The sequence below is a fragment of the Anastrepha obliqua genome, chromosome 3 (assembly GCF_027943255.1).
Source record: "Anastrepha obliqua isolate idAnaObli1 chromosome 3, idAnaObli1_1.0, whole genome shotgun sequence".
NCBI classification, from domain to species: Eukaryota; Metazoa; Arthropoda; class Insecta; order Diptera; family Tephritidae; genus Anastrepha; species Anastrepha obliqua.
In genome coordinates, this window is record NC_072894.1 from 23,289,538 (window position 1) to 23,433,716 (window position 144,179).

Below are 144,179 nucleotides of genomic sequence, written 5' to 3' on the forward strand. Positions count from 1 at the left end.
CAGCTAAAGAACCAGGCAACAATTAAGTCGACGTTAATACTGGAATCAAAAGAAATGGTCGAAAGCGAGGTCGCTGTAGATATCTCGCGTAGGTATTTTACGAAAGTGAGGGAAGTCGTTGGCAACGAACTCGATGTGCTGGTATAACATGGCAGATGCATCCGCCAAACAAGTGTTGGCATCGAGTACTAAACTGTGGTAAAATAACACGAAGGAATAAAACTCAATAAAATAGGACAAATACTAAAATTGATTAGGAAGTTGAGGAAGCTCAGAAAAATAATCTGAGTCCGTGATGGGATCATAATAAATAAAACAAAAAATAAATAATAATAATTTATGAGAAAGCACTATCTAATGCAACGGTGTTTTGCTGGTTTTTCGAAGCCAACCGAGATCGCAATTCGTTAGAGTTCCGTAAACGTCGTCCAAAACTCTTGGTGTGGCAGAAAAAAGCGATGATGTGCGTGAACTGATATTGAAGAATTATTATGTGGCATACCTTGAGGTTGAGGAATGCTTCGACAATAGTTTTTCTTCATTCTTCTTCTTCTTCTTAATTGGCACGATAACCTCTACTACCACCAGCTGGTATCGCATCGAATACTTTCAGAGCCGGAGAGTTTGTATCCATTCGGACGACATGATGCAGCTAATGTAGCCGCTGAATCTTTATTCGCTGCGCTATGTCTATGTCGTCGTAAAGCTCATACAGCTCATCGTTCCATCGCCTGCGATATTCGCCGTTGCCAACGTGCAAAGGTCCAAAAATCTTGAGCAGAATCTTTCTCTCAAACACTCCAAGCGTCGCCGCATCGGATGTTGTCATCGTCCACGCTTCAGCGCCTTACGTTAGGACGGGTATGATGAGAGTCTTGTAGAGTGTTAGTTTTGTTCGTCGAGAGAGGACTTTACTACTCAATTGCCTACTTAGTCCAAAGTAGCACTTGTTGGCAAGAGAGATTCTACGTTGGATTTCAAGGCTGACATTGTTATCGGTGTTAAGGCTGGTTTTTCTTCATTACATTCAATAATTCATGAAGATTTGGCCTTAAAAAACATTTTTTCGCGTCAATCGCCCCTGGTAAGGTTCGTGGTTATTGTAAAGTAATGTTGACAAAATTCGAGCTAAATGCGAAAAGTTTGCTTCGTGCATGAAGTAAATTGTGGCTTGTTTTCAGGAATAATTTGATAAATCGCCCTCGTACCATTAGATCAACACAGGACAGTGAGAGGAGTTCGAAAAATAAGGGCAACTAATCGCAGAGTACGGGCGCCGCAGTAACCGAATATGTTTGTGCGTGACCATCATTCGGAAGTGCGTAGATTTGAGTCTCCGTGCATGAAACACCACATTCTTCTAGGCAACCGTCGGCTGGAAATAGCAAACCTCCGAGTGTATATCTGCTATGAAAAAGTTCCTCATAAAAAATCATCTGTCGATTGGAATCGGTTTAAAACTGTAGGTCCTTCTATTTTTTGGAAAAACGACACTACAAATGAGAGGAGGAGCTCAGCCAAACATCCAAAAGGGGTGTAAGCGCCAATTATATATTTTTATTCGTTCTCACACATCGACATTCCAGATGTGCCTTTTAAATGTTTAAACATTCGCAGTACTGATGTAGAATTCATCAAGAATCAAGACAAACATTTTTCCAGGTCTGAAGAATTCAAATCGCATATTTTGGAAAAACATTTTTTTTAATAGATAATTGCTGTTATTTTTAACGTATTAAACAATGAAACTGAATATAATTTTTTTTTATTTACGCAATTTCTCGAAGGCCGCTAAAAACAGATTCCCCCTATTTGTGGGACAACACTTTGACACACACCACTAAATCGAAGACAAAACTCGGCCAAATATTTAACAAAGTTTTAGTATAGGAATGTCTACTCCTTCTCAGCTTCCTTCCGCTCATAAATGTGAAAATTAAACCCTCGCATGCTATACATTAGCACCACCAAAGTAGACTGCGAAATGTGTAAATCGATGGAAACCATGACGAAATATTAAGTGTTGCGTTAAAATCATTAACTCAAAGGATTATTTGAAGTAAATATATCAAGACGGAAATGGCTGAAAGTTTTCGGAAAATTTACGAACTGGCTTGCAGGCTTTCTGGACTTTCTTACACCTACATGCATGTACTCGTATGTGTAGCCATATTTAGCTAGTTGCATTAACTTACGAATTCCTCTAACAACCAAACCCACATAAATTAATTCTACACAACCGCATAAATATTCTCGTGGTTATCCTGCTCGAGGGTAATACAACAAATTCAATTACCAACTCTTCAAGTTTCGTTCAGAAATTCACCACATTTTTGCGCTCTTACAATACTCAAAATGCTCCCTTAAATGGATGTGAAAAGCGTATAAAGAGCGTAAAAGCTTTTCGGTTATTTCACACTTTATTCAAAAGGAAGCGGATGCATGATGGATTGAACGTTGGCTGAAAATGCTTAATATCAAAAAATTTTACTATAGAGTCTTATAATAAAAACTAAAAATTTTGAAATTAGAAGAGAATTGCAAATTTATTTCGTTCATTCATAAATGCCATTTTATGTGCAAAGCTTTTTCATTGCCTTTGTTGGTGCCGTTGATGTGCCAATAAAACACTAACCGACATCAACTCACTCCTGGCAACACATGACAGCAGGACAATTGTCATTCGTGTTCGGTTCATTAAAAGCGACAGAAGTGCATAACTGAAAAAAAGTAATAATAATTGCTCTTAGCTCAAATAGCCGTAGACGTGAACTACGTGCGTGCGAAAAGTGGGAATTTAGAAAGAAATTTTGTTAAAATTGTGTAGTGATTAAAATATTTTTGACAACTTAATAGCCAAAGTAATAGGATTGGATTCTAATCTTAGGTATAGTAAAAAAAATTGTCGGAAAATCCTGATATGTGGCAATGATAACCGATAAATGTGATTGGTGTTAGAGATAAAAAATTATCAACTGGTTTTTAAGATATATTCGAAAATGGATTCACACAATGAAGATTGGCATCAGCCAGTATCAATATTTTTACCTGAAATGAGCAGCTACGAGGACGATGAAACATTTTTTACCAGCAGAGAGGTGAGTTGAATAGAAGTAGAAAAGATCTAGAATATATAGAATATTTTTGAGTGCAAATACTTTTTTTTCACTCCACCTGGTGTGAAATATCCTGTATTTTTATGATCTATGACACCACAGGCAGTTATTTTGTGCTAAATTAAGTCAACCAGAAGTTTGCATTTTATTAGCCGATTATCAGGATTTTTTTGTTCTCGTAGGATAGAAAAAGTTTTTTTCTAAGAGCAGTAGTCCGTCGGAAAGCAATGACAAACCTCCGCGTGCATTTATGCCATAAAAAAGCTCTTCACTTGCCGTTCGAGGTCGGCTTGAAACTGCGGGTCCCTTCATTTGTGGAACAACAGCAAGGCGCACAGCACAAATAGGAGGAGGAGCTCAGCCAAACACCGAACAGAAGTGTACGGGATAGCTGTTTATTCCTTACTTTTATTTTTATACTCGAAGGAGGTAATGTGAGATTATCAGATATTTCTTTAAAAGGTTGCAATAGTATTTTAATTATTTAAAACCAATAAAAGACTTGGCGACCACCGTAACCGAGTGCGTGGGGCGTGACTACCATTTGATAGTGCCCAGATTAAAAACTTCGGGTATAAAAAACAAATGAATGAAAAAATTGTTTCTAATAGTTGCTGTCCCTCCGCAGGTAATGGCAAATATTAGAATGTACGAGTATGTCTGCTCTGAAAAACATCCTTAAAAAAGCATCCGGCGTTTGGAAACGCCATGAAACTGTGGGTACCTGCCATTTGAGAAAAACATTAAAACGCACGCGAATAGCGAATACTGGACATTTCTTTGAAATTAAAGAAAATACCCAACAGCGTCAGCAAAAAAAACAAAATTTATCAAAAAGCAACGTGAATTTCTAACCACTTGAAAATTGAATTTCATTAACCAAATTGAATAGGTTATAAAACTGCATACCTGAAATTTTTCAAGAAATTCTGATTAAAAGTGTGAAACTTTAATGAAAATTTTTTGAATTTTTATTTAATTTGCACAAAGTTTAAAACCTGGATAATTTTTGTAGAAGAATGAACTGTATTTTTGTACAGAAATTATTAAAACTAAATAAGTAAATAAATTCTCAAAACTTGCCTATAAGTCTACAGGCATATAAGACTCAGATTCAATACGTCAATAGCTTGGCAGTACAGTTCTTGGTTCTGAAGGGCAATTCAATTTTGGCGATCTGTGCTAGAAAAAGATTTAATATGTTTTATACCGCTTCAAATGTGTCTGAATTTGGTATCCCCGCAAAACTAATACGGCTATGTAGGATGACGTTGCTCAACACCAGCAGCGCCGTCAGAATTGGGAAGGACCTCTCCGAGCCGTTTGATACCAAACGAGGTTTCAGACAGGGTGACTCGCTGTCGTGTGACTTCTTTAACCTGATGTTGGAGAGCATCGTACGAGCCGCAGAACTTAATCGCTCAGGCACAATTTTTTATAAGAGCGTACAATTGTTGGCGTATGCCGATGATATTGACATCATCGGCCTTAACAACCGCGCTGTTAGTTCTGCCTTCTCCAAACTGGATAAAGAGGCAAAGCGAATGGGTTTGGTGGTGAACGAGGACAAAACGAAGTACCTCCTGTCTTCAAACAAACAGTCGGCGCACTCGCGTATCGGCACCCACGTCACTGTAGACAGTTATAATTTCGAGGTTGTAAAAGACTTCGTCTATTTAGGAACCAGCATTAACACCGATAACAATGTCAGCCTTGAAATCCAACGTAGAATCTCTCTTGCCAACAAGTGCTACTTTGGACTAAGTAGGCAACTGAGCAGTAAAGTCCTCTCTCGTCGAACAAAACTAACACTCTACAAGACTCTCATCATGCCCGTCCTTACGTATGGCGCAGAAGCTTGGACGATGACAACATCCGATGAAGCGACGCTTGGAGTGTTTGAGAGAAAGATTCTGCGCAAGATTTTTGGACCTTTGCACGTTGGCAACGGCGAATATCGCAGACGATGGAACGATGAGCTGTATGAGCTTTACGACGACATAGACATAGCACAGCGAATAAAGATCCAGCGGCTACGTTGGCTGGGTCATGTCGTCCGAATGGATACAAACGCTCCGGCACTGAAAGTATTCGATGCGGTACCAGCTGGTGGTAGTAGAGGAAGAGGAAGGCCTCCTCTGCGTTGGAAAGATCAGGTGGAGAAGGACTTGGCTTCACTTGGTGTGTCCAATTGGCGCCGGTTAGCACGAGAAAGAAACGACTGGCGCGCTTTGTTAAACTCGGCCAAAATCGCGTAAGCGGTTATAGCGCCAATTAAGAAGAAGAAGAATCAAATTATTTTCAGTACTTTTTGTAGCAAGTGTCCTTTTGTCGCTTTTGTTAGCCTAGCTGCTCAAAAGTTAATTCAAATAATTTATAAATTTTTATTCATTATTCATTTTTCTTGTGTAGCGATCGATATGTTGAAATTTTTTCGAACCCAGTAAGAGGTCTAAAGATTTACGCAAAAGCAAAATAATTTGATTTAATTCCATCCGGGTAAAAAGGAGTTTGAAAACACAAGAAAACAAATCATGAACAAATATAATATAAGTGATTCAATAGTCCTTCTAGCGATTCTAAATCAAGCGACTTCATATCTAAAAACTTACAACGAGGAAGATAAATAAATATAAAAACATTTAAGTGTCTGCAAAATTACGTGACTGAAGAGTAAAACGAACAAACTTACGTTCGCTATTTCGATCCCATTAGCGTGAGACCAATACGAGGTGTGTTCAAAAATAAGGTGAATTTTCAAGTTTCGCGGTCTACATAAATTCGACTCTCGATGATTATTTTTTATGTTGGTACACTCATCTCGAAGATATGTTCACGGTTTTAGCAACTTACCATGCTTAGCTTGTTTGTAAGAGGCAAAAATAATAGAAGTGTTTTGCATGTTCGGCGATTTTCTGCTATCGAAAAAAATGCATCAAAGGAGTTGCATCAAATTTTGTGTAAACCATGGAACTAAGTGCTCAAAAATACTTGAAATTTTGACAGTGGCATACAGTGAGCGTACTCTGAGTCAAAAAAATGTTTACAAGTGGTACAGGCTTTTCACAGCAGGTCGAGAAGATGTGAATGACGACGCTCGCTCTGGGCGCTCCAGCACATCAACTACCGATGAAAATGTTGAGAAAGTGAAGAAAATTGTTATGGAGAATCGTCGATTCACAATTAGAGAAAATGCATATCGGTTGGTTCATGCCATGCAATTTTTTCGGAAATTTTGGGCATGATGCCCAAATTGCTGAATTTTGCAAAACTGCCGAATTTTGACTAAAAACAACGGCGCATAAGCATCGCTCAGGATTGGTTGAATGACGTCAACGGTGATTCAGATTTGCTGAAAAGGGTCATAACTGGTGACAAATCCTGGGTATACTCGTATGGTTATGATATCGAAACTAAAGCCCAATCGTCCTAATGGAAGAGTCCTGGAGAGCCAAGACCAAAAAAAGCACGCCAAATTCGATTAAATGTCAAGGTTTAGCTCACTGTTGTCTTCGATTACCATGGCGTAGTGCATCAGGAGTTCTTATCACAAGATCCTACGCTAAATAAGGGGTGTTATCTTGAAGGTATGTGCCATTTGCGTGAAGGAATACGAAAAACACGCCCAGAATTGTGGGAAAAAATGTATGGCTTTTGCATCATGATGAAGCATCTGCCCACTTATCTTTGTTTGTGAGAGATTATTTGACCAAAAACCACATTGTTATCATGCCTCAGCCATCAGATTTGGCCCACTGCTATTTTTTCCTGTTCCCAAGATTAAAGAGACCCGTGAAAGGACGGCGTTTTGCAATGATTGAGGAGATAAAACCGAATCGCTGAGGGAGCTCAAGGACATACAAAAAAGTGGCCGCTTCCAAATCAGAGCTGCCTCGTGGATTGGAAAAAACGCTGGCAAAAGTGTATTATATCTGAGGGGACTACTTTCAAGGAGATAAAATAGAAATTGATGAATAAATAGATATTTTGTGAGAAAAATGAAAACTCACCTCACTTCTTGAACACACCTCGTAAATATAATTCCAAACTTTCGAAGCATCTCAAGTTTTCAACGAATCAGGGCTTTGTAGAGTATTTTCCCATTAAAGGGGCTCTTAAATCTTTCGCATAGCTGCGCACAAAGGCTAAGTTGCTGCAAGCCTTTTCGGAATTCGGTCACAAATTCCGTGAACAAAAGTTAATCCAAAGGCAAACACAACGCGCAGATTGACTAAAGCGTGAACTGAGATGAACTGGTGGTTTAAGGAGTTACATGGGTTTCGTCGGGTAAAAAAAGGCCTGTTTTCAATATTTTTTTCTGTTTAAAAATCTTATTATCTTTAATTCAAACTTTTTCTGTCTTATAGATACATATTTAAAGAATAATTTTTGAAATCTAAAAAAAAAAAAATTAAAACTCCTCCATTGTGACGTCATTTCCGGTGACCCCTCGAAAAACAGGTGCGTCCGCGTTGTCAGCATGACTCCTGATAGGATCATCGAAAATGAAAAAACAAAAATAAGTGTTTTAGTTAAGTCCATAAGCTCGTGCTTGAACGAAGGAAATAAAAAAAAGTAAAAATTCGAATTTTGGCAGACATTTTTCCAAAAAACTGAAAATTTCGGTCAAATTGAAATACTTGAAATTTAGTTTTTTCTTTAAAGAGTTGTAATTGAAAAAAAAAACAAAATCTTTCATTCAGGCACGAGTAAACTGTATCTCGAGCACCTGGGTAAAATTTCATCAAGATCGGTTGAGTAGTTTTCGAGAACATTTGACAACCGACTTTGAAAACACGGTTCTGAGAAAAACGCGTTTAAAGTTTTGAGTAACAATAAAAGTGGCTTGGAACGCATACCTTCCAAAGGCTGTATCTCCGAAATTATTATTCGGATCGACTTGAAAATTTAGGATAATATTCTTGAGATGTTGTAGGAATTAATAAGCAAAAAAAAAAAAAGAATCGATTTTTTGAAGCCATGAAACCCATGTAACCCCTTAAAATATAGGAATGAGATAGGAAGTTTTAGAAAAAGATATATTAAAATATTTATTGATATAGGTATAATGAAATGTAGGCCACTCCATTTGTGGAACAACATCAAGACGCACACCACAAATAGGAGGAGGAGCTCGGCCAAAAACCCAAAAAGGGTGTACGCGCCAATTATATATATGGGGCATTCTTCGCCAACCGGACACCCCCATCTGCCCAGAACAGTTTTATAAACAAAATTTTTCCCTATGCCGAAATAAAAGCTTATGTCATGTACTTTAATTTGTCATGTGGCACTTTTTAAATACTAAAAAGCCATTCCTTCCAAATCTCAAACAAAAAGGAAGTGATTATTAAAAGATTTTCCAATTCTCCAGAAGAAAAAAAGTTTTACTGTGAATTCTCCTCAAACATGATGCTCGGGGGTTTCTGGGTTCGCTGCTGAATATAAATATTGAAGGAAATTGCTGAAATTGGAATTTTTTTTCATAATACAGGTTTTTTTTCACAGTAAAACTTTTTTTTCTTCTGGAGAATTGGAAAATCTTTTAATAATCACTTCCTTTTTGTTTGAGATTTGGAAGGAATGGCTTTTTAGTATTTAAAAAGTGCCACATGACAAATTAAAGTACATGACATAAGCTTTTATTTCGGCATAGGGAAAAATTTGTTTTATAAAAACTGTTCTGGGCAGATGGGGGTGTCCGGTTGGCGAAGAATGCCCCATATACATACACATAATGAAAAATTATTTTTCTACTCCATCAAGTTCTTTTTCTCGAGCTTTTATTAGAGATTTTTTTGAATGTTATTTATAATAATATACAAAAATATTATGCAATACACCTGAATATTTTATACTAAATATGTGTTAATATTTGAACTATGAAATTGAGGAAAATTAATTAAAAATCAGTAAAATGTTTTTTTTTTGTATGTGTTAAGTGAAATTATCTTGTGAGCTGGATGTCCAGAATTCAATCCATGTCCTGGGCGGTCGTCCTTACAATCGTATGACGTTTGGCTAGGCTTCATCACTAACTTTTCTATTCTGTCAGAGTGCATCCTTTCAATATGATTTCGTCATTGTTTTCTTAGTTATTTTGTGAACCTGGATTCATCATTACACACCAGAAACTAAACAAAAATCAAAACAATGGATTTTTCCCGGTTCAAAGAAGGCAAAGATAGACCCTTCGGTCGGAAAGCTCATGGCGACGGCTTTTTGGAATACAAACGGCGTCACCTTCATGGATTTTTTAGAAAAAGGAAGAACGATCACTGGACAATATTACAGTGAGTTATTGGACCGCTTTCACAAAACATTGAGGGAGACACGGCCGCATTTGGCAAAAAGAAGGTGCTGCTTCAGCACGATAACGCACCAGCGCATTCATCAGGAGGTGTCGCGGCCAGACTGCGTTGTGAATTGCTGCCGCACCCCCCGTATTCACCCGATCTGGCTCCCTGCGACTTATTTTTGTTGTCTAGCATGAAGAAATGGCTCGTGGGAAAAAAATTAGTTCAAACGAGGAAGTCATCGCCGAGACAGATGTGTATTTTGGAGAGTTCGAGAAATCCTATTTTTTGGAGGGGTTAAAATGTGGTCGGAGCGTTGGGAGAAGTGTATCTGTCGAAAATAGGATTATATCTATATATATAAAAATGAATTGCTGTTCGTTAGTCTCGCTAAAACTCGAGAACGGCTGAACCGATTTCTCTTATCTTGGTCTTGAATTATTCGTGGAGGTCTAGGGAAGGTTTAAAAGGTGAGAAAAATTCGAATAAAGATATAGGTCAAAACGTGGACCCGGGTAACCTTCGGACGTGTATGTACAATATAGGTATCAAATGGAAGCTGTTGGTGAATGCTTTAGTTCAGAGTATTTTTCATGCCGCTACGTGACTAGGGTCTCGAGGTAGAGACCAAAACGTGGACCCTAGAATGTGTTTGTACAATATGGATATCAAATTGAAGCTGTTGGTAAATGCTTTAATACAGAGTATTTTTCATGCCACTCCGTGACTGGGGTCTCGAGATATAGGTCAAAACGTGGACCCGGGTAACCTTTGGTTGTGTATGTACAATATGAGTATCAAATGAAAGCTGTTGATAAGTGCTTTAATACGGGGTAATTTTCATACCTATTGATGACTAGGGCCTCGAAATATATGCCAAAACGTGGACCCGCCGTGTCTTTAAACCGAATTAAACCAAACTTACACACATTGTTAAGGAGGTATTGAAGATGGTTTCCGTATAGTTTGGATACCTATTGGTAGATAGGGTCTCGAGATATAGGTCAAAACGTGGACCCGGATAACCTTCGGATGTGTATGTACAATATGGGTATCAAATGGAAGCTGTTGGTGAATGCTTTAGTTCAGAGTATTTTTCATGCCGCTCCGTGACTAGGGTCTCGAGGTAGAGACCAAAACGTGGACCCTAGAATGTGTTTGTACAATATGGATATCAAATGAAAGCTGTGGATAAGTGCTTTAATACGGGTTAATTTTCATACCTATTGATGACTAGGGTCTCGAAATATATGCCAAAATGTGGACCCGCCGTGGCAACGGGTACAGCGTTCTTTTGATCCAGCCATAATGTCGCTTACTTTTTTAACGCTTAGGGCGGAACTGAACTGTCAAATTGACAGTGTGAGTTACAATGTGTCAATATTTCTTTCTGAATGAAATTCGAATGAAATTATGTGTGAATGAAATTTTTTTGAAAAATATAAATGGATAATGGTTAAAAAAGCTCCAATGCTTAATAGAACATATAAATTGAAACGAGAAATTCATGGATGATCAGGAAAAACGACGATTGTTTCTTAGTTATTCATATGCGTTGATTTAAAATTTAAAAACCATCTTCTTTTTTCCTGATTTTCAATTTATATTTTATATACAATATATTTTATATTTACTCAAAAACAAAAAGGAAAACAAAAAATATTGTTTATGCCAAAGCGCTTGAATAAAGAATAAAGAAATAAATAATATGAAAACCATATATTTTCTGTTCTAAACCATATCTATAAAAAATAAATAAAAAAAAGTGGTGCCTCCATTTCTAACAAGGATACTTGTTGAACCCCCTCGTACGTATCTTATACCATCACCCAGAAAAAACTTGTTGGTGTTTTATGTTCGCAGAGGCATTGAATCCGGCGTCTACCGCCGATATCCGAGCCCTAAAGCATTCACCGCGATTATAACCCAACCTAGAAAGGAGTTGTAAAATTCAAGTTCTTATATAAAATTTCGTATTAAAGAAATTGTTTGTTTGGAAATTGTCACTTAAACGCTCAAAATAACCAAGCGCGTAATGGATTAAAACCTACGCTAATTGTCTGTTTTTACTGACTGAAAAATAACTGAAAACATTTCACTTCACCTTTCTCGTCTGCTGCATGAAAGCCTTTCTTTTCCACCTCCATGCCCGGTTAAAAGACGCACGGCCATGTATTTTGTTTACATGAACCGCCATTAACTCGGAATCTTGTAGAACACGACGTTGTACATACATAAACCTTTTGATACAAAATAACCAGCGGGGTTAAACGTGCATGGCGCAGAGTATGACTGGCTTGAACAAGCAGTCCTTTCTGGCGTCCTGCAAATGGAGCTTTTCATATTAAAAATAAAATAAAATGGATACTTATTATGGTGGAAAAAAATGTTTGATTGAATGATTAAGGAGTAAGCGCTGTGTGAATAAATGAAAGGGGAAATTGTTGGCAAGTAGTTGGCGGCAAAGTCAATTGAATATCTACAAGGACCTTTTCGCAGCAGTAAAAAAATAAAGGAGGCCCATATTAAATGTGTCTGAAAGAGATGGAGAAACAAAGGAAAGGTAAAATGTGGTTTTGCTTTTGTGCGGCGGTGTTTTTTTTAAACATTCGAATAAAGAATACTTTTTGTAAGTAAGTATGAAATATATATGGATGTTTGTACAGCTGAAAGTATGCGCGCATAACGCATATGGTTAAGGGGGATACCTGACTGATATTCACTTGTTTTCGCCGTAAAAGTGCCAACAGCAAATTTGGCAATGGACATGACTTCATTAGAAGCAGTACGTGTAACTTTACCAACTCCAACCACCCTCACTCACCTCACTCAATGGCACACAGGTAAATGTGCGAGTATGTGTTGGATAAAGTTTACTATGCGCCCATGGAGTGGGCGCTTGGGGTTGGCAGGTGGCTTCATTACTTCAACTGGCTGTTGAATGGCGCTGTCTGCTGGGTGCATGCCAGGCTGACGACTTGTTATCCCCATGCGTGCTCTTATGTGCGCATGTACTTGGACCCAATTAAAGTTAATAAACATGCTTGTACGCACTATGTTCTCTGGAGACTGTGCAGCTACATTCAAACTTTGAACTCAAATGATTGCTGAATTTTCTTTTTTACCTTTGAAAATATTTTTATTCCTTTAATTAATGACTTCAACTTTTTGCCATAAACTTTCGTTAAATGCAGTCACAACGCAAAGCTGTTGTGATTTTAATAAATTAGAGTTACAATTACCGCCGCTATTGTTCCATTCAAACCAGCAGTAGAGTAGGTACGGTCTAATATTATATTTTGGCTTGTACTCATTATCATTGCCAATTTTTCTTATATGGACTTTTTTTTATTACTATTTTGACATTTCAATTTCGAAATGAGTTAAAAGGTAGCAAAGGCATGGAAAAAAGCAGATCTACCGCACCATTCAACAGCGATAAATTATGCGTTTCTTCGAGGGGTTGCCAACCGTAAAAGTGTCACAGTAATTACACCACCGTATAAGGACCAACGAATCGGTTGGATAGACGGATGGATGGATGAATGAGTTTATCTCGCTATATGCCGTTTTTGTTTTTCCTTTTTGTTTTTGGTTTTCAATTTAAAGAGGCAATCGGCAAACGACTGCAGCCCATTCAACCCTCCGCTTTGTTGCTCAGCCGCTGCCGTAAATGCTGGAAAATTATATGAAAACCGCATAGCAGATGTTGCAATTGCAAAAGTAATGTGCAATTCAATACAACCAACTGAAGTGTCTCGCGCAATGAATGAATGAGTGTCCAAGTGAATGCAAGCAGAGACATACATACATTCGAACATAAGTACGCACACACATATTCGTACATATGAGTATGCAAACTACAGCGCCTGCATATGAGCTCCTATGTGCGCTCTGAGTGAGTGAGTGCGTAAATGAAGCTGCAAATGGCATCAACACCACAGTGATAGCGGCAGTGGCAGTGGCAGCGGCAGCGGCAGCAGCATTAACGCCGCGGCGATAATTCAATTTTGACACCTCACACAACTGGTGTGCAGAAAATGAGCTCCTCGACACGGGAACTGGGCAATGGCGTGAAAATGCCCGACCGTTTACGGCGTAATGTTGTGACGGTGCGCCAAATGAGTTTCATTAAAAATTTACATGTGACAAGAGGCATTTATATATGAATACTCGCATTTACTCTTATATGTGCATATGTATGTGTTTGCGTCTGCATGTCAGTCTAAAGAAGTGCTTATCTGTGCATAAATAAAATAAATGTGTAAAAAAAAAATTAACTTCAATTCATTAATATGTCGTTTAAATGTATTGCTGTGTATGAAAATGTCATGAATACTTATTTTCCTTTCTCATTTTCACTCGAAAATTGAAATGTGCAAGTGTCTACACATTCATGTTGGATGGGTGGTCTTTTGCTGAAATGTACGGTTAATTTGTTTATTGATTTATTTATCGTAATTTTTCGTTTCATTTCGTTTCTTTCATGTCTGAAACCTAGTTTTTAGTATGAGCTTAAAGAACAAAAGATAGTGAAATTAATAAATTAAATCAATTAAAAAAAAAACAGTTTAAAAATTCATAAAACTCCTGCTTTTATGCCAAAAAGTCAAGTGGAATAGAGCTCCCTCTCTCTTTTTTTTTGGTGGGGGAGGAAGGGTAAAAAATGACTTCGCACTTACAGCGACCGTCGTCTACTGCGTCGCGTGGTGTGGCCACTAAAACAAGCCTTGCTCCCCTTTTTTAGAAACCCCCTAACCGGGACTACTTTCTGCATTACTTCGGGAGGGAACGTCCATAAAATGGACCAATTCTATTCACCCACACTGTGTACCGTGCTTGTAGCTAGTTTCATGCTATAGGCTCGTCTTCTTATGTCTCTGTCTGTGAGGCTTCGCTTTGTTGTACTGCGTCGAGGTCTATCTTTATTCTCCGTAATATGATGTCAACGTATCTTTTAACCTCATTCCAGTTATTCTCGCGTTCTATCATCTTGCCGATTACATTGGTCGGCGCGATGTCGCCAATCTGCTCGCTTTAGGCATTTCTTTCCACGAGCCATTTGTCGCAATTAAAGAACGTGTGTTCGGCGTTATTGCTCGGTGCTTCGCAGTGTGTGCACCTAGGATCACTTACCTTACCCATGCGGTATAGGTATTTCCGTAAGTGTCCGTGGCACGAGAGAAACTAAGTCATGAAATAGCACACTGCCACGAAGTTCCTTTGAACCCATTTACCTATTGTAGGAATAAGCTTCGCCATTCATCTGCCACTGGATTCAGTGTCCCATCGGCTTTGCCACCGCTGCATGGTTTGGCCGCTGCTCCGTTCCGCGGCATTACTGGTGGCGCGTTTTTTCATAGAGTGCCACGCATCCACTCATTCTCGGGCCATAAGATCGATAGGTATCTTCCCGCTGATCACTGCGCCTGAGACAGTGCGGTATGCTGAAGCAATTCTGAGAGCCGCTGTTCCTTCCAGCTTCCAGTGTTTTGCGCTTGATTTTTAAGTTTAACGCATCTTCCCATATTTCGCTGCCGTACCGAAGTATTGCGTTTGTGATGGCCATGATCAAGCTTCTTTTACTCTGGGTTGGTTCACCGATGTTCGTCATTAGTCTGCTCAGCATTCCTGTGTCTGGGGTCCAGAACGTAAGCCTGCAATCTAATTGAATGACAAGGTATTTCACCGCTTTTTGAATCACTAGGGATGTGCGCCTTGGTTCAGTTTCCTCCTGGCATCCTCGATACCTAGGGCTGAGATGATCGCCGCTATATAGTCAACGCATCCCACGTGGTATGTGTCTTCTGGTATTTTTATCTAGGATTTATCAGGATCTAGTCGTAGCTCAGATTCCCGGGTAAGAAATTTAAGATAAAATGGGTAAGTGAAGATTATAGTTTTAGAAGGGCTTTGAAAGTGAAAGCTCCGTATCGGAAGCGAATAATCAATTTCTCCTTTCATTACATTAAAAACTAAAGTCAGTGAGAGTATAGACCTTCTACTATCCAGAGACTTTAAATTAGTTTAAATCAATAATTCAGAGAGAATATTTAGAGAACACTTTCTATACACGTTCAATTCTTTCAATTGTAAATTGGTGGCAAGGCCTCCAGATAAATGTTTGAAGTCTCCTGCCGTAAACGTCCTCGAATCGTGTTTGGTTACAATAACATCACTTTTCATAAAAACTGCTTTCACTACACGAAACGATAAGTTTGGCTTTGTCACAATCAATCGTCTTCTGATCTTGCTTTGGATAGGTATTTCTTTTGGGCCTCGTCCGAAGAAATCGTCAACGTTTTTAAGTTCGGTATACCGTTGCACCCCTTCATGTATGAACGTGTTTGACTTCTTCAAATCTTTTGCTGCAGATGCAAAGGATAGGCCACTTTGGCAGCATTTATAATACATTTATTTTTTGTAACGGTACTTTAAGTTTGAATTTTGCCAAAAATTAAATTTTTTAAAAATTTTGTTTCTAAAAAGAAACTCTATTAAAGGTAAGGTTTCTGAAATGAAAATTAGACTTACGTGACGCTATGGAAACGGAACTTCTTGGCGGGTTTTTGGTCTGTCAATGATGCTTACTCTATTTTTAGAATTAATTTACATTTGCAAAATGAGACAGCCATCTAGTTCTTGATTCAAGAGATTCTTAGAGCCCGTCTTCCGACGCTTCACATTTGGGTATCTATACATAATTATATATGGCTCAGTTTTGATCTAACGTCATCGAAGTTTTTCGAGCTACGTCGCGGAGCATAAGATCAAAGTAAGATTTTGTCCACTCCGTTCCAAAAGCTTGTGCTTTTACTTCCCGTCAGAAGTGCTTGCTGCCATGTGCAGTTTCTGGTTTTCCATCAGACGCGTTCCCAGTTGCCGGAAAGGGGAAAACTCAGCAAGTATGCAGAGCTGGTTGGTTGAGGTGTTGTCTGGATGACATGCCCCATACTCAAGTACCACAAGAGATGTAATTTTGGTACACCACTTGTAGAACCACTGCCGTTATTTAGACAAACCATCTTGATTTAACTATAAATCTGCCTATGTCATCTATTTTCTTTCCTGAAATTTCTACCAAGTTGTTCATTGAGAATTTCCTCAGCATTCTATGTCGTAGAACACCCAGCCTTGAGCACGCACACAGATAGTAGACGGCTGTCTCACTAGAATCTTCTTGCTTGTAGCTTCTACATCTATCGCTATACAGCCACCCCATCTAGCTTAGCATGGTCTCTGATAGGCCAATGATCGGTTATGGTTGACGTAATTCTAAGAATGTCTGTTCTTGGCTTTCGTAACAGCTCGTCAGTTCTCAACTTGTGGTACTCTGGCCACGCTTCTTTCGCTATTTTGCCGGTATAGATGTTGGTCCATTTGTCAATATTCTGATTCTGGAATTGCAAGAAAATCTCCCTTTTGTAGACAATTCCGGGGCAGCCCACTGTTACCACTTCGGATACTCTAAAGGAAGCCCTCTTTTTTGCCAGCTCATATGTTCCTATGGCCAGGTGGCCAGGTACCCAGTTAAGAGTGATGTTTGTCACGCGTGCTAAGGCATTTCTTCTTTGCATTGTCTGACAATTTTTGAACTGCTTGACTATTCATAAAAATACATGCTTCTGATAGTTGTTGTGGGTGATTCCTGATGTTCCCTTATCCCGAGGACCTCTGCCTAAAATATGCAAAATATGCATGTTAGGTGGATAATACAATACCACTCGCGAACCAAACCTAGAAAACCAAGCAACGTCTGTCCTATAACGAACGGTTGCCTACAAGTAGGTCTTTCCGCCAGCTTTGAGATGGCAATCCCATCACGAGGATAGGAACTTTAGGTCAAGAAGCTACTGTCTCCCAATTTGACTTATTACAGAAACCATAAGCAAAAATAGAGTTTTCATCTAACAGAAAAGTAAAAATTGTTCAGAGTCACACATTTACCAAACGATTACTGAAATTAAAATGTAAGCGACTGTGCAAGTGCAAAGAGGCCGACAAAAGCCAGCTTAACATATGAAAATTAATTTTTGTGCTAAGAACAAGATATTGTATTACTGCAATAATAAAAATAAAACCACACAAACAATAAAAGTAATTTCGATAAAAACAACAACAACAGCAACAGTAAACACAACACATGCCGCCTACATGAGAAGGTATCGAGCGACTATCAGTAACCGGGTGGGCGATGGGTCAGCCACTTGAAAATACAAAGTGAGCCGATTTGTTGATTTTCGTACATAAACAAAAACAATAACAATACCAACACCAATAAATATTTACGTATGCACGTTTGTGGAAAAGTGTCAGCAAATAGGTTTCCATTTAGTGATGTTTGGAAAATGTTGCGCTTTTGTTTGAACAGAAATACCAATTTTCAAGTGGTGACAGATAAGATTCTTTGTCATCAAACGAATGACTGACGATTACTAACTTCCATTCACTCGAAGTGCACATAGATATGTACTATTTATTATTACATATTACATCTATATATATAAAATTCAAATTATGTATGTATCTATAGATCGACTTGCGTCCTAAACGCATAAACCGATCGTAACCAAATTTGAAAAACGAACTGGATACCTTACCGGGATGGTCATGGGCTAAAAAATATTTTGTTATATATAGGGGGCGTGGCACCTCCCATACAAATGGAATTTTTAACAGTCCGTATTTCTGGAAGTATTTACGTTAGACTACTGAAATTTGGTAAAGGGTTATATGACATTAATCCTTACCACATCCAGAAAAACTGCGTATAACAAAAAAGGGGGCGTGGCACTTCCCATACAACTAGAATTTTGTATAGTCCATATCTTTGGAAGTATTTAGGCTAGACCAATGAAATTTGGGAAGTGGGTATATGAGGTTAATCCCTAACACCTCCAAGAAAACTGAGAAATATGAAAAAGGGGGCTTGGCACCTCCCATATAAATGCAATTTTTCATTATCCATATCTCCGGAAGTATTTGGGCTAGACAACTGAAATTTGGTAAGAGATTATAAAAGGTTAATACCTAACACCTGCATGAAAACTGGTGATAGCTAGAAATGGGGCGTGACACCTCCTATACAAATGGGATTTTTCATACGGCATATCACTGGACGCATTTATGGTAGAATACCAAAAATTGGAAAAAAGTTTAATGAAGTTAGTATTTAGTACTCCTAGAAAAAATATGAGCTGAGAGAAAAATGGGGGTTAGACCATTTGATATTGAAACGAATTTATATTATCAACGATAGAGGTATTGCTGAATTGAATGCATTCTCTTATTGGTAAAGCTTTATCGGTAAGTAAACAGTCCAGCAATCTAAGCGAAATATCAATTTTATTTAAAAAAAATGCTTTAAAAACTACGCCATGCCTAGATAATAATGCCGGTTTAGCTACATAAATATTACACTCAAAGCTATATGATTACGTATGTAAGCTAAAATAGTTTTATTTTGAAATTAAATATGAAATAATCCAAATTAATAAAATAGCAAACCACACACATCAAATTGAAGTGCAAGTTTAACTAGCGGAAAATATTGACAGTGTACACCACAAGTTATAAAATCATCGTTTAAGCGCCATCACTGTAAATATGTAAACAAAAATCAGCTGATGCATACCATTGTAATATCTATATTCGCAAAAAGCTTTTAGAAAGGGGGGCATGATAATTATGCTGCGTAATTTGGATCCTCCACGTGTATGCAATGGCACAAGGCTAATCATCACGAAACTTTTACCGAATGTTATAGAAGCTATGGTTTTATCAGGAAATTTTGAAAACCACTAAGTTTTCATACCAAGAATTCCAATGATACCGACGGATATACCTTTCAATTTTAAACGCCTCCAATTTCCTATTAGACTGGCTTTCGCAATGTCCATAAATAAAGCTCAGGGACAATCATTAGCTGTAGCAGGAGTCAATCTAACCAACTCATGTTTTACCCATGGCCAATTATATGTAGCCCGCTCCAGAGTTGGCGCACCGAAAAACCTTTTTATTTATACTCAAAATAATATAAAAAAAATGTCGTATATCCGATCGTTTTAAATAATACCTAAACTGACTTAAAAAAGTTAAAGTTGTTTTATTTACATTGCATACTTTTTGATAGAAATGTGGGCTGAAACCCACGGGTATAAGGTAGTATTACATATTTTTAGAAAAAAAAAAAAAAACTCAAATAAGGTTTCAGAGCCTCGAACCTAAATAAAAATTTGGTAGTTAATTTTTAAATTGCGCGCTATAGTGAAATCAAGCTCTTAAATAAATTTTTATCACATATAAACAAATTACGTTTAGTAGATATTACAGCTAAATTTCCTTTATTTTAAAACGATCCCGAATTACTGCCAAGGTTCACAAAAGTCTTAATTGCAATCTCTTAAATGCTTGCACCAGTTACATACTTTGCTAACGGCTAGCAGCACTTGTGCAGCACACCGGGGATTAATAGCATATTTACAAATTTATTTAAAACAATTTGCATTAAATCCTTCCTTCCGTCTTACTTTCAACTGCGTCTCTGTGTGCCTTTGTATTTTCGCTTTTCTCGCAAGTGCCCAACAAACCATTTTGTCTGATATCAAATCGATATACATTTGATGTAAAATAGCTTTCCCAAATCTCCAACTTTAATTCTCAGCGGTACTACAAAATTTTAATTGCACTAATATTACAAAATTCTACAATAATAATCATAATAATACAGGGTCCGGCGCTCAAAGTGTAACCAATTAAAAAAAACTATAAAGTTAGTTTGAAAAATTACTTTTATTCAATTCAAAGCAAAAAATGTGTGAAAATAATACAAAATTAAGAATCAATTTACTTTTGCTCGATATGACCACCTTTTGCCTTGACTATGACCTTGAGACGCTCCAAAAACGAATCGCAAGCTGCCCGACTGTGACTTTCAGGTATTTTGACCCACTCGTGGACAATGGGTTTTTTTCAGCGCTTCCAGACTGCTGAATCTTTTAGTTCGGACCTTGCCCTCCAAAATAGCTCAAAGAGAATAATCCATCGAATTCGCGTCTGGTAAATTTGAGAGCCATTGTGCGGACGTTGTGAAGTTTGGAACCTTGTTTTTTAGCAATTCTTGGTTCACTCGAGCTTTGTGAGACTGTGCCAAGACCTATTTAAAGTCCATGATTTGCCACCGAAATGTTTGTTTGTCTACGGCTTCAAAGCAACCTCCAGAATACTTTCCGGATAATATTTCGCATTTATCTTGACCTCAGGCTTGATGAAAACGATAGGAGAGCGCCCATCTGCGGTTACAGCGGCCCAAACCATTACCTGTGGCGGGTGCTGCCTTCTAGTGGCCACCCGATTACTCAAATTTTCGTATAAACTGTCGGTTAAATGAACCCCATCGTTTTGGGAGTTTACGAATTGCTCAATTTCAATAATTTTCTAGTCAGAAAACACAATGTACGGAAATTGACCGCTTTCGGCCAAGCGAAGTAACTCCTTCGCTCTCTCAAGTCTGACTTGTTACTGCTTTGGTGTGAGATCATGCGCCTTTTGGATCTTGTAAGGCTTCACTTTGATATCATTTTTCAGTATGCGGCGGATGCTACGGTCAGGTATTTTCAGTTCTTTCGCCATTTGATTGACACTTCGTCGGAGATTTCTCTCAAGTCACTTTTTGAACCATTTCACGTGACGTTACTATTAGTATCATTGTAACGAGTAGTGGTGCGATAAACAAAAACTTTATTTACTTTAAGGTCTTCGGGCTCACGAACAATCGCTGGTTGTGATTTTCCAGCCAAATATAATGCAATCACACTATTACGTTTGAAATCCATTACTGATTTTTTTTTTTCGAGTTTACTCTCGGCAAAATGCTTCCGCGCGCTTGTAAACAATACTCTGGGCTGTCATTTAGCCCCCTAACAGACAGCTGATACCCGTGCATTCGCTGCGTGAGCGGTCTGAAGTTGGTTACACTTCGAGTGGCGGACCCTGTAGTTTCTATAGCGCCGTCTGGTGGGCGCAATGTGCCTTTATAAAATGTTTTAAAATCGCTTTGGATTTCAGCACTTGCCTTGATTTGAGATCGTGTCGTATTAAATCTGATTTCTCCATTAAGACTGTGTCTCCATGAGCCTGGAGGTCGTCTACTTCTGCGCGATTCGCTTGGATTCTTATTAAAGACCATTTTTCTGATGTCGTGTAGGGCCATTTAAGCTCTCGGATTTCCAAATGAATCCGTTATTGTTTACTGCGCCTGTGGAATTATTGATTCGACACCCAAGTACATGGCCATCACACACGAAGAATGACTCTGAGACATCGATTGCGAAAGTTTAAAGTTTTTTGGTGCTTTCCGCTGATATGCGCCATATTTCGCTCCCATAAAGCAAAACCGGGTTTACATTTAAAATGGAAATACGAAGTTTGGTCTGCTTCGAAGTATGCTTATTATAATTATACTTAAAACTTTTTTAAATAAAAGTTTCTTAAATAAAATAAAGTTGCAAAGAAAATATAAATGCTGAAAGAATTTTTTTCGTTTCTCAAATATCTCAACTCCAGTACAGGTAGAGGACTAAGGTTTGAAAAAGTGGTTATTATCAAATGATAAGGAATGATAAAACTTATTATTATTACACCCAACTCTATTTTTACGTGGCCTTTACTCTTCTTCATACGATTTTTTACACAAAATTTTGGTACTTGGACGAAACTTAAAACGAAATATATTTTCCTAAACAAAACATGGTTCATAAAATAATAAAAAAAATTTCGTATAAGTTAAGAGAAACTAAGCAAGGCCAACTGTGCATTAAAATTTCAATGTAATACTTAGATGGCGTGCAGCTGGATAATAAGTATTGTATCAGGTGGCGCAAAATTAATCATCAAATTTTGTGTTTGAATAAAAAAAATGTTTAGTGACGGAAATCTTAATTTGAGACACATTTCTTGTCTGTTTGTATACTGCAGCTGTTCATTTTCAAAAATTACAAGTTTTCCGATAGGGTGATTAATTTTGCGCCGCCTTTTACAAGCAACTCGAGATAGAAAAAAACAGTTGCTAATAACAGATCTCGCTACAACAAAAAAAGCCCTTCAAAATTTGAATAATATCTAGAAATATCTCACATATCTATATCTACTGGTCCATTCGGTAATAAACGTGCTCGCTTGTTATCAAGTAGCGATGACTAGCTGCGAAACTGGTTTCTATTCATTCAATTTCAATTCGAATATTTATATATTTTGTACGTACGGATTGAATTTTCAGTGAACACTAAATTTAATTTGACATTTTTTGTAATAAAAATAACAGGTGGTTAAGTTTTAAGGGCCGGTGTTGATTTTGAATAAAATACAATTTTTTTAAAAAGTTATTATCATTTCTTTTTATTATGATAATATTGGTATGACTCAATTACGCACAGATCAAAATATCGGCCAAATGGCTACCGCGGCCTCGGCGGCACACCTCCATCCAATGGTCCAAACTTTCGATGACGCTGAGGCATAATTGAGGTTCTATGCCGGTAATGTGCCGAATTATCTCATCCTTTAGCTCTTGAATTGTTGCTGGCTTATCGACGTACACCTTTTCTTTCAAATAACCCCAAAGAAAGGGACTGGCCTCTTTTTGGGAAAAATACGGCACAATGATGCCGCCGGCCCATAAACCGCACCAAGCAGTCAGTCTTTGTGGGTGCATTGGTTTTTCGGCAATCAGTCTTGGATTATCATTCGCCCAAATGCGGCAATTCTGCTTATTGACGAATTTATTGAGGTGAAAATGTGAAGATGATTTTCTTCGAAAATTGGTCATTCACTGTTGCCATTTCCTGCCACCATTCTGGCCATTGACGACGCTTGAAATGGTCAAGAGGCTTTAGTTCTTGAGTCAAGTGCACCTTGAAAGCGTGTAAGTGCAAGTTTTTATGCATAATGTTCATCAACGACGAGCGTGAGAGGTGCAATTGTTGGGCACGACGACGAGTTGAGGTGGACGGCTCTTCAACCACATTAACGCGAACAGCAGCAATATTTTCTGCAGTACGAGCTGTACGAGTATGCACTGGTACTTTCACATCTCCTACAGACCCGGTTTGCTCAAACTTGTGCACAATTTTTCCGATTTTACACATATTTGGACGATTAAATTGACCGAAAAAATCACGAAGTCTGCGATATGCATTTTGATTTGAACGCCCGTTTTCATAATAAGCCTGAATAACTTTAACGCATTGCTCGATTGTGTATCTTTCGATGGTTCAAATTGAGTTAGTCTGAAATTGATAAATGTCAAATGAAATGCAGAAAAAGCTTGACGCTTAAGAGTGGTTTAAATTCAACATAGGTCCTTAAAATTTAACCACCTTTCATATTTTTTTTGTTTTACAAATACATGTATAATATATATTTCATTATTACTTTTTGATTTTTTTTGTTTTTGGGAAAAATATGTAAAGTTTTTTATCTTACACCGATTTTTAAGCTTCTGAAACATTTCCCTAAACTTATCTAATGTCGTTTGAATTTTTTTGCATAATTTTTTTTTTTTTTTTTTTTTGCACGATTGTTTTTTTTTTGCACGCCTTTATAAGGAACGTATTTGCAGTGCAAAAAAATAATTGGGTATATTTTTATGTTATGAGTTGTTTTAGCACTGCGACTAAAACCTAACTTGAGATCGAAATGTCTTTCAAACGCTGGAAAATATTTTGTCTTGTGTTCGCTGGGTACGTAAAATCACACATACGTGTACAAATAGAAGGTGTGTTAGTGCACTTGCCAATTTTACCTTTTACTCGGTTCATGGGTTTTATTACATTCGAGTGAATCGATGCACGAAATTCACAAGACTTCAATTTGAAGCTGGCAGTTGTCGCTTCTTCAGCTTCTTTCTTCGCACTATGCTAAGGTTAAGCTGTTAGATGCCACCCTGCAGGGAAACCAGAGCTAGTGAAACGAATTTCGCAACCAGAAATGAGACGATTTCGCCAATTGAGAACTGCTTCAATATGCTTGTCAAAGAAGAAGCATTGACAGCCTCAAAGTCTTTGCATTCCTTTTAGGACACTTGAGTGAACATACCTTATGGTCAGAAAGTACCGGGAACGTTTAAATAAAAAAAAACAGAGTGAAATATCAGGCAAATTTATTTCATCTCCTTCAAAATATGACCGGTCTGAAGCAACACACCTGTGCCAATGTTTAACCCAGTCCTCCATGCACCCCTGGTAGGCCGACGAAGGGATGGTCATCAGCTCTTTCGTCGCATTCTCTTTGACCTCCTCTATCGATTGAAATCTCCTTTCACTGGTAACTTTCAGTGGTAACTTCAACTTGGGAAACAGAAAGAAGTCGCATGGGATCATATCAGGTGAATACGGTGTTTGCACGGTGTTTGCACGGTGGTATTTACTTGGTGTTTGGTCAAATAATCCAGCAGAATTTGGGCTCGGTGCGATGGCCCGTTATCATCATGCGAAATCCAAGAATTGTTTGCCACATTTCCGCCCATTTGCGACGTACAGCATCTTTCAAACGCTTCACAATGGATAAATAGTGACAAATGTGTGTCTTACAGTCCTACCAACTTAAGAAAAAAATATGGACCGGTTCCCAAGTGCGCGGTACTTTTGATCATAGGTATTCTTTACTGGTCTTTCGAATACATTTTCCAATATTTTTCTCACAACTGCAGTCATTTACTTCCAGTGTTCACTTCCGAAATTTTATATCAAATAATACAAGTAATATGTATGGAAATAAAATTTTTGTGGTCTTTTTGAGAAACTCTGTACAAAAATATTGCTCAGTGAAGCACCTCCCATAAGTAATAAGAAGACGCCGCGTGTTGTTAATAAAATAGATTGAGAAATGGGTAAGACTCCGTCAGAAAATATGAGATTTGCAAGTGGTCTTTCGATTTCTTTGAAACTTTGGGAAATATTAGTTCTAGGTAAGATACATTCGAGCCTAAAAGGATTTTGAAAAATTTTCAAAATTGAGTCATCTACGCCATGTTGAAAATCGGGACCGTGTTTTTTTCAAAAATCAATATTTCTTGAACCGTTGGATGGATTTCAATGCAATTTACAGACAATATAGAAACAAATAAGTAGTTTAAATTAGTATTATGTTAAAAAAAAAATTTCGAAATTTTGACCAAAAAAAAGTCAAAAAAATTTTTTGAATCAATTTTTGGTTGATTTGGCCAGTTTTTTAGATTTTCTGTTATATACGTAACGATTCCTTATGATTTAACCTTTATTTTGAAAAAAAAAATTTTATGGTGTCTATAATAGTTCTCGAGATATTGCGATTTTAGTGGAAGCGCGCACGCACGGTTCGCGCTGCGTTATGTGTTCCTGTATGAAGTGACTGGAGCAGACTGCTGCAGGTCTGTGCGCGTTTTTCTACTCCCGCGCTGCCTAACCGCGAACTTCACGGTGCGCGCTTCCACTAAAATCGCAATATCTCGAGAACTATTATAGACACCATAAATTTTTTTTTTCAAAATAAAGGTTAAATCATAAGGAATCGTTACGTATATAACAGAAAATCTAAAAAACTGGCCAAATCAACTAAAAATTGATTAAAAAAATTTTTTTGACTTTTTTTTGGTCAAAATTTCGAAATTTTTTTTTTAACATAATACTAATTTAAACTACTTATTTGTTTCTATATTGTCTGTAAATTGCATTGAAATCCATCCAACGGTTCAAGAAATATTGATTTTTGAAAAAAACACGGTCCCGATTTTCAACATGGCGTAGATGACTCAATTTTGAAAATTTTTCAAAATCCTTTTAGGCTCGAATGTATCTTACCTAGAACTAATATTTCCCAAAGTTTCAAAGAAATCGAAAAACCACTTGCAAATCTCATATTTTCTGACGGAGTCTTACCCAAATGAAAGATAGCTTCTACTTGTACTATAAAGTAAGAGTTCTAGTAAGTCTAGCTTGATTATGAAATATTTTTCCGCCTCTAAATCATTTAAGCTTTAATTTTTCGGTCCTAGCTATGCTGAAAAGGTTTCTCTACAAAAAGTGTACATAGCTAAGGGTTTTCCAATAACAGGCGTTACAGGTGAATGGATTGCGCTATCGAGAGATGATGAACGATTTTCCATGGCCGGAATTGGATGGTATTGATCTAGACAACGTTTATTTTCAACAAGACGGCGCTACGTGCCACACAAGCAACGAAACCATTTATCTTTTACGGGAAAAGTTTCCGGATCGTGTTATTTCTCGAAAAGGTGATCACAATTGGCCACCGAGATTTAACAACTTGTGACTTTATTCTTTGGGGCCACGTGACAGAGAAGGCATACGCCAACAGCCCAGGGTCGATTCAGGACCTCAAAGATAGAATTCGTGAGGCTATCGAGGACATAGGGCAGTCACTTTGCTATTCGGTTATGAAAAATTTCTTGAAAAGGGTATTGTCCTGTAAGCGTGGTCGTGGTGGTTATTTGCCTGATGCTATATTTCAACGGCATACCTTCCTCTTTGTAATGAAATAAACATTCGATCATTTATATTAAAAAATAGCTTTTTTCTTTGAATATCAAAATAACACCTCTTATTAAAAACCCTTTATTTGCTAATACTGCATAGCAAGTGCTGAAAAGTGCTAGCGGAAGCTGGGAAATCAAAACCTACAAAAGTGACCCTCAAACCAGCTGTTAGAAACCGTTTATGAGTGTTACTGTTTAAAAATATGGATGTTTTTTTTTTGTAATTTTTTATTGGGTAAATCATAAAACCACATAGAAGCTGCCTTCAATAAGATCAGCAAGCATCGGTTTTTGGTGAATTACTTCAAATGAAGTTTGGCGTTTGGCTTTTTAAACGAAGTTTCGATGACAAAGTTCGTCCAAGGAAATACTAAAAGTCAATTTAGAAAAAAATCTGAAAAATGAAGAACAATGTGAGAAAATGTGAGAAAATGGGTGGGCAGGCAACTGGGGGAAAAGCGCATAATTTTGAAATCGATGCTCCTCTGTTTCTCAGCGATGCTCCGCCGCTAAACATTTTTGTTTTCTTTTCGAAATCTATGTTTATATTTATTTGTAAAGTGAAATAATTATTTTCTTTCCCTTGGCTAAAATTGATAAATGCAGGCATATTAATATTTAAATAAAAACAAAGAATACCACCCTTTTTTTACTAATAAAACAGCAAAGCGAAAACCTCAAGCATCTCAAACGCATGCTTGTAAAAAGCAAAGTATAAGTTAGTAATTTTTTGTTCCGGCCGCCGTAGCCAAATGGGTTGGTACGTGACTACCATTCGGAATTCACAGAGAGAACGTAGGTTTGAATCTCGGTGAAACACCAAAATTAAGAAAAACATTTTTCTAATAGCGATCGAACCTCGGCAAGCAATGGCAAACCTCCGAGTGTATTTCTGTCATGAAAAAGCTCCTCATAAAAATATCTGCCGTTCCGAGTCGGCTTTAGTAGGTCCCTCCAGCGTCAAGACGCACACTGCAAATAGGATGAGGAGCTCGGTCAAACACCCAGAAAGGGTGTACGCCCCAATTATATACATATAGTTTTTGTTCACACCTGCTTTAAAAACTAGTTTCTACTAGTCAGCTTAAACTGAAATAAACTTATTCACCTCATCGCTAGTTTAAACTTCCAGTTTGCTAGTATTTGCTTGAAGTACCTTTTTATTTTAACGGCCCAATGTCTATTTCATATAAAGAGAATTCATTCAAAACCAATTCAATACAATAAATTCTATTCAAAAATATAAAAAAGAAACCCTAAGGTTGCAGACAGAGTTTAAGCGAAGCCGAAAACGTGTGAAAGTGATCACAGTGCATGGGTAAATCTATCATCCTTGATCCTCATATGAAGGATATGACACAAGCGGTCAGCTTGAAACTGTGCGGTATTCTAATTGGCGCTTACACCCTTTTTAGGTGTTTTACCGATCCCCTCTTCTTATTTGTGATATGTGTCTTGTTGTTGTTCCACAAATGAAGGAACTTACAGTTTTAAGCTGACTCCGAATGGAAGACATTTTTTTATGAAGAAATTTGTCATGGCCGTTTGGAGCTTTTTTGGTATTGACTGCCGAAGAGTGACTGCAATAAGAAACAACTTTTTCTTCGTTTTGATGTTTCACGCACGGAGATTCGAATCTACGTACTCCGAATGATAGTTAAGGAGTAACGCTTTCTGCTAATTAAAATAAACTATCTTGGGTTTCTGTCTTATTTTCAAATGAGTCGCCAGTAGTCGCATAGCGGAAGGGTTACTTTTCTCAAAGTTTGTTTTTTATCTGGTTTAAGATGTTATACCTCTTCCTCCCTCTGCCAACTACTCCAAAAGTAGTGGGTAAATAAGTAAGCATATTTCCATTTGAAGATCTGCCTTAAAGTCACAAAGAATCCTTCAGTGGCTATGATCGGGGTTTTTTGAAATTTATCACTTGTTTTTCAATAAATGCCTCAATTTGTGGAAAAATGTAATCAAACGTATTAATTTATATATAATACTTGCCGTAACTCCTCAAACAAGTGGTGAAATTCTCCAGACAAATTTATTTTGTGCATTGACTTCTTTTCTTTGAGTTTTAGCTTTAAAAAAGGTTTTAATTTAGAAACAATTGCTCATTTCAAGACGAATCTATTTTAACTGCTATTAAAATAGTTCGCCTTCCTCTATGAAAACTCGCTAGCTTGCCCGCAACTCAAGTAAATCGTTTTTGTTGTTGTAGCAGCATAAGCATTCCCCATACATATACGGGGAATGCTTCTGAAGTTGTAGTCCCTGACCGGATATAAATATGGGTCGTTCCGGTTACGTAGCACCAATTGCCGTGGCAGCGTCAAATCGCAAAGCAAATCGTCTTCGGGTTTGCTTCCACTCTGTCTGCAACCTAAGCTTCTTGCTGCTCCCAAGTATAGAACATGGGGCACACTGAGTGGTACGCCTATGCTGTGCTATACGAATATCGATTATTGCAGCAGCCATAGCAGTGCTACCTATAAACCACAGTCTTATTTCATAGATCATTTCATAGATATATTCCATTCCTCCGTTGTCCAGAATTTACAGAAAAAGGAAGACAGACTGCACAACTTTGTTTTATTTAGTAAAATTCAGTACTACTCGTAGTTCGGAACCAACGAAAAACGGATCCAACTGTGAGCAATTGACACTTCTATGCATAATAGTCTTGAAAAATTGGCCAAGATCTGGAACTCGAACTCGTTACCGTTTCAAATTCACATGCAGCGAACCACTTCAATACAAGTGGATTTTCCTGGAGGGGCATAACATACAAACCCACAAACACCTGTATATTTCCATGTGTGTGCTGCAAGTGTTACTGTATCTGTACATTTGTATGGTTGTGTGTGTGTGTGAACGTTTAAAAATAGACAATTTCATGTCCAAATGCTTTCCAGGTGACATGAAACAACACTTAGGCAGTGCGGCGTAAGTGCTACCACTGGATACAGTTTCCGATGTGGCACACGCACTCATGCATACGTAGGTTTATTCAAATGTGCGCATGTTTGCATATATGCCCCGCAGGGAGTAACTGAACTTCAAAGAAAAATTGTATTCCTTATCTAGTACTAATTTGATGACTAGTTTGGTAATAACTAGACTTTCAGCAGTTTGGCTTACAATCGAATATGAAATATAATATTTTTCCACTTCTAAAATATTTAAAGATAAAAAGGTGTAGTAAATGTTTGCTATTTTGGTAAATTCCGTTAGTATATTCTAATTTTTCGCGGTTTGAAGCTTTCAGTGTTTTATGTTTTCTTCGTATAACAGAAATAGAATAACTTTTCAACTATACTATTTTGCTGTCCGAAATGTTGACTTTCCCATGCAGCAGTTTGATAAAATTATTTTCAGTTTTTCGGAAAGGAAATTCCCATAGTCCATATAAAAGTGTTATCTTCGTACTAACAAGATTTCTCTTTTCTAAAAAGTAATGAGAAATCATGCCAAACCCAGAAGCAGTTTAGGAATTGCTATTCAATATTGATAACAGTTTGGACTAGCTTTGGCAGCCGCATCGCACATAGAGTCAGCGATGCCACTTAGACCACGAAGTGGGCCTGTTGTGAGCTAAAATATTAAAAATTAGTGTGATTTTATTTATTTTTTTAATATAATTTGAACACATTTTAAACAGGATAAGCCCATATTTTGGTTCATTTTCTTATCTCACCCTTTTACATCGTTTAAGTTATACACAGATCTAGAAAGTTTAGAAATAGTGCAAGCCCAAGATCGCCAAATTTATAGAACTTTTCATGCATTTTAGTAATAATGCAGTTCGATTATAATATAGGGAGGAAAAAATTGTCGGAAGACTCCTCCCTCTCGCAGATCTTGGTAAAGGTCTTAACCAAAAATATAAATAAATAATTGCCGCGTGCATTTCTGTTAGGTGTACACTTCTGTTAGCTCCTTCAAATATTTGTGGTGTGCGTCTTGATGTTGTTCTACAAATGGAGGTACCTACAGTTTTAAGCCTACTCTAAACGGCAAATGGTTTCTATCAAGAGATTTTTCATGGCGGAAATGCACCTGGAAGCTTGTCATTGCCTGCCGAGGGGTGACTGCTATTAGAAAGGGTCTTACATTTCGTGAATTCGTATGCTCAGATAATATTAGCTCTCATGGATAGATTGATCTATTTTATAGAGGATAATTTATATTATCATCAGCAAGGACGTAAAAAGTAAGATATCGGACAAATCAGGTTTCCGTTTTTCAAGAGTGGAGTTTTTTCATTTGTGTACGAAGCTATTGATAACACCTGCTGGTAACTGTTATTAGCTGTTTGAAATTTAAGTTAGCGCTATGATTAAATTTTCCTGCTGGTAGCTAAGTAAACGAAGTCCTTCGCGGCAATGGAGATGTATCTAGCAAATGGTAAGGCGGGCATTTACTTATTATTTGTCTTTCTTTCCTTTGGAAAATTCGCATTGAGCTGATGGTAAATACAGCGTTGGAAGTTTTCGGACACAGTCGGGCCGGCACGGGGTCTAGCGACTATAGTATTCTGGGTATATATAACTTTCGTCAGATCGATTATCACGTATGCTGCTGTTGTAGGGTGGTTCGGAATCTTGGTCAAAACAACGGTCTGCAAAGGAAGACGAGCTACAAAGGAATTTGAGCGTCATGACTTCAAAGTCGGATCAGTCCTAAATGCTTAGTTGGTTTTGCTATCTTCGGCTTTAGCCATTCTAAATGAGCCAGTGAAAGCGAAGTGTCGACTGCGTTCTTATGGCTGGTGGCACAACGATCGGAGTGCCGGACATAGGAAATTGTTCTAAAGTTTGTCAAAGCATTACCCTTTGTTTTTTGGCACCTAACACACCCTAAGTAACTGATACTTGGAAGCTCTTTTGAAAGAATGTATATATTTAGCCTTCCCACAAGGGAGCAATGGAGAGATCAATATACTCTCTTCGAAAGCTCAGTAAGAATTTACGACATCGATGGCTCAGGGTCTGAAAAATGCCTGGAGTGGGATGGCTTTTGGCCAGTACTTTCAGATGATTCATTGCTTTTTGTGATAGTAGCGGCCTTACAATCGGTAAACTTAAAGTAGCAGACCTGATAATTAGCGAAAGTGGGGATGAATTAAATGAGGGCTTATCGCAACTCATCAAAAATGGTTCAGGATTATAAGTCGAGCCCAACTTCGTTGCAAGGTCGAACGAGCTTGAGCTGTTGTGGGTGCTGGGAAGCTGTGCCATTCCAGATAACGAATCAGCTAATGAATTGGCGAATTGCGATTCTCTGGAGTGTAAGATCAACCATATTTTAAGATCAACCATAGAGGGAACAATCAGTTCTGTCATGGCTCTCGGTAACAAATTTCATGAGAATCATCGGTACAGCATGGATGTCTGTAAAACTTGGAGGTTTCTTAAGTGTTACCTGAAGAGTCTTCAAAGAGTGGTTGTAAAATGCATTCTCAGACAGAGTAGGAGTGAGCTACGAACCCTGATAGGACTAATTACGGAACACAATCCATGGTCGCCATAGGCATCATCGGCGAACTCCTTTGTACAAGTTGATTGAAAATGAGAATAGTAGAGATCAAACCAGATTTTGTCAGTCTTATAATCTTAGTCTTTTCCCTCGATAAAGATTCATGAACACTTTCGGGAAAATTGCAAAGGAGTAATGAATCCACTACCCAATATTGCATGAGTGCTGTGCTGAACAAATGTCCACTCTGATACACAAGTTTGAGCTCCAAAGTAGTTTTTAGGGTTGAATTTAACACATATTTTACACCGGTTGGATTTACCAATAGAGACGTGGGTATCTCAGTAGTGAATAATTTCTAGATGGTTGGTATCTTTTTTATGTCATAGATGCTATTTGTTAAGTACACAGATGCACAATTTTACACGACAGCGACTATGTGCGCTTAGGGTATGCAGCGCATTGAAAACAGTATCGGAAGATGGAGAATTGTTAGCCGTCAGAACGCATCTAATCGATATATTGGCAGAAGAGCCGGCAATGTTTTTCGAAAGCAAAGGCGAACGCGCTGCGACAAGACAAACCAGCATACAGGTCTGCCAACAAAGATGGGACAGTTCCACAAAGGGTCGTTGGACAAGACGGCGTCTTAAGAAGGACCCTTACTTGCTTACCCTGCGTCCAAGGTCACCTGTTTTGAAAACACCTATGCTCAATGATCCTCACAATAAGTTTCCATATCCCGCCTCTTTTTTCGGATAATGTCCTCCACTTTTCTTCGTGTATCATGATTTTCTAGATTATTTCTTTAGGTATTAATACACCAATAGCTCGTTGCAGAGCTGTGCTCTATGTGTTCCACTTCTCGCATTTAAAGAAGGTGTCCTCCGCATCATCATGCTGAGTATCTCCATAAATGCAGTTTGATAGGTTGATCTTTCCCAGTCGCCACAAATACTTGCGAAAAGACCCATGTCTGGACAAAAACTGTGTGAGGTAATAGTTAATCTCACCGTGGTTTCTTTCTCTTCCTCATCTCTACAACTTCTGCAATATTCATGGGAGAAAACTCCTAGTCTCGAGGAATGCCTACCAAATAGCCAATGACCGGTTATACAAGTCACGACCTTTGAGATCTCATCTTTTGAGAGGTTCAGCAATTCCTTTTGTCTTTTTCTTGTTTATTTGCGGCCATAGTAACCTAGCTGTCTCACATGTATCTGTATCTTCCTCTTGGATAATGTTGTTTTTGATTATTAGAAAGTTCCATCTTGCTTGCTCACACTGAGCGTTTGAATTCTAATATCAGAGAAGCATGGTCCTGGGATTCTTGAGATTTTTACCTCCCATCTCCGTTTGCGCTCTTGTGCTAGATAAATGTAGGGATAGTACCGCTGATAACTAAAACCGCAGCTTCTGCTACTGATCTGTATGAAGAAGCCACTTTGAGAGCGCAGGTACGTTGCACCGATTGTAAAGTTTTTCGCCGGCATCGCACCCTTAGCGAATTTGCCCATATTTCGCATCCGTATAGAAGAATCGAGTCAGTCGTGTCCATTACAAGTTTTCGCTTGCTCTGAGTTGTACCTACCTGTAAAGTTAGCTGAGTTTACTAAGTTGCCCTGAGTTTACTTAACATGCCGCTTATCTTAGCAGCTCTTGTGGCAGCATGATTTGGGTGCGCCCTGTAAGTTAGTCTTGTGTCTAATTGCACTCTTAGGTATTTGACCACTTTTTTTCTCGATAAAGTCGATACCACTTTGTGTGTACTTCTATATCTACTTCTAATGGGATACATCGATTGGTTAAAAGCTCTGATTTCTCTGTCGTCAGTTTTGATTCGTTGTCCTCTAGCCTGTACTTAGATCTTCACCTGATTTACCTTCCTTTGGCATCGTCAGTGTTTCAAGCGAGTATTACAGCTCCAATCTCATATGCGTATCCCACTAAATGCACATCCTCAGGCATCTCTATTCGAAGAATTTCATCGTCGTTTATATTCCAAAGTGCAGGTCCGAGTTCACTTGAAGACATTGATGATTGACGAAGCGAAGAGCGCTTACTTCGATCGCTTTTTTTTTTGTGGGTAATAATACCATACATCATCAAAAATTTTTGTAGTAATTACAGCGTTGGGCAATCAAAAATCCGAGACAAATTCATTATTCGATATTTTTGTACTGCAAAAATTCAGCACTGTAAATAAATTAAGGCACCTTATTGGTCTAGATACGTGAAAATTAAAGGCGTTGAAAATTAAAGAAAAACAATCGGTATCAAATGAAAACCGTTTTTATTCATTAGATTTAGATGTTTAGATATTCTTTATTTACAAAAAAAAATGTTTTTATTTCAATGACAATAATTTAAAAAATTGCTTCCGCTGACGTAGCACATGCTACTGGCGTAACTGATTGGGCTGCTCAGGTACGTCTGAAAAAAAAGCAATCGGTCGATTATTCATCAGGAGATATGTCGCTATGGTGGGGAGCAGATTTCTAAAAATACAAAATTTTATGTACATAGATATATTTTTACTTTTTATTGGAAAAACAAAAAAAAAGGATTTTTTTCACGTTCTCGCTCATAAAAAAAAAATAGAAAAATTGATTACCTATAAAATTATTCTTCTGCAACCTGCGAGAGCCACAAGTCTACTCAATAGGTTAGGTTAGGTTAAATGGCTGCCCTAGCTAAAGGGCTCACTTGGACAAATGTTAAGAAATTCGTTCGTTGTGGTACCATACATGGGAGAGGAGAAAGGAGATGGGAAGGAAGAAGGAGCCTTGGGATTAGATACGATGATGACCATACATTTTACGACGGCGCCGACGGGAGCTGATTTGCGTTCGCAGTTAGCCGTAACAAGCTACTAATGAGCTTCACCAAATTTATGATATTTACACCGGCTATATCCGCAGGCGTAGCGAAAAAGTGAGAGCCCAGATGTCGATGTCTTTGCCAGACGAGAGCAGGGCAGCTGAGAAGAAGGTGTTGAGATGATTCCACCTCGTCCTTCAGACAGTTTCTGCAGAGCGGACTTGAGGCAATCCCAAGTCTTACGGCGTGAACACATAACGGACAATGTCCGGTAAGGATGCCCACTAAATTTGAGAGCTGGGGCTTTGTTAGCCTTAGGAGTTCCCTTGAGCGTCCCCGATCTACCCGTGGCCAGAAGGATCTCGCGACCTTGCATGTTTGCGCACTAGCCTAGCGCTCGCTGAGTTGACTCGAGGCCCATCTTTCCAGGAGCAGACCACAGGTTCTCAGGGGAACCCCAGTTCTCTCATTTCGCGACGAAACCGTCTCCAAAGTTCCCTGTCTAGCCAGCTCATCAGCCCAGCAGTTTCGCTCTATACCGCTGTGCCCGGGAACCAAATGAGCCTGATGATGAAGTATTTTCAAGTCTACTCAATAACATATTAAAAATTCAAATCAATCGGTTCAGTACTTTTTGAGAAATTGCCAATGCCAACTCGGAAAAAATAGTTTCCAGAAAAAACATGGTTAACGCGTTTATACCTGGGCGTCGTACTCTAAACTGGTCTCGATTTAAAGGACTGTAACGTCTAAACTACAACGAATTTCAATATAAAAATTTGAAAGTATATATGTGAAAGTAAAACTGTCATAACATGAAAAAAATCGATTTTCTCGAAATTTTAGACCAGAAAGGTGCCTTTATTTAAAAAAACTTCGCGTCTGTAAAAATGACAATTTTGTCAAGCGACAGCAATCGTCTTCACAATCCATTTGAACGGTCCTTTTTTTGCAGAGTGTATGCGTTTGTATATATATACATAGATTTCATGCGTTTATACATCGACAAATAACATAAATACATTTGGGAACACATCACCTGTGCAAATGAAAATAATTTATAAATTAATTCCAAACATGAGTCTTCACTGGATCTAACATGGCTTACGACAAATATCAATAAATATTTAAATATCCTACCCTGCCCTGCACTCACATACATATATAATATAGAGGTATACCTATATATATAGGTATGTAAATGTGTATAAGGATATACATATGTAAAACGCTTACGCCTAAGAGTATAGGCGCCATCAAGTGGCTCACTTCATTATTACCCTTATTTCAACTGCTGGAGTGAAAACGAAATAGAAGTGCTCTCTAAAAATTACGCACCAGCTTAGACGAAACATAATAAATTACTACAAGTTAACACCCACTTTTGAAATGCTCAGCAAAAACAAAAACAACGACACCAATGAAGTCTTTAAATATTTTGTGTTTTATAAAATCTCACTTTACACCAAAATTCTTACTAAAAAAATCGGTTTGTTTTTTTGTTGCTTTAGTGCAGCTCAAATTCCAATAAATCATCGCGCGAAATCCAGATGTTGCACCATCAATTGGAAATCTGAGCTACTTATAAGCCGAATCTAGAATGTATTTGGGTCTGTGATCCGCCTTAAGGAGAGTTTGACATCACGCACAATTAGCACTTGCATTAGATATGCATATTAGGGATGTGTTTAAGGTTTCGAAAATACCGGGACTACTTGCCAACAATACCGGGATTTTCGGGATTTGTAAATTTTTACGAACCACTTGAAGTGAGGAGTGAATAATGCGCTTTTTATAGCAAAAAAAAAAAACAAAAACATTGAGAAACACGTTGTCTTGTGAATGACTTTTGTGATAGAAAACAGCTGGAATTTTTTTGCTCAACGTTGAATTCTGCAAGTTACTGAAATAATAAAATTCGTGTTGTTTCCATTAATATTCAAATAATATAAGTAAACGGCTATATATTTTGGTTATACGAGGTGTGTTCGAAAAATAACCGATTAACCAGAAATGCAATTAAGAAAAGCAATTCAATGGAATAAAAAACTGTCTTTCCAAAAAAGGGCTAACAGACAACTGCAACCTTCGAATAACTGAAAGATGAAACTGAAACTTCAATGGCATTAATTTTATTTTTTATTAGGTTTTTATAGAATTTGTTTCAATGTTTTAGGATTGACTAGTGGTGCAAGTTCGAACGAATGTTTGAATGTTTAACCTGAAAGAAGTTTCACTTCGAAGTTTCATTTCGAAAAAAAAGGATTTTTTTACTTAAAATGTTAATATAATCCTTTAAGAATATCTCAAAATATTTTTAGAACGTAAATTTAAGTATTTCTTATATTATAGATCGTCAACCGTGACGACTCTATTCTTTGTGTTCGAGCGCTGGGAGAGATGTAGTTACGTTGTATTCACGTAACTTCAACTTTAGACGCGTTTCTCTCAAAACCATATTTTTCGAATTGACTTACACGATAACTTGAAAAGTTATTGACCGATCTCCCTGAAATTTTGCACACACCTTTTTTATGATATTACTTTCTATACAAGTTGTTGAAAATTTTTTGAAAATGAAATTTTTTTCAAGCAAAAATAGTAAGAAAATTCGCCCCAATTTTCATTTTTTTTAAGCATTCATTCCGCGATTTTTTTTTTCATTTGTTTCTAATTCATATAGAAATTCTGACATTAATAAACTAAAAATTTTTTGGGTTTTTGTATTCAGATCATTGACGCCGATGCTATAATGCCCGCCGATTGAGAAGCCGCGCTGCGACCTTCCTGGAAGAATTGAGTGTACATCCGCCATTTTTATTTTTTATTATTATTATTATATTATTTTAATTATAAATATATATATTATATTATTTTAATTATAAATAAACTGTATGCTATTTAAAAAAAAATATATTGACTTCTTCATTTTAAATAATTTTAATGAAAATCAGGGAAAATAGGGCCGTTTACAGGTATCTGTCCCCTTAATTAAAAAAAAATCAATGTTTCGTACAGTGTACTCTCTCCTAACGGACAGCTCCTTAAGTGGATATTTTTTTCAGTATCGCAAAGTTTTTTAAAGTTTTCTCTTTTGAGCGGACAACCCTCCCATAAAGGACGACGACACTTTTCCCCTCACCAGAGATATTTTAGTTCTCTCAGAAGCAGGCAGCTTAAAAACTCTGCCCTGGAGTTATCAAAATTAATAAATTTGTTTTATGTTGTTTATTTACTTTAAAAAACGTGAGAGCAATTGAGTCCATAGTCAAAGAACAATTGTTAAGGAGAAGCTGACTTTGAGAAAACAAACTTTCCTAATGGCGATAGGACGGTTATACCGCACAGGATGAGCTTCCTCTATCGGTAGTTGCTCAGTTCACCAACATTATTAATCTACAATAGCTCAGAAAAATATTCAAGTTTACGTCAAAACTATATTAATTTAGGTAATCAAGTCTTCATAAATGATGAAGAAACAAAAAATATTAATACTAATGTGGCAACTCTCGCTGGTCAACTCTTCTGAATTCTGCTTATAAAAAGGCGTATTTAGCAACGAGAAAACGAAACGCTCTTTTTTATATCAGAACGACCTCAAAGGCGTTAAATTGCGTACAGATCTTCATAATATATATATATATGTACCACCAAGGTATTGATATTAAAGGCAAGCAAAATCGTGAAACAAAAATTTCTGATTTTTTGAAATGAATTTGAACACGTTGCATAATAAAATTTGTTTTTACATTTGTCGTTTGTTTATAATTTTTCAAATATTTATGTGTTTATTAGTTCGGGCTCTAATACGGCTGTGCAAGATGACGTTGCTCAACACCAGCAGCGCCGTCAGAATTGGGAAGGACCTCTCCGAGCCGTTTGATACCAAACGAGGTTTCAGATAGGGTGATTCGCTGTCGTGTGACTTCTTTAACCTGATGTTGATTATGTCCAGCGGCTATGTTGGCTGGGTCATGTCGTCCGAAACGCTCCGGCTCTGAAAGTATTCGATGCGGTACCAGCTGGTGGTAGTAGAGGAAGAGGAAGGCCTCCTCTGCGTTGCAAAGATCAGGTGGAGAAGGACTTGGCTTCACTTGGTGTGTCCAATTGGCGCCGGTTAGCACGCGAAAAAAACGACTGGTGCGCTTTGTTAAACTCGGCCGAAATCGCGTAAGCGGTTATCGCGCCAATTAAGAATGCGATTTGTTCTGGTTTTGGAAATGAAAGTGATTAAATATTAAAAATCAGTCGAACATTATTTTAACTTGTTTTAAACTTTTCTCATAAGCGGACGCCTCCCATAAGAGGAAAAAGTTTTCAGTCCCTTAGGTATCCGGTTAAGAGAGAGTAAACTGTATACCGTTTAATATGAAATTAAATATTTTGAAATATTGGAATCGAATGCAATAGATATTTTTTGCTTAGTTTTTTTTTAACTCGTCTAGAACTGAACATTTTAGAAACAAATTCGATTATAATTTTTTTTTGGCTATGGCGAACTGGTATTTTGCTGATACACATCCACTCAATTGACATTTTGTTGCACATAGCCGTGTTCAAAATACCACTTGCTAATATAAAAATAGAGATAGAACTCGAACTGATCGAGCACCGGTAGTATTTTAGTTAGTTTTCAGTTCACAACTAGTAACTACTTTCCCTGCAGGGTACTTATGTGAATTTTTAGTGGTACTTGCACATACTGAGGTCACGAAATGCATGCACATTTGAAGCACTTTTAGGTTTGTGTATGAAATTGGAAATTAGTTAGTTTTCTATGCCTTCCATTTATGTTGTTGCACACGTGTTTACAGTTCTGTTCGAAGTTGTTGTATTAGTGGTTGAATAGCATGAAGATTTTTAGTCAATGCCAACTTGTTATGTGAAATAATTAAATAAGTCTTTTAAGTTTTTATAGATTTTTGTTATTGAGTTAAATTTATTTAAAAATTAATAAATTTTAAATTCCAACACATTTCATATTGAGCACAAACTGGAATTGCAAATGTTTTATTTTTAGTACAGCTTCGAATGAGTACTTTTTAGGAAATTCAAACTCTGATTAATGACTGCCTACTTAGGCGAAATGCATTTCTTTTGTTACAAACACTTCACAATAGCAAAGCGTCACTTCTGTGCACACTCTGATGGGAAATTTCAATTGGAAAACAACAACAAATTAAGCGAGCAGAAGTGACCTTAAGTGATTTTGTTTATAAAGCTAGAATTTCATCCCGTACGCCATAGGCGTTGTGATTTTCAGCTCCTCATTCAATGAGTAAATCCTAAGGCTGAGTAAAGCGCAGAAAGCCACAACGACTAGTTTGGAGTTCTAGCTTCACTGCTCAGCTCGCAAAAAACATGCTTAAGCCAATTCTTCTAAGTATGTAATTGGCTAATATACCAGAAATTTTCAAATTCGTTTTCAAATCCAAGCTTCGTATATCCAAGCACATATATCGGACTTTTAATTGAAATATTTAGAAGAACGAAAATTCGAATTATCCAATCAATCTTTATTATTTTTGTGCAAATCCAATCAGGCACTTATTTTTTAAAGATAATCCCTTTCAAATGTTGGCCGCAACTGCGCCGTAATTTGGCCATACATAAACACCAATTTCGAATGACTCGCTGAAGTACTTCAGTCGGCATCTCGTAAATAACTTTAGTAATCGAAGCTGATTTATCTATAAAGCGTTTAGACTTTACATACTCCCACAAATAAAAGTTCAAAGGCCAATCCACTGGTCCGAGGCGAGACATAAATTGCTAACCGAAACGACAACGCAGTAAATCCATTGTTTCGGGCTGTACGGCAAGTGGCATCGTCTTGTTGGAAACAAATGTTGTGGAGATCACGATGGTTTCGTCTGTGAAGAAATATGGGTCAATAATTCCTCCTTCCCATAGGCCGCACCAAACGGTTGCTTTCAATGTATGTAAGCTGTTCTTGAATGGCTTCGGCTCGCTCTTCAGCCCAAATATGGCAATTTAGCTTATTGACATAGCCATTAAACCAAAAATGGGCCACATCGTAGAACACCATAGGGTGACCTGAACGCGGGAGAGATACTTTTGACAGAGCATCGATTTACGTAATATACGATTTTCGAAATACGATTTGTAAAGAATGTTGAGGCGGAAGTCTCCCCATGATGAAAAGTCAATTAATACTGAAAAAATTAAGTATTAAGTTTGACAGTAATCTCGCGTGATTTGCCAAAAAAAACCCTATTGGGAACAAGTACCTCCAATCTGGTAAAATTTTTTTTATATATATACTTAGGTAGCTGGGTAGGTAAGGTGGCTGTCGCAATGACAAACTTAGACCTGTCGTAGATCCATTGTGACACCACTGGAACTTATCCTTGCACTATGGGCTCCTTTTTAAACCATCCGGTAGCTTTAATAAACGAGCAAAGCCTTGTTAGTTTTAGATGTGCTATGTCCGTTACATCAGTTAAAAATGTCATACGAAGAGTGCAAATCCCCCTTATGGCTAAGCTTTCACACTCCCGTAAGCGGTGTCTGACTGTTTCTTCTTCTTCGTCTGTGTTAAGACAGCTTCTACAGAAATCATACGCCTTCTGGCGTGGTTGCCTATTAAACAATGATAAACCTTGTTGATGGTTTCCCTATCTCTAAGTAGTTTTACAAGTGGTTATAGGCATAGGTATCAGCGTCTTATCCACTTGGACATCAAGAGTTGTACGGATTCGAGCAAGTTCATCTGACTTGCAGTTCTCTGCTATATTCAAGAGGCCTGGCACCCAAATAAAGTGTACTTTGTAGTATTTGGATACGTCATTTAGAAGTTTGAAACATTCTATGACTCTTTTTGAGAGTGCGTTTTAGATCCTAGCGCTTTTATAGCTGTTTGATTATCCGAGCATATGAAGGCCTCATTTGTGCACAATACTCTCGTTTTTATTACCGTAAGTCCCTCTTTTAGGTATCTTGTTCTGATCTCCTTCAGTACCGGACATCTCCTAAGAAGTGCTGCATATTTTCTTCCTCCTTTAAATTGTAGAGGGTGCATATTTTCTGAGCATTTCCATACGTAGTTGCATTTAGCTTCAGTAAACCACATCTTGCTTTGAAACTTGTCGTAATATCAGCTAGCCGCATATCTTCTTTACTTTACCAGATGATTCCCCTTTTCAGTAGTCTAAATGTTTATAAATTCGCGTCGCGCTTGACTGTGCTTTTTGCCTAGCCATGTTGATATCTTTTATTTTCATTTTGGTAAGAAGTTGCACACAGCGATCTTGTCAGTCAATAGCGGTGATGTTTTATTCAAACTTCAGACCGAACTCCATTTCCATGTCGGTCAGATGCTTAAGCCAAAACACATTTTTAATTAAGATGCCTTGTGTGAGTTTTTGTGGGAGCCTGTTGCAATTGTATTTATAAATGGTTTTCCAGATATACTTCATGTGTAGCTCTAAAGGATAAATGTGGCTGTCTTCCAAATTAGTTTCTAGTGTTATTGCATAATTCGGAGTGAACTCGGGTAGTTTGAGGATCCTTTTAATGAAGTAACGTTGAAGTTTATTTACCTCATCGAATAAGGCATATCCCCAAACTTGCGCTGCGTAGGTTTGTATCGCTCTGCATATCGCTTAGAACAGCTCCATTTTGATTTGATATGTATATTTAGAGATCACATTTTCATGCATGTGGCTACCTCGGCTGGCTTTTTGCGGTTAGAGGTAGCCAGAGACTCAAAAAGATTGTGATTTTCAATAATTTTTTTGCTAGTCATTTGCTTTATTTTACAAAACTAAAAACATAGTTTTAATACATCATATTTCGACTTGACTTTAGAAAAATGTCAAAAAAAATAAAATAAATTAATAACTGTAAAAGTTATCGCTGTTTGTAGGGAGCCCGTTTCTCCAGAAGTCCCTTGCGGTGATCATCACAAGTCCTTGGAGATTCATCTAAAATCAATCGAACAAGCGAAATTAGTTTTATTAATAGATAATCTTGTGCCTGATCGAAGATTTTCTTTCAAAATTAACAATATGGCGGCCTCAGGAAATATTTTTCAGATTTTCGACAATTAATTGTTTAAAAGAATCGAAATTTTGAAAAAAAAAATCCTTCGATCAGGCACGACTTTTTTTATGTATTTCAAAAGCAGTATACATTTTATTGAAATCCACCAAGCGGCTTTCAAGTTACAGAGATCACCAGTTCAAAAAACATAGTTTGGGAAAAACGCATTTAAAGTTTTGCGAACGCTTCAGAGCGCCCGAGCACCCGAGCGCCCTTTGTTAATTGTTGAATAACTCGAAAACTGTTTGTCGGATTCACTTCAAATTCGCACACAACGTTTTTAAAATATTTTACTTTAAGAAAATGAAAAAAAAATCCAGTTTTTTTAAAATTCTGACTACTCCTAACCCCTTATAGTGGATTACCCTGCCCAGCCAAATTTCAAATAACCGTTTACCAGTTCATGGCTCTGCAATAGGACTGCTTCCGAAGATATCCATTTTAAGGCCTTTAATCGTTTCTGTATCTTAGATTTCTATATAAGGTCAGCCCTGCAGAGCACTTCGCAAAATATGAGAACTATGGTTGCAATATTTCTCTACGTCGTGCAAGCGTTAGATGATTTGCTTTCGCGTAAGTATGACATTGACTAGCAATGAAGATTTTGGACACAAAGGGCTTCTCACCGAAGTCTTGGTAGCACGATTGTACATTTTTTATGCCACAAACTTTTTGAAGTTTTATTTTGATTTTTTTTCATTTAAGCTATTTTAAGAAAAATTATTTTATTTTAAGTTTATTTTCGCAGTTTATTTCGCAGTCCATTGGCACTCATAATGTCATTGTTTTTTTTTGCGAAGTTTTTGTACCACCAACGAAGTTTCCGCATTACTAAGAGTTTTTATGGACTAAATCGTCCATGAACTTAAGTTAAGTTAAAAGGTACATATGTGTGCATGTATTTAAACAAGTAGCAAGAACTGCATACCGTGCCAAGTTTTTAAAAGCATTTTGCTTGTTAAGATTCTATCAAAAATACTGGAAATGAAAGACAAAATGATCAAAGCCTTGCTAACCGATAGTTGATCCTCCATCTTTTTTAAAACCTCTTTTTAAAAATTTCGGAATCTACCGTTAAGCTCAAGTCGTTAACTATAACAGAAATATATTAAATTTACGCCGAAAGTCGAAAAAGCCAGTTTATCCAGACCCGGGAGTCTAAAATACACTAATTCAGGTGAAAACTCTTTCCCCGCTAAAATGATTTTTTCAATTTCAATAAAATTCAGTTGTATTCAAACGAATAAAAATCAAAAAATTTCAATAAAATTCAGTTGTATTCAAACGAATAAAAATTTAAAAAATTTCAATAAAATTCAGTTGTATTCAAACCAATAAAAATTAAAAAAAATTATCAAGTATGCGCCTACTACTGCGGAATGCGACATCAGCAGAGAGTGCCTATGCAAATAGTGGCGCCTCTATGTAATGAGTGGCGGCCAGCAAATTAGTAAAATATGCCCCTACATGCATAGAAAATTAATTATAAAATTAATTGAAAACAAATAAATTGCAATTAAAAAGGTAAGTTAAATTACAAACTCAATACAACTGCAAATCAATCAAAAATGTGCAATTTATTTATTGATTTTATGTGTCATGTTATCTTCTTTAATTTCTCAATATATGTTTTCAGTTGCTGTTTTTATTATTTTTTGTTATGTAGTTGTGTTCATTTTATTTATGTGTGTATGTATCTTTACGTGAAGATGTTCGCTGTTAAAATCAACAAAATGAAACCACTCCTAGCATAAAACAAAGGCGGCCAACAAATACGCAAAGCAGAAATAGAAATCAGCGAGCACACAAAACATGCAACAATTAAAAACATTTTGAAAACACACAAAAAAAATCTAAGCAAAATTGAAAATCGAATGAGTGAAACTTTAAAAATAATATAATAAAAACAAAAAAAAACATAGGTAATACAAAATGGCACAAGAGGCAAAAAACAAAATAAAAGTTTATTTAAACATGCAAAGGTGGCCAAAGGCCCATACATAAGCGGCAATCCCCCTCGTCCAATCCCCTGTGACCAACATTTACTATTCTGCTATTTACTCGTACACCATAGCCACCTTTGCTGCTGAGTTGCAGATTTTTATGGCTTCGTGCCCCTCAATTTCGGTGGCTGCCCCCAGCTTATGGAGTGAGCAATGGCGGGGCTTTGGTGTATGGTTGACACTGCGCTCGCCATAAAATGCAATTTCCAGTGGCAACGCTGCGGCATAAATCAGCAAACGAACACCATACGAAATGGGCGCTTGCGTGGATAAGGTGCGGAGGGATGTGGTTGCAGTTTTGGTCAGACGCTGGACGGCCATAAGCAGTTGACCAGCAGCAGCAACATTGTGAGCCTAGGCTGAGGCAATGACGGAATGCAATGCTGCATTTCAAGCGCTTCCACACACACATACACATACAACACACTCAACGTTAGCAGTACTCGCTGTAAGCCAGCTACTCGTTAGTGTTGTGCGCTCGATCTGGTGGGCGTTACCATTCGTACGTTCTTTGCTCTGCAATAGAGAGCGCGGTGAAGTTATTGTGCTCTTGCTGCCACACTCGGGTGGCCATATCAACCTCACCACCACCGGAAAATACAAGCGGCTGCTGTTGTTATTGCACACACACTTTGACTGCTGTACTGATTGAAATGCGTGTGTGAAGGTAGGCTATATGGAGAAGGAAAATATAGATATTTCTTTCGCTCTCTAGCTGGCGCAGCTTACATGTTGTGTTGGCATTCGGTTGTGATAAAAATAAGAAAAAAAAAACTCATGTCGCATACGTAGTTGTTGCCGTTTATGCGACTGTGTGTGACAGTTGGGCTTGTGAAAATGCGGTATGAACCGTTGAATGCGTGCGACTAGTTTGTGTTCGAACGCGAATTGGTGCGCGTCGAAAAATTTCGCTTGGTTGAATTCGGAATTTGTAGTGAAAAATTTCGAAATGAAGGGGAGTGATAAAAAACTGAGAAATGCGTATAAAAAAAATTGAATTGATTACGCACGAAAAGTGCCAAAAACTAGTGGGTAACAAACTAAAGTAGTAAAAGGGTGGTAAAAATAATAAGGCGAGATAAGAGGAAAACTTGACAATCAAGAACAAGTTGTGAAACTGGTTTTAATAAAGTTTTTTGTTAAAAAGAAAAGGTGGCTTAATACTACACAACATAATTATTAGAAAAATTAAAAAAAAATAAACGCGCAAAAATAAACGTTGATCTTAGATAAGAGGCGTAGTACTTAAAAAGAAAACAAAAAACTAAATCAACTACGCAAATTTGCTTGAAAATGGCCGAATATGCGAAAACATCGGTTAATCAACCGGCGTCAAAAATGTTTAAATCCCAATAAAATCCAAATTCTTTAAAAAAAATTATTTAAAAAAAATTAATTCGAGTTTTTATAGAAAAATACTGCAGTGGCCCATGGAAAAACTGAATTTGTCGCATGCAAAAAATAACGGAGCACAGCTATTGACTTTGTAAAATAAGCAAAACACTTTGGGTCATTCTAAGGGAGTTTTTAGAGTAAAAGGACTTGAGAAATATATGTGTACATATGTATGTATAAAAACACATCTTACATATGCGTTACGTACAACACGTACAAATAAATAGTAAATAAAATCAAAATAAAAAACCAATGCACAACAAATGTGTCCCATGAAATGTGAGCAAACATTCATAATTTTTGGTTATTAATTAAGTTCAACAAAAAAATTTACATACTTATGCTCGTTTTCGTCTGACAGAGAATCCTTGTACATTGTAAAATTTTGATAACATTACAACAACAACAATAACGGGAAAAATTGTAGTCAGTGTAAAACAAGTCGAAGGTAAATTTACATAAATCGCAGCTAAGCATTTGTTACGCGCATAAAACGTTTATTACCGCTTGTTCTACATTTATGCGACAGCTAAAACAAACTACACTACAAACAACAAAGGAGGGCTTGGAATGCGCGAGTGCAGCCAACAACGAACAAACGCCAAGTAAATAACGCAGAAAGCAAAACAAAACCGGTAAACAAATAATCATAAAAATGACAAAAAGGATGTGCAACAACAACACTGAAAACAAACGAATATAACAATAACAAAAGCAAGAGCGGTGCGCTTATGGCAATAAAGACAACGGCACTGCAAACAAATCCCTTAAAATCTCCCGTCACCCCACGCTAACTTCGAGCCACATCGCACACCCACAATGCGTGTGAACAAAAAATAAAATATGTGGAACAACAACATGAAAAAAGCGACTACAGCGGTAAAGGAAACAAGCAAAGCAGAACAAACACAAAAAATATAAGAAAAGCAAATAAAAAAAAAAAAACTCCCAACGAAAAAAATGCCAAAGAGTGGAGCTTAAAACACTTCCCGCTGACATTAACACAAACGCTTGACAATTTGTTTTACCAATTTCCAACCGCAGCAACAATACAGCAGATCCATACTTGTAAGGCAACAACAACAACAAAAACAATCAGCAATACGAGTTGAAAGCAAAATCCTGCGTCGCACAAAAAAGTGCATAGTGCCACAGCAAAGCAGAGACGCCGACGTTACATACGTGCGAACGCACGGGCGGGCAAGTGAGTGGGTGGCCGTGGTGTGCTTCTCTAGGCAGCAGCATCCCATAGAAGCGTCTCTGCTCTTGCTACAGCCCATCCTGTCGTTTGCAACCGCGTCTATTCATCTGTTCGAGCGCTTTTGTGTGTATGTGTGTGTTCACCGTGAATGTCCTGTGGCCAGTTGATATTTTGTACTTGGCGTGCGCACATTCGCACTCACTGTTAACTCAGCCAATTGTCACTGCTGTTAATAACAGTCGGAAAAAGTGCCCAATAACTCTCACATCGCCCCAGTTAACAGTGTGCGAAATAAGGAACGTATCGTTTATATTAGCAGTGAAAACCACAATAACCGCGTAGCTGCGTGTAGAAGTAAGAAATGGCAGCCTACGCGCAGTTTGGTTACAATTATCCGTCGGCAAATCAGGTGAGCGAAACTTGTAATTGAACGAGAATTCATTTAGATAAATAAGGCGTATATTTCTAAGCGCTTTGAGCTGTCGTATTACGCGAGTAAGCACAGAAAATTGCAGTCTTGAGCTTAGTCCTTGTAATTTTGATGAAAAAGTAGATGCTTTTACTAATTGTTCGTATAGGCTTATAGATTTATATACAGCTGCAAATACATTTATGTGTATGTATGTATGGACTTATATGCACATATATACTGTGCCTTGTACATGCACAAGGTGGCACAAAATTAATCACCCTATCGGAAGATTTCTAATTTTTGCAAATGGCCTCATACGTCAATCACATTTGACACTTGCGAACTAGACAGCTGCAATATACAAATGGACAAGCAATAAAATCGTTAAAGGTCAAAGTAAAGATTAAAATAATTTTTTTAAAGGCCAAAATAAAGATTAAAATTATTTGTTTTTAAGGTCAAAATAAAGATTAAAATTATTTTTTTAAGGTCGAATTAAAGATTACTATTTTTGTTTTTAGTAAAAAAGTTTTTTAAAAAGCGACATTGGATGATTAATTTTGCACCACTTTGCAGCATGAGATTTCGAAGCTATATAATTAATATGACTAGTAAAATTAACCTTTAAGTGAAAAATAACTTTTTAGTCCAAAATTTCACTGCTCAATTTCAGACGACAATGAGAGATTAAGTAAAATAAAAAGGGGGGAAAAAACTCATGTCGAAAGTAATGTGGTATATTAATATTTCGAAATATTGTATTTAAAATCAGTTCATTAATTGTACACGAAGAAAAAACTTTATGAAGCTCTTTTTATAGCATTTCTGATAAAGGGTTTTCTAATAAGAGGTGTTATTTTGATATTCAAAGAAAAATGTTTTTTTTTTAATATAAATGATCGGATGTTTATTTTATTATAAAAAGGAAGGAAACCGTTAAAAGTGGAAAATAACATCAGGCAAATGACCACCACGACATGTAAGCGTTGTCCTTTTCATGAAATTTTCCATAGCCGAATTGCGAAGTGGCTGCCCTATGTCCTCGGTAACCTCACGAATTCCTTCTTTGAGGTCTTGAGTCGATCCTGGGCTGTTGGCGTAGACCTTCTCTTTCACATGGCCCCGAAGAAAAAAGTCACAAGGTGTTAAATCACCAGATCTCGGTGGCCAATTGTGATCACCTCTTCGAGAGATAACACGGTCCGGAGGCTTTTCCCGTAAAAGATCAATGGTTTCGTTGCTTGTGTGGCACGTACCGCCGTTTTGTTGAAAATAAACGTTGTACAGATCAATACCATCTAATTCCGGCCATAAAAAATCGTTAATCATCTCTTGATAGCGATAGATAACACCTCTTATTGGAAAACCTTTTATTATGCGGTAAAATTAAGATTTCAACATAAAAAGGGACCCCGATTTGATTTCCTAAGCACATAGCTGCTTCGTATCAAGTAGAACTGCAGCAAATGTGATAACTTACTTTTCTCAGAACAGAAAAAAATTAAGTCTATTTATGTCTCAAAAATTGTTCTACTTTTTTTATTCCTTGATAAATTATAAATTAAGTCGGCATTCTCAATTGAAAATAAACAAACTATGTAAGAAAAACTTCATAATGCATATTATATCGTTCCTAGTCGGAACATATGGCGGAAACAAATTTACTCCAATGATTTTTGTCAACCGTTATGTGTCTGATTTGCTTCCAAGTGACAGTTGAAGGACTCTCGCAGGAGATTGTGCGCATCCAAGTTAGACATGGACGACCTCTGGGTCGATTTCTATGCGTAATCCATTGAAAACTACCTTTTTTACTACCCTTTTAAAACATTTGGATTCACGGGAATATTTTCCATATGAAATGTTTGTTTGTTTATAACTTTCTGTACCAAAATTTGTCTTATTAAAAATAGTTTGGTGTCTCGACGAATACGATTCAGTTGAGAGACTTCTGCGTTTCCTTATTAACGTAGTAATTTTTTTGTCGTCAATTACTCCGAAACAAATTTCCTTTCGCCATATCTTCATACACTCTGAGCACAGCTTGAGGTTTTTTACTCTGCAAAGTCACAGGCTTCCGCGCATCTCTGCTGAGGATACTGTACGCCTCGGCGCTCATTGGAAGAATATCTCGCTAATGTTAAATATGTAGGCGCTTAATGATCTTACTTCTGAATCCTTGTCTACGTTCATACTTACGACTTTTCTGGACGCTGCTGTTAAATCACAATCACACGATTTGAATGCTAACTTACCACTTAGAGAAATTGAATATTTCAGTGATGATTTTTCTGCCTACGCTATTAGTTTAATTTTTCGCACAAGAGGAAGTCTGACGCAGAAAACATCCAAGACATCATATGCGACCTGCCTAATTTATAAAAATTTTCGGTTAGAGCACTTTTTAAATATTTATCCTGCTGTCTCTAATTTAGGGAAATCAATCCCATAAATGACAATACAGAAAAGTATGTAAGAAAGATTTTTCGTGTCACAAGCAGAATGCAGTATAATAACTACTTAAAAGCCAATTTGTGTATGAAAAACGGTTTTAAGAAAACAATATTTATAGTAAAGGATTTTCTTATACTATATTAATATAATCGATTCTACAACAATTTAACTGTGTGTAAGAAAGTTTTGATTGCGTAAGTGACTTGGGTATAATTTTTTTATTTGTCTCGGAAAAGTTTTTTTTCTGACAAAGCTGTGTTGGTAGTTCGCTATGGTAAGCAATGGCCGAGCGAAAGGAAGTCACTGCCTCATTGAAGAAAAAAATTCAAATTATTGAAAATTTAAGTCTGGCGCGAAAAGGAAAGACTTGCTTTGTACCTGTAATATCGCGGAAACCGCCCTTTCAAATATTATAAAGAGCTCGAATGAATTACTAGAGCAGAAATACTCGTATTCGACTAGTCGAAGCAGAAGCGCTACAAGCTGGTTGCACTTGGCAACAAATCAAATTCTTAGCTTTAAATAAATCGAATGGAGGCCTTTTGTTCCACCTAGGAATTACGGGAATATATATATATTTACTAGGGCGGGTCGATTTAAAAATCGCTCATTGCTCTGTGAAAATCGTATTTTAGTGATAAAAATAAGAAACTTTGCCGAAGGAACCATACCTCTAAAACGAATTCTGTTGTCCCCCAATTTGGGTCGAACGAAAAATCCCATTTAGAGCGCTCCAATCGAGTCCAAATGTATGACCGACCCAATCATGACATACAATCATTTCAAAATATCACCATTTTTGGCCTTTACATGAGAAAAGAAACTAAAAAGTTCGACCCAAATTGGGGGACATCAGAATTCGTTTTAGAGGTATGGTTCCTTCGGCAAAGTTTCTTATTTTGATCCCGAGAATATGATTTTTACAGAGCAATGGGCGATTTTTTTGCCTCCCCACAAATCGACCCGGCCTAATATTTATATATGTAACAGTACATAGTTCACTTGCAGACTATTGAAAATTCTGTGCTTAAACTATGAGAATTAATGTAACGCTAAAATTATTCTTCCGTAAATGAGAAGCGGACGTAATTTTACTGAGTGAATCTTAATCTGATTCAAATGAATTGTAAAATGCGTTTAAGAATATTCTAAAATATAAGCCGATCAATGGCGAAATGGTTTCTTCAAATGATGTAAAAGGTGGCTGTGGTGGACTTTTAAAATTTGATTCACTCACTACAATGAACATGGAAAAGAGTTGCATATTTTGTTGCAGGTACATTTTATTGAGATATGGAGGGGTATAAAAGAAAGAATGGGTAGGAAAAGTTTTGCATTCTCGGCTTCTTATATGCAATACGTACTGTACATACATATGAGTATAATTCAGGAACAAAAAATCGAATTCCTATTTGTATTGCATTGTAACTATTTAATGGGAATATTTTGAACTCATGGAGTTCGTATTAAAGCTGACTACTTCTTCTAGAGGATAGATTTTAAAACTCTTTTTAAAAATTTAGATAAAAAAATTAAGTTTAAACTTACACTAGGAGCGAGCACTAAGGTAGTGGCAGACTAATCACCTGCCAGAAGGCAAAATTGATTAACGAAACCAACGCAAGACTGAGTCTTGTCAAGGCTCTATGGTGTGAACAAGGAATAAAGGCACGAAACCTGTTAACAATAGATTTGAAACTTTGACTAACAGCAGCAAATACCGCCATAAGAATAAAAGAAGGTCGTTGTTGGAATACTAGGATGTTTGGTCATAGCACAATTTTTGATAGCTGAAGGCTAAACGGCAATCCCTCAAGCGGCCATCCCAGCTACAGGGTGAGCCATATAGCGTTTGCTTTTTGAACCACCTATTTTTTGAGAATGGTAACACAAATGACATGTCAAATGTGTTCATAATTTACTTAAAGGTTTGACATTTACGAAATGGGACGCTATACGCTTGAGCAAAATTGGGAAATATTGAAAACCTATTTCCAAAGTGGTGAGTCTTCTTCTTCTTTTCTGATTTTCACATCGGTGGCTACGTCAATAAGCAAAATTGTCGGATTTGGGGCTCAGAAAATCCACACATTACTGTAGAAAAGCAAACGTATCCACAACGAGTCACTGTTTGGTGCGGTTTTTGGTCTGGCGGCATCATCGGGCCATTTTTTTTCGAAAATGAGCGAGGAGCTGCGGTTACAGTAAATGGCGAGCGTTACCTTGACATGCTCAACGAGTTGTTTCCAAAAATTGAAGAGAATGACATGGACGACATTTGGTTTCAACAGGACGGTGCAACTTGTCACACTGCCAAAGTTACACTCGAACTTTTGGCTACCGTTTTTGAATTCCGATATCAATTGGCCGCCTCGGAGCTGTGATTTAAGCCCGTTGGACTATTTTTTGTGGGAAGCCATTAAGGACAAATGCTATGCGAACCATCCAGAGAGGTTTGATGATTTAAAACACGAAATCGAAGTTGCCATTCATGAAATTGGAGCCCAAACAATCGAAAATGTGCTTAAAAATTGGGTTGATCGAATGGCCTACTGTAAAGCCAGTCGTGGCAGTCATTTGAACGATATTATTTTTCATTCATAAATGACAATGTTCAATCTTCAAAATAAAAAAAAAAGTTTGAAAAAATATTGATTAGTTTTTTTATAGCTGATTCAAAAAGCAAATTTTACATGGCCCACCCTATATAAAGCCACTAACAACCAATTCAAAAATTGTCAGACAGTGAAAAGAAGAATTAAATGATTTAGCACGCATGACAGGCATCATTCTGATCTGGGTACCTGGTCATAGGAACATAAAAGGAAATGAGAAAGCTGATGAGCTAGCAAGACAGGGACTTCTTCTAAAGTTTCCAAACTCGTAGCAGTGAGCTGCCCCGGTAGTGTGTACAAAAGGGAGATTTTCTTGCAATTCCAGAAGCAGGCTATTGACAGATGGGCTAACACCGATACCTGCAAAATAGCGAAGGAAACGTGGCTAGATTACTACAACTCCAGAACTGATGAGCTCTTACTCTTAAGAGCTCTCTAGCCAAGAACAGACATCTTCAGAGTTACGTCAACAATACCCCGGCCTAGATTTCTCAGTTTCCAAGAAAGCATTTTGTGTACTATTGAACTCTATCTTTTAGTTAGGTAGATGTAAGATTGAAATTTATTATTATTCTCTAGTTTTATCATTACTCTTTAGTTTTAGTAGTCAGTCCGAAATTATATTTTCTTGACTTCTGGAAATAAATAATTAAAAAAATATGTGTGTGCATGCCTTTGAGAGCAGAAATTTGTGCGTAATTTGCCAGTAAAGAAAGTCAGCCTCCGTCACATGGCACATTCCAATCTGCTTCCATTTTCATCATATCGCATCACACTCATCCCATTTCATACTCTTTCAAAGGTTCCCAATAAAATTATTTCATACTAAAAACATGTTGAAACCCATAATTAGCTTAATGTTCTAAGCTGACAAGCCCACAACTTAACTTCTTCGTGCATATTCAACTCCCCTTTCTCTACTCTGTTTTGCTCGACTCATTTATATGTGCATGTGTATGTGTATGTGCGCACAGATTAAACGCTTCAACCTAACAGCATTCATGAAACGTGATTAAATTTTAAATCAACGCTAATTTTAGTTGCCGCAAACATTAAAAGTTATTTTATTGTAATTTTAAAATGGCTCGATAATTAGAGCAAAAGCTTATGAAATGGATGGCATAAGAAAATCCCGAATATTTTATGCAAAAGGTAGGGCATTTTGTAGAAAAAGTGGAAGTGGAAATCACAAAATTGCCACGGGCATGAATATTCAGATGAAGAAAACTGGCAGTAGAAGTAGAAGGGTAGTGTAGTCGAGCAGACGGAGCAGTCAGCTGCAAGTGGTGGCGTTGGAACTATTCGTAGTCGCAGTCTGGTTGAGCTGACTGGGCTGCCGGTTGTCAGGCACTGGTCGCGCGTTAATGCAGCAAATTATGCAAGGAAATGTTTTCAACAATTTAGGACATCGCCACAACAATAACAACAAGACCCCCACCAGCTCTCATAACGAGTGTGAAAGGGGCGCAAGGAAAAGGGGGCGCATACTTACGCTAGTAACTTCCACATCGGTAGTTATGCCATGGCTGCAAAAATGTACGAGTATGTGACGCAAATGTTTGTATGTATGTATCGTTGGACATATGTACATATATATCGATAAATATATACTTATATATTGTCCATGTTGTATATGTAGGCATGGATGTACGTTGAAGCAACCATAAATATTTAGGCACCTTACCAGTTGCACGGTAAAGCTCTTTTACGGGGGCACGACAGACTCACTAATGTCTATGTAGCAGGTATATCAAATTAGTGGAACGCTAGTTTATTGCTCTCACTCCTTGAATCGCTGTTGCTTTCTTGGAGATAATTTACACTGCACTCAAAGTGCGACCGCATGTTTGTGCGTGTGTGTGTGCGTACACGTGTTTGCTTAGGCGTATGCGAGTTTGTTTGCAAATATTCTGCCGTGGCTGGGCCTCAGCGATTTGTGCACTTTATTTCCTCACGTGTTCCGCTATGTATATTCATAATAAATTAAACGGAATGGCTTCCCATTTATTATAATACGAAAACTTGTAATTATTATAATTTAAGTAATGAATGTTGAAGATTATCGACAATTATAATTACTGAACGTTGAAGCTAATAAAGCAAATTTAAACTTAACATATTGAGCTTTTGTGTGTACATACAAAGTGGCGCAAAATTAATCACCCTTCCGGAAGATTTATAATTTTTGCAAATGACGTCGTACGGCAGTCATAAAGCGTTTTTCAGTAAAAGCGCTTCAACTTTTTTTTTTGAATAAAACACAAACGGTTTGACTTTTTTAACTATTATACTTTTTTTTTATTATCGAGTATGAAATTCGATTTCTTTTGCATGACCACCGCGTGCACGTTTTACGAAGTCCAATCGTTGAACCCAATTTTCGACCACTCTTTTGCATAAATCGGCCGAAATTCCAGCAATTTCGCGTTCAATATTGGCTCTGAGCTCACAAATCGTCGCCGGCTTGTTACTGTAGACCAATGACTTCACATAACCTCAAAGAAAATAGCCTAGAGGCGTCAAATCACACGAGCACGGCGGCCATTCGACCGGTCCATTTCTGGAAATAATGCGCTCATCGAACTTACTCTTCAACAAATCAATTGTAGCGTGTGCTGTGTGGCTTGTGGCCCCGTCCTGTTGAAACCACATGTCGTCTAAGTCCATACCATTCAATTGCGGCCAAAAATAATCGTTTATCATGTCGCGGTATCGATTTCCATTCACAGTAACGTGGCGATCGTTCTCGTCAACGAAAAAATATGGGCCAATTACGCCGCCGGCATGTAAACCGCACCAAACAGTGATTTTTTCGGGATGCAACGGTGCCTCATGAATCACGTGTTAATTGCTTTCTGCCCAGTAACGCATATTTTGCTTGTTGACAAAGCCATTGAGCCAAAAGTGAGCTTCATCACTGAAGATGATTTTTTGGAAAATTTATAAATTTTCATAAAAAATTTGCACGATTATTTTCATAAAAAATTTGCACGATTTGCAATCGTTGCTCAAGTGTGTAGCGTTCCATGATGAAATGTATACTAATGAAGTTTACAAATGACAAGCGAAAAATAAAAAATATTGCGTCGTTCGCCCTCCCTATCGGAAAAAAGTTGAAGCGCACCTATTGAAAAACGCTATATTTGACGTTTGTGAGCGTGTAAGGGGGGCCTCTTATCAGTCGGCTTCAAAAAATCGATTTTTTTACTGCAATCGATAGATATATTATAGGAGAATATGCCCTCAAAATTTTATAGAGGAGTTCAAAGTGATTTCGGAGTTACAGGCCTGTGTACCGTCCCACGTGTGAGTATACTGTCTACCTTCTGAAAATTTTGAAACACGTTTTCTTAAAACCATGTTTTTGAAAATGGCGTGTAAGATTAAAAAACAACGATAGTTATCGTTTCAAACCGATAATCTATATAAAGATAATTAAAATGCGCAACTAATTAACTAACAAAATACAAAACAAAAAATCATTTTTTATTGTTATTTAACACCTTTTTTGAAAAAAAAAGCAGTTTTTTCAGTAATTAATTGTGTGTTCATTTTTTCATATTTTTATATATGTAAGAGTAGTCTATTATATGCGGGAAAGCCTTCTGAATAGGACAATATTTTTCTTTTGTGTTTCAGGTGAAAACTACGACCGTAATCTTACAAGCGCGCAACGAGAAGCTGTGCGAAATCTCTCATATGTCCGCCATTTTGTTTTTTTATTTATGTTAAAAAATTGTTTATTACTCTTCAATCGTGCCTTCAAATCAATGCAAAAGATTATTTCTGTGTGTCGCTTTTTTCGCCTCGAAAAAAAAAAATGAGAAAACCCCTTTTTTTTAAATCACTGATAAGAAGGCCTCCTTAAAGGCCACAATAAAGTCTATTTTTTATTTAGTAAAAAGTGTATTTAAAAACAAAATTAGATGATTAATTTTGCGCCACTTGGTATGCACATGCATGCTTTATTGAAGCAGTAGCAGTCACAAAAATGAATAATGTCGACTATCTAGAACTTCTAGACAAAAAACTCATTGCCTTTTTGATGCTAATTTCGATGAGGAGCGGATTTTCCAGCCTCGCAAAGCGCCTGCACATGATTATAAAGTAAAAAAAAGTGTAAAATATTTATTTTAAAATAGCTCGATTGCAGCCTTGACCTCTACCCAATATGGAATGTATGGGCAATAGTTTCTCAGTCCGTTTTCAATAATGGAAGAGAGTTTGATAGCGCTAAAAGCCTTAGAAGTGCGATATATATGAATAATTATAAACTAATTTTATTTGTTTTTATACGCCATTTTTTCAACCAGACAGACATTATCGAGGCTCCGTTGTAAAGGATTTTCCAATAGGAGGTCTTTTCCCGTAAAACATCAATGGTTTCGTTGCTTGTGTGGCACGTAGCGCCGTCTTGTTGAAAATAAACCTTGTCCAGATCAATACCATCCAATTCCGGTCATAAAAAATCGTTAATCATCTCTCTATAGCGCAATCCATTCACCGTAACTGTTGCTTTCGAAAAATTAAGGTCCAATGTCTCCGACGGTCGATAAACCGCACCAAACAGTCACACGTTGAGGATAGAGAGGATTTTCAACAATAACTCTTGAATTTTCTGAGCCCCAGATCCGACAATTTTGCTTGTTCACGAAACCACCGAGGTACGAATGGGCCTCATCACTCAAGATGATTTTTCGATGGAATTCCGTATCATTTTCATGCATTTCGCCGACCCAATCAGCAAAGACACGACGTTGTTGATGGTCGGCCGGCTTGAGTTCTTATGTTAACTGGACTTTATAAGCCTTAAGACCCAAATCTTTATGCAAAATACGGTGTAATGACGTTCGTGGAATGTCTAATTCCAAAGAACGCCGAAGAATGGACAAACCTCAACACTTTCGGCTACAACAGCAATATTCTCGATTTTCGGCTGTTCTTGAGCGACGTGCACGGGTTTTATTCTTCACATCACTAACTTGTCCCAACAGCTCGAATTTTTTCACCAATTTCTGTATTGCGGTCCGACAAGGCGCTCCACGATGACTCAAAAATGTTCGAGTTTTACCAACCGTCTTTGCAAATTTTCACCATTTTTATAGTGAATTTTAATAATTTCTATGCGTTGTTTAAGCGTGCATCGTTCCATTTTTATTAATGGCGTAGTTTTTACTTCTCAATTATCAAAAAACGACAGCTTTAAAAGTGACATCTACCGAAATAGTGGGGTATTCAAAATAACACCTGTTATTGGAGAATCCTTAAGTTTAAAAGAAGCAGCTGAGGCACTGCTACTCTTAGCCATTACAACAGTGTCATCTGCATATGTAGCGTGTGTATGTGTTCGTCGATAAACAGGATGTATAATACAGGCTCTATGACGCTTCCCTGTGGTACACCTGCCTTTATTGTTGTTGTTTACTTTGATAAGAAAACCCCAGTTCTGGAGATAAGATTTTAAGAGCATGTAGTAATTATGTGGCAGGCTCGTTTAAGCTTATACAGGGTCCGTCACTTAAAGTGTAAACAATTAAAAAAGCTAAATTTATGGCTTCGGAAAATTACTTTTATTCAATTCAAAGTAAAAAATGTGTGAAAATAATACAAAATTAAGAATCAATTTACTTTCTCTCGATATGACCACCTTTTGCCTTGATTATGTCTTTGAGACGGTCCAGAAACGAATGGCACGCGGCCCGAGTGTGACTTGCAGGTATTTTGGCCCATTCGCAGGCAATGACTTTTTTCAATGTCTTGAGACTGGTGAATCTTTTAGTTGGGACCAAAATGGGCCAAAGAGAATAATCCATCGGACTCGCGTCTGGTGAATTTGAGAGCCATTGTGTGGCCCTTATGAAGTTCGGAACATTGTTTCTTAGCCATTCTTGGTTCATTCGAGTTTTGCGAGCCGGTGCGGAGTCCTGTGGTCTGCCACCGAAATGTTTGTCTGTCCATGACTTCAAAGTAACCACCACCAGGCCCGATGAAAACCATTGTAGAGCGCCCATCTGAGGTTACAGCGGCCCAAATTATTACCTGTGGCGGGTGCTGCCTCCTGGTGGCCAATCGATGACTCAAATTTTCGTATGAATGTTCGGTCAAATAAACCCTATCGTTTTGGGGTTTACGAATTGTTCAATTTGAAAAATTTTCTCTACAAAGAACTCAATGTTCGGAAATTGACCGTTTTCGACCAAGCGAAGCAACCCCTTCGCTCTCTCAAGTCCGACTTGTTGCTGCTTTGGTGTGAGGTCGTGCTTCTTTTGGGTCTTTGTAAGGCTTGACTTTAAGATAATTTTTCAGCATGCGGCGGATGCGGCGGATAATACGATCAGATATTTTCAGTTCTTTCGCAATTTGATTGGCACTTCATTGGGGATTTCGCTGGAGTCACTTCTTCACTTTTTGAAGCATTTCACGTGACGTTGCGCTGTTTTGATGACCACCTCCATGACGTTTCGCGATGCTACCAGTATCAGTAACGAGGTGCGATAAACAAAAACTTTATTTACTTTAATGTGCTCGAGCTCACGAACAATCGCTGGTTGTGATTTTCCAGCCAAATATAATGCAAACACACTATTACGTTTCAAATCCATTACTGTTTTTCTTTTTTCGCTTTTACACTCGGCAAAATGCTTCCGCACGCGTGTAAATAATACTCTGAACTGTCATTTAGCCAACTAACAGACATCTGATGTCCGTGCATCAGCTGTGCGAGCGGTCTGAAGTTGGTTACACTTCGAGTGCCGGATCCTATAAAATAGGCTTTTATGCCAGACTTTATCAAAAGATATCTAACTGCAACAAAATATTCCTTCTTCTCGAGTGCTTTCCTAGCGAAGTTAAATAAACATGAATTGAATCTCGAATTATTGTTTGTTTGTTGATTAATTATTATTTCTTCTTCTTCTTCTTACGGCCTTTTCTCTTATAATTGGAATAATTATTTATAAAGCCTTGCCACAATCTCAATAAATTTTGCAAAAAAAAATATATATATATTAACTTTATAATAAGAATTAGACGAAATGTTGTGAGTCATGTTTTTAATTTTTTTATTTCTATAAGGGCATAACACACATTTATTTGTTTCAATAAAAAACAAGAAAATTGTGAAACAAATTTAAAAAGTAAAGAAGACTGAATTCGGTTCGGTCCGAATTTTATATACTCGCGCATATTTAAGTAAAATTTATTTAGGGCTGGCTCATAAAAATCAGAAAAAACCACAGATTGATTAATACTGAGGAGTTCATTCTGGGCAAATAATAATTCGCTTCGATGAAAGTTTGAGTGCACAAATGTTCTATTAGATCTACCTAAATTAATAAAAATTAAATGAAAAGTGTGGATTTGACATGAGTATAGTAGACAGCATTTGTTGGTGTTAAATAGAAATGATGTCTGAAAATGGGCTAGTCCCTGCTAGGCTTCAGACAATCCGATTTTCTACTGGATATTTATATAAGTGTTTGTATTTGTAAAGTATATTTTCTCAAATATGAACTCACATACTCGTATTAATAGGCATTCGTACGTGCCCGTGTATCATTGCATATGAATTTTTATGAGGTGTCCCTATTATTCGCAACGATGCCGAAGACAATGCGTTGCAAAAATGCACATTGATTGCATGAATGAATGAGCGAATTGGAGTGTGGCGAGCAAAAAACAAAGCAGACATGAACAGAAATAAAATGAACAAAAAAAAAAAAAAACAGTAGCAGAGAGGCTACATGGCAGCAAAAAGGACAGTCTATGTATGTATTTTTAGTATATAGAGGCCTGGCAGGCAGCAGAAAGTATGGCAGAAATTTTTCAGTTCCACATTCCATAATTGATTTATGAATTTTTAATGTGCGTATGCGCGTTGAAAACACAATAGCAACAACAAAAACAACAACAACAGCCACAAAAACCGCGCACACACACATTCACTCAAAGATGCTGAGTTGCGTTTGGAACAATGCAAAAACTTTTGTTAAGAAGAGATCGACAACAGCAACAGCAGCAAACAATAAAAACAATTATTGTCATTCAGCAGCAGTCGCCAGTGAGCGAAATCATTATTGCTACCACTTTTGTGAGGTTTTTGCTTCCTAGCCAGTTCACCAAATTGTGTGAATATTTAAGTGGGAGAAGCTGTGTGTTGGCGAACTTCCAGTTGCAGGACTACTCGCCCCGTAGTACGAGCAGCAACAGTAGTAGCCAAAACAGCGCCACTAAGTATTTTTTCCATGCACCCAACATACATTCAAGTATGTACGCATGCGAGTAGCAGTTTTTGTTGCTGCACGCTGCTGAAATGAGGTTTTCCGTAGTGCACTAAGAAAAAATCGGATTACCTTCGTATTTTGACCGCAGCTACTGTTGTGCGTTTTGTTCTTGTGCCTTATAAATATTTTTGCTTTTGTTTGGCTTAAAAAACAACCACAATAATAAATTCATGAAACTTAGAGAAAGCAACAACTACAACAAAACTACTGCTAGCATTGCCTTAAACTTTATCATATTTTTGAGGCAGCGTTTGCTTATTTTTTCTTCTCCTTCTTTTTAATTTACTGCCAGTATTTGAGGCTTTAGCGCTTGGCCACTCTCTGTAGTTGTGGCGTTGGCGTTGACCAATAAATTTATATGCAATAAAAATTCGCTCAGCGATTTCGCAAGCGCATCGGTATATAAGCACATAAATCATAAAATTATAAACCGTAAATTGACAGCCGCTACTGCAAAAGTGGAGAGCACAAGTTTTTTTTTAGCAACATTTGGTGCTTAAAGGTGCTCAAACCATGCCTAAGAATGGGGGCAAACTATACAAAAAAATGAAAATTATGAAAATAAATTGAAGAAAATAATATGTAAGGGCAGTTCACAATCAAGTGAAAATGATCTGGCAGCATGGCTGTTGTAAATTATTATGGCAAATGTATACATTTAGTTGTGGTTTTGCCATGGTAACTCTTAAGATTCCATGATACCAGGTTATTTGGACTTAATTGTGAGTTGCTCTATGATAACAAAAAAACCAAAACAACAAATATTTAATGAGCCCAAGCAACACATGGGCTGAAAAGTCTCGGGCCTAACATACAGTCTGTGCCAGAAAAAAGGAACAGCGATTATTCATGAAGTATACGTGAAAGTATGTACAAAACTACGAGTCGCAATTACTCAATAATCAGTAGAGTCTCCAAAGTTGTCGAATATAGCCTGGCATCTTCTCGGCGTGCTTCGAACCAGCTCTTCTGCGTCGCTCTTCGACAAACAGGACTAGATTTTGCACACTTGACGTACGAGTTGCTTTAAATCATGGACTGGCCTACCGGCAAGATGCGTTTTCATAATTCCCCACACATTTTCAATGGGGTTGTCGTCTGGGGGCTGGAAGGCCCGTCCAATACTGTGACACCATTTTCTTGCTTTGTTGTTTCTCAATGTGTGTTTCTGAGAGTAAGCGTTTTGAAGATGTGGGACGGTAGAATATGTTCGCCTCCTTCAGTCGACGTTCGATGATGTTGATACTCACATCTATTCCCTTTTTAGCAAGATTGAATTGATTGTGTTTGGCATAGTCACAAAGAAGGGTCCCGCTTAAAAAGTTGGACGATCAGTTTATCTTGCTTGTTTGTCGTCACTCGTTTCAAGCCGCGCTCGCAAAAGTCATAAACATTTTTGTAAACCTTATACCGCTGATTCCACATCACAGCAAACTTTTTTGATTTTTTAATCACTTTTTCAGCCGCGGCGCAGGATAATTTCGGCCCTTTCGAATGCGTGCAGAAAAAATACCGCATCGAAAAGTTTCTCGTACTTCACCACTCATTTTTGTTTAGTTACGTTTACGGGAAAGTTTCGAACGCCACTAACTTGATTTAGTACTGACATCGTAGCCCTTGAATGGGAGCGATATATCAAAGATATATTGAAGTGACAAGAAAAAAAACCGGTTATTTTCCTCTGACACAGACTGTGTATGTAGATGGCACTAGTTTCATTGCATTCATCTCTCTTTCAGTTAGTACTAACCTTAAAACCTCCGATGTCGTGAGAATGAGCAATATTCGTTCTCTAAAACTGGACGATACTTACAGATTTGCCAAAGAATCTGAAAAATTTTCACAGGACTAACTACTTCTATCTCTGTCTCTATTCTTTCCTATCTCTTTCTCTGACACTTTTCTCCTTCCCTCCTTGACTATCTACCCTCTTTCCAAAGCTTTAAATACAATGGGCTTTTCAGCCTGAGTGTTTTAGGAGCCACCAAATCTCCTGGTGCTACTTGGCTCGACCTTTTCAAATTTCAATTTCAATTTTCAACCTTAAAAAGACATCTGTTAAAATTTCATGATATTGTATTCATTAGTTCGTGAGTTATTGACGGAAGAGTGACGCTACTTTTGTTATTTTCAAAACAATGGAGCAAAAAAAATTTCGTATTTAAATTTTACACTGCTTCTTGATGGGAAAAATACCATTTAAGCAAAGCAATGACTTGAAAAGTGTTACTCCCCTCCATCAGAAACAACAATTAAACGATGATTGCTGACTTCAAACCTAGTCGTACAGACACCGATATTGCACAACGCACTGCACCTCCAAATGAGGCGGTTACACCACAAAACATCCAAAAAATCCACAAAATCGTTTTGAATGATCGAAAAGTGAAGTTGCATGAGTTAGCCGACATCGCAAAGATATCAAAAAAAAAAAAAAAAAGTATTGGCTTTATGTTGCACGTGCATTTGACTATGAGAAAGCTCTGTTCAAAGGGTGCTGGGTGCCGCGTTTGCTCACTGTTGACTAAAAACAACGTAGTAAACCGAAATTTTTGCAACGATATGTGACTATAGATGAAAAATGGATCCATCACTTCATTCTGGAAACAAAACGATCGCCATCTGAGTCGATAGCAACTGGTGAACCTCGTCCACAGCGCCCAAAATCACAGCTGGGAAGGTTATGACCTCAGTATTTTGGGATGTGTGTGGTGTGATATTCATTGACTCTCTTGAGAAGGGAAATACCATCACCAGTGAAAATTATATGGCGTTATTGGATCGGTTGAAGGCGAAGAAATTGCAAAGAAATGTCTTCATATGGCAAAGAAACAAATTTTGTTTCATTAAGGGGTAACACCACTGTAGGAATTTCAAAAAATAGATTTTCTTTTTATAAGCTTAAAAAATTCTTTGAACCTTTTAAAATACAGAACAAAAAGTTTTATACGTTACCGAAGTTTATTTCATAAATATTTTAAGCTTTTAACCAAGCGTTAGTGACTGCTACCTAACGACTTCTCCAAATTTCCAAACTTTAAACGCGTTTTTCTCAAAACACGTTTTCTGAAATTGGCACGCAGCATAACTCAAACAATTTTAAATATTTTTAATCAGGTTTTTCACTACATCTGTATAATAACCTTCTTAAGAGAAGAGCGTAGGGGATTTTCGATAGATTAATTTAAACGATTGTTATAATTATTTAAGTGCCGTTTTTTTAGTCCAAAATAGAGTTTTTTCCTTCAAATGCTTGCTAATTCCACAAAAATAAATATTTTTTAAATCCCCTACGTGTTTCTCTAGCTATTCTTATCTAGATTAAGAAAAAAAATGTTTCTTTGTTCCAGATCAAAATTTGCACCCTCTGTGCTGGGTGCCGCGGAGCTCTTTCAAGAGAAACCACATTACAAAAATGTCTCCAATGCCGCCATTTTGTAAAATTTTTCGGTCAAACTTTGTAGTTTTGTATTTTAGTATATAAGTAATAACTTCCCAAATCAGAGTGATTGTTTTCCCTTTCCTTCTATACAAAAAAATTCTTTAAAAATCGTGTTTATTTTACGCGTGTACAGTGGTGTTACCCCTTAAGACAAACAGCGCACCGTGTCGCAAGTCAATCAAAACTGTGGCAAAACTACTGGAATTGAACTTGGAGTTACTTCCACATCTAACCTATTTGCCAGATTAGTGGCCGTTGAAAAATTTCGCTCGAATGAGGAGTTTATCGGTTAGCGCTGAAACTGCGGCCTATTTTGAGGCAAAAAATAAATTGTTCTACAAAAGTTGTATTGAAATGTTAGAGCGGCGCTCGAATGATTGCGTGTTCTTTATGGAAATCACGTTGTTGCATAAAGCTGATTTTGAACAAAAGAAAAAAACGTGTTTTCTTTGATAGGCCCGGGCCTTTTCAGCCCCTGTGTTATACCAAAAGTATAGTTTCAAGCTTAACTGTTAACGGAGAGCTGCGTTTCTTTGTTTTTATCTTTGCTTTAAGGAAGTTTGCAACTTTGTTGTTTTTTGTTTTTGTGTTTTTTTTTTGCAAATCAACGGAACGTAACGCCAATGCGCTTTCTACAACAAAGTCACCTTGTACTTTTAGTTGTTGTTTCTTAATATTCTCTTAAGATAGTCGTGTGTATTTTGCTGCATTTGTTGTAGTTGTTGTTGTCATAAACTTAACCAGATCCTATAGATGTTCACTTTATTATTCTCGCATTTGCAATTGGCGTGTCCCCCCATTTTGTTTTGGCATGTTTTACGATTGACTCCATTTGGCGCTTTGGTTTCCTTTCCACATTTCATTTAATTTTTTCGTAATTTTTTTCCCTCCATGCCTCGCCTTGTTTAGCGGGCATCTTCGTTTCAATTGTAATAATTTACTGTTTAATATTTGCACGTTATTTCCTTTTACGGCCGCTGCTTTGATCTTTTTTCGCTTCACATCTTCAACCAGCTGCTCCATGATTTTTCGCCCGAAAGTTCGACACAGCCAGTCATTCGAGTACGAGTACAAACGTTCCGAGTTCGCGTGCGCATATCCGCTTGATTAGCAAATAAATGCGGAATGAATTTGAGGGAGTGACCGGAGGTGCATATTTATAGATGTATGTACATATGGGCAAAAGCGAGCACTATGAATGTGTCTACATACGTACGTACGTACATATGTGAGCATATAAACGCGGAAAGGCTTTGAATGTTTGTATTGCTTTGTGTTTGCATGGCATGATGTTACATTTTCCGTTTTACTTCCGCCGCGCGTATTTGTCTGATTTTAGCTATTCCAATATTTTCCAAATATGTATCTTCCCCGAACTCTTCTCCAATTTGTGGGGTGCATCTGGATTTTATTCTACAATAAGAGAGATCTATAGTTTTTGCCACCTAGGTAGCCTCTTTCATAACAGAAATGCACTCGATGGCTTATCACAGCCTGTCTAAAGGGGGTCACTACTAGAAATAAAGTTTTTCTATCACTTGATGCTCCATATTGTTTAAGCGATTTCCACCTATAATTATGCAGTAAGCTGTTCAAGAAGCAATGGAAAATAGGTGAAGAGGCAGATCTGTATGTGTCTGCAGCGACATCAAAGCTATCCTCATGGCCTTAGACAGCCCTCCATCCACTTCAAGGGTGGTTGAGTCCTGTAAATCTAGGCTGAACTATGTGGGTAGACATAATATCCTGATGTTGACATGGTCCCCGTAACGATACCTCTGACTCTTGGGCTCTGAGGACAACTTCTTTGGCACGGAGCCTGTTTTGCCACTCTCTATTGCAGCCATCAAAGCCACGGTTAGCAAATGGGTTACTTCAACCCACATGCGAGCTTGGGAGGAAGAGAAAGAAGTGAAGATTAGGATAGGTACCATGATACTATCCTCTGAGTTGTTTTGGGGCGCGAATTTGTAATTTTGCCAACCCTCTTGTACCCGGATACAAAGCAGTTGTAACACCATAAAGGGATCGAGATAGATGTGGGTATATTGGTATATACATATGTACCACAAGGCTCAGAATGATGAAAGGGGTCAATTTAGCCATGCCTGCTCGTCTGTCCGTGCGCACGATAACTACAGCAAAAATTAATATATTTCATAGAAAATGTATGCACACATTATTACTTGCCCAAAGGACTTAAAACGGGGGCAAATCAGCAAACCACTTCGACCTTCATTAATTTACAACAAAAATAAACAAAACGAAGCAAATAAAATTCTTAAAAATTTCGTGCATTTCGACAACGACATAAAAAAACTCTCCCAAACTTGGTCCAACTCATTCAGATCCGACATAAATAATACTGCGATCAGATAAAATCCGCACTCATTTTTTTATTGATTTATGCACTCACTTTTTTAATTTTTTTTTATTAATTAACCCATTAAAGTCTAACAAAGTTCAGACAAGACAATACGGAGATTAATTCAAAACTATAATACACCTAATTCTCCTTTTAAGCCATTCACCTTTTTTTTAATTTACGATAGATACGTTCCCGAAAAATTCGTGTAAAAAGAGAATTAGGTGAAAATAATGTTACAATGTTTTTTTTAGAGTTCACTTAAGAGTTCATTTCATGGTTACACATTTTAGTATATTAAATATTCTGGTATTTTAAGAAATAAATTATTAAATGGCGAGAGCAAAATCTAAGGAGTCTTCGAGACTTTTCCTGAAACTGAATGAAACGTTTTGTATATGCGTCGAAAAATCTCACTCTATTTGCTCTATTAGATTCAAGAAAAAAATTTAAAATATTGAAAATCCTGTTAAAATAAAACAATTCGTATCATTCGCAAAATCATGTAAAAATAAAATAAATGTAAAAGTATTTTACAATATTTAAGATCACAAAGTGTAGTACAATTAAATTATCAACATTAGAAATCCACATAAAATTATTAAAAATACATGCGAGTTAAAATTAAATTTTAGCAAAATTAATAATTATACCATAAAACTAAAATAACAAATATTTACGAAACATTTTATTTATTTATCCATTTATTATTTAAATTAATTACAATTAAAATTATAATTAATTAAGCACTAGCTGCCAGGGCTATCGAAATATTATTTTAATTTGTTACATAAAAAATAATTTTGTACTTGCATTTGAAATACCTGTTTGGCCTCAGGAAGGCCCCAATCCAAAAAGGTTGAGAGATGATTAAAGTCAGGCAACATTCTAACTAGTGAAGCATTAACACTATAACATTCAAAGTATTATTCAAATAATTATTCAAATGCAAAATCTTAAACATCTTCATCTTCTTATATATAAAAATGAATGTTTGACTGCATGTCATCGATGAACTCAAAAACTACTGGACCGATTATTATAAAAATTGTTATATAATATGTATTTTTCCACGGAGAAGGTTTGTAGAATATGCTCATTGATGCCACTCGCCACCAGGTGGAGCTGCAGAGTAGCAACTTCCACCCCGTTCAACCGATTGTCATGAAAATCAGTATGACTATGTATTTTTACACAGAGGAAACGAATATGACATGTTCATAGATGTAACTTTTGATTGAAGACATATGTTTGACAATTGCTAAGGCACTGGTGCAACTGGGAATGCCTACTTCAAACTGATCTGCAAACAATCTTTTCGATCGGGATTTGCAACGAGAAACACACTATGATTCTGACTAACTGGGACATTTGTTAATCTTCCGCAGTTGATTCCAGAACAACGCATTGTGTTTGACAGAATTATGCGTGCAATCACAGAACAAAGCGGTGGACTGTTTTTCATAGATGCGCCCGGTAGTACAGGCAAGACTTTTTTCTTTCACTAATTTTGGCCACCATACGATCACAAAATAATATTGCACTGGCTATTGCATCATCTGGAATTGCGGCAACTCTTTCGGATGGTGGCCGAACAGCGCATCCAGCATTGAAACTGCCGTTGAATTTGCAAAACACTGAGGCACCAACATGAAACATCAGCAAAAACTCTGGAATGGGAAAAGTACTTCAAACGTGTCAAATTATCATATGGGATGAATGTACAATATTTCACAAGAAAGCATCGGAAGCGCTTGATCATACACTGCGGGATCTGAGAGGAAACAGACCGATCTTCGGTGGCGTACTCATTTTATTGTCTGGTGATTTTCGACAAACACTGCCCATTATATCACGTTCAGCACCCGCTGATGAACTTAATGCATGTCTTAAATCGTCAGTTCTATGGCGTCAATTACAGAAATTGACTTTGAAAACTAGCATGCGTGTACAACTACAACGGGATGCATCGGCTGGAAATTTTGAAAAACAATTGCTGGATATTGGAAATGGGCGAATGGAAATTGATGGATCTACACAATGTATCACCTGCTAGCAAACTTCTGTATGATCATAGAAAGCATCGACGAAAAAGTGCAAAAAGTTTTCCCCAACATTGCACAAAACTACAAAAACCATCAGTGGCTCAGTATGCGTGCTATATTAGCAGCCAAAAACATCGATATCAATACCATCAACTTAACCATTTAGCATGGAATACCCAGTGAAACGACAACATATAAGTCTTTCGATACTGTGGAGAATCAAAACGAGGTTGCCAACTATCCAACTGAATTCTTGAATTCGCTTGGTTTGCCAGGCATGCCGCCGCACGTTCTTACATTGAAAATTGGCGTACCCATCATTCTTCTTCGAAACATAAATCCACCACGACTTTGCAACGGAACCAGACTCTCAGTCAAGAAAATGATGAATAATGTTATTGAGGCAACAATTTTGACTGGAAATTCCAAAGGTGAAGACGTACTGTTGCCACGTATCCCAATGATCCCGACAGATATGCCATTCGAATTCAAACGTTTACAGTTCCCGGTGCGACCGCTTTTGCAATGACTATTAACAAAGCACAAGGACAATCGTTATAAGTGTGGGGACTAAATTTGGAGAATCCATGCTTCTCACATGGACAGCTCTATGTGGCTTGCTCACGTGTCGGGAAACCTTCTGATTTATTCCTCTATGTACCAGCTGGAAAAACAAGAAATATTGTGTATCCCACAGCACTTGAATAAACATCGAATTGAAACTTAAGTTTGTGATGTCACATTTCTTTCGAAATAAACCAAATCAATAAAATGGTTTAGAATGAATTGAATATTTGTGTACTGATTTTTCTTTAGTATAAAATAAAATACACTTACAGCACTTTGAAAGAAAACGGCGTATAAATGTCCTATCAAAGTTAACGCGAAGAATCTTAAAACGACAAAAGTTTCTGCAAGTGACATTAAACTGTGTTTCGTCTAGCAGTGCCGGGCAGTCAATTCCGCCATGAATGAAATCTTTATTAAAACTAAATTTCCGCACGTGCGCCCGTGTGATGTTCCACGCAATAACTCTCATTGTCTATCAGTTTGTTTGGTTCCATAAATTAGCAGCAGGCAGTCAAAATTAGATTTTAATGAAATATGCGTGGGTGCATAAAGTTTGATCAGCAACAAATTAAGCACTTTCTTACGTGTTGTTGCCACAATTATTGCCACATACTAAATCTCTTTAATCGTTTTAATTATATACATAAAGTTTTACCAAGTCGCCAAGGGATTTCCCTTGCGCCTGTAAGCGATGCAATCAATGCCAGCTTGGCTATTCTTCACACACAACCCACCTACTTATTCAATGTGCTTTTGTTGTTGGTTGCTTGCGCTGCAATCAAAATCATTGCAATAAAAATTAAATGCTCCTAAAATCTGCAAAACACTGCCAACACCTCGAGATGAGCATTCTGACAATAATTTATAAATCAATGCAATGATTGTGGAGTGGCCATGCCATAAGAAACGCAGAGCTGGCAGTAGACAAAAGATAGCCAGCCTTTAACCAACTGCACATCCAAACATAGCAGACCTTTACACCGCAAAATTCTCGTATACGAGTAGGTACTACCTGCTCTATACTCTACGCGCATAACTATCTCTAAGTGTCTGCTCATATCCTATCTACTGTAATTTTTTCGATAAATTCCGGAAAAATTTGAAACCGGAATAAAGGCAACAGCAATAACACCACACCTTGCAGCACAGCTCTGTTAGTATTTTGTGGATGTGCAGCGCGTACAGCAATGCGATATGTGGAGCATTTGGTAGCATTTTTGGTGCAAGGTTGGAAATGTGCGGAGGCCGAATAGGGTCTTTGTGTTGAGTTGGTTGCAACGTCGTTAAAATTCGAGCGTTCATTGCGAACAAACTGTGGAGGATCATTAAAAATAAACTGTCTTGCGTGTTGATAATAAGCGTGCAACAACCCAGTCAAGCCAAGTAAAGACAGCCGCTCAAGCGGACAGACCGCAATGAAGACAAGGCAATGCGAAGAAGAGGAGCTGTGTGCTGAATGCCGGGTGTCCAAAGTCAGACCTCCAACTCATACATTTGCAGCTGTGGACCTTTCGACGAGCAGCTTTTATGCATTTTTTATCTGTCCAGCAGCGAACAACAAAAGTACTATAACACTTGATATGGCGAGGCAAGCGCAAACCCACTCACACATACATCCATACATACATACATACGAGTATGTTTGGCAGCAGTGGACATTCATTCAGAATTCATTAGATTTCATTCATGAAAATGTTTTTATTATGCGAACGTTTTTGACTGAAATTTACGCTGCTATGCCGCAATCTGCATGCGTGCGGGTGTGTATGCATTTGTGCTTAATGGCCTCCACTAACTGCGAATTATGAAAGTGATTAGATAGTGGCCGTCCAATTGAGTGTCCGTTTCGTTCGATGCGATGGAGTCATCTGGAGGTGTTGAGTGCAGTTTCGACACAGCGCCAAATTACCATTATTATAGATTTTGCATGTTATCCCCTTCTCTCTTCTATCTTCTCCCTGTTACCGGAATGCGCCATCATTATTGCCACCCGCTCCACGCACCATAGAGTTCTTTCACTTGACTTTTTTCAATCTCAAATTGAGTTTCGAACATAAACGTAAATAACGCATTATGTTCGTATGCAGTTAAGCACATACAGACACCTTATACGTGTGTACGTGTGTGTGTGCATTTGGAGTTGAAGTGAGTACTCATGGCAAAGTCGAGTTAATTTTACTGCATTGGGCGTTGTGTTGTGAGGTAGCAATGCGCCTCCAGGCAATTTCGTCGCTCAATTTCTTGTGCTGGCAATGTCCGGTGGCGCGTTTGCATATGCAGATTATGTGGCACGGCTTGTGGGGCGTTTGCACTGACTGGAATTGCATGCAGATTTGCTACTAGATGATTATGGTTATTGTACTTAATGTTTGTTTAGTGCAACGTTTACTTATCGTATTGCAAATTTGCGATTCTTCGAAGCATAATTTTTGTATGTGACACACGGAAATTATTAAAATACAGCAGTGGCATGTAACATGACATGTAGAGGTTATCGAGAGGTTCTAATAGAGGTATTTAAAGGGGTTTTAAAAATACTCTGTCAGGACGGCCAGGCTAATAACAGACGTCACTGCATGGTACAGCAGGAAGTTCAGTGAAGACACAGCCCAAATGCTTTTCAGGGCACAAGCACAGCACTTGTAATGGGGAAGATGGAACGCCAGTCTGAAGGAATGCGAAAGCGGTGCTTAGGTGGACGACGGTTCTAAACGAAGGGGAGTTTTTTAGTTTCTGAACATACCATTGCTGCGATGGCAACTTTAAGGAAGCATTAGGTAACCAAAAAAAAAGAAAAAGAACTACTCTGTTGTCTGTAGGGTTTTAAAGCTGCCAGAATGGAGATTAGAAAAGTTGTCATGAAATTACGATAAGCTATTGCGATTATGTCTTGAAAAGTGGACGAATTTTTTTAGGTGTCTCTGGGATCCACAACTTCATATGTATTGTTCGATTTGATGCATATTCCGAATATCTATTCCGGCCGCCGTAGCCGAATGGATTGGTGCTTGACTACCATTCGGGAGTGCGTAAATTCAAGTATCTGCGCATGAAACAGCAAAATGATAGCTAAAAGTTGTTTCTATTAGCCGTCACCCCTCGGCAGACATTGGCAAACCTCCAAGTGTAGTCTGCCATGGAAAAGTTCCTTATAAAGCCATTTGCCTTTCGGAGTCGGCTTAAAATAGTAAAAGTCGTTTGTGCTCACGGGGTTCTTGTTTTCACTTGTGCTCTTATAAACTTCCAAGAAAGAACAACATTTTGGCGATTTCAGTCAAATGTGGGAATGAGATGTGTTTTGAGAAGGTAAGGTTTAAGTATAAGGCGGCATAATACATCCTTTACTAGCAAGTAATCACTTTATAAAATCATTTTTCACATTGTTTAAGCATTCAAATTAACACAAAATAGTAAATGTTCAACTTAAAAGGCGCGACAATGTGCTTATACGTGGGTCGTTTGAAAAGTCCGTGCAAAGTCAGAGAGTTGGCAGTACTGGCGCGTATCGAAGTTATGTTTAGTTAGTAGCATCCCTTCGAAAAACACGGTTTAATTCTGTGTGTTTGACATTCGTTTGAATGGAGGACGTCAAGTGATTTTCCTTTTCCACCACGACAACGCACCAGCCCACGATCCAGCAGTTTGATTGGAAATAGAGTTCCAACTCGTTTCGCATGCTCCAGACTTGGCTTTCTCGGACTACTATTTGTTCCCTACTTGGAAAGAATGGCTGGCAAGAGAAGATTTTATTCAAACGTGTAGGTGATTGTGGCAACGAATGGCTATTTTTTAGATTTGGTAAAATACTATTATTCGGAAGGGATCAACAAACTCTAATAGCTTTGGTCGAAGTGTGTAAGCCTAAAAGGAGGCTATGTCGAAAAATAAAGAAGATTTCCCCAGATAATTAAGTAGTTTTAATTTTTGCGCGGACTTTTCAAACGACCCTTGTATTACGCAAAAAGGCTGTTTTACTTTCATTGACGTCCAGAGAAGGCCAAGTAATGATTATTTTCAGGTGTTTAGGAAAGCAAAGAAATTCGGTGTATTATGCGAGATAAACTAAATTTCGTAGGCTGGTAAAAAAAAGTTTTCCAATAAATTGGTTTCGGTATCTGGATAAAAGTGTCTCGGAAGATATATAGGAAACAATCCCGCCAGAAATAATGTGCTTAAATAGGTACGTCCGGTCAGTGAAATGATGTGGCTGAATGAACAAAAGTGCTCATGCTGGCGGCTATTAAGTAAATGCCTTTCGAAATCCTTGGAAGTGTCCCTCAGAAAAAAAGTAAAGGCCAAGCGGTCTACCTAGGGAATGTTTGGTGTCTGATGTAAACATCATATTGTTTGGTTGGTGGAAGTAGTGATTCATCCAGAATCCAACTAGCGCTTCTGCCCGAATTTGTTGCCACATCCTCGTTTAATGGTTATTTACAGCATGACTATATCCCGTCTGTGCAGTTCAAGAGCCTTATTGGGTTGTTGACATCTATGCCAGTCGGTTGCTCGAGACTCTCGAACAGCGGCTTGCCGAGAGTTGACAATCTATCCTTCCGTAGGACAGAGTATTCACAGAGGAAATGGAAGATTGTTTTCATCCTGTTTCCCATTATATTACACCCTTTTTGGGTGTTTGGCCGAGCTACTCCTCCTATTTGTGGTATGAGTCTTTATGTTGTTCCACAAATGGAGGGACCTATAGTTTTAAGCCGACTCCGAACGGCAATGTTTTTTATAAGAAGCGTTTTCATGGCAGAAATACCATGGGAGGTTTGCCATTGCCTGCCGAGAGGTGACCGCTCTTAGAAAAAACTTTTTCCTCATTTTGGTGTTTCACAGAGATTCGAACCTGCGTTCTCTCCGAATTCCGAGTGGTAGTCAAGCACGAACGCATTCGGCTATGACGGCCTCTATCACATTACCTTTGGTAAATATTTTTGAATTCACTTTAAATCTTAAGTCAATTCTTTCATTGCCGCTGTTTTTTCCATGGCTCGGTTAGACTCTAAAACTGTACCGATTTTATTTTCTAAAAAAGGAAGATTTCGCTAACACAACTAAGATTAGTTAGATTTAGTGTTAAGCCTCGAAACTTTTGTTCGATCTTCATCATCATCATCGTTTCATTTGTCACCCATTAGAGCACAATTATGGGAATTAGGGATATCTTGCGAATGCCGAGCTGTAGGCAACCGGCCGAGTCACAGGTTTCGAATGGTGAAAGACCTTTAGATTTGAAAGTTTGCTGCGAATAACCAATAAGCAATTCCAGACAGCCTGTTGCCAGTTATGATTTCCAGGTCGTAAAAGGCTTCGTGTATTTAGGAACCAGAGTGGACGATGACACTATCCGATGAGGCGTCACTTGGAGTGCTTGAGAGAAAGATTCTGTGGAAGATTTTTGAACCTTTGAACGTTGGCGACGGCGAGTATCGCAGGCAATGGAACGATGAGCTTTACGATGACATAGACATAGCGTAGCGAATAAAGATCCAGCGGCTAGTTGGCTGGATCCAGTCGACCGAGTGGATACAACCGCTCCAGCTCTGAAAGTATTCGATGCGGTACCAGCTGGTGATAGCAGAGGAAGAGAAGGTCTGCTCTGCGTTGGAAAGATCAAGTGCAGAAGGGCTTGATTTCCCTTGATGTGCCCTACTGGCGCGCTTTGTTAAACTGGCCCAAAATCGGGTTAGCGGTTATCACGCCAATTAAGAAGAAGAAGTCCCGGACAGCGTTCAATGGCTAGAAGGATAGAGTCCTAACGAGGAATTTTTGGATTGCATCGAACTCCTTATAAATCCCTAGTGTGGATGATTCTTTTAGCGTCGTGATGTGCGTTTGGGCGCCATTCAAAAACCACTCATGCTAATAATCTATGTTTTGATGCACAGCGAGGCTCTACATGAGTGGATAGGCTTCTGTCGTAGGCTCGGTAACGGAGGAGCTACTAGTCAGTCAAAGACTTTCTGGAACTTTATTACTAAATGTTTAGGCATTAAAAGACGATGGTTCTTACTAAGCCCCCGCTTTCTGCTTAAAACTATTGGGAAAAATCCTATCAATTTGGGTAAGAGTTAATTAGAACATGCATCAAAAGGTCAAGATTGGAAAGTCTCCTAGGAGTAATCGTCTGTAGAGAAATCCCTCTGCCTCTGCAGCCTGGTCCTAAAGGAAAAAATTCGCGTAATAATTCTCTTGCGATGGACTCAGTTAAATAATTCTTATTAAAATTTTGTGAGACTGCATAGCCGTTATCAATTGTGGCCCTCTGGCTAGTTCAGTTCATCACTAGACCTCTGACTTTGCTACTCCATCTGATCTTTGCTCATTCATCTGACGTCTCCTGGACCTATTATTTTTCACCAACAAAATGTTGCCTGCGTTGACTTTTCAGAGAATTATTGATCCGCTCTCGATTTGAGCATTTAGTTTTCGTTTATTGCTCACTTCATCTTACAAATAGTCATTTTATTTATTACATTACATTGCATGCTAAACACCGTTAACACCCTACTGGTATTTAACATTCGTTGCAGGAATACTCAGTAAATATTCTGTGGTCAGCAGCTCCGTTGTTTACGAACCGAGCGAGTGTGAATTCATAATCTACAGCAGCAATCCATAAAGAAATTTGATATGCCTACTACTTAAATGCGTGAAAAACATACAGTTAAATTACAATAACAAATAAACAACAGGCTATCAGATGCATGAAACAAAGGGATGCTGGACGGACAGTGCAAGTGACTAAAGAACGGCAACACTTGTCATTGGACAATTTGCATATTTTGCCACATTTTCCATATTCGACAATAATTTGCAATCAGTTGGTAACGATCACGCATCGAGAACATTTACTGAGTCTTTTAGTTAGTTGAAGAGGTTAAGACCAGGGATATGGAAGTTGCATGAATCTAAAGCTTGGTGCTTAACGCAATAAAACTTTGCTTTGGCAAGCCTTGCCTTGTGATTTACTTTTTGCTATACAGAGACTGAGGCAACATAGTAACTGTGGAAGTGAACCTTGGTACCATCTGCTGCTATTCATTTGCATGGCCGGCGCTCTTGACGGCTAACGCCGCCGTTTAATGGCTCCGACCAGTCAAAGCGGCGGCAGCAGCGTACCAAATGGCGTACGAAATTTGTCATCAACTATCAGCTGCCATTTAGCCATTCCTTGCCATCTCCACTTTAGATGTCTCTACTTTGCAGCAGCTCTTTAGCATCTGATAAAAAGGCACTGGATGTTTGGGATCGTTGGTGTGTCGCCTGTAAAAGCCAGCAACCACAAAACAAATAAATAAATAAACAATGATCCGAGGTAGTTTTCTTCTAAAAATGGTTCAAAATAAAATACTTAAAATCGAATTCACTTCTTGCTGCCGCCAGTGACATGTCCACGGTTTTCGTGTCAGACGTTCGCCTCCTTACTTTCTCGATTTTTTACTAAACAAACTACATATTTTTTATAGACTCATGGCTCTACTAGCTTGCGTCCGATTCTTTTTATTGCCAGCAAGTTTGATGTTTTTTTTTCTCTGCTTTTAAGATACCTTCTTGCTTGCAACCAAATTTGTACGCCGCTTGCTTTGTTGCCTAATTCCCTTTTCTTGTGGTATGTTTTCGGAGCACTTTTGTTTTTATACTCGTACCTGGTGTTTGCTTCTTTTTCCTCGTGTGTATGTAGAGGCCTTCAAAATGCTGGCTAATAAAATGTGACAGCCACAGCTAATGAATCGGCGAAGTGACAGTGCGGCGTGAAGCAGGGCGAACGGTGGTGTATTGGAGCAGCCGCTCGGAAGGCATCGATATTTGAATTTCGCTTTTTTGTTTATAATTTTCCTTCTTCTTTCGCTTTTGTTTTGCTTGGCGTAATTTAAAATTGTTTCTTTGTTTTAGGTCGTTTTTTTTTGGCTTGAACTTCTTTGTAGCCTCAATGTTTCACTTCGCCTGCGCTCATTGCGATTCGTTGCGGTTATCGAGTGCGGGCAGCCGCGACATACCTGCGCGCATGCGCCCCCAGCCACTTCAACGGTCATATTTGTTATTTGCATGTGCGCCTGTTTGTGTATATGATTGTTCCCCAAACGTTTTCTGGCGCTGCCTTGCTTTGTTTTGTTGCTTTGCTCATTCCATATTAGCGTTCTTTATTTCATTGCTTTATTGACTGCTGCTCCGCACTCCGCGCACATTGCTAAAGCGAAGAGTGTTTCTTAGGCAGACGCCGTTCTTCGCTTCGGGCGTTGTTGTTATGACTGCGCCTCCTTCACTTAACCAACTCACGATCTTACACGACACACCAAGTAGATCGAGGGTTTTTAGCCAAGTGTCTGCGTCGCCATGCTGCTCCCATGATCACTGTTGGCTGCGCGCTGCCGTATCTGAAATCTGACTGCGATAAATTGAAAATTAATGAAGTGAAAATAGATGGAACGGATCGCAAATTGCGCCGAGCCAATAAAATATTTTGACATTTGGAGTTATCGTCTTAATCTGCTTGGCTGACTTGAGTTGACCGCGCGGCGGTAGTGACGTGGTATGATGAGTATGGTATGCCGCATTTTACCTGTGCCTTGCGGCGCATGCGTTTCGCAGCTATTCGTGAAGCGTGAATTTGCCTTTGGCAATTTGTTGGCCACTTGCCACAACAGTTATTTCTGCTGGGCTATTGTTTAGATAGGTGTCAGGTTTCAGCAAACAAATCACCTGTTTGCAACATTTTTGCCAAACGTTCATATATTCTTATTACTCTTTGCCTCATTTACTTTTACCTAACAAAACCAATAATTTAATTTTATTACCTTTTTCCTACTTGCAGCTACTCAACGGCGTTGCTCAGCCCTCCTCCGTTGCTGCAGCTGCCGCAGCCGTCGCCATCTCCGGCGGCATGACAGCGAATAGTATTGGCATTATTGGCGGCAACTCGCCCTCGCCACTATCTGGCGGTAACGATGCGTCGCTCAGCCCATCTGGCGGTTCGACGGCGACTACAACGGGTGGTGGCACAGCCGCGGGTCCGCTCAGTCCAGGTGCAATTTCGCAAACGTCCAACAATGCAAACAACAACAACATTCCCAACTCAGCCGGCTTAAGCATACTGCATAGCACCACCGCAAACGCAATTGGCTTGAGTCTCAGCCTAAATGCAGATGTCAGCGGCATAGGCGGCAGTGGAAGCGAGGGTGATGTTGGTATGGGTATTGATGCTGCCGGCGCCGCTGCTGCCACCACCGCTGTCATGGACGGCACTACGCCCTGCTGTGAAAATGGTCGCCCCATCATGACAGATCCCGTTTCCGGACAGACAGTATGCTCGTGCCAATACGATTCGGCGCGCTTGGCACTCTCTAGCTACTCACGCATGCCCGGCGCTGGCGCGACGGCTGGCGTTGGTGTTTATGGCACGCCCTATCCATCAACCGAACAAAATCCCTATCCCAGCATTGGCGTGGACAGTTCGGCGTTCTATTCACCGTTGGTAAGTATGTAGCCGCTAGTACTTTACTGCTATAGTTTATTGTATATACGAGCGCGCATGTGTATGTATGAAAGTTTTTATCTGCATGCGTGAGTGATATTCAAATCGCTGGCGTTTAATTGGATTATCGTTTGTTTGCTTTTGTGGTTTGTGGCACGCCGCATGGACGTCAAAAGCTCGATCCTCTCGTTATGCAAATCGACATCGGCCAGCAGTTAGTGCGCGTGCGCTTGTGTTGTTTAAGTTGCAGCTTTGGCTGTATTGACGAGATAATTGGATTGAGTGCGATGGCATTGAAGAATGGATTATAAAAGTTAGCGGATTTTAAGAAATGTGCGCCCCAAATTCACTTATTGTTTGCCAAAATCACATTTATAGAGAAATACCTTATTTCTGATGGTATCACTGAAAATAATATCACATGCTTTTTAACATTGATAAAATCGTATTTCACCTATCCAAATTCCAGTCAGGTGGCCTGATATTACGTACTCATTGCACGTAGTGCAACTTTCCCCTCAAGCAAAAAACCCTTTACATGGTGAACGAAGTTCAGAAGGTGTGTCCAACATCAGACCGTTAACCGGCTCTCCGCCAATTTGAAAGAATCAGCTGATTGGCTGACGTCACCGGGACCACGACAGTGGTTTGTTTACGAAAAAAACTGAGATTAGATTGGAGATAAAAAAAAATTAATACTATTTGAACAACCACAGATTGAATGAGTGTGAGAATACTCGTACGTGTGAAAAGACTGGGCATAATTCTGCAGCCAAGTACCCGGTGACGTGACAGCCAAAGTTACTCGCTCGATTCCATTTTCCACCATAACTGAAAACCAAACTTAATAAACTATTTTCCTAGAGAAATGAGATTACAGCACGGAGGGAAAAATGCAGAAATCGGTGACACCCGCGAACCGTTCTCAGTGAATTTGACAGAATCAGCTGTTTTCTCACATAATAATTGAGTATTTGTTTTCTTGTTATTATTTTATTGTTTTTAATGTTCATTGTGACTATTGAGCGAATTTATCGTAGTACGCCTTTCTACTACTTGTTTGTCGCAGCCAGTAATACTCTTATTTAATTTCTGAAGACGATTTCATTTCTAAAAAAAATTTTTTGTAACAAATTAACAAAATTCTAATAAAAAAAAAAAATTCTTTTATACCTTTTTTTCATAATTTTTGAAGACGATTTCACTTCTAAAAAGAAGTGTTTGTAACTATCAAAAACAAATTAATTAATTAAAACAAAACTTGTATAAAAGATATTTTTTGGAAATAAATATTATGATGTTAGAACATTTTGATAAAAGACTATACAATTTTATTAAAGGATTTTTTCGGTAATAGAAATTCTGATATTAAAAAAATTCCATAAAATATTTTATTTAATTTCTGAAGGCGACTTCATTTCTAAAAAAAGTTTTTGTAACAAGCAAAAAAAAAAATTCATAATTTCTGAAGACGATTTCACATGTCACTAGAAAATGTGTTTGCAACAAACAAAAACAAATAAATTAATTTAAACAAAAAGTACAATAGAAAATTTTTATAAACGATTTTTTTTAATTTCTGAAGGCGATTTCATTGCTAAAAAAATTTTTGTAACAAACAAACAAAATTCTAATAAAAAAACATCTCTTATAATTTTTTTTTTCATAATTTCGAAGCCGATTTCCCTTCTAAAAAAATGTGTTTGTAACAAACAAAAACAAATAAATTAATTAAACTTAATAAATTAATTAAATTCTAAAATTTATAAAATTGTTTTTGGAAATGGGAATTATGCTATTAGAAAATTTTTATAAACGATTTTTTTTTATTTCTGAAGACGATTTCATTTCTGAAAAAAGGTTTTTGTAACAAACTAAAAAAATTAATAAAAAAAAATTATTAAAGAATTTTTTTTTAGAATTTTTTTTTTAATATAAATAAAGTCGTCCTCACAAATTATGAAAAAAATTATAATTTTTAAGTTTTAAATTAAAAAAAAAATTATAATTTCTAAATTTTAATTAAAAAAAATTATAATTTTGAAGTTTTAAATTAAAAAAAAAATTATAATTTCTAAATTTTAACTAAAAAAAAATTATAATTTTTAAGCTTTAAATTAAAAAAAATTATAATTTTTAAATTTTAAATAAAAAAAAAATTATAATTTGTAAAGTTTTATAATTTTCGTTTTGTATAATTTCTAAAGACGATTTCATTTCTATTAAAAATTAAAATAATTTTCAAATTAAAAAAAAAAGTAATAAAAGAAATTTTTACAATTTTTAAATTAATATATGAGCCACCGCCCCTTATGTTTTGTTAGAAGATGCCCTCTCGTCCAATTTAGTTCACATTAGAGGGGACTATGCCTCCCCCTTAGTCCTTTAATCACGGGATGATGGATAGTTGAATAAAACCATTCGTTATCTTATTTTGTGTTCCACAAAAACACAATTATTAGCATATTCCTGAAACTAGTATTAGTACGGAATGGAGATAACAAAATCGAATAGCCTGAGATGCTAGCCGATAGAAAAAACGCCCGAAATTTCTGCCAAAAAATTCGGTTTGAAGTTGCAAGGCTGGAGCGATTTCCTGTAATCAAATCGCTAAGGTGCAATTTTCAATAAGAGCGTATGGCGTATGCTGACGGTATTTGGGGTTTCAAGTTTCGTCTTTTCTTAAATGCATCTAAGCGTTTGGGCATTGAAATGAGCAGAAACGAGGGCAAAACGAGATAACACATGGTCTGAAAAGTCCCTGGCCTTACAGAGATAACTCGTTTTTTTTTTAGTTCAAAATTCGTTTTGTTCATGAATTTAATTTCCACCAAGAAGAGTGCAATAATTCCAGCGTCACTCTAAGATTTCAATATCACTTTTGTAGAACGATTTATCTTTTGCTTCAAAATAAGCCTCAGTTTCAGCGATGAAGAGGTTCATTAGGGCCAGATTTCTTATCGGCGAGTATTTTTTCTAGATCAGCGAACAGCCAGTAGTCACTGGGAGGCAGATTTGGCAAATACGGTGGATGTGGGAGCAATTCGAAGTTCAATTCATGTAGTTTTGCCATTGCTGTGATTGACTGTGACACGTTGCGTTGTTGTGATGAAACAAAACAGTGAGCAAACGCCGCACCAACTTTGAGCAGAGCTTTTTCATATTTAAATGCACATGCAATATAAAGTCTACACGCTCTTTTGATATCTTTGCGATGCCGGTTAACTCACGACACTTCACTTTTCGATCTTTCAAAACGTTTTTTTGTATTTTGATTTTTTTATGTTTTCTGGTGTTACCGCCTCATTTGGAGGTCCACTGCCTTGTGCATCATTGGTGCCTCTACGACCACGTTCAAAGTTAGCAAACCATCATTTTATTATTGTTTCTGATGGAGCGGAGTCCACAAACACTTTTCAAGCAATAAAACTAGTGCCATCTATTTGTTAGACCCGCGACTTTTCAGCCCATGTATTAAATGCCGCTTACACCCTCTTTGGGTGTTTGGACGCACTTCTCTTGCAATTTATGCTGCACTTCTTCTTGATTTCCGACAAATGGGGGGATCTACAGTTTTAAGCCGACTTTCAACGGTAGATGGGAGCTTTTTTATGGCAGAAATACACTCGAAGGTTTGCCATTGCCTGCAGAGGGGCGACCGCTTTAACCGTTTTCTATGATTTTGGTGTGGCGTGCACGGAGATTCCTGGGTGGGTATACATCCTTTGTGTTTTATCCTTTATAGTGTAATAGTCGAATGCTGCATACACTTGACAGAATCTGTATATAATTCGAGTATTCTGTTCCTGTGAATACGAGGTGTGTTCAAAAAGTATCGCGAATTTTATGTTTTTTTCAAAAATTATTTATTTCTTTATTAATATCGATTTTGCGCCCTTCAAAGTAATCCCCATGAGATATTATGCACTTGTGCCAACGTTTTTTCTAATCTTCGAAGCACTTCAAAAAATCATTTTTTCTTATTTCGTTCAGCTCCTCCTTTGATACCATATTTAGCTCGTCAATCTTAGCGTAGCGGCGTCCTTTCATGGGTCTCTTCAGTTTCGGGAACAAGAAAAAGTCGCAGGGGCTCAGATCTGGGGAATACGGTGGCTGTGGCATCATTAGTGTGTTATTTTAGCCAAAAAGTCGCGCACAAGCAACGGTGTGTGAGTAGGGGCGTTATCGTGATGCAAGAGCCAATTTTTGTTCTTCCACAAATCCGGGCGTTTCTGGCGGATTGCTTTGCGCAAATTGCGCATAACTTTTAGGTAATATTCCTTATTGACCGTTTTACCCTGTGGCAAGAACTCATGATGCACAACGCCCCTGCAATCGAAGAAAACGGTAAGCAAAACTTTTACATTCGACCGACCTTGGCGCACTTTTTTCGGTCTTGGTTCGTGCGCCAGCTTCCATTGAGATGATTGAGCTTTGGTTTCCACGTCATAACCATAAACCCACGATTCGTCATCAGTTATGACCCTCTGGAGCAAATTTGGGTCGGCGCGGACAGAGTCCAACATCTCATTAGCAATGTTCACGCGATGCTGCTTTTGATCGAAATTGATCAGTTTTGATACGAATTTTGCGGCGACCCATCTCATGCCCAAATTATTGAAAAAAAATCGAACGGCACGAGCCAATCGATATGTCTATGTCCTCAGCAACTTCTGTAACGATGATTCGACGATTGGCCAATACCATTTTCTTCACTTCATCAATTTTTTCGTCCGTTGTTGAAGTGCTCGGGCGTCCGGTACTCTTTTTGTCGTTCTCGGCCTTTTGAGAACATTTCGTACCACCGATAAACGTTGCTTTGGTCCAAAGTAGCTTCTCCGTATGACACAGTCAACATTCGGAATGCATCCGCGCACTTTTAAATTCGTTTTTCACACAAAATTTGATACAGGTTCTTTGATCCATCTTTTTGAATAGGTAAAAATCGAAGACGAGCCGAAACACGTGCAAGCAAAGCAGCTGTCAACAATTAACTGAACATTCAAGATGGCTGAGCTCGTCGGCATGAATGAGAGACATTCGAATATACGTAACCTGCGAAAATTCAAAATTCGCGATACTTTTTGAACACACCTAGTACGTTTGAAATTTACTAAATTTTAGTTCCAAGAAAATTTAAAATTTTGTCAAAAAGGAATCAAATTTAGAGATGGTTGCTGCAGAATTTAATATTTCATAAATGCAAAAATATCCCACGTTTTTGCAAATATATTTAGTTACACATACATACATATGCACATGTGGCTGTGAAGGAGTATACAAATATGTATTTTAGTCACTTCCGTTCTGACCTGACATTCGCTTGCTGATTTTTGTACAATATAAATATGTATGTGAGCACACACATACACACACACACACACTCTTACACTCATAGGTATATTTAGTTGCCATTACAAATGTTCCTGTTAGTACTCGTATTTATGTCGTTTTCATTGTTGTCGCTGCTTTTGCAGTGCTTGTTGCTCGTGTTTTACACTTGCATTTATGTTAACTAAACTAAAACATGACAACAACAGGAATTGCAATGTATTATTTTGGCGGCGAGACACCTTTATTTTGAGTAAAAATATATACTTACAAATATTATTTCTATGTATTATCTCCGCTGTGCCGCCATTCTCTTTCGAACGATTTGGACTAAGTTTAATTTTGTTTCTTTTTTGTTTTTGTTGTTGTTGTTGTTGACCACAATATAAATAAATGCATTCATTCATTGAGTAGTGTTGCCGCCATCATAGCGCGGTATCGCTCTGACGTCTGCTTGTTTGTCTGCCTGCCTGTTTGTGGTTGCCTCTCTTGTCAGCACTGCCATTGTCAGTTAACTTTTGCTTTGGATTTTTTTGATTTTTTGTTTATACAATTTAAGCTTTTGTTGCTTTTATTCTTTATAGAAATTACTATTGTTGTGTAGTTTTCAAATTGTTATTATCCAATTGCGATTCTCTTTTATTCTTAGCATTGATTTTTAGTTGCTGGCTGTGTTGCCTCAATCCATAGAGCTTTTGAGTTTGCTGATTGCTTTTGAGAAATTAATCGAAAAAGTGTATGAAATAGGAAAATCAAAGAAACAAATGGAAATGCATTGAATAAAAGTATTTTAGTGAACAAAATGCGCTTCCAGCTAAAGCTGATTTAATTAAAATTTAATTAGAGTATCTTTTAAGTTTTGAAACTTTTTCTAATCTATGCATTTCACATTGCTTGTTCTTGTAGAGTAATCCCTATACGCTGAAAGAAGGCAATGCCGGCTCTGATATGTCTGCTTGGACATCGGCAAGTCTGCAGCCCACCACTGGTTACTATTCTTACGATCCGATTGCTGCATATGGGTAAGTACTTCAACATAGACATTCATTTCCCACAGTTACAGTGATTTATTGATAAAAGAAGTAAATCTCGAGCACTCGAAACTGAAAGCGATGAGTTAAGAGGTGTTGACAATATGTTGGTTGATATGAGTTTGAGCAGCTTATCAGTGAATATACGACGCTCTTTGTTTCATCTCATGATCTCAATGGCCTGGCGTGCCAACTAGCCGCTGGCGTAAGTACATTGCACTGTACATTGCATTGTACGTGATTTATTACTTTCTCCAAAATCGAAAGTTTTTCTTTTCTTTTATGGTTAACATTTTAAATAGATTCCGTTCAATGCAAGATTTGGCACTTTAGCCCTACAAAATGAACTTCACTGACTGCCGCAAAGATTTTCGTTTAAAGACTTCTTCTACTTGCCTTTAAAGTCATTTTAGCTACTGCGTGAGAATTTCTCAAATATTAATGCTAGTAACGAGCAAAATAAGTAAAAGCATTCCTGCAGGGAAAAATATGAAGTGTGAACTAGACTAGTACCAGTTCACTTTTCAGCTCAACCAGTTCGTGTTCTTACTTTTTTCCATATTAGTAAGCAGTATTTCGACAGAGCGGCCGTCGTAGCCGAATGGGTTGGTGCGTGATTACCATTCGGAATTCACAGAGAGAACGTTGGTTCGAATCTCGGTGAAAGCAAAATTAATAAACATATTTTTCTAATAGCGGTCGCCCCTCGGCGGGCAATGGCAAACCTCCGAGCGTATTTCTGCTATGAAAGAGCTACTCATAAAAATATCTGCCGTTCGGAGGCGGCTTGAAACTGTAGGTCCCCCCATTTGTGGAACAACATCAAGACGCACACCACAAATAGGAGGACGAGCTCGGCCAAACACCCAAAAAGGGTGTACGCGCCAATTATATATATATTTTTTTTTTCGACACTTTGCACTCGATCGGTGAGTCTCGCTCACCATTTTGTTTGCTGTGGAAATTCGATATGCTGTGCCACTACCAAACAAAGGAAAATTACAAAGGCTAAAGTTTAAGAAATCCTCTTCGTAAAGATTTAAAAATACATTAAATATTAAAATTTTAAAGTTTTATGTGTTAAGAAACTCACTAAAACTGGTACGAAACGCTCCGAGTTGCTGGTTAGTCTGTGCGGAAACGGCCACGAGTGCAAACGGTTAATAACTTTCCTGTCATGCATCACCAAAATACCAGTTGAAATATGAGTTTGTAATAGCCAAGGAAGTTCTAGTACAAAATGTTTCTAAAATAAACAGTTTCAGACTAGTTAAAGTATTGGGTTGGGGAATAAATTCGTAGAGTTTTTCCTGAAGATTTTTATTTAAACAGAAAATAACAATTATATCAGAAAGTTAATCAATTAAATATTCGCCTTTGCTGTTTACAACCTCTTCCCTCACCTCGACCAATTTGTTGATGCCGTTCCGCCAAAAATCGTCTGGTTTGGTGTCAAAGAAGTTGTTGAGCCAGTTTTTAAGGACTTCTTTGTTATCGAAGGTAATTCGGTTGATAAGGTTTGACAGGGAGCGAAAAAGATGGTAATCAGTCGGTGGAAAGTTCGGAGAATGCGCTGGATGCTGAAGGACCTCCTATTCGAACACTTGGAGTGCAGTTTTGCTGACTTGTGCAACATGAGACGTGGCGTTGTCGTGAAAGAGTATCGTTCGATCATGTCAATCAGGTATTTTCAGTCGAATAGTGTAATTTACGCGGCGTAACTGGGTAATGTCGAGCTCCTTGTTGGCCATGGCATTCTTTTCGAGCATTTTTCAGTGCACCCTGCTCTCCCAATCCCACCAAACACTTATCGTGATCTTATTTGAATGTAGATCAGTATGACTCTCGGCTTTGGCATATCTCCTTGAGCTACCCATTCCTTTCTTTGCTTCATATTGATGTATAGACACCATTTCTCATCTCCCATGGTGGTTCGGCACAAAAAGCGCTGTTTATGACCCCGTGTTGCTCGATGTTGGGCGAGATGCTGAGAAGCAATTTGAAGGCGGCTTTCTTAGTTTTTTTCATTGAATTAAAGTGATTGAGAATCGTTTTATGATAGTAATTCATTCTTTCCGCCAATTTCCGACTGGTGTGGTGATCGTTCTCCTTCAAATGTGATTTGAGACATTCTTCATCGTATTCTGAAGGCCTTCACCTCCACGTTAAAATGAACGCCTTTAAGGCAGTGACTAGGCGTAATCTGTCGCTTAATCCAGAAAAATTCTGCATCATGCACTCATAGCCCCAATGTTATGGCGTTTCTTCGCCTTCATAGATGAGTCATAAACTTTTTTATATGAAAAAGTCAACAAATGTCTGCAAATTGATCATTGATTATTTTATTTTTATTTCGGTATTATTCTAGTCAATGACGAACTAGTGTGATTTCTTCTATTAACTACCTGTATCTGAACCATTTCTATGTTTCCTGTGCTTCCACACGAGCTTGGGTTTTCCCTGCAGGGATATAACTCAGCCCAACACTCCGCCAGAGATTTTCTATTTGCCCGCCAGCCGCAATCGTCGAGTTCGTCCACACATCCACATAGTCTGCGGTTGCAGGCAGCAAACAACAAAAACATGACAGCGTGAAAAAAACAACAATTTTAACAACATACTATAAACCCAGCTAAATCCCTACTGTATACTTATTGTCTGTGGCAGCAGTTCAACAAGTGGAAAACAGCGTAAGTCTATCGCCCACTTCTTTTGCCTTCTCTGATTGGCACGGGCAATACGCTTTCATTTTCCGTACTGGTGACCGTAACTGCCTTTTCTACTCAATGTTTTTCAATGAGATTTTCCTTTTTGTTTTTATTGTTGTCGAATGCGGCACTTAAAATTATTGAAAGATTTAAATTCGATGTGCGTTCAGCCGTAGTGGAAAAGCTTTTAAATAAGTATCTACGAGATGGCCAGCTGTCATTTTCAAGGTTTTTCGCTATGAATTTCCAAGCTGGAAAAGCAACATAACTAAAGCAGAAACGATTGGGAAACTTTTTTGTGTTGTAGTTTGTGTAGAATAAAACTTGGGGGTTTAAAGATTTAAAGGATATGTTTTAGAAATCCCCAAAAATATGTTGCAGATTACATTGGCAATGAAATTTTATTAAGTGAAATTCTAAATATAAAAAGTGTAAAAACACTTTGATTGGGATTATAAACTCGTATATATGGAAAGCCAAGAGGAGTGTAAATTTAGATTTTTACTTAGCAATGGAGGCAGAGTAGCGAACATCTCAAAAGTAAGGCTTTTAAGACGGATTTTAATTGGATAACAACTTTTCTAGAGTCCACTTCAGAAATTTTAATTATTTTGTCACTCAAATATTTTGCCTTTTTAAGCTATTTCCACAAATGAAAGAAAAAAAAAATTAAATAAAATTATGTGTGGTGAATTATTTAGTTATCCGAATAAATATAATGGATTCGACAATGAATTGCTGACATAAGTGGCTTTGGCTGCGGTACACAATTTTGTATGAACTCGTGGAGTTAACTACGAGTATAAGTATAGTTTTGGTTATATTTGACATATGTGACCATTAACTGATTTACTGACGGACCAAGACATAGTCTAGAAAGTCTGGAATTATCAAAGTTATACACCGGACGGGAATTTCTGTATATTTTTAGGCTATAGAGTTTACGATATATATGAACGATTTAAATTAATTCAGAATTTTAAATAAATCAGAAAGTCCATTTGAATTGGAAGTGCACATAGGGGCATTGTAATACAGGTAGCCCTCCTTCAACACGGCATCTTATAACACAGTTTCGCTCTAACATGATAAGGAAATTGCAAAAAACTTTGTAAAGTACTGTACTTCAACAGCCGCGGTGAGGCCTGCCATCTTAAGGAAACAGTGCTGCCACTGGGACATTTCTGTCTCACATTTCTGCCACATTTCTATTTCAGTGAGTGTTATTTCTTTTCATCTCCGTTGCCTGAAAGCAAAAGTGTCTCACGCTGCTGGTCGGCAGTCTCCGTCAAGCAGCGATGGTTTAAAGAATAACTTTTTAACATTAAATTTCAGTCCCAAGCCATGTCCAAAAAAGATAAAAAAACAACGTTCAAGAGGGAATTTATTTCTCTAGAAGTAAAGAAACAAATTTTGAATCGTCTTTTGAAAGGAGAAAAAGCATCTCACATTGGAAAAAGTCATAATTTGAATGGAGCAACAGTTCGGAATATCAAGAAAAATGAAAAAGAAAGAAGAAGTGCAGTTGCCGCAGAATCATTAACATCCGCAAAACGTGCAGCTCGCCTCCGGGCATCAATAATTGAAAAAATAGAAAAGGCACTCAGCATTTGGATTGATGATTGCTGCCAAAAAAAAAAAAATTTCATTAGATGTCAATATCATCAAACAAAGGTACTAAAAATTTACAAACAAATCAAAGAACAAGGAGAATCCTCCTTCAATTTGTGGCAAGTAAAGTTTGGTTTGAAAAATTCAAAAAGCGTTTTGCAATTCATAGCATAAGAATTCAAAAATAATCGGTGTCTGCTAATCATGAAGCCGTTAAGAGGTATCCAAAAAAAAAAAATTAAAAACATTATAAAAGAGCAAAGATACACAGCAGATCAAGTTTTCAATCCCGATGAAACTCGGTTTTGGTGGAGAAAAATGCCCAGTAGAACCTTTGTATTGAAAAGAGAAAAAACAAAACCCGAATTTAAGGTGTCTAAATAACGTCTAATGCTCCTTTTTTGCTGTAATGTTTTTTTTTTTACCCTTTTGTTTAATAAATATTTTATTTTAATATATTTTTTCATTTTATTAAAAAATATTTTAATACAAATTAAGTTGTTTATGTAGAATAAAAAAAAGTAATAATAATAAAAAATTTAATAAGTTTTCTGAACATATCCCCGTTTTTGTACTGGCTCTGGGCCTCGTACAACACGGTATCACACAAATCGGCATTTTCTAGGAACCTATCTACCGTGTTATAAGAGGGTTACCTGTATATTCAATATAGATTTCGACTAATGAGTACAAAGACCAACATTTTTTACTCTATTACATAGATAATAATCTATTGAGCAAAAATGATTGCGTATCGACTTGAAGCACTTACTTAAAACACTCAACAGATATGGCATCAAAGCGCTTAGATAATACCGCCAACAACTCTAATAATTAGTGCTGATTTGGTTAGCTAAAGTAAAACTCCATTCCAGAGCCATTCAAGTCAAACCAATTACTGTACGAAGGTGTCTCAGGCGCAGATAACAAAATTACTTAACTAAATGTAAGAAACCCACTAAAAGAGTTTATTAGCGGCATCGGTGGTGGTGGCGGTGCACAGTGTCGCGAGTAGTAACAAAAATCAAAGTTCAAAAATTTTTCAAATTTGTTTATATTACAAAGGTTAATATCTTAAAGTAATAAATAAAAAGGTAATAAAAGTTTTTCTTGTGAATTAATTTTTGCACTTATCACAAGATGATTATTTACTTATTTATTGTTTACCAATTACTCGTATAGACTGAATGTTAGTTAAAAAATTTAACTTCTAGTGTAGAGGCATGAATTTGAGGGGTGCTAATAAAACAAGAAAAATATTTTATTATTTACCTTTTTACCAGACATTTATTAATCTTTCAATAAAACATAAAAAAAGTCAAAAATCAAAAAACTCAAAATTTTATAAGCTGTTGAAGTGTGAGCCCAAAAAAAAGGCGTGCTAAACTTGTCATGATTGCAAGCTTGCTAATGATCTGAAACAAAAAACTGAAGAAGATTATTCATTTAGATCAATGCCACTATCGCTTTAGCAAAGAAAAAGTGTAAAAATGTTTTTTTTTTGCTAAATTACGGCTCTCCGTAAAAATAGTACATTTTTTTCCTACTTATTTTGACATTTCTTAATTAAAAAAAAAAATAGTAAAAAAAATGTATTTTATTTGTACGATAGAGATATATATTGAGAAAACTCACACCAAATTTTAGGTAAATCGGTTCAGTAGAACTTGAAATATCATATCAAACGTTTTGAAAAAGGTAGTTTCGAGAAAAACGCGTTGCAAGATTTCATGCCGATGACATGCCACCAAAAAGGCTATAACTCAGCAAGCCAAGTCATTTACACCTGTCAACATATGATAGTTTGGAAGACCATTCAGTCATTATAAAGTACGCAAATCATTTCTTTCTTCTTTGAACTTTTGCAATTTTACTAGTAGAGAGTATGGATTCCAGATAATGCAACTGTGGTCCAAATTACTACGCACTAAGCATAGATACAGCATGAGAGGTCACTGAAGTCCACAGTATTCCTACGTACGAGACCGATCATAATGAAGGCTTTCGACACAATACAGTCCACGTGAGTGAAAGATGAAATTTTTCAATCAAAAATTAAGTCCAGGTTCTTGAATGTGTTATTACGACCAAACTAAGGAGTATTTAGTGCATAATCCAAAATTATTGTTTTAGATTCTTTAGCAAAAGTCACGGCACAGTACTTATTAACATTCAAGTGCACATTATTTAAATAACAAATTGGGCATAGTACACTAAATAATTAGTCCAATAAGCGGATTTAGAGATTTGAATATTTAGTGATAATTAAACCCTTATTTTTAGTATCACTAAAATATTAATTATAGTGTAACTTAGTGCTAGTGCAAAATGCCCCAACCTCTTTGAGGAACACTAATCAATGTAATTGTTCAGATCAGATGGGACATCAATGCAATCGGTGGTATTGTGAATCTCAAAAAATAGCTTCCCTTCATCTGCATACATAAAGCAATCTGCTATTCTGTTATAAAATAATAAATATTTAATTACTTGTGGTACCCCGACTAAGCATTTATTGATGTTTGTGATGTCAGTGCAAGCTTGGAAAAAATCCGAGCAGGTTACTTGTTATACCAAAGGAACGAAGTTTTTTCAGAAGGATAACATGATCCGCTTTATCACGTGCTTTGGAGAAATTAGTATAGATGACAGCCAATTGCGCTTGATTTTCAAACGCGCTTATTATTTTATTGGCGATTAAATCCAAATTTGTGCAAGTTGATCTTAGGGGAACCAAACCATGTTGATGAATGGATATGAGTGACTGAACATGACTATGAATGAACACTAAGTAATTGCGGAATTTTTTTTAGAAAATCAAAGGAAACTAAATCATGGAACTAAATAACATTGTACTGTAATGTATTACCCATTTTGATCAATGGCTTCTGATTTTTATTAGCAAAAAACTGAATCAGGCACGATTTGACATCATCATAATTCTCGAAATTTTTACCATTCAAGGAGTTTTGTAAAGATCGAAACAAAAAGTAATCAGATGGTGCAAGGTCAGGACTATATGGTGGATGTGGCAAAACATCCCAACCAAGCTCCAATAATTTTTGCTGCGTGGCGAAAGATGTGTGTGGCCTTGCATTGTCATGAAGGAATACAATACTTTTTCGATTTCGGGCCGATTTTCTTCAATTGCATTGTTTAATTTCGTAGTTGTTCAATGTAGACATCAGAATTGATCGTCCGTTTGGATGGTAAGAGTTCAAAGTAGACAATTCCTTTCTAATCCAACCAAACTGATAACGAAACCTTCTTTTGATGAGTATCAGCTTTTGATGTTGTTTGAGTTGGTTCACCTGGCCTGCTTCACGATCTTTTCCGCTTGATATTTTTGTAAACAACCCATTTTTCATCTCCAGTTATCAGTTGAAAATGGATCATTTTCATTACGTTTCGTTGTGTTGCCTTAAATGCGTTTCTTTCAGTTCGTGAGGAACCCATGTATCGAGTTTTTGAACATAGCCAAGTTGTTTAAAGTGATTTTCAATGCATGCATGTGATGCATGAAGTTTCTCTGCAATCCCACGTATTGTACTGTGTCGATCCGAATCGATTATTGCTTTGATTAGGGCGCCATCAACTTCAACTGGATGATCAGAGCGTTTTTCATCTATGAGTGAAAAATCACCAGCGCGAAATTTGGCAAACCAATTTAGACACTGCTGTTCTTTAAAGGCTTCGTCACCATAAATAGCACATCACTTTTTATGAGCTTGAGATGCGGTGTTCCGCAGGCGATCAAAAAACCTTTTTTACTGATTTACAGCTGAATTGCTAACTATCAAATAACAGAACGTGTGTTAGATTTGTACTACATCTGCAAACCTAAAAATTCAACTGAAGTCATCTATGAGTAAAATCCGCAAATACTTAGTTCCCAACCCAATAGATTGTAAATAGTACATTTAGGCGACCACTGTACTACACCCGGATGGATTACAGTGAAAAGATAGATATAGTATGGACTGTAAGCCTGCAAAATTTGGTTTGAGGTCACTCTTCCGCAAATCTTTTGGACTAATTGATGAATCTTAAGAGATCCGGAAGAGGAATACAAACTCAGTACGTTGCACCTCAATAGCCTAAGTCTGATTATATTATGGAAAGCGCCTGACAGCTACAAAGAAAATGATCTGCAGGTCCTCGTTTTCCTGACAGAATGGGCATATTGGGTCTACAATAGTTCACATGGTAGTCAAATGCTGACCACAGGCGTTGTGCCCTGTGAGTACACCCACCAGCACTCTCAGATGCTTCTTACTAAGCTTTAGGAAAAAGGTCGCGAGTTTGCTTCTTTCATAAAGCACTTACCTACTCTGCAGGAGCCCAATTCAGAGAAAAACATCTTCCATGGGTAGGCCGCATTGAATCGATGCAGAATTGTCACCTAGAAAGGGTGCAGGGCCTAGTGGTATGCTTGCAGAGCCCTCATTAGCAAGTTTATCAGCCAACTCGTTCCCTGTAATGCCACAATGCCCAGGTACCCCAATAAAACAAACTTTGTTGTGTTTTGCAACACTGCTCAGTTTTGTCTTACATTCACCGACTAATTTCGAAGAGCAGCGTGGGTTAGCATTGGACATTGAATAAACTAATAAGATACCTTTGTCACTTGATGAGGTACGTTAAGAGTAAAAGAAATGTTACTTGTGTGTGCCTTTCAAAGATCATTTAATGAATACTTTTCGAAAGATGGGCTATCTATGTGTGTATGCGTACTCTTCTTAAGGCCATCGCCTCATTTGAAAGCGTGTGTTTTGGGTGCTTCTTTAAAAGCGCGTAAAACGGAAATAGAAAAAGATTTTTTATCTTTGTTTAAAGTATTTTATTTTTTGATCTATTGCTAAAAAACATAAAAATTTGTTTTTGGCCATACGAGGTTCGTTGAAATAGTTGTCAACGTTCAAAAATGGTCAAAAAAGGTATGTCGCTGGCTACACGGGTTTCGGTACTCCAGGTGCCTGAAATCAAAAAAACAAAAAGGTTCAGTATGAATGTTATGATCGTCTTGTTGAAACCAAATAAAAATTGACAAAATGGGGGATGTTCAAAGATGACAAACCGTTTTTTGACCATTTTTTTTCGAATGATCGTAGTTTACACGATAACGACTAAATTCTACGTCTTTTAAAATTTATTTCCTCAAAATCGGTTCGTAGAACTTGCTATATCAGTGTCCATTGTCCATTGTCCATTGTGTGAAGACCATTTTTGTAAGGCTGACAACTTTTAGAACGATCCTCATATGGCCAAAAAAAGTTTTTATTTCTTAATAATGAATCAAAAAATAAAATACTGAAAAGAAAAATAAAAAACATTTTTCGTTTCCGTTTTACATGCTTTTAAAGAAACACAAAAAAAAAGAGGCGAGAGCCTTAATAAATTTTAAATAAAATCGAAAAACGTTTACCACTTTTGCTCACTGTGCGTCGGCGATAGCACTGCTACCTCAATCAACATTCCAACTGACAATTAGTTGTTTTTTGTTTTTGCTTTTCTTCTTAATTTCTAACTGAATATTGCACGCTTGTATATCGGAGCGTTTATTACGCTGTTGACATTGACGCGGCTTGTTGTTGGTTTGTTAGTTGATTGCTGTTGTTTGATTGTGCGGTTGACGCTTTGGCAATATTTACAAATTGCATATTCGATGGTAACTGTGAGCTTTGAGGTGCAGCCGCCACTTAATTGCCGCAACTCGACTTAAGTAAACCGAGCGCACGTACACACAATCCCGCATTCATACACAGTTAGATACCTATAAATAAGGCCCGATCCAGCATTGTCAACATTGGCTGATGTTTGTGAAATTGGTTAGAAAATTGCAATGCAGGCGGCGACAAGTGGGTGGGAATGCCGCTAAGTATCTGTCAATTAGTAAACACTTGTGTACAAATATTTGCAAAATAATTAAAAAAGTAACGATGCATTTTTATTTTCTTTACAGTTACGGTTCAAGTTATGATTTGGCTGCGCGCCGCAAGAATGCCACACGAGAATCCACAGCCACCCTCAAAGCGTGGCTCAGTGAGCATAAAAAGAATCCCTACCCCACCAAAGGTGAGAAAATAATGTTGGCCATCATTACGAAAATGACGCTGACGCAGGTCTCAACATGGTTTGCAAATGCACGCCGACGGCTGAAGAAGGAGAATAAAATGACATGGGAGCCAAAGAACAAAACCGACGATGATGATGAAGCAATCATGTCCGACGATGAGAAGGAGAAAGATGCTGATGAGGTTGAGAAATTGAATGGTGGAAGTGGAGTTGTTGATGGTGTTAATGGAGTTTATGGTGGTGGTGCAGCTATGGGCGGTGAATTGCGAAAAGGTGAGTTTGAGAAAACTTTAGCGAAAAAATTCAGAAAAAATTATCGGAGAAAATAGGCTGTTTATCAATGGTTATATTTTAGTAAAAAAACGAAATACTTTTTTATATTAAAAAAATTACTGTTATTAAGGCTGTGGACTTTTCACAGCAACTTTAAAAATTTAACACTTTAACTACCGCATCACTTCAGGTGTTTTTTTAGCTGCAAGAAAATTATCGATGTTGATGACCATGGCTTGACAGCTGAGAATGGCCAACTTTTTTGACATTTTTCTTTATTTTATCTACCTGATTATAATAAAAACAAATTCATTTCAACAAAATTTCTATTTTGTTTCATAATTTTAAGTTCTTAGCTCTTAAAAAAACATTCGACATTTACATTGCACCATAAGTCAATTTTAGTCCTTTTGGCAAATGATTCTCAGAAATGGTTATGGTGATATTAACTACTCATTTCTCTTACAACTCATATCTTAGCGCCACTGTAAACTTAAGTCATGCCATTGTGCTTCTTAAGCAAATTGTCTGTGCCATTTCTAGTTTCCATTTAAGTGGCTTATTGCCTTGCGTACACTTCAGACACGCTTTTGTTTTTTGGCAAAGCATTCACCCATTGCCTTTGCACTTTGACGTTGTGCTCATGGCCATTGGCACTTGCGCTTGTTTTCTTGCAATAAGGCCACGCGCACACGTAGAGCTTATAACGGAACTTACAGCTTATCTGTTCTTTGAACTCATGGCTGAGCAAAGATTTTTTCAAAAAAGGCACCTGAGGGCAGATTGTAATTGTATGCCAAAATTTGGTCCATAATAATCCGGTTTGAATAATTTTCAACTTTTTTATCCCCCAAGGTCAAATAAGCGCAATTTCACTAATCAATTGTTGCACATCCATTTTGTTTAACTAACTACAGTATGTGTAATGGAGGCGTGACCGCCATAACTTGGAAACTATTTGACCAAATCGATTGCAACAAACTGCGTGGTTGGTTAGGTTAGGTTAGTCAGGTTGCTTGTTTAACACAAGACACTCGGCCACCCTAAGGCCCCATTTGGATTCCTTGCTGCGTTATAGGAACTTATAACTTTTATTATTCGCAATGTATTCAATAAAATGTGTAGTCGCAAACATTGGCTATAATGGCTTCCAATTTACGAGTCAAACTTTGTGTAAATTTCTGCGCACGGTGTTGAAGTAATCGGTTCCAAATCAATTAAATTTGACTTGATAACTGTTTAGCGTCCATATTTGTTTTCCTTTGAGTTTTTGCTTAACTGTGGCCCAAACACCAAAGAAGTGACTTTGCAAGTCAATCCAATATTTCTATCTTATTTTGCTATTTTAACTCTATTCTCCTTCGGTTTCGGCTCTGGGGATTGTTGCTTTCCTGTAAATCCTGTAATGGTTGGCTGGTTCTTCCATACATCTTCGCAGCTGACGGTAATAATACTCTTGATATATTTTATTCATCAAAACTGCACTCAAATTGGCGGTAAACAAAAATAAATGACCAAATCCTTTTTTGGAGAAGCAGCCGCAAACAAGAACTTTAACTCGTTCCCACGACAGTCGGTTCTACGTTACCGGAACGACCCGGCTTTATATCCGGCAAAGGACTGTCCCTTCAGCAGCTTGTCCATATATGTATGGATAATGTTTATGCTGCTACAACAACAACAACAAGAACTTTAACTGGATGCTTAACGTCTCGTTGAAGTTGTCGATTATCAGCAGAACACCAAGGCTGCGACAATTCGCCCAAGTATAAAACTCACCTGCGAGTATTATGTTCACCCAATTCCGTTCTGAATACTTGCGTGGGTATTTTTTCAATATGTGATAATGAGAGCTGAGGCTTTTTCAATATGCTCCGAAATTTCAGATCTGCTGCCCGTACGCATCCTCGAATCGTGTCTTTGGATGCATTAACACCCCTTTTCCATAAAACTACTTCAGCTTCATCCAACGATAAGTTCGGCCTTGTCACGAACAAATTTAATGATGTTCTATACCGCTTTCGAGAGATATATTTCTTGCATCCCGTCCGACGAAGTCGTCAACGTTTTTAACTTATAACGACTTCGACTTCTCATTTGCAGTCAGCACTTATGTTTTTTATAACGGAACGCTAAGTATGAATTTTGAAGGTCACACTTCCATTAAACAGACTATATGTGAATATGTATGTGTATACAGCATTTTCCAGTTAAACACGGGTTAAGACGAACTTCCGTCTAAGTACCGGCCGAATTTCAAGAAAATACACGTACTTTTCCTCGCTTAAAACAATCTCTCTTAAGGTGGACATACAAACACATTTGACTACGGTGACCTACTCTCAATAATACGCACTTTAGGGCGTTAAAAAATCAAGCATCCTTCGTTAAACGAACCCAAATGGGTTTATGCCTGAAAGTAGGTGCTGATCTAACACTCTCTTCTATGATTGCCGTGCACTGTGTTTGCTTTCCCAACGTTGAAAAGTTCGTGTATCAGTTAAAATATATAAGCTCCGCTATAAACTCGCTGTGTGCACGGGGCTTTAGTGTAAAGGCAGCTCAAAGTGGTGAGCGAACTATATAATGAGTTCGTTGCTTCCCTTGGCAGGGTGAATCGAAAAAATAGCGCCAGTTCAAGCAGAGTGATAATCGTTCAAGCAAACTTATGCTTTTGCAAAAAACTATGTAAATAAAAGTTGCGACTTATACTAACTTAAAAACTTCTGTGCTTTTTGTAATTTTTAGAATTTATTATTTAATCAAAATATTATAAGTCGCTAAGCACATATTTTATCTTCAGGTATACGTCAATTAGTGCTCGGAAAAGTGAAGAATTCTTTTTCTATCACTGATTCCTAAAGCCTTTTTGGAATTAGTTGTCCTGCAAAATTTGTTGGAACCCCTTCACTGGAACCACGTATTTCCACCAGTCAAGCTCCTCGACTAGTTGAGCCTGAGCAAAGCGTAAATTGAATGCCATTTCTTTAGAAATCAATTAGAAATTTTGTCAGCTTATGATTCTCTTCGTTGATTCACCCTTAAAGTACCGTTCACAACCCTCAATAGTACGAACTTGCCAAAATCACTGTCGCACAACAAAACGTTTGAAAAATCAGCATTGCCAGCACTGCGGTTGGCGGTTGTGGCGGCTCGTTCCCTCTAAGTGATATTTATGTGGCGCGACGTTTCAAGTAGCCGTTTTGCTCTTTCCGCTTACTTTACTCCAGCTCCCCAATTGTCATTCGCTTTTATAATTTTTGTTGCTACATATTTCTGTTACTTGTTTATTGTTATTGTTGTGTTTTATCTATGCCGCTGACGATTTGTCTAAGCTATCCGGTCTGCTACTCGACTAGTTGGTAGCCGGAAGTTGCTGGCATCTGGCTGCCGTTGACTTAAGGGCTGTACGACAACGCCTTTAAGTGGCCTTGATGAAGTTTGTGACTTTACCAAATTAAGTTAACTTCAAGACAAGACAGCTGTGAATATATTGAATACGAGAATACTTGTCGATTCACAGTCACAATAAGGGGAGGCTGTGAGAGATTGGTTGGAGGTGGCGGAAGCTGAAACATTTTGTTATGGAAAGCTACCACAAAACGGGGTTGCACGCTTCAACGCCTACTAAAATGATATTCGGGTTGGGCATGGGTTAGCTGCATCTCATTCAAATATAGAGGGCTGCTTTAGCACTAGAGTATGATAAAACTGTATTGTAAATAATTTGTAGAGAGGCCAAATTGTGGAGGCCAAACTCCTGTACTGATTCTGCAAATAAATCAAAATTAATTTAATTCGATTTTTCTATGTTTATCTCTTTTTTGCAGAAGATCCTATTATAAAATCTGAAATGCTTCAGAAAGAGGATAAGGTGGACGGCTGTTCCTTGGAGGAGCCAAAATTCGGCGATATGCCCACTCTCCGGAGTATGGGTGGTGTTTACAACTCACCTTACGGGCCGCATCCCAGCTACCATCCTTACCAGCAGCAACATACTTCGGCCTACTACCAGCAACATCAACAACAACATCACGCAGCTAGCATGACATATGGTCCGCCTAGCCACATCAATGTTGCCGACGATTATAGCGCATCAAAAAACCTGTTGCGTGCGGCGGACTGTGGTATACCGCTCCCAGCGAGCAAGCCCAAGATCTGGAGTTTGGCAGACACGGTCGGTTGCAAGACACCACCACCACCACCACCGCCGCCACCCACACTACCGCCGCCAATACAAATGAATACATATCAACAGCAGCAACAACAACAGCATCAACAGCAGCAACACCAATCACTGCTGCAGAGTCGGCAACAGTATTATCAACAAATGCCGCCGCACTTGCAACAAGTAGCTCAACTCAATCCTCACAACAATCACAGCAACAGCAACAACATGCAACCAGCGCACAACAGCAACAACAATTCGACATCGCTGAGTATGATGAGCGGTTGCGTCGGCGCATTGCCCTATTCGCGCATACCTACGGCGTACGCGGCGGTTGGCAGCAGCAGCAGCAGCAACATCAACAACAACAGCAGCGGCAATTTTCTCAATCTCAGTTCCAACAGCAGTGGCAGCATCAGCAATCACAACGGCAGTATTGGCAGTGGCAGCAGCAACAGTAGTGCCTCCAGCCCACCCTCCATGGCGCAGGGACCACCACTTTTGACAGCGCAGCAATATCACCAGCTGCAACAGCAACAGCAGCAGCAACAACGACTGGGTTTCGCCGAAATACAGCCCGATACGCCGCCACAGACGCCACCGAATATGAAGTTGGCGCACAATAGCAGCGGTGGGGGCGTTGGCAGTGTTGCACTGAATCAGCTGGCGCGTAGCGGACTAATGGGAACGTCTGTGAGCAGCGGGGCAAGTATGTGTTATAGCAGTGGCGGCGGTAATGCGGTCGGTGACAGTCAAGCGGCATATGGGGGCAATGGAACGAGCGTGGGCGTTAACTATGCCTTGGCAGCGGCGCGCGCGGAAGGCTGAGTTGTGGTAAATGAAGAAATTCGATCGATTCGAGAACTGAATATTTAATACCAAGTTTTCGCTTCATCTATTCAACGGGACATGTGCAACGGCAAAGCAGGCAATAAATCGTAGCAAAAAAAAAAAAACAAAAATATTGAAAACATATGCTCATAGGTAATTTCAAGGAAGTAAATTGCGCTAGTTTTCAATTAAATTTTTATACCCATACACACCAAAATATTCCGCTAAATCGCAAGCGGCTGCCGTCGCAATTTAATCGCGCTAATTATTTGGCAATAAAAACGTAATTTGAGTTAGCGGCAGTAAAAGTTTTATTGCATTTTGTAAGTGTGGAAAAAGGTCGCACGCGCGTAATAAAAAAAAAAACTTTTAAACCAAACACTAAAGACTAAAGGCACGAACGCGTTGCAAATGCTAAGAGGATAGTCATCGCGAATTACTATACCTGGTGCTATTATTGGTGTTGTTGTTGTGTAATTATTAAAGTGTTTAATAAAAACGGCTAGCTAAAGCGTACGCATACGCCATCAGTCATGCTACGGGTTTAATGACTTTATACACAACAGCGGCAGAAAAAACTACGCCGACCAAAACGATACTCTGTCAGTAACAACTGCGAAGGCGTTGTAAAAAGAACTAATATACCTTGATAAAATTGCTTGTAAAAATTATTAATTAAAATTAAAAGCATGTTATAGAAATAGCAATTAAAAAGAGCTAATAATAAATATTTGAACATTTCGAGTGCGAAGTGCAGGGGCTCACGTACTCTGCTGCGTATCTACATGCTGTCGAAAAAGTACAGGGAATAGGTCAAAAAAATACAACATTTTTTTTCTAACGGATTAATGAGTTTTGAAGCGAATTTACGTGAAAATTGTGGGCATTGGTATTATGAGGGGCAAACGAAAGAAGCAAGAAAAAGTGCACATAACAAATGCGATCATCCAAGTTCGGCAACTTTGACAATTCAGAGCAAAATTCTTATAAATGTGAAGTGCCAGTATTAAAAAATTGCAAATAGTGAGGATACCTAAAATTTATCGTCGTTCCTTCGCCACATTTTGACGAATGCAAAATTTCAAGTGCAGCTCTGGGACGGAAAAGAAAAGTTTCCGATGCAATCGAAAGAGTTACCGAGGCAAAATCGAGAGGGGCCGGCCTATGTGGCGCGAGTAATGGTTAACAGATGGACAAAGAGAATCAAGGAACGCAGATCACGAGCAGCCAGAAGACAATAAAAGAATTCGAACGAAAAATGGGGCGATGATATCAAACAAATAACGACAAATTAGGTAAAAACAGCGGCCTCGGTAGTCTAGCGTAAGTACACTAATCTGCCATCCCAGAGGTTGTGGATTTGTGGATTTCCCACGTAGAGCACGGACCTCGCACTTTTCCAAAATTACCTACTTTCCCTGTTTCTAAAAACAAAACAAAAAAATCCTCCAATTCCATTCCTCAAACCCAAAAATCGTATTCTTCCCATCCTTACTCCCGCACAATAGTCAGCGCATTACTTTTATTGTGGCAGCTAAAATAAGAAAAAAAGACACAGTTACATATTGCAACAGTGGCGCCAGCAAGAGGAAGCGGGCAATCGCGGTAATAGCGCAGACACACCAAATTTAGCGAAGTCCTCAACCATCTGTTTGATCCTTCTGCCAGAAAAATGTAACACACAGATGGCGCTCCAAACAGTAAGAAGGCGCTGTTTCTAAGCAACGGCAGGTCGGCATTCCCACGACTTACGGCTGATAGCGGTAGGCTAATCACCTACCCTGTCAACAATCAAAACAGATTAACGAAACACACGCAAGACTGAGTCTTGTTGAGGCCGTGAATTAGGAAAACAAAGGTAAAAACAGCACAAAATACAGACAATTGGAATTCAATAAAGAAGGCCTGAGTTCAACCGACGACGCAAAAGCTCGGATGATGCTAATGTTCGCTGCGCTGCTCATAAAATAAAACAGATAAATTCATGTAGAGATTTATTCATTTTGCAACTCATAATACTACCCTTTTCCTCTTCCTGTTGATTTGCACGATTTTGCCAGATCAAAAACGAGTGCGCCGATATGATTATTTAAGTTTCGAAAAGCGAAAACGTCAACTAAACCATTTCACGTGGAAATAGTAATTGGTGAATTGAATTTCAATTTAATTAAATAATTCGTTTAGAGTGAAATTTCGAACTCTACCCGCTAAGCCAGAAAGCTTGTCTGCAGGTTTTTAAATATTTGAAGCTTCCATAAAAATTGATTCATACATCTCTATGTGAAAAGATGGTTCAATTTTTCTATCCTCATTTCATTTGTTTAAATAACTTAATTTTACATAATTTCGATGATATTTGTTAGGGGTTTGGTCAGAAATTCGTTGAATATTATAGCGTCTGAGAAGATGCATTATAGCGGTGAAAAGTTCATAATTTTTTTCTACAAATCTGAGGAATCTGCGCTCTCAAATGCCGGATAATTCTTGAATAATATTCTTTATTTCCCTGACATTTTTTGTTCGAATTCAGGTGGGCTTTTCAAATTATCATTCCTGGGTACTTTTTTGACAGTATATTGACAATGTTAACTTATGTACGTGTAAATAAAACATTAAACAACTAAATTAGTAGCAAAATTACAGCCATGAATATTCGCACCAACAAACAAAAATAAATTAAATTAAAACAAATTAAATATTTATTGCTCATAACATAAAAATAACGGCAATGGAAATATTGCAGATAAAATATAATAAAAACTGTAGAGCCACAACCAACTTGTAGGTAATATTACTAAATACTAATTAATACACTCACTTACTTCAGTAGTGTCAAAATATAAGAAACATTTTTTTTATAGATAGGTATACAGAAATTACCAGATGCACTTCTTTTCTGCTGTGTAAAAAATTTGTGGCGATATCAAATTAACAATAGCCGTGTTCGATTTGCCATATGTTAGCGAGTGTCACTGCAAAAGAGCTGCCGAAAATTTCATTTATTAGGAAGCACTTAATGCGAGTTGGTAAAACCGTGTTCACATAGGGAAACATCTGTTGCTCCCACTGGTTGCTTGTGATGTTCGCTCACTGCCAAGACCCTTTGCGTACTCGTTGTTTTCAGTGTTGTTGTTGATTTTATACTAAATACTAAACAATTGCATTCAACGGAGCTGACGCGTGTGAACGTGACGGGCCACGCCAAAATAGAATTCGCAAAATTAAATCAGCATTTGCTCTGTATGAACGTGGTCTAATGTAACTTGCTTCATATCAGAAAAGAGATTTGACAGCATTGAAAATAGTGAGTTGTATCAGTTTTATGAGTTGTAACTATACTCGCTAGTGGCGAATCTGGATCGATAACTTTGTTGTTGCTTTCACATGCAATGTTTTCATGAAGTGAGCAGAAAAGTGGTGAATCGAAGGTGCCTCGACTAGTAATAACTTGAAATTGCGCCAGAAACATGGATTTGGCTTGTTATGAAGTGTTTCTAGCAACATTGATTGACAAATGAAAAGAAAGGGTAAATTTATGAGCATAGCCCCAGAAGCCATTGGCAAATTTCGTTACGAAAAGCATTTTAAACTTCGAAATACATAAATACAATATTCAGTATAGTCTCACTGAGCATCAATACACTTGTTCCCACCAGTTCCCAATTGATGAATTACATCCCTGATGTGAGAATTTGGAAGGGCTGCAAAATACCTTTCCATAGCTGTTATGATCTCATCATTTGAGGAAAAACTCTTTTCGTGTATACATTTTTTTAGAGCTGGAGACAAATGGAAGTCGCTAGGGGACAAATCTGGTGTAATCCGTGGCTGCTACAACAATTCGAAATTTAATTCATGGATTTTAGTCATTGTCAAAATGCTCTTTTTCTTCTTCTGCAAACTGGGTATTTTTTACGAATTTTTCTAATAATATAATAATAATATTGTAATTCAGAATTTATGGTTTTCCCAGTTTGCAAAAAATCCACACAAAAAAATTCGTCGCGCATCCCAATAAACTGATATTAACAGCTTCTTGGCCGATTGATGGACACGAACTCTTTCCGGAGTCGAAGAACCAGATGTGCACCACTCTTTAGCCTACTGTTTTGATTTAGGATTATGGTGATAGACTCTAGTCTCATTCATACTGATGAATCGGTGCACAAAATTCACTTTATCCTTTCGAAAATGTTCTAAATGTTGCTGATAAAGTCGCATTCGATTGCGTTTTTGTTCCATTGTTCGTGATTGCGGCACCCATTGCGCTCACAGCTTTCTGCCACCCAATACTTCAGTCAAAATATTGCTTACACTGCTCAATGAGATACCTAGGATTTGTACTGAATCTCTTTTAGTCACTCGATGATTTTCCAATACGATATCTTGTATTTTTTGAACATTTTCTGATGTTGCTGCTATTTTTGGACGCCCTTAACGTGGATCGTTTTAGAGGCTTGTACGACCACTTTTGAATTCAGCAATCCATCTTTCTACTGTACTAATTGATAACGAAAAATCCTTATACATTTTCAACATTCGTTCATAAATTTCCTCGGCTTTTAGACCTTCCGAAAATAAAAATTTCAATCATTGCACGATACTTGATTTTTTCCACATTGTAGAAAATAATGCCGATACTGAATGGCTCGTAAGCAAAGAATGAATTGGCAGATCGAAATGAAACTTCACAACATTCATATGAAGAGTGTAACAACATAAGAAAAAGATTTAGGCTGATAGCAACGCACTCTCTTATCAAACCACAAAACTTATTGAAGAACCTAGTATATTGACACAAAAAAATATAAAGAAGATTGGCTTACGTGTCGGAGTATTCGAACTCAGACACTTCACTCTCAAATGAAATGTCAGTTTGCGCTCAATTCTAAATAGTTGTTGAAAAATGTTGCTGACAGCCCATTTACGTGAAACGCGAGCCCATTTACGTGAAAACGCGCCCATTTACGTGAAACGCGAGCTCAGTACTTTGGCTTAGATGAAAGTAAATTTTACCACTTGCTTAGGGAGTCATAGGAAATTGAAAACTTCAAAGCCGTTTTGCTCAATATTTTGGCTTTCGGTGTATGACACTATTGAAGTGAATGAGCGTTAGTTACTTTGAAATTTCATATGCCAATTCAACGTTGAGTTTATAGCGAGTAACTTTGTGTACGAACGTGCATGTGTATGTGCATAGTTACAATTTTTTTTCGCAACTCTAATTGCAATGTCGAGCATAACACGCACCGCTTCATACATGCATACATACATACATACATTCATAGATGCACTTATTTACAAGTCAGCAAAAATGAAGTTATTAATTAAGACATTTTCCAATTAATTTGGTATGTAACCTGTGTAGTAGTAACATGTAACAGCACAGCACAGCAACAACAAATAACAAGTAATATTATAATTATAATAAACATTATTATTGCACGCGTATGTATATATGTATTTCACTTTAGTATTCAACAAATTAATTAATTCAATTATTTAAAGACTAAGGCGAAACAATACACACACGCACACATGTACATGAATAATGCACTTGTAGTTGTTCGTCATTTTGGATTAAAAGACAAACACATACATACATACATTTACACGTAAGAAATATAAAAAATACATTGTACGATTTCATAATTTAGTAAAAACATGCATATTAAATGCCATACTTACTAAGCAAAAATTGTAATCTGTGATAAAAATAACTATTGAAATGTAAAACAAAGGAAACTCCTACGCACTGAGGTTGCAAGCGAATGTAAATAAAAATATAAAAATAAGAAACAGAAAACCAAGTATGTATATGGTAAAATAAAAGGGTAAATATAAATCTTGTTGATTCGCATAATTGATTAAAACTAATTAGTTTCTAAGAACACTTACAATTCAAATTTCAATAAAGAAATCATATACCACATTAAAGAAAAAAAGCAATGCGTATTTTATTTTACTTTATTAAGATGAGTTGGTGTTTTGTGTTAAGCGATATGCAGTTGGTATTTGGCTTGTGTTTATTTGGACTACCCTTCTGTTTGCCACCAGCTAGACACCTACTGTAGACAACCAGTCCAATTTGTTTTTTTTTTTTAATATATACAAACATAGATACAACATAAAATACTTAACAAGGTTTGTTGATACTGTAACTCATCATCAGCATCATTTTTCCTCTAACTCCTGATGGGTCACAGGGCCGAGGTCAAACATCTGAACTGAGTTGGATTTCTTGCTAACTCCTTTATCTCCAGCCATGATTTTCCAGCATTCTCTGTCTCCTTCAAGTGTCTCCTTCAACAGTGCGACGCCATGACGTTTTAGGCTTTCCCCTTTTCCGGCTACGCTGGGGCTTCCAGTCAAGTGCGTAGCGACAGATTATACCGGGAGCTTTCCGTAAAGTGTGCCCAATCCAACACTATTTACGCCTTTTTATTATTATAGCGACTGGCTCGATGTCACAGCGTTGGTATAATGACGAGTTGCTTATAAGTAATGCTGGACCACCAAATGTGGAGAATGCGACGCAGTTCTCTATTTATGAAGGCTTGTCACTTGATTGTAAGGCTGTCGCTCACTAGCCATATCTCACAACCATATAAAAGAACTGCGAGGACGTTGGATTTGTGCAAGTTCAATTTTGTCTTCACAGATAAACTGGCTGAGTTCTAGATTTTTCGTAAGCTGGCAAAAACTCCAGCGCTTATTAAATCGGGATTCCATGTCTTTCTTTGCACACCCATCCATTGTAATCTCACTTCCAAGGTATTGAAAGGAGTCGGCAAGTTCAATTTGTTCTCCTTCAATAATAAAATTTGAGGATATATTGGTATATAAAGCGTTTTCCAATAAGAGGTGTTATTCCTATAAAAGATCAATGGTTTCGTTGTGTGGCACGTAGCACCGTCTTGTTGAAAATAAACGTTGTCTAGATCAATACCATCCAATTCCGGTGGAAATGGGCCTCATCACTCAAGATGATTTTTCGTTGGAATTCCGTATCATTTTTATGCATTTCATCGACCCAATCGGCAAAGACACGACGTTGTTGATGATCGCCCGGCTTGAGTTCTTGTGTTAACTGGACTTTATAAGCCTTAACACCCTAATCTTTATGCAAATACGGTGTAATGACGTTTGGGGAATGCTTAATTCCAGAGAATGGCGAGGAATGGACAAAGCTGGGTTTTCTTCAACACTTTCGGCTACAACAGCAATATTTTCGATTTTTGGCTGTCCTTGAGCGACGTGCACGGGTTTATTCTTCACATCACTAACTTGACCCAACAGCTCGAATTTTTTCACCAATTTCTGTATTGTGGTCCGACAAGGTGCTTTACGATGATCCAAAAATGTTCGAATTTTATGAACCGTCTCTGAAAAATTTTCACCATTTTTATAGTGAATTTTAATAATTTCAATGCGTTATTTAAGCGTGCATCGTTCCATTTTTATTAATGGCGTAGTTTCTACTTATCAAATATCAAAAAATAACAGCTTCAATAGTGGCATCTGCCGAAATAGTGGGCTATTCAAGATAACACCCGGTATTGGAAAACCATTTATTTTCATTGCTTAGCAACTAGTTACACATAAACTAACGAGAAGTACAATTTAGGTAACATGAAGAGAATTTCGTGAAGAGATTTTCATAGTATCTTCCCTAAGTTAACAGCTATCATGCCAGATCACGTGGTTTGATTCGATGGAGCCGTCGGTTTAGGCCTGAGGTGTTGATGAGTTTGCTTGCTTCCTCATTCACGTACCTTTGAAGCCTAATGTAGCAGGCTCCTGCTTGTTTTTTAATTTCTTCAGCGACCGAACGAAAAAAGGTGAGTTGAGAATATCTCAAAAGATTCTATTCTGCAGCCGTTGAAGTATATTTATATTACTCTGACTGGCGCAATCCCATAGTTGCGCGCCATAGGACCACACAGGCTTTATAATTTGTTATATGCTCCTTCCATCGAATAGTAGCATCGAGCGTTATGCCAAGGTCTTTCGCAGTGTTTGCATGTGGTACTGCAGCAACGAGCAGTATTATTTGGCACTGATTCACTTTTTTGTTGGTGAAGTTTATACTGACTTGGTAGTATTCAATTTTATGCGCCAAGTCTTCGTTTGTTGCAATTTGAAGTTTGGCTGCAGCTTTTTCAGCGCTTTTCCAATTGCTAGGAAGACAGTGTCGCCGGCCAAAGGGGCGAGCAAGCTAGCTATTCGGGGGTATTGGCAAGTCTCTGGTATATAGAAGGTATAGGAGCAGATCAAGAATGCTTCCTTGCGGCACACCAGCAATTATTTCGTCAAGGTTAGAGTAATCGTTTCCTTGTTTTGCGAGAAAGTTGCGTTCGCTCAGATAAGACGTTCGCTCAGATACGAAACAGGCAACGTCGTCCGCATATGCTAGTGCGTAGACTCCATTAAGGTGGTGAGTAGAGGACTGATCAGCATGCACCAGAGCAATGGGGACAGCACCCCGCCTTGGGAGCAGCCTATATTAACCCCGGGTGACACCAGCAGATATTCCTCTGCTCGCACCGTGACGATTCTTTGGGTCAACATCGAATGAATCCAATTCACTAGCACCCGGTCTAAGTATCAAATGCCCCTTTTATGTCCAAAAAGATGCCCATAGCGTAGTCCTCTTGCCGATGGCTAGGTCTATTCTATTGTATCAACAAGGTTTTGCAGTGCCTACTCGCAGGACTATCACTTTGCTAAGCATGCTGAAATGGAAAAAGAACATGACATATTCGAATTTTGTACGAACTAAAGAGTTTTGGAGAATCTTCCTGGTATACGAATGGTATGTGGCACTAAGCTTCACTGTGGAACGGACGGAATAAATATACATATCACCAAAGGCCAATGCAGCCAGTGTGTTAAAATTATTAGTGGAATATTTAATATTTCTCTAAAAAAGAATAATAATAATAATATATTTTTTGAATTTCCGTTTATCCCCGGCAGTTTTAATGACACAGCACTCACTTAGGACCGAACTCTCCTTAATAGTTTTAATATCTATGCCGCTGTGAGTTGAGTGATCATAATTTTTTTCTGCTTCTTGTCATTTGCCTAGTTATAACACATTTTAGGATCTACATCTAAAATTTAGAGACATTTAGTTTCAACAGAATTAATGTGAAACAGTAAAACGCTCAACACAAATTTATTGAGTGAATCCTTATATATATATATAATATAATTGGCACGTACACCTTTTTTGGGTGTTTGGCCGAGCTCCTCCTCCTATTTGTGATGTGCGTCTTGATGTTGTTCCACAAACGGAGGGACCTGCAATTTCAAGCCGACTCCGAACGGCAGATATTTTTATGAGGAGCTTTTCCATGGCAGAAATACACTCGGAGGTTTGCCATTGCCTGCCGAGGGGCGACCGCTATTAGAAAAATGTTTTTCTTAATTTTGGTGTTTCACCGAGATTCGGACCAACGTTCGTCATAAATAGACATACAGATCTTTAAAATCCATTGAGTACTGGTGAATAAACGCTAGATTACGGTGAACCTTGTAAAGGGACCTTGTGGTTTTTGAATGTAAAACGATTATCGAAGACAACTCAAAGATTAAAAAAATCATTTACTGAATGAAGATAATTTATTTCTGCGGCTCTGACCTCGCAAATATTCACAGCCGAAATATTCACGGCCGAAAAAAAGCGAATTTTCCATAATTTTTTCTGAGAAAACTTTTAAATTTATTGATCTAAAAATTTGTACACATATTATGTTATCTTTTAACTGTATTTTCAGATTTAGTATTAGTAAAATATTTATTTGGAAAGGAGTTACAGCTGATCTCCGGGAGCTCAGCTCAAAAAAGATGTTTTGCGGTGACCCTATATCTCTGAACTGGATCCTCTGAAATTAAAAAACTAAACAAATTTCGTTAAAGTAATGTTAAAGCTAGTAATTAATCGAAGGAATAAGCAAAAACAATTTTTGACAAAATGACGGTTTCTAAAAAAAAAAGAAAAATCGATCTTTTACCAAAATTTCAGCCTTCTTTATAAAAAATGTTTATCGGTGAGAAAAAAGCTTCGGTTAGTTAATATACTACAAAATATATTTAAGAAGCTTGTGTTAAAATTTGAGACTAATCGGTTTAGCCCTTTTCGAGTAATGTTGGTCAAACCATTTTGAGGAAACAGTGTTCAAAGTTTGAAAAGCACTGAGTCTAAGTCTGAAATGCCTTTCCAAATTTGCGTGTAACTTGGAAAATATTTACCGGAATGATATTTAATTTTCTGTGTGTGTTCTTAAATATATATATATTAAATGATCAAAAAATTAAACTAGCATTTGGCATTCCGGCTTAGCGATTAGCTTCCAATTCCAATAGGCACAACATAATTTAGAGAATAACTTTCAAATCAACGAACAGCTTCATTTTGTGCAGTTAAAAGTGTTTCTGAATTTAAAGCCTCCATCCTCGACTTTCATTTGGAATCGAAAATACTTTTTTTTCATGTAATAAATAGCCACTACAACCACACTTTCCAGCATTATTAAGTGACTACATATTTGAATTATGATAATTACCATAGAGTTAACAAAACTCACGGCTATTTATTATCAAAAATAAAAATAAAAAACGTACAGATTCAAAGAAAAACAGCACAAAGAATTCCTAAAATTAAAAACCTCACAAAAATACCAGGAAGGCTAAAGATCATTTGTTGGCGCATACTAAAAGTTTAAGCGCAATTTAAATACGGTTTTGTAGCACAGCAGTCAGTAGTCAGATTAGAGAGTTTTATATCAAATTATTATGCTATTATATAAACACTCAAAGAAAAAATGTAAAACTGAAAAATTAATCACTTCGATTTTTCTGCTCATTTCATTGGTATTGGTGGGCGAACGGCAGTAGGGTTAACACCATCAGCACAGCAGGCGTGTGAGAGATTCATGGGAGTTCCACGCAGATCAAATTTTAACAACGCCGAGAAGTTGAGTTAAATAGCTGAAGATAGATGCTTAAAATGATGTATGTACGTGCAAGTTGAGCACACAGATAGCGATACGAGTACGCACGTTTGCTGGGAATCTACGCATCTCCGAACTAAATACCATTAATGGATGTGACCAAAGTCATTGACGAAGTAATAGAGAGAAGACGAAATGGACTGGATCTTTGTGCTATGAATGTGTGCGATATTAATAGTAGCCATTGCGGTTAATCATTGCCGATGGACAGACGAACGTACAGGCAGATGGGCAGCCAAAGCGTTGTTTGAAAGGGAAGCGTCCAACAGCGCAAATAACCCATTAAACGCCACAAAAGCAAACAATAAAAATTAAAAACGCATTCATTTAAGTGGCAAATGACCACCGAAAGCCACTGGGACAGACCAAAGCAGAGCCACAGAATCCATCAAGGCATTTACGCATGGTATAAGAAGTTGGGAGATTCTCTGGAAAACCAGTAGCCGTTGCTTATGACAGATGAAAAATGACAACTAATCAGTTTTAGCCTTTTTTGTGAGTGCCTCGAGAGCGGAGGTAAAAAAAGTATTTTTTACTTGGCAGATCATGTATAGTAGGTAACCTGACTCATATATAAGCATACATATGCATTTGTGTGTGTATATAGTCTGCTATTTAAAAATAACAAAAAAAGAAAAAAACATACAAAAAATACAAACCGAATTTGTATTCCTGAGAAAACTCCATCAACAGCCAGTGAGTTGCACAAGGACGTACCGTAGAGTTAGCAAACGGACACTTCAGGTGGCCAAGGATGGACGGTTGGTCACGTGAGTGTAAGTAACTGTGTGTGCGGATAAGCTGGTGGAAAAAAATGACGACACAACTTATCACATTGTCGGAATCTTAACTCAATGGGCTTATATGGGCTCAAAGCAATCATAATCATCATCGCGAGAAAATCAGACAAACAGACAGGTAGAAAGGCAGCAGGATGGTATGGCAGAGCAGAAGGTACGAGCATAGAAGCGATCGTTAGCAGTTGCTTCAATGCACACATAACCGAACTGGTACTCAGGCAGTCAGCAGTAGGCTGGACCGACAGGAGTCACACAGTGGTCATAAGTATTCACCTCATATCACACATTTCGGTGACTATTGTGTAACGTGGACTGCGGCGACGGCGGCGCTGATGTTGGTGGTAGTTGTGGCAAGTTGTTCGTTGATTGTCGAGATCTTCGCTATTCCTTTAAGTGTTTTTTATATGCTCACAATCTTCGCTCGCTCTTCACCGACCGACCGCAGCACGCTAACACACAATCGCTATCATTCATCAACTCAAGCGGTGGCTCTTTTGCATCAATATGACTTCACCTGATGATCATTGAAAAAATTACCGTCATTAATAACAAAAACAAAAAAAGGAAAGCGATACATTTGCGCTGCCGCACAACTGTTCATTTTTTGTTTTTCATTGTCGAATTCAAGCCTTTTTCGTTGATTTTTTTGCTTTATCGCTCATTTCGTCTGAAGTGTTTTTCATGTTCAGCTCAGAGCTTCACTGTTTGACTTTTTCGCTTTTTACCTCATTTCTTTTTTTATTAATGTGCTTCAATTAATTATATGGCAGTGAGTGCGGCTACATACATACATATGTACATATGACGATAAAAGTTGTACTTACATACATACCTACATACATACGTGCATTGCCAGCTTAGTCAGCGGGTATATTAAAAAATTTTGTGACATTAGAAGAAAAGGATTAGAAGCAGTCATTCATCTGATATTTGTCACAATTGATTAAGGAACCACAACAACCACTTAAGAATTGTTAATGGATTGGAAATTCTTTTTCGTTTTTCTCTTTCAAGACAATTAGTGTGAAGTGCTCTGACGTTTTTTCCAGAAAATATTTTTTCAAAGACATGACAAATTGTGTGTCATAAATAGTTAGACAGCTACCACAATTACTGCTTGTGGTAAGGATAGCATGGCTGAGATATGTGTGTATGTTATCAGCTGTCTAAGCTATCGGGACGGTCCCGAGTTTGGCAGCGTGTCCAGTGCCCCGTGGAAGGGTCTATGAGACTAAGAAACTCCATCGTCCGGAAATTTGTCTCGGGTATAAAATGAAAGAAGAAGCTTCATTTGCAGTAGTTGTTTAATACTTATTTATACTCGTATTCTAATGATATATAAATATATGGGTAAGTTTTGAGTTCGAAGGCCGTAATTTCTTTAATTGCTTCAGTCCAACCTGAGCCGCTTGAAGAAAGCTCTGCGAAAAATAAGTGGAATAAAAATATAGATGACAATGATAGGTCCCGCGCCTTTTATTCTGTGAAAAAATTATGGAGAATAGAGTTGGCAACGGTACTGTTAACAGTGTTGCCAGATTTTTTCGATAAAAATTTAAATATACGAAACTGCAAAACTGCATTTTCGGCCAAAAAACTGTAACCTCCAAAACGAAAAGATGTTTTATAAAATAGCGGTTTTTTTAATTTCTATTTTTTAATAAACAGTTTCAATTAGACTTAATTACAAAAATAAAAACCTTTATATATTAAATTGGAAAGTTTTCATTAAATTACAATTTATTTTATTTATATTCAGCGTTTAAATTTTTCGTAAATTGCTTTTTTAATCAAAATTTGTAAAACCAGAAGAAAATATGTTTGTAAAATTTTTGCAAAACAGATTTTTTCACTTACTCTTAAGGGGAAACGCCACTGTGAAAATTCAAAAAAATCGATTTTTTTCTAGATTGTTAGTAGAACTACTCAAGAAAATGTTGTAAAAATTTTAAAGCGAAATTTATTTCCGATTCTATGTGCACTTAAGTGAGCGCCAGTCGGTTCGGCCCCGTAGCGCTTACGATACGATGCGTTATTTCAAAGCCGTTTTGCTCTAAACGACTTCTTTTGATACGGTGGCAACGATTTCTCGAAGACCGATTTTAATTTTCTTTTTACAAAATTTTTGTTATCGTATTGGCTGTCGTTGTACGTAGCCGATTTTGAAAATTTTGAAAATAACTATTTTTTTGGGCCTGTTGAAAATCAAAAAAATGGTGAAAAACACACATAAAATTCAAATAACCACCATTTTGTAAAAAAAAAAAAACAAAAAAAGGCTACGTACAACGATAGCCACTATTGTGTAGATTAATAAAAGTTTTGGGTTTTTAATTTCAGATGATTATTCATTGCTGTATCGCTGCCACCAGATGACGTCATTTTTTTTTAACTCGTTACGTTTATTTACATAAATTTGTCAATTTTCAATATTTTTCAATAAAAATTTAAATCAACATAATTTAATACATATGTAATAAATGGCTTTTTGTCCGCTCCTCGAATAATCATTCCTACTTATAAAAAGAAATTCTCAAAAATCGACTATTTTTTGACCACCCACAGTGGCGTTCCCCCTTAAAATGCCGGAGAATATAGAGATTTCTACTGTTTTCCTTTCAAATTGATATTGGATTTTTTATTTTGGTTCAGAAAAAAAAATCATAAATAAATTTTAAATTTCAGATAAGCTAAAATTAGTATTTTCACATACTTCAAAAAGAAAAAAACTGTAAGTCTCTCTAAACAGCTCCAATTTGCAGTTAAAACTGTGTGTCTGGCAGTACTGACGGTTACTTCCGCGGAACCTCATTTTATGACGATCACTTTGCAAATCTTGGAAGTTTTTTTGTGAAAGAAGCATTAAAATTAGGTATAGTTCGCTCATAATTTCATAACAACGCCAAAAATATTTCGTGCGTAATTTTTTTTCACGCTCAAAATAGTAATTTCTTGCATGTGGCTCTGCAATAACCTAACTTTTACTTGCCCTCTTAAAATTCAGATGCACTAAAGCCACTAAATGCAAGCTGCAGATTTACGCCACGCATCCTTTTTGGAACATTCGACATGCAGCCATTACATTGTTTTAATTTATGTTATTATTACGAGTGGACTAAGCATTGCGTCCTGAAAGATATATATTGCCCGCCTTTTGGATTCAGAGTATTTCTCTGAGCCCAACTTCCTCATTAAATTCTATTATTTGTCCTCTTTTATTGAGCTTTATTTTCTCCTCTAGTAAAATATTCACACCCAGTTTATTATGCCGCCTAAGCTTTAATGCTGGCCACGATGCCTTTCACATGTTTGCGGTTTCATCTCTTGAGCTGCCTTTATGCCTCGAACTTACTCTTAACGTCACCGATTCCTTCACTTCCTTAAGGTAGCAGTGAGACATCTACAGTGATCTTGCTGTTGGGAACTTCTTCAGCTTATCTTTGCTGCTACGTCATCTGGTATTTTAATCCCAATGTTGACATCCACTTAAGTGCTGCCTGCTTCTATAGCTGAGGTTTCCGAAACTTCTACAGTTGTTTTTACCCACGATATCGCGTCGGCCATATTTTCACAACTACCGGGTTCTTTATGTCTTGTAAGTGGACGAGAATCGTGCTGAAACTGTAGGATATTACACAATTTTTCTCCTTGATTGTTTTTATTGACTACGCATGGATAACAATTTGCTGTAGTATCCCAGTGCTTAGTTGCTTCCTGCTGAATACTCCTCACAGGTGTGTACATCGTTTTTGCAATGCCAACTGCTCGTGGTAGGTACACAGTCATTCAGTTTTTTTTTTCTGGAATGACGCCCGTGGAGAGGAAACGCTCATGAGTACTGCCGTAGCCTCACAGCTACACGTACGTATTAAACAACTCTCCACTATCTACCACTCTCCCCGCGGAACTGTCGAAAAGGTATTACCTCTCGGCTGGTTAGCTCATAGGTTGCTAACTGTTGTTGATGTCTACGAAGCTCCGTGCACCTTAATTCATTATGAATATGTTGTACATGCACGCAGATTTCCTTCCAGTTATTAGCAGTCTACAATATTTTCTCCGTTTACATGTTAAAGGATTCGGAAGCACCTCATGAGCATTGGAATAAGACGTGATTAACATCTTCTCTCATCTGAGGATAGTTATCAGCTCATGCGTCCATCTACCTTTGGGTGACCAGTTGGACCGGCCTTCCCTCTGCTTCAATTTCTTTACGCCCTTGCTCTACCGTCGTATTTGGATAGCCTTATATATATTGACTTAATTTCTTTTGCCAAAATGTCTACTGTGATTAGTCCTGCATTGCCAAAGGAAGCAGCATATCTAAGTAGTTCGCAAAGTGCTTACCCGATAGGCGGCTATTAGTTTTCTTGCATAGCTCTTTATATTCAATGCATCAGCCAAGATCGGCGCCGAGAACTGATCTGACAACCCTACTATGTATTATCCCTTTGGTATGGCTAGGGGCTCTGTTGTTTGTCATTATTTGGCTGCACAATCTACTAGTATTAAACTTGGTTGAAGGTGTGTAGCTTCGAACTTAGGTACGGATTTGCAAACCTTATTTTTCTCCTCTGCGAAGAGTTCCTCAATGTTTCCTTGCTCCTAGAGAGTGCTTCCATAGGGAAAGATTTGGCTAGAATAGCCAGTCTTAAATTTGTAACGGCAGTAGCGTGGCTAACATCAGGCTTTCTTTTTACCACATACAACGCTGAGAAAGACCAGTAGTGCGATTCACTAACTTTTAACGATTCAAAAAATTGTATTTTTGTCTACAGAATTTGCCGTATGCACTAACGATTTTGATATTCACAAGCTTGTGTTAACTAACATTGAACATCTCTCTTTCTCTATTTATTCAAAGTTATAGAGAGTGGCATCATTGTCAAATTAAATATCAAAATGAGCAAATATTATATTTGCGTGTTTGTTAATCGTAAAGAAATGGGTTACCGAATCGTTATAGTTGTGGTTAGGGAAAAAAACAACGCGAATATCGTTAAAATGTTAGTGCATCGCTCTTTAGCTCGTCAATCGTAGCGTAGCGTCGTCCTTTCATGGGTCTCTTCAGTTTCGGGAACAAGAAAAAGTCACAGAAAGTCAGATATGGAGAATACGGTGGCTGTGGCATCATTCGTGTTGTGGTTTTTGGCCAAAAAGTCGCGCACAAGCAGCGATGTGTGAGCAGGGGCGTTATCGTGATGCAAGAGCCAATTTTTGTTCTTCCACAAACGCGGGCGTTTTTGGTGGATTGCTTCTCGCAAATTGCGCGAGTTATGAGTTATGTTATTGTATTAATTATGTTACTATGTACCCTGTATTTATTAAGGTATTTACTAATGTATGTATGTATTATATTATTCACCGGATTCATGTACTATGCGAGTTAATGATATAAAATATGAGTCGATGTAGTTTTGTTTTTTAAGTTGAGTTGAAAAAAGAAAATTTTCTGAAAGTTATAAAATTGAGTTGAATGAATAAAGTCATCAAAAAATAAAATTTCTTGAAAATATTTTATTTCTTTGAAAAATAAAATTTTCTTTGAAAAATAAAAGAAAATTTAAGTGGCGCAGTCGGTAGGATTCCTATTTTTGTTTAAAAGGAATCCAGTGAAACGAAACGAAAACTCTAAAATAATTTTATACCGAAAAAGGACACACTGCTGGTTAATAAAAAAAAAGGCGTACTTTTTCCAAGTGAGCAACGAAGTTAGTTAAAACAAAAATTTAGTAACTAACGCAGAAACAACACTGTGACAATATTGTATGAAAAGTCAGGAGAAACGCCAACAAATTTTTGAGAAAAACCGTAAAATGATGGAGGGTAATCAAAGTACCATCGAACAGTGTCTAGCGGCTTTGACGCAGCTCGTAGTAGCGAATCATCAACCCATATCATGGAGGAGTAAAATAGAGAAGGAAATTCGGTATTTGCCGGAGTTCCGAGGAGAAGCAGGTACTCTGCCATCCTTTATAGAAGCTGTTAACAGAGCCCTTGCAGATTTCCCGTCAAGTTGTGATGACGTTTATAAAATAATTTTCAACCTCAAGATTCAGGGCATGGCCAAAAATGTACTATCCGTGAGCCCCCCTTCGACGTGGGATGAATGCAGGCAGCGGCTAAAGAAGCATTATCGAGCGTCCAAAAATCAAATGGAAATAACGAGTATCATCAATAATCTTAAAGTAAGAAGTATAAAAGATCTAGATTATAGAATTACTAAAATATTAGAGTATATAAGCGAACTTGCACTGTTTGAAGATGATTCCGAAACTGTAACTAATATATTTAGTGGCATGCTTGTACAAAGAACAAAAGAATTAGTTTCAGGTACTCTTGCATTCGCAATTATGAAAAAACTAAAAATTCAAGAAGTTAGAGAAATTGTGGTTTCTTTTGTAGGTCAAGACGAGGGTAATTTAAAAAGTAGTCTACTTCTAAAGCATACAATAAAAAATACTGAATGTCATTCAAAATATTACCAAAATCAAAATTATCGTAATAGTCGCTACGAAAATGAAAAACCAAAACAGTTACAACAAAACATAAGCAAATACGATCGAGAAACTAGACATCATACTAATAGTTCACAACAGAATTCATATAATACTAGATCATACCACAATAACAATTATAACCGAAATCGTCACGATGTAACAAATAGCAGCAATGAACCATTGAGACAAGACAGCGATAATACTCGTAGGCAACAATATAGGCAAAGCGAACCGATGGAGGTAGATGTTATCAGCCAAACCCCATTTGAAACAAATACAACTGAAGACATTTTTTTTATCAACTAGCCTCGGACCGTAATAAAATATTACTTAAACTAACAATCGAAAACCAAGAATATCTTGCGTTATTAGATACAGGGTCCACTGTAAGTTTACTAAATACCAACAAAATAGGAGAAAATAAATACAAAATATTAACAGAAACCACAACACCATTAAATACGATAGAGGGTAGAGTGCGGAAATTTAACAAAACAGTGTCTACTAAATGCCCAAAAGAGTTTCAATACCCCTGCAATTCTAGAATGAAATGGCTTGCGATATCAATGGATAAGCCATATGGCCTTTTATTAGGTATGGATTTTGTTGTAAATAATATAGCAAAAATCGTTCTAAAAGATCAGCTAATACTCTTAAATAATGGAGCTATTTTATATTTTATATCAAAAGAATTTGAAGCCAATGTTTTAGAAGAATGCAAAATACAAAAGGAACAATTAGATGATTTAAACAAAAAAGAGAAAGAAGTTATTGAAAGGTTATTGAAGAAATATAACAAATTACTTTACAAAGAAAATGACATACTGACGAGTACAACAACAATTACACATGAAATAAATACTACGACAGATAAGCCAATAAATTCAAAATTATATCGCTATCCACCCAAGCACGAAGCAGAAGTGAGACGTCAAATGGAAGAAATGGAAGCTCAAGGCATAATTAGAAAAAGCAAAAGTCACTATAGCTCTCCTATAATAGTCGTCCCAAAAAAATTAGATAGCTCAGGAGTCCAAAAGTATAGAATTGTTGTTGACTATAGACGTCTTAATCAAGTTACTATCGATGATAAATACCCCTTGCCAAATATAGACAGTATTTTAGACAAGCTGGGAAAAGCGCAGTATTTCACCACCATTGATTTGGCAAAGGGATATCATCAAATTTTGTTAGCCAAAAAGGATATCGAAAAAACTGCGTTTGTCACCCCTGCAGGCCTCTATGAATACGTACGAATGCCGTTTGGCTTAAAGAACGCGCCGGCAACTTTTCAGAGGCTTATGAACGATATTTTGAGAGAATATATTAACAAGATTTGCGTTGTATATCTTGACGATATACTTATTTTTTCTACCACCTTAGAGGAACATGAAATATCGTTAAGTAAAATATTTTATAAACTGCAGCAGCACAATCTGAAAATTCAGTCCGATAAATGTAGTTTTATGAAAAAAAGTACATCATTTCTGGGGCATATTCTCACAAAAGAAGGAATGAAGCCAAATCCGGATAAAGTAAGAACAATTCAGGAAATTCCATTACCCAAAACAGAGAAACAATTAAGGGGCTTTTTAGGAACGACAGGTTTCTATAGAAAATTTATTCGAAACTACGCTAGTGTGGCCTATCCAATGATCAAATACCTTCAGAAAAATAATAAAATTAATAGTAGTGATCCTCAATATATAACGGCGTTTGAAAAGCTGAAAAATCTGATAACAACTCATCCAATATTGAAGTATCCAGAGTTTGACAAGCAGTTTGTTGTAACAACCGATGCCAGCGATTATGCTATTGGCGCAGTGTTATCGCAACAGGGTCACCCAATATGCTATGTATCGCGGACTTTAAACAAGCACGAAAAGAGTTATAGCACAACAGATAAAGAGTTTTTGGCAATTGTTTATTCAGTGAATTACTTTAGGCCTTATTTACATGGAAATAAATTTAAAATTCGGACAGATCATTTACCGATAAAATACATGAACGACAAATACAAGGGTAAGGAATTCTCCCAAAGACATCAAAGGTGGCTGTTAAAACTTCAGGAGTACAACTTCGAGATAGAATATTTAAAAGGGCATGAAAATAAGGTAGCTGATTATCTTAGCAGGTTGACTAATGCGGAAAAAATACGAAAAAATAATGAAACCGAGTCTAATATGCAAATATCGAGTACTGAAGAGGAAGAATCAAGACAGTGGATACGAATAAAAGAAGAAATTGTGAACAAATATAAACTGCAGCTTATTTTGACATACAATATTGTAAATGAAATTCAAACAATTCATAATAGAAAAATCATTGAAATTAATCCTTTAGGAAATGAAGACTATATAAAAGACTTGTTAAAGTGCCACATCAAACCAGGAATAATTGGCATTTTTGCAGACGTATCGGACAGGGATTACCATAAAATCCAACTTCTTTTGATTTCCACTTTTTCCACCAGCACAACCAAGTTTGTAAAATGTACACTACGTGCAAAAGAGATACTGAACGAAGACGACTTACATAAACAAATATCATTATACCATACCCAAGAATCTCTACACAGCGGTATTAACGAGTGTTACAATAGTCTGAAAAATAAAATATACTTTCCAAAATTAAGAGAACACATTCATTTAATAATTAATAATTGTCAGAAATGTCAGGAAATAAAATATGACAGGTATCCTGTAAAGCAGAAGTTTTGTATCACAGAAACGCCAGCTGAAAAAAACGAAGTCATTCATTTAGATATATTCCACATAAAAAAACATTCATTCGTAACAACTATAGACAAATTAACAAAGTTTGCCGCAGCTTATGATATAGGAAATAGAAATTGGCAAACGAAGAAAACTTTGATTTTAGAACACTTTGCTAAACTTGGTAAACCGAAAAAAATTATAATGGATAACGAGTTCAGGGCAGAACAGTTGCTTGAATATTTAAAAGAGGAAAATGTAGTTGTCCATTTGACAAAACCCAACTCACACACTGGCAATGGCGACATAGAAAGATTACACTCAACTCTTATTGAATTAATAACAGGTATCGAGGATAAAGATCTTACTATAAATATGAAGATGCAGGTTGCTATAAATACTTATAATAACCGATACCATACAACTTTAAAATGTACCCCTAAAGAAGCCAGAGATGTAGTAGATGCAGCTGTTTTGTGTGAAAGAACAAGAAAAATTAAAGAAAATTTAATAAATAAAAGAAATATGAGCAGAGAAACTTATGTAGAAAAACGAATAACAGGCCCAGTTAAAAATTATAAAAGAGTTAGGCATAAAGACCAACCCTATTATAGAATACTGCCATTAAGAAATATTCATGTATCTAATATTAAACGACCATTTAAATATTCATCTAACCGTCTAGGAAATCCATAAAAAAAATAAAAAAAAAAAAAAAAAAAAAGTTATTATTGTTATTTTCAAATTTGGATTAATTGTAAACACATATTTGTGTATGCCCCCAACTAATTAAATGAATTTCTTCAGAATATATTGTATTAATAAAAATCTAGAAATAGAGTCCAGGAGAACTCTTATCTAATCCGTGGAGGAGTTATGAGTTATGTTATTGTATTAATTATGTTACTATGTACCCTGTATTTATTAAGGTATTTACTAATGTATGTATGTATTATATTATTCACCGGATTCATGTACTATGCGAGTTAATGATATAAAATATGAGTCGATGTAGTTTTGTTTTTTAAGTTGAGTTGAAAAAAGAAAATTTTCTGAAAGTTATAAAATTGAGTTGAATGAATAAAGTCATCAAAAAATAAAATTTCTTGAAAATATTTTATTTCTTTGAAAAATAAAATTTTCTTTGAAAAATAAAAGAAAATTTAAGTCGCGTAACTTGCAGGTAATATTCCTTATTGACCGTTTTACCCTTTGGCAGGAACTCATGATGCACAATGCCCCTGCAATCGAAGAAAACGATAAGCAAAACTTTTACATTTGACCGAACTTGGCGCGCTTTTTTCGGTCTTGGTTCGTGCGACAGCTTCCATTGAGATGATTGAGCTTTGGTTTCCACGTCATAACCATAAACCCACGTTTCGTCACTAGTTATGACCCTCTGGAGCAAATTTGGGTCGTCGCGGACAGAGTCCAACATTTCATTAGCAATGTTCATGCGATGCTACTTTTGAGCGAAATTGAGCAGTTTTGATACGAATTTTGCGGCTACCCGTCTCATACCCAAATCATTGAAAAAAAAATCGAATCGAATGGCACGAGCCAATCGGTATGTCTAGGTTCTCAGCAACTTTTCTAATGGTGATTCGACGATTGGCCAATACCATTTTCTTCACTTCATACATTTTTTCGTCTGTTGTTGAAGTGCTCGAGCGCCCGGCACGCTTTTCGTCGTTCACATCTTCTCGGCCTTCTGAGAACATTTTGTACCACCCATAAACGTTGCTTTGGTCCAAAGCAGCTTCTCCGTATGACACAGTCAACATTCGGAATGCATCCGCGCACTTTTAAATTCGTTTTTCACACAAAATTTTATACAGGTTTTTTGATCCATCTTTTTGAATAGGTAAAAAAGGAAAGCAAAGCAGCTGTCAACAATTAACTGAACATTCAAAATGGCCGAACTCGTCGGCATGAGTGCCAACAGATCGCCACAAAAAAAATTCAAAATTGGCGATACTTTTTGAACACACCTCGTATTTACGCATATAACTAAGTAACTACAATTTTGCCTTAATTCTTCAACAAAGACTGTGTTTTTCGGTATGAGAGATTTCAAGTCTATTGACAAACACTGTTCACATATTGGACAATAATACCAATTCAGATATTCTTCTTTTAATACTTAAATGTATTAAAAATTATAATAACTTCAGCTTAATTTCTTTTCCCATACACATACTTACATACGTAGTAGCTGTACTATCAAAATTGTTGTCTCCAGCATTGAATAAGAGGCACGTCTACATATGCGTCTGTCAACTTATTCCATCAAACTCGTCGCTCGCAGTTGCTTATCGCCTAAAAGCCTCATTTATTTCAAACTATTTGACATTTGATGTGACATATTGAAGACATTACTGTAAGAACAACTTGATTATCAATCGATGGAATGAGCAGATGAAAAAATATGCATATAAACCCTGAATAGAAACACATACATATGCATATATGTGAGCATTTCACTTTCTCTTATAAGCCCCAAAACGCGTCAAATTGCATCAACCCTTAGCCAGCCGTATGTAAGTCACACACTTGGCCAGTAAAGAGAGATATTATCAATGAAGATCCATGTATGCATGCGTGTGTGATTGCTTATGAGTAAACTAGTGGTGTCAATGATTTTTATTGCGTTTTTACAATTTTATCTAAGCCTTATGCATACATACATACATACATATGTACATACCTATGTATGAAGTATTCCCAATGCATTTGTATGCAAGTATTTTAGTGATGGAGGCGCCACAGCCGGCTATGTACATTTAATTATCGCATTGTGTTTGGCAGTGATGCGTTGACAATTGAGTGTCAATTTTATAGGAGAGCGCCAGCGATGAGCAAAGTCAACGGATCACTGGCGATACATCGAAAGTAAAGTGTAACAGCAAAGAGTGAATGGTGCAACAGTGCAAGTACTGCCTACTTGACTTTTGGTTTAGTGGAAAATGAGAAATCGGATTTGGAAAACTTTGAGCAGCTGTGAGAGGAAAACGAAATTGATCGTGTTGTGTGGTTTTTTTTTATATTAAGAAAAATGTTTTTATAATCTTGCACCTATTACAACTTCTCAATTCACATTTTTCACATTTCACGTGCATTTATTTATAAACTCCCCTCGCAGCCTAATGTAAATTAAATTATGACATAAAATTCAGAAAAGTATTTGGGTGAGATAATTGCGGTTGACAGCTTATTGTGTCTGTGTTTTAAAATTAGGTGTACGCGTGAAATATTAGTATAAGGGTTTGTGGAATTTTTAGGTGAATTACAGAAAGAAAAACCAAAAAAAAAACAAAAAATTATGCCACATGCCTAACGGTTTATAATTTTTAACAAAGGGGGAAGAAACATCAAATTTTTGTTACTACAGAAGTGCTTTGATTGATGTCTACTCAAAGCTTACTCAGGCAAGATATGTAGGTATGTGTGTGTGTGCGTTTGTCTCCCTGCAGCGCTTTTTCTTCTAATAAAATTTAGATAGCGCCCAATAGCTTCCAACAACTTCTGGTCCCTTCTGCCAGCAATGAGTATTTATGGGTATCATTCTCGGATGACTCGAACACACATATGCCAAACATGATTCTTCAGATTCATAAATCATGTTCGCTGTCTTCATTTTCTTAGACTTTTGTTCAGGTGGGCGTGCGCACACTAAGAAAAAAGTAAAAATACAAAAATACATCCATACATACAAACGCACATATGTATGTGCATATAAATTCAATCAAATAAATATGAATTCAAAACACAAACGTCAACAAACATGAAACCGTTTTTCTTCCTTCTTTCGCCGCTGTATTGTCCCTACCTGCACAATCTACTGGCACAGTTGGCGCTTTTGTCCAATGAAGCCTTGCAGCATAATTAAAATTTTTAATCAATTGGTGTTGTTGTTCTGTAGGCAGCATTTGTGTCGGTGTTTGTTGAATTTAGGAGTTGAAGATCCAAATTCAGATTTTCGCTTGTAACCCCTTCCGTTGGGTGCTGTCCGTTCACCAGGTACATATAAATCTGTGTGCCGCTGTGACAACCCAGTCAACTGGCTGTTGGTTGTTGGACGTTGGCTGGTGATCACAGCTTGCGATTTGCATGCACTTGATGAGCTTTTGCTGTGCGTTAGCTGCTCCAGTGCTCGTTTGCTCCGCTGCTTAGCATAAGGCCATCACATAAGACTTCCTACTGCCTAAACATTCGCCTGACGTGGTGCTGATCTGTTTGTAGGTTTTCTTGCCCTCCTGTGCATGCTGCAATCTCCGCTGCCTGCCAACTCTTTCTGCCTCCTATCAAGCTGTGTCCAACCACCGCTGGTACAAAGTATTATCAGCCGGCTCGTTACCGAATGACGTTCACCAGAAGGAGACCTCAGTTGGCTAACACCAACTTCCACTGCAACTCGTTGAAAGTGTGTAGCTGGTTCAGTTGGCAATTCGATATCCCGCTAAGAATATGACTGCGCATAAGTCAAGTTAATTTTGCGTTGATTTATTTTGATGTTCGATCTGATCTTGTGTTGTTCGCTTGTGGTTGCTGCAGCCGTTCAAGCAAACCTCAAACTTCACTTTGCTTGTTTTTTGCCTAAATGTTCGATGAAAATCGCTGCACTGTAACCAGCGCCAGCAAACGAAATTGCCGCTGCCCCCGCGGTTAATGGGGCTCCCACATATGAGCGACCACTCATGGGAAGTCTGCACGGCTACATGCCGAATGGGACATGCGCTCCCAATGAGGTGTTGAAGGCTGCTTAACACCATTATTTTCTGCATACATTTGTCGTACCTAAATGTTATGAATGCACTAGAAATAATTTATGAACATTTCGCCATTTCTTTCGCCTTCTGCTGCTGGCGCTGATTATTCTTCTTCTTCCAATTGTACTGTTTTACACGTCTGGCCTCTGAATGTTGTCTGTCATCGCTGTCATCGTGTTGTTGGAGGAAATGCTGGTGCTGGTGATGGTGATGGTGCTGGTGGTGGCGGTTGTGTTGTTGCTGATTAGGCGTTTGTTCGGGTTTGGGTTCAGCACCTCTCTATTCGCGTACACGCACACCTAAGTTGACCCTAATTTCTTGTCTTCATGCTGTTAGACAGGATCATAGATAGGCTCAGAAGAATTATTGCTTTTAGGGATCTATTAGACAGCAGTGTTAAATTGAGTGAAATCGTAAAAAACAAGAATTATATGCGTCTAGGTGGTGCCAATGCACGCAGGAAAATATTTGTATGTAATAGTAAAACGTTCCCTTAATTGCTTGGGAAACATGGTTCAGTGAGTTTCTTTTTTTTTTCTTGTTAAATCCACGCTTTGCTGCTTAGTGCGATTATGAAAAGAAACAATGACCATAGCAATACTAAATTAACTCACTGCTGGCAAAATTTTGAAAATTCTTGTGGCCAAAAGAATTAAAGTTTAAATTTGATTGATCTTTTCATAGGTGCACAAAATTTACCCCTTTCAAGGATGAAACGACTTAGGTTAGGTTATGTTGAAACGGACAGTGGACTGTGTGACAAATTCAGGCTCATATCCCATTACGATGGCGCTTGGGAAACTTGTTCTTATCTCTCTTAAAACGAGTGCGCAGTTTTTCAAAATTTTTAGAAGATCCCTGATTTCCACAGTACTGAGATCTTCCAATTCATTAAGAAAATTGTCTACCTAAAATGGTAATCTACGTCTGGATAGAGCAGAAAAATAGCACTGCAATCTAAGCAGCTTCTGCAGAAGTCATGTGCTTGCACGCTCATTCTCTGGGCGTGTCTGCCCATTAGCCAGTGCCCCATTTTAACTGAAATCACTGTGCTAAGACTGTTCTTATTTGGGCTTTGCAGACATTTTGTGCGTTTAGCGTTGATGGTCGGCAACAATTGTCGGAAGATTCTGTAGGTGGTTACATCAAGCCATATTTCGTTCACCGCTCTATAAGGGTATGCCTATGCCTTTGCCTGCGTACTCATCAGTTAACTTGGAGTCAAATATCTGAAGTTTATCGGCCCTGCAGTTACCCTCAGTGCCACAGTGGTCAGGAGCCTAGTTAAAATGGCTCAGCCTTGAAGCTTGTCGATTGCGTTGCGAGGGATTTTATCGCCACCTGGTTATCAGTGAAAATGCAGATATCATCACTAGGTGTCGCATCACACTGACCAGTGTTACGGTTTCTATTATTGCCATCACTTCACCCTGAAAGAGTAGTCAGGAAACCTAAAACTAAAGGGATCACCACAAGTTCGGAATATACACCTCCGCCCATCGAAGGATTACAAAATCATAATCATCTGAGGTTATGCCATCTATTTTATGTGAAACACTGCGAGTTCTATTTCTTTGGAGCCTTTTGGGTTCAATATGAAGTTGCATTGTACACGGGTGTCGGCACCCAAAGCACGGCAAAGGTTTGGAAGGGTCTCGTGCCCATGTTACACCGCCAATTGGTGCTATATTAACATTTTAGCATTTTTGGAGCGCTGATCAATGGGCTAAGGCCCACAATGGCAAGTACTCATGTTGGTCACATCGGCCGCCTTTCTTTGCCACCTATGGGTATTTTTAATCCTTTTCAGGAAAATAGAAAGAAAAAACATATAAGCCAGGTATGTAAAGTAGCGTAAAGTAGGTATCGATAGTTGAGACTATCGATTTTTTTTGATATTTGAAGTGTAGACTATCGATACATGTATATAGACACATAATTGCTCTTACACCCTTTGTGGGTTTTGGTCTTACGGTCAAATAACTCTCCTTTAAAATCTTTTTAAGAAGAAATTGAATAGCTCGGTTTTAGGTTTTAGGTCTCAAGCTTTACCGCTGGTTATTAATAACACTGGATCACAAATTTCAACTTTTTTTCTGCACCAGAGACACCGTTATGAAATTCCTATGTGAAATCACCGTCTGATTCCGAAAATCAAGGTTATTTTTTATTCTATGGTAACGTTTTTGAGATATTTACGAATTACCGTTATTTCAAAAAAACAAAAAATTGGGCCCACTTAATCATATATATCTCGAAAACGAATTGAGCGATTCCAAAACCGTTTAAAGCTTTTAAAAGGTAATAAAATTTCCTATAAACTGTGTGTAAAACACTTTTTGCTAGGCCCTGCAGATTCAAAGATAACGAACTATCATAACGGATTTTTTAAATTTTTTTAGTAAAAATATAAAAAAATTTGTACTTTGAGAGAAAGGATCTCGAAAACTTTTTACTTTTTCGTGTATTTTTTGTTTTCACTCTAAGCTCTGTTTTATTACAAAAAAAATAAACTTTGATTAAACAAAATCGATGAACTAATACAAAAGTTAAAAGCATTCAAGTAAATATACCCATATAGTAAAACTTAAGTACCCTACAAATAGTAGCATATGTACATATGATTCTGTCATATGTACATATGATTCTTAAACTATCTATTTAGGCGACATATGAAATTTATTACACCAATGAAGAGGAGGGAACCAACTTGCCATTCAACGGACTGCTATATTTGTACTAGAAAAGTATTTGGGGTTGGAAAGTCAAGAAAAGTAACCTATGCGAGCGTATCTACAGTGTCATTACCAGAACTAAATTCAACGGAAGCTACATTGCCAGAATCAAATTTAACTTTAGTTTCGGCTCCAGTTTCATTGTCAACAGCAGTATCTGATTACGCGGCATCATGTTGTACTGAATTGCAAACGGAAAACGAAAGAAACCCTTTGTCACAAGCACAACTCAATGATTGGATAAGGGATTTGGAATTGTCAAAAGAAAAGGCCGAACTACACGCCTCTCGTATGCAACAATTTAAATTTGTTTCATCCGATGTTAAGGTAACATATTATATGACTCGTCACGAACAATTCTCCCAGTACTATACGAAGAAGGACAGTGTTTGTTATTGCAAAAACATTGCTGGTCTATTTAAACAGTTTGGTGAACCATATGATTCAAAAGAGTGGCGATTGTTCATAGACGGCAATTAATTAAGTTTAAAGGCCGTATTATTGCATATTGGCAACCAAAAGCCATCTATCCCGATCGCGCATGCAGTAAATACGAAGGAAACATATGAGACAATGCAAAAATTGCTTGAATTAATTAAATACGAAGAACATGATTGGAAAATATGTGCCGATCTAAAAGTCGTTGGAAAGCTATGTGGTCTACAACCTGGATACACAAAATACTGTTGCTTTCTATGCAAATGGGATAGCCGAGCACGTCAAGACCACTACATCATAAAGGATTGGCCAGAACGAATCGCGTTTCAAGTTGGGGTGGATAACATAAAATACTCATACTCCGCTCCACATCAAGCTCGGCCTTATCAAAAACTTTGTCAAGGCTTTGGACAAAGAAGGCGAAGCTTTTCATTATTTGAAAACAATCTTTCCACAGATTTCAGAAGCAAAAATAAACGAAGGGATTTTTGTGGGGCCGCAAATAAGGAAAATAACGGCCAATACCCATTTCAAAGAACTATTGTCACCAGTGGAGGCAGCGGCGTGGGACTCTTTTGAAAAGGTCGTTACTTCTTTTTTAGGCAAACACAAAAGTCCTTCGAGCTGATAGAGAACGATTTAATCAAAAACAATGCGGAAATGGGTAAATAAAAAACACATATAAGACCGTTATATATATATATATATATGTATATAAGACCGTTTTCTCAGTTAACTTTAAAACTAAACAAAAAATTTGAAAGCAAATTTTTAAATTTACATGAGAATATATAGCCCTTAATCTGAATTTATTGCCCTGCTCCGAACAAACAAGAACGACCAAAATTTGTTCTGAATTGGAAGATTAACCCAGCCTAAGAAAATTATATGCTAATGTGTCACTTATGTATTTATCTAATTCCTTTTTTAATTTTCTTTCAGGAGTAAATATGTCTTTAAAAATTCATTTTATGCACTCCCATTTAAATTTTTTCCCGCAAAATCTTGGCGACGAAAGTGACGAGCATGGCGAAAGGTTTCACCAGCAAATGAAAATGATTGAAAGTCGGTATCAAGGATTCTGGGATGTCGCTTTGATGGGTGACTACTGTTGGTTTCTCATAAGAGAAACCGATCCTTATATAAATAAGCGTCAAAACAAGACACATAACTTTTTCAATTATAAAATAAGATCATAGAGTTAAGACAGAATACATACAGTACATATGCTATTATTTGTAGGATACTTAAGTTTTACTATATGGATATATTTACTTGAATGCTTGTAACTTTTGTATTAGTTCATCGATTTTGTTTAATCAAAGTTTATTTTTTTTTGTAATAAAACAGAGCTTAGAGTGAAAACAAAAAATACACGAAAAAGTAAAAAGTTTTCGAGATCCTTTCTCTCAAAGTACAAATTTTTTTATATTTTTACTAAAAAAATTTAAAAAATCCGTTATGATAGTTCGTTATCTTTGAATCTGCAGGGCCTAGCAAAAAGTGTTTTACACACAGTTTATAGGAAATTTTATTACCTTTTAAAAGCTTTAAACGGTTTTGGAATCGCTCAATTCGTTTTCGAGATATATATGATTAAGTGGGCCCAATTTTTTGTTTTTTTGAAATAACGGTAATTCGTAAATATCTCAAAAACGTTACCATAGAATAAAAAATAACCTTGATTTTCGGAATCAGACGGTGATTTTACATAGGAATTTCATAACGGCGTCTCTGGTGCATTTTGGCTGTAAACCAGTGTAATTAAACTCGCCTTGCTGAAAATTCGTTCAGACTCAACTGAAGAGGGAGGTAGACAGAAAAATGTTTTTGCAAAATTAAGCAGCTGCTGTAATGGGTTTCCTCTCAACGTGTATAAAAATGTATGCAAATAAGTAATAAGATATTTTTGACATAAAATATTCACATTAGAATTTTAATATGGTGTAGTGTCCAAGAAAGAAATGGATCATCATCTGCCTTGGGATGCACGCATTGAAAATTAATGCCAATAAAAGAATAAAAACTGAAGAAAAATGGTAACGAAATCATCGATACATCTTAAAATTACATGCGTTATCGATACTGTCGGTGTTAGTTTTAGGTACACTAGGCTTAAAGATAGGTTAGAGTAAAATTTATGTTCTTATATCTGCACATATAATTCGCAATGTATGACGGGATAAGGTGCGTAACGCTAATGCGCAATCATTTATAGGTTGAATGTATGGAAAACGACATCTAGTAATCAGTAAGGAAATCAAAATTTATAAGCATTTTTAATATCTCCTTTTTCATTAGGACACATACATATTTTTATATCGATCTATCAATTCATTCCCCGGATGACATACATTTGAAGTGAGTGTGGCAGTCTTTTGTTTTACACACGAAATAACCGAAAATCGTCCAGTAGTAGCATTTTTTGTCTTGGAAATTTCATCAGCAACAGAAAGGAATTTGCGCCTTCATTTCGAAATGTGTATCGATGGATTTTAGAGCTAAAATGTGGTCACACAACGTCATCAATTATTGTATAATATTTTGTGTAATATTTGACAAACCTTATATATCGTTCATGCAAGTTGACCGACTTATAAAAACCGGTCTTCAAGTTTATTTTTCGCATTCAATCTGTGCACCTCCATCAGGTGCTTTTACTCAAAAACTGACCTTACTTTATGGGTATTCATCCAAACGTTAAAATGCCTCGTAAACTAAGTAAGTAAACCTCGCAAAGTCACGACCTTGTAAATCTGCTACAAGTGAAGTCCAAAATAAAAAAGACTGGCGTTATAGAAATATATTTGATGGCGCTATCTTTTTAATGAGTTAGTGCGTTGGAAGTTATATCCCTAGCTGCCTTCCAGTGAAAGCTTGGTGACAGTCGGTTCAGTGTAAGTGAAGTTATTGCGTCTAAAGTGTCAGTATGTCCGTGCCATCGGTACAAAAATGAGTTTCGAACAAGGAGCTAATATCTAATTTTGTTTTAAAATCGGTAAAACCTTTACCGAAACATTTGAATTGATGATGCGATGCTTGTCTATCTCGTGCCAGAGTTCATGAGTGGTTTACACGTGTGAGAGATGATTGTGAGGACATAAATGACAATGAAGATACGGGTCGCCCAAAATCAGTAATCACCGAAAACTCCATCGAAATTGTTCGTAAATTTATCAAAAATGAACCGAAATCATCGTTGAAATTCATGGAATCGGAGTAGAATATCTCAAAAACATCGATTTATCGCATTTGAACTGATAATTTCGGCTTACGAAAGGTGTGTGCATCTTTCATACCGCACAAGTTAACTGAGGACCAAAAATTGCTCAGAATTCAACATTCGAAAGACCTTATTTATTTTGGACTTCACCTTGTATATTCAGATATATTCTTTGCAACAAACATCACTTGTTCCTCCTTATTAGTGTAAGCTTTTCCACAATTTCTAATTCTTGAATTCTCTTGAAAAAATATTTTCTGTCGTTTTTGGCAACTACAAATAAAAAATTTGTTGTTTTAATTATTTTAATTTTATATAACACTAATTTCATTTTATATTCACTTGGAATATATTCTGGTTCGGAAGTAGGACTTGGCTAAATAGTAAAGATTTTCCCATAGTTGTAAGCGACACAGAACTTACTTATCGATTATTTTTAACACCAACACTAGTCACCAAATAAAATTTAGCCATCGTTTAAGATGTTTGCCGTTCATTGTCACTTTGTTTTTTTGTTTTTCCAGGATGACGCCATGAAGTGGAAACTCTTTCCTCTCCGTGCCTATTGCCTAGTTTGGTGAACTGTTAGAGCCCTGGATCCTTTCTAACCACGCCGTAAGGATAGGTATTCACTCATGCATCCATTTACTCTTAGTTGATCTGTTCCACCGGTCTGGACAGTGGGCAATCGAACAACGCCTTTCTTTTGCTGCAATATCTTTACGCTTTGCTCCACCGCCGTGTTTGGATAGCCTTATAAATACTCCCTTTATTGTCACTTAGCTCATACTTTTTGGATGACTCAGGAACTCTAGTTTAAGATGATTTGGTTCTCGAGAACTTGAACTATGATTTCTCAGCTCTCATAAGATTACCATGAGTTGAAAATCATTTAAAATTAGAGGATAAGATACGGTTTTGAAATAAACAGCAGAAGGGGCTCCGGCGAACCACGGACAAAAGGATGGAAACGCTAAATTCAGCACAGATTTAATTATGCCATCTCGTCTTTGAATAACTTCTTTACTAAAAAAAACCAATGATTTTGAGTGATGGAAATCTTTATTTTGATCTTTGGAGCGCCCTGTTTTTATTCTGAACTGTCTAGTTCACAACTGGCCACAATGATTGATATATGACACTATTTGCAAAAATATAAATCTTCCGATAGGTTGATAAATTTTGCGCCACTTTATTGATTTTATTTGATTCAATTCGCCTTTCCGCATAATACACTGACTACTTTATTGCCGCAGCAGGCATCTCTTTAATGCATTTATTTTTACAATAAATTTAGGATTTTTATATTTTGCGCGAGTATTCCACGGTAATAAATGTATCATTCGAGTTATGTGTACCCATAAGCAAATTTTCCAAAGTTCAGCTCCATTTTGAGAACTTTTTCTGTAATTTATGTGGCTTATCCCAAAAATGTAGATTCCTATCGCAAAAGCTGTTAATGCTTAAGAAGCCATGTTTTTGAGTTTTTGGCTAAATATTATGAATAAATAATGAAATCAAAACAGCTACTGAAATAAAGGAGGGTACAGGTAACAGCAAATTTAAAACGTATTTGGCGTGTATCTAAGTTGCCACACCATAAACTAGATTAAATTGTTGTGTTGAGGTTGTTAATTGGGACGGTAGCATTGACTATACGGGAAGCCAATGTACACAATTACTATGTATAAGTATTTATGAGCTGATTAGATCGCAGACAGATCGCACCAGAGACGCACACCTAAATATTTTTCTCCAAGATACGAAGTGATATACGAGCTAATGTCGCCCATTTTTTATATAAAATTAAGCAAATAAAAGTGTCGCTTATGATTTTTAAAACAACTTTGTTGCGTTTTCATGCCAATGTTTTTGTTTGTTTAGTGAATATTTTTCTATAAATAAAGGTTTTGTTGTGCTCTCGGATACGAACACATACCAACGCGCAACTCGATGTATATGTGTGTATGCACATTCATAATTATTTATGTTTAGAAAATTCGTCATAAATTTATTTAAATTCTTCCTTTTTCTGACGTTTAACGCACCCAATTAATTTTGGTGCATGTTTTTGAGGCACCGGCTGGTTATTTTGCTATTTTACCTCGCCGCAATACTTTCGATGTTTACAGCGTTTCTGCGTTTTCTTTTTTCAATTCTCTTTGAGTTCGTTCCACGAATGCGAAGGTGATAAAAATCTTCATGTACTTTTGCATGTAAATGCGTTAAAATTGCTGAAGATGAAGAGAATAATGATATTAATCCACTGTTTGGCCTTGTTTTGTTGTGTTTTGTTATACCCTTCCAGGTACTAGGAGACAAATTAGTGGGTCTACCAAGTCTGCTTAGGTGTCAATTAGCGGATGTGAGCTTATATTTAATACAAAAATTTGTGAAGGGTATGCAACTTTTACTTCAACTTCAAAGAAATTTCTGTAATAGCAATAGTAAAGGGTGTTTTTTTTAGAGGTTAGGTTTTCAAGTTGGCACTACTTTTTTCGTAGATGGTCTTTTTGACAGCTGTCACTTGATTTATGCTCAATTTGGTTTGCCATTTCATAATAAATAGACTTACACCTGAACAACGTTTGCAAATCGTGCAAATTTATTACGAAAATAATGGTTCGGTTCGCGCGACGCATCGAAGAAAATTTTGTTCAGCGATGAAGCTCACTTTTGGTTGAATGGGTATGTCAATAAACACAATTGTCGCATTTGGAGTGAACATAATCCACAAGCCATTGCTGAGACGCCGTTACATCCTCAAAAAGTCACTGTTTGGTGTGCTCTATGGGCAGAGGGAATCATTGGTCCATATTTCTTTAAAAATGAAGCCGGCCATAATGTTACAGTCAATGGAGAGGGCTATAGAGCCATGATTAATGACTTTTTCGTGCCTGAATTGGACGATGTTGATGTGGACGACCTTTGGTTCCAACAAGACGGCGCTACATGCCATACAGCCAACGCAACAATCGATTTATTGAAGGAAACTTTTGGTGAGCGCATTATCTCGCGCCGTGGACTTGTGGCGTGGCCTCCAAGATCGTGCGATATAACACCGCTGGACTATTTCTTGTGGGGCTATGTGAAGTCGCTTGTCTACGCAGATAAGCCCGAGACGATTGACGTCTTGGAAGAGAATATTCGGCGCGTTATTGCTGACATACGGCCCCAATTGCTGCAAAAAGTGGTCGAAAATTGGGCCTCTCGGCTGGAATTTATTCGAGCCAGCCGCGGCGGCCACTTGCCCGAAATCATTTTTAAAACATAATGGCAAACCCTTATCTTTATAATAAAGCTAAATTCTTGGCCATAACATTAAATTATATACGTTTTATTTCATCTTGAAAACCTAACCTCTAAAAAAACACCCTTTACTAACGTGGAGGCCAAACATTGAGCAGAAAATCAGGAAGGTAACAGTCGCCTTGTAAGGATGTAGGGGCGCATCGGCAAAAGATAGGGCCTCTCACCTAAAGTTACATTTTTACTATATAATACAATTATTAAGCCAATTTTCTTGTATCTAGTCCTTGTCTGGTGGAAGTCGTTGCAAAGGTCGACATAAGTTAAGAAGCTGGAGAGGGTCCAAGGTCTGCCCTCATTGAAACGAGTGGAGTGCTTCGGACCACTCCTACTCTAGCGCTCAAATGCTGAAAGAAGTACCCGTCGATATAATAGAGAAAACACGCACTGCAATCAGAGTGAGGTGTTCGGGCCATAAGCTAGACTAAGCTACTAGCATTAAAACTTTGAGTTCGTCCCTATGGTTCTGGAACAACGCACGCTCTCGCCGGCTCATATCCCCTCAATCAAGTAGTGGGCAATGTGCAACATTTGGTGGTAAGGCATTGTTCGGAACTAGACGAAACAGTTGAAAGGCGAGTATTCTGTGAGGACTTCCCCATCTAGCTCATATATAGCCTTCCGTATCACTATAGTGTATTCCAACTGAAGGTAGCCCTAATGAGGGAGGAGTGCTTACTTATGTAATTACTGTAAAGGACGTAAATATCTACGCCGACACCTTGGCAGCAATTAGGGTTTTGGGCTCATTGCCTTCTCTCTCGACTACATACGAATGATTCGATACTAGGCTCATTTGGGATCCCGGTCATTAATAGAGGAGGACTGATGAGCCGGCTAGACAGGGAACCCTCGATATGGTTTCATTACGGAATTAAAGGATTGGAGTTGCCTTGAGCACCTGTGGTCTGCTCCTGGAAAGAGCGGCCTCGCGTCAATTCAACGAGCGCTGGCTTAGTGGGCAAACGTGCAAAGTCGCGATATCTTTCTGGCCATGGGGAGATCGCTCGGTAGACGGTAGAAGGAACTTCTAAGGCTAACAAAGCCGCAACTTTCCAATTTGATGGGTATCTTTACTAGACATTGTCCAATGGTTATGCGTGCGATGAGGCTTGGGATTGCTTCGAGTCATTTCTGCAAAAGATGATGTGAAATCTTTTCAGTACCTACCTTTTTCTCAGCTGAGGTTTTCTCTGACCTCACTTTTTTGCGGACGTAGCAAGTTTAAACACCTGGTGAATTTCATCAGGAGCTTGAAACGTTTAATACAAATGTAATTAGCCACTGTTGGTCGTCGTTCTCCAATCCAAAGACCTTTCCTTGTTTTTTTCGCCTGTTTGGTCCTTTCACCTATGTTTTTCCTCTGGAGGTTTTCTTCCTTATGGTATCACAATGGAAAAATTTTGATTCCTTGTCTAAGTGGGTCCCTCGGGTGGGCAGCTATTTATCCTAACCTAACCTTATAATATTCGTAATCTAGAAATGCAGTATTTCGTACAGAGTATGAAGAACACATTAATGCTAAATAATTCAATAAGAAATAAATTAAACAAATAATTAATTTAATGAAGAAAATGTAATATTTCTTGTTTTTCAATTTACAAGAATATAAAAGAAGACTTAGAAAGTAGTTAAATAATTAATTTTGTAACATTTTGAAGTGGTATTATACTTTCCGGAAGAAAAACCAAGGCCAATATGATTTGAAAGCGAATTAAATTATCTCAAAGCTCTAGAAAGCGGAGCAATGAAAGCATAATTAGTTTTAACCATTAGTAACCATAAAATATCATGATTTTGTAAGCTGCGCTGAGGAATATTGAAATTAATTTTCTTCAGTTGTAAGGGGGAACCAATCACACCACTTGTGAAATCGAAAACGAAAGTAGAGAGCGAATAGTTCTTCTGATATCTAGTAATTTTAGGTTATTGAGCAAACACCGACTTTCATAGGACGGAATTGGACCAGTGAAATGCAAAGAAGGCAAAGCATAGGCTTTCTGGACACGTTCAAGCCTACCGATATAATGGCAGTCGTGAGCTCATATTTTTTTCTGCAAATGCTAAGTAGGTAATTTAACAACTTAATAAGCTTTTCATTTTTTTTTTCTTTTATTTATTTAATTTTTATTTGTGCTTTGAAGATGTCATAATTAAAAAAGCTATTTTAGGCTAATTGCGCTACCAACTCAATGGAAATGTGGCATCCGTTCATCCACAGTTAATTGGCTGCGTTGTTGGCGCCCCTTTGTTGTGTTATTTAAATTCTCCACAGCGGGCATGTTTTGTCTTACTTTTTAATTAATTAATTAACGTAGATTTATTAATAAAAATTTGACAATGACATACATTTAATGGCCTCGATATATTTCTATGCTGGTCTGAATTTGAAGATGTATGCCCTTTTTATTTTTACAATATATTATAAGTATACATATACGAGTATGTATGAATGTACGAAGTTAAAGTAAACCAATTCTTCCGAAATTCCATTTAAATTTTCTAACACCTTAGCCCGGCACATTTGTTGAGTACTGCGTTTGTTAATTCCTCTGATCACCAAAAAATTCTCGGCCGCATATAAATATGCCTACCCATTTGTATCGGTGATCTTAAGACACTGTGTGGCTGTCATTTATCTTCTCAAGCTAGGCAGTAGTTAGATGAGGCGATCGGCTGTCTGAGTTGATCGCTTGCCCGAGTGACTCTCTTGCCCGGCCAGAGCTACACAACGAATTTCGAAAGTCTTCAATCAAACTGATGTGTGTAATCGAGTAAAGGTGTGTACGAGTATTCGTCTTCGCGCCCCTCCACAACCGCTGATTGTCACATGTCACATTCTTAAAAGAGCTCATAAATCTATAGGCGTCATACAACAGTTAGAGGAGTAGGGCAGGCGCTGTGAGCGTCAAGGCAACCCAAGGCGTGATTTGTGAAGCATTAAACAAATCTATCTCTCCATCCAAAAATCAAGCTTAGCCACACGCTCGCAGTCACGATCTGCATGCCACTAATAGCAGCACCTCTGGTGGTGTCACCAGTTTTTTGGTATTTCGTGTGTTGTGTGCGTTCACGCATGCGCACGTTTGCCAGCGTCGTGCGCCGTCGATGCGTAATCATAAGCCATGTATCTAACAGATACTTAGTTGTGTGTATGTGTGTACTATGGTATATGCGCCGTGCATAATGAGTAATATGGGAATGTGTGCGACGCATCCATCGCGTTGATGATCGACGACAAGCTGTTACCGAACAAATTTTAATATTCCAGTTGTTGCCGTTGAACTGCATCTAAATCGTGTGCGATTGACTTTTTCTATTTCTTTGGATTCACCGGAACAAATAAAAGATGGTGCTAAAAATCAACTTGTCAATCCTCAAATCACTCGAAATTAAGTCATTCGCACTCGCAGTGAACACTGCGAGTAATTCGCCTCAACACTTTTAATTGCTATACATTGCAATTGCAAATGATGGCTCTATGACTTTCGGTGCGTTTGCGCGTGTTTAAAAACTTTACGAGCACATTAAATTATACATTCCACTATGTACCGAGTCTGCAGCCTCTAATGTGTGGAGCAGGCAGATGTCGCGAAACTGGCGAGGGGAAACGTACAAAATTTACTCATTTGCCACATGTTTTTGCTACTCCGAGGAAATAGTTTAAGTGCGGAAAATGCCATATTTCCTTGAAAAAAGTAGCATTCAGTGAGTTTTATGTGCGGCATGAAGTTATGAGAATGTGCGGCGTATCTGAAATGCTGCTCATTCGCACCTCAGCGTGGCGTTTAAGAGTGTTTTGATAGCTTGAAAAGCGCAGGTGGAGTGTGAAATCAGGCGACAAAGATTATGAATGCAGTACTTAAATAGTTAGTTTATCGTTGGCTTCACGGCTTCACATGTAATACATTTATGAGATTGCGCGGTCGCAGGTTTATGTTTCTAAAACTCTGTCTTACTATTTTGGGCCATTCAGTTATCCAGTGGGAAATGTGCTTAATGGCAAATTCAAGTTAGTTAAACGATCGCTTCTCACTTGGCAATGAGAAAATGAATGTAAAAAAAAAAAAAAAAATACAAAGAGGATGTAAAATGCGTTAATCGAATTCATAACAAATTTGAAAAGCAGACCAATAGAATCGCTTTTGCCACCATCTGGCAGGAAAAGGCAATACAGAGCCTTGCTTTGAAGCTAAGAAATATGATATTTTGATTATCATCCCAATTTATTTGGAGATTCTTGTTGTTGTTGAAGTGGTTCAGTATTTCTATTGAAATAATTTTAACTAGCAGCAAGCGCCGTTTTACTACCACTTTTCTAGTGTGATGACTTGTTTTTTCTTTGATTTTGTTTAGTCAGATGCATCTCATGAGATCCAAGTATAGCAGCAAACTTTTTATCTCAATGTCTGAGATTTTATTAATTTGCTGGAAGAAAGGTTTACTGAAAGAGCGAGGTCTAGTTCTAGCTATAGCTGGACATTGGCATAAATAGTTAAAAATACTTTCTTTCACCGATTCCAACTAACAGCTTTTAGGGATGGGATTGAAAGGAAGCTTAAATCTGGCTGCATGATCCCCTACCTTCCAGTGATCTGTAACATAAGGGTTGCAGTGATACGTGAGATGCTTGAGCGAGAGCATCCAACAGGTAATTTGTCTTCTGGATGTGACACGACGGCCATGTTTTTCTTGTTGTAGTGCATGTAGTCAATTGCTTCCACCTTCTCTTGGCCAAAGTTTTATTTGAAGAACTGAAGTAACCTTGGTTTCCAGTAATCCATCAAAACAGTTCTGCATTTCAATTCGGTTTGAAACGCAAATCAATACCATTCCTCCTCTTTTTTGTGTAGATTTTTTCTAATACCGATTAATTCTGAAGGAACATTTTCTAAATAGAAAAATGTTACGTGTATCAGAGTAGCGTATGTTATTTACTGCGATTTCGAGCTAATTTTCGTATTAGCACTGGCTACATGTAGATTATTCTATGCAGTACAAAATAAAATTTGAAAAATGTATGGAAAAATGAGCGAAATTTTGCGTACGAATATTTATGCTGAAATTTATGCCGAAGTTTTAAACAGACAGTTGCAAATGTTTTCCCGCAAAATTGTTTTTGTAGCAATCAATTTTCGACATAGCTCTTATAAAAACGCTTTGTTGACTTCCATTGATAACACCCTGTAACTCACAACTAGATGGAACAAACAAAAAATAGAAAAATAATCTTTTTAGTGTGAAATGTCACCTTGACAACGAGGATAAACTTTAAATTGTTTGATCGATACTTTACGAGACATCGATCACTACAGCCATCTACCGGGAAAATAATGGATTTATTTTTCCACAAATTAATACAATAAAAAAGATGCATTCGCCAAACAAATTATCAAAAATCAAGGAGAATTTTGAACTACTTCAAACTTGCACATTTTTGTACTAAAATTTAATGGATTGTATTTCGAACTGCGTATTCAAGTTTTTTTTTTTTAAGATACAAAATTTGAGAGGTTAATGTAACCGAAGTTTTAAAAATCGTGCGCGAATCTACATACTGGTGGTTTAATGAACTATGTTTTTTATATATTTTATAATTTTTGTTTGTTTAAATAGTCAAAAGTGTTAAAAATATCGCTTTTCAATTATTTTGATCACGACTGTGTATGTTTCCAATAAGCAAAAAGAATCGTAATATTCGGCGGCATTTTCTTAATCCTTCGGTTTGGTACCCGAATCAGGCCTTTTTTCGTCCTGTTCGAGGATCCTCTCTGAAAGGTTATATTCATAAATCGGATTATTTTAGGAAGATACCTGGAAGCCCAATTCGTTAGTTATAACAAAAATATCTTGAATTTAAGTCAGAAATATGTTGAAAATGAAAAAGCCAGTCTGGCTAGAGCCGGGTGCCTAACAGAGGGTTAAAAATGAATAAGCAGAATGCGAGTACGTTAAAGTAAACAAAGAAATGCTGAATTAAACTCTACGTTAACACTTGACAGTTCGTTATAAGCTCAAAAATACAAAATCTTCATAAACATAAAATCTACAATCAAAAAGTTTATTGTGAATAGCTTAGAATACTGCAACAGTTCGAAAACCTGTAAAAATGCAAAAGTTCCCACAACTTCAATCATTTTATACCAGCATTTGAAGAAATTGCACTTTTGGACTCATTCAATTCATATATTCTTTTGTTTTCACTGTACTTTTCTTGTACTTTCACTGTACTTGGTTGCTGTTGTGTATTAGCTTGTCAAAATCCTGCTTACATATAATGATTTGCCCATCAGCGATCGTAGTTGGTCTCATCGAACGTTAGACCAAAGAAACTACCTGCTGCGATCGAATGAATACAAAGATCGAAAGGTATTATATTAGACAATTTGGCTTAAGAGGGGAGTAAGAAGATGGTTAGAGAAATGTGGGGTTTCTTGCCAAACGGAAAAAAGTTTTATTTTTCGAGTTTAGTTATAGATAGGTGGAGTTAACTCTATTGCAAGAACAAGCATTTCAAGAGGCAGCTAAAGCTAGGCGGTAATTCGATTAATGTCGCTGCCAGCTCAAGTGGTTATAATTGTTACTCGTATGTTCTGGAAAACATCAAGACATACACCACAAATAGTCTGAGAGGATGTTGGCGCCAATTATATCTATATGGGCATGGGAATAAGTTTCGGCCCTCATAAAAGAGGTGTTGCTGCTGATTATATTTTTGTGTTCGCTTTAGTAATATACTGGTGATTTGAAGGTGTATACTTATGTGAGGTCTCGATCGCAGTAGTTGACTTTCGTTTGAAGCGTAAAGATAATTTTTTATCTGACGTTAAAAATGTCTACGTTCATTCCGAAAAAAAAAAACAGCATTTGCGGGGAGTCATACATACTTCATTATTAACTTTTAAAGAGAAGTGCAGTTCAAATGTGTTGTATATTGATAAATATTTGCTGTAATCACGCTCCATTAAATACAACTTGTAAAGAGTGGTTTCGACTCTTCCAAAGTTTCCAAAACAAATTCGACGGGAATGATAAAGATCGCGAAGGAGCACCGAAAAAATTCGAAGAAACTCAACTACAAAAAT

General features: G+C 37.4%; 1 protein-coding gene across 1 annotated transcript; it reads left to right on the top strand.

The window, feature by feature from the left end:
- The first annotated feature begins 2,999 nt into the window (after window positions 1-2,999).
- Window positions 3,000-101,684, top strand: LOC129240744 (homeobox protein caupolican-like). Its single transcript, XM_054876716.1, has 5 exons — window positions 3,000-3,098; window positions 78,901-79,560; window positions 85,798-85,913; window positions 96,204-96,589; window positions 100,420-101,684. The coding sequence occupies exons 1-5, from the start codon at window positions 3,000-3,002 to the stop codon at window positions 101,583-101,585; spliced, it is 2,427 nt and encodes an 808-aa protein (XP_054732691.1). The 3' UTR covers window positions 101,586-101,684.
- Window positions 101,685-144,179: the final 42,495 nt, after the last annotated feature.

Excerpts from the sequence above, each read along its gene's own strand:
- LOC129240744 (XM_054876716.1), top strand. The coding sequence starts at position 3,000 with ATGGATTCACACAATGAAGATTGGCATCAGCCAGTATCAATATTTTTA. Across the intron at positions 3,099-78,900 it reads CATTTTTTACCAGCAGAGAG|CTACTCAACGGCGTTGCTCA; the intron begins GTGAGTTGAATA and ends TCCTACTTGCAG. Across the intron at positions 96,590-100,419 it reads GGGCGGTGAATTGCGAAAAG|AAGATCCTATTATAAAATCT; the intron begins GTGAGTTTGAGA and ends TCTTTTTTGCAG.